The following is a 117,497-nucleotide window of genomic DNA, read 5'->3' on the forward strand; positions in this document are numbered from 1 at the left end:
TTTCGATTGGATGAACCGATATTGATTATTTTTTTATTTGCAAGTTCCTCCCATGTCATCCCATTTAAATTTTGCTCCTATTTCGATACTAAATTAGTTTTTTTGTGAAAAATGTTATTACAATATGTTTTTATCACTAGCCGCTCCCTCAAAGACTCCGAGACATGTACGTAGAGAGGAATTTATTTGCTGACGTCACATTCGATCTGGACGACGGCATCCACTTGGCGCACAGAGCCATGCTGATGGCTCGATGTGACCCCATGAAGGCCATGTTTCAGGGACACTTCAGGGAAAGCACTTCTAGAGTGGTGAGTGGTTTTCTCTATATTCCAGGTTCAAGCTGTTCTCATATGGAAGTAGGTTTTTTGTGAGCTGTACTGAAGCTATTTACTACTAACAAATGGATATAAGCAAGTTATTTTTATTTATATTTGTTATCTTGAAATTGTTTTTGCATCAATGTATGCTTTGGTCTAACTGTTTAGTACACTGCATATCTACCTTTGTTAACTACACCTTTGAAACTTTTGTATTGATATTTTTGTATGCTACTGCTGGACCGATTTCAAAAATTCTTACACCATTGGAAAGCTGCAATTTCGATGATTTGCATAGGCTATATATATAAAACAGGCGAAGCCGCGTGGACACCTAGTAATTAATAAATATGTAAAGATAGTATACTATCTTATACTTGTTTGTTCTTAACTTCATGTTTTGGATAATGATTGGTATACTGGTATACTGTGGGTTATTTGTGAAATATAGGATAGTTGAGTTTCCATAACTTTATTTTGGGGTTTTTAATATATGATAATTGATTTGTGCTCATGCTGTAGAAATATTTTTGTTGGAATTGATCTCCTATTACGTTTGACTCACGACTTTTTGGCCCAGGCCACCGTGTATATCTCTTTGACAAAACAATAATTGAATTTTTAGTTTTATAGCATTGAAATGCCTTATAAATGAGAAATTTTAACCGTTGCAGCGTTGCTACGGTTTGACAAAAAACGCCTCGTGATCTTTTTTTTCCTATTCTTTCAAAATTTCCCAAAACAATAATTGTTTCATTTACAAAGAATTACGAGCGACCGTTCTATAGCATTAATTCATTCTCCAGTAACAAAGACTAAACGTATAATATAGGTTCATTTTCGCAGATAACATTCCCCGGTGTGAAAATGTACGCGTTTCACATCCTGCTCTGCTACATCTATTCGGATAAGATTCCCACAGTCGAACCGACCAGGTGTTTGGAGTTATTGGAATTGGCGAACAGGCTGTGTATGAATAGATTGGTCAATTTGGTCGAAGCTAGGGTTATAGACCAATTGCAACATCAAGATAGGTGAGTGTAATGGAGCTAATAAAGATAATATATCCAATATTATCCAGAAAATTGTACAAGGTATTTCAAGATTGACTTTTTTAAATGTCGGAGTCGAGCACGCTTCGGCACGAATTGGGCTACTGTGTTTCGTAAGGAATGCTTGAGCCGGAGACCCGTTTTCTTTTCTTCACCATTCTTGGCCCATTCCCTCTTTCTAGTCATCAATCTTTTCCTTATCCCTTATCTTAAAAGCGGGCAGTGCATGTCATCCTTCATGTACACTACTTTAATGTCTTGGTAACATAAACGTATCTGACATCTATGGTAATTCTTACAACCAAATTAAATCAATAAATAAGTGCGTGCATAACTCATAAAGATGAAGTCGTAGAATAATATTAGCGTGAATTAATTATTAATTTGAGCACCGCGCGAATACACCCGGTCTGAAGCTAGTATTGTATACGCAAAAGCCGCATTAATATAACATTTGCAGAAATATCGAAAGCCATTTGCAATTGAGAAAATTGACAAGACGCTCCTATCAATATACAACGTTCGTTATTATCTATATCTCTGATTGCTTTTTTTTTCTTTATGGACAAGAATGACAGATATATAAATGGTAGCAAAAAAGGTCCTATTACGACCTTTTATATTTCTAAATAAAGAAAAAAAAATCATTAAACTGCATTGTTTTATAAATAAAATATAGCCTTGATTCCAGAGTTGGCGATGAAGATCAAGTTGTCGAAATAGCACTGTCATTGCTTGAGCCTGTAAAGGTAATTAACTATATTTGATACTATTTTTACGTATATATTTCTTCTGTGCGTGTGCTTATTACTAAATCTATTCTCAAAGGCTCGACCGATTTTGAAGAAAGCTTTTTGCTTTGAGACGGTTTCGAAAATCATCATCATCATCAGCACATATATATGTTCCCACTGCTGGTACACAGGCCTCCTATGAGGGTTCAGGCCATAATTCACCATGCTGGCCAAGTGCGGGTTGGCAGATGTCACATCTCGTCGTCGAACTTTTGATTCTTGGACATGCCGGTTTCCTCACGATATTTTCCTTCACCGTTTTATGCAGTGGTGATGTTATCCACATGTGCTGTTAAATTCAAAAATCAATTTACTTCCGGCACGCTCGTCCGGTCTCGAACCCCGACCTTTCGGTTTCGAGATTGGGACCTTCGTTTCGAGAATAGTTTATATTTATAATTGGAAATCTCGTGTTACAGTTGTTTGTATGAAAATTGCTGCGAAACGATTTGATTGATGTATGATTATTTGTACATTCAGTAGACCTGATTAAATATATTTTTTATATCGTTAAGTGTACAGTTTTAAACAATTTTCTATACAGCATGAGTCTGAGGTTACAAATACTTGGAAATCCCCCGATGAATTAAAAAAACCTTTTGTGGGAAAGTTCCTATTTCCACATATTAACATACAAATACTGATATTTTTTTAAGGATAGTTATACCAAAGTTAATAAAGTCAGTGCCAGTTATAATTATTTTATATATTTATTTGGTCAACCAACATTTGTTAGACACACACACAACTATGAATTAAATATAAATATGACAGTAACACATAATTAAATCTTAGCACAGCATGCACAATTTGAACTGCACAAATTGATTTCTGAAAAGTAGTATACAAATTTAATTATTTTTTTTTATTTATTCATATGTAATACATAACATATGAACATACATGAATCATGCAAACGTCATGTTTCTCCGTACACCATAAGCCAATGTTGGCTACATATTATGTATTTTAGTTTTATCTTTCAACCAGGTAATCTCAATAAATATATTAAAACTGGAGAGTTTGTTTGTTTGTTTGGTTGGTTGAATGAGCTAATCTCTGGAACAACTCGGCTGATTTGAAAAATTATTTCCGTGTTAGATAGCCCATTTATTGAGGAAGGCTATAGGTAGGCTATATATGTACCACGGGCGAAGCCGTGGCGGACCGCCAGTTAACTAATAAAACGCTATGTCCAGTTGCACAACGCGCACAATCTATCGGAATGGTGCACGTGGCGGTTGTGCGGCGCGTACGACCGCGTGTGTCGAGCGAAGCATCTCTCGCAAGCGTCGCGGGAGTACCTCGCCGATAATAGGTGGCCGCCGGTTTGGTGAGTTTCTTTTTTTTATTTTCATTGTGATTTATGGATGTTCAAAAATTAATGGTATTACCCACATAGAAAAGTAACACGTCTAATTTTTATTGAAAAAAAAAAATACTGGCTGCATATAAAAAAGAGCACTTATTTTTTTATACATTTTGTTTATTTTATGATTACTAATAGATATTTCAATTTCTTTGCCAGAATAGAAAATTAACATCGTGATGCTAGTTGAACCCGCGTAGCTTTAACTTAGCGATATCTTACATTTTTAATGCAAAGAACTTAAAAGTCTATGAAAATATAATTTGGAATATTTCTGTTTCCAAATTTTTCACTATCCTATTATTTTGTTATAAGAGTACTCACACAAGATACATACAATTATATATTTAGACCGCGGCCACAAAGGCAGGGATCGTAGCGCCTAGGCCCTAGAACTTAGCGTGTATCTTTTTACTGTATAGAACCCTAGCTAGGCCGCTAAGTAAGGTGTCTATGCGTTAGCGGCTTAATCTTTTTTTAAATATTATTAAGACATATTTGATTGCAGGTATGTCAAAGAGTACGATTACTATCAGAAGTGTTTAGCGGAACAGTCGAAAGAGTTAAAGGAAATTCGACCCACCACCTCCCTCCAGGCCAGCCAGCAGACTGGTTGTCTCTGTTTTACTAGTAAGTGGTCAATTATTATATTAAAATTGTTATAGTGTTTTTTTCCAATTGTCTAGGTAAGCAAGTGTTAGAAGGAATAGAAAAGTAGGGCAGTTAGAAATTGCTCCCTTCTATGTTAAATTTTATGTACTAGCTATAATTTGTATATGTTCGTTATGCTTCTTTGTATATTATAAGAAACCTTTCTCTTGATTAACTCTATCTATTAAAAAAAATTTTTATTAAAATATGTTGTGGAGTTTGAAAGATTTGATCTTTCCTACAATAGGAACAAATTTCCATTCCCAAAGTATTTATGCATAGTATCTGTGTAAATCATGTTGTAATCAACTGTTGTAATTGTAATTTTTATTTGTAATTTTAAAATTTTAAATTTCTATATTTCAAAATTGTTTATTTGGAACGAAATGTGGCACAGTTGAGTATTAATTATTAAAAAAAAACTATTCTATCTATTACTGTCTATCTATATCTGCTATTATCTCTACATACAGTACCAACATAACTATTCTATATACCTAGCATATACTATTATCTATCTACACACAGGAAGTCTAAAGTATAACGTGTACGCAGGTAAGGTGCGCCGCGAGAGCGCCGGTGCGGACGCGTCGACGGCGCTGTGCCGCACCGAGCCGCAGCAGCCGCTCTGACACTTGCCGCACTGGAGGTCAGTAGCGTGCGCTTGCCAGACATGAAAATATAAAAAAAAAATCGCAAAAAATTACATTAAAAAGTTTTCGGTCGGTTTAATAATGTACTAAACTAATATAATTTACAATATTTGGATAGTGCATGACGTCATGTACAACGATACATGGGTTATATTATATAACATAAAACGTTAATAATGATCTCCACTAGAAGTCGAATCCAGCACCTTTGAATACACTTATCGATGTTCCAAAAATCAATCAAAGCGCAATCAAGAATTAGAGACAACAAGCAAGTTAATTATAGTGTTGTCCACTATATTTTGAGTGTAATAAATATTTTATAATGTGTATTTCATCACCAGATCGCTTCGTCTCGCGGTTCTCCTGCCCGTCTCCATGTGCTTCATGAGTACAATACTGACTATACTAATTCTATTTCACATATACACTTAACGCCACTGTAATATACGCACTCGTCTTTTGTGGTCTGTATCTATGGAAATATTGACACAATTTAAATCCACTCGTTTGTTGACAACAGAATATTTTTGAACGGAGTGTCATAAAAACGCGGGAAATTTGGTTAGTTTCATTTTAAGGTGTTTGTATTGATTGTCACAAAATTGAGTTGACGGTTTAGTGTAGTAATTATTAACTTTGACGTGAAAGTTGACTGTATGTATAAAAACTTCTATCGTGCTCTATGAACGTACAAATGACTTTATCATACAGCCTAACTTTATACCAAAGAGCACTGTGACGTAATAATAATGTCAATATTCATAGGTATAGCCTGTAAATCAGAGATACAGTACAAGCGATCCATGATAAAATAGCAATTTAATTAATGCACTAAATTCGAATTTTTAATGACATCTGGTTATTATTGTCTTGTCTTATAGTTAAGTATACATTTAAGTCGGTTAGTTTTACAAATATTTTGCAATGCAAATACGGAATGTGATTTTGTCGTAATGATTTTTGTAGACGTATAGGTCGGCCACTAATTAATGTAAGTGATGCTCATTAATTTAATTCAATATCTGTGCTAAAGATAAAAAAAATCTTCATACCATATTTTATAAAATGTAATTACGTCTACTGTCTCTCTTTTATTATTTGACTGAAAGACAATGAGCTTACAGTATTTTCCAGAGGTAAGCTATAAATACCTTATCACAACATGTGACGCACTGCCCTTTACAGAACAGAAAAGAAAATGTTCATTTAATCTTATTATTTACTACCAGGGCAGATATATCGCGTTAATAAAACCGATGCCAATATATGCCTAATTTCACCTTTTTCTAACTTTACCAGAGAGAGATTTTAAGTCAAATGATATAGGTGTAAGTTAGTAAGAATGACAATTAATTAAAAGTTATTAGATTGGGCTTCATAGGTAGTTCGAGGTCTGAGAATGAAAATTTAGTTACAAGTAACTTTCCCTTTGCAGAAACAGTAACAACATGATAAAATTGATAATACAAATAAAAATTGTATGTATAAAACACTCAATTATAATATAGAACTATTCATAGTATCACATACACCTATATAGTATTTGATAACTCTTTGGTGATATTTCACTATACCTACTTAATAACCGTGAAGTATGGAAGAAAACCCTTGCTAGATTTTAGTACAGATATTGGAAACATGCCTTAAATCTTGACTGTTTACATGAAGAGAACTTTTAGCATTATTAATGTATAGCAATATAAAGCGCATACGATATCTTTTAATTGTATAATAATTCATGAAGAATCACTTTGTAATGCATTATTTAAGTCCTTTATTATGTCCCGGCTATTAAGAAAATTAATTTTACTAAAACACCTCATTTAGTAAAAAAATTCTGTAAAATTTCTAAACTTTAATAATATATTTGGTTTTTCGAATAACATTAATATTTTGTAGAGTTTGAATAGAACCATTCGTCCGCAGATTAAAATTTCCCGCCACAACTTAACAGTTGTGACATATCTGTCAAATTGCACCTTGACATTTTATAGTTTTGCTCTAATGCAAGATCTAGACGTTCATGTTACATGACAAGAAACGCGTGCATGATGGGTTTATAGCTATACACATGATATTATTTTTTATATCAATGGCTGTTACGCATGATTGTTTTTTTAATTTAACGCAAATTACCGACGTCTAATAAAAAAAAAAATAATTGGATGTTTTTAGGATATGCAGGGTGTGCAACATGACCGTCGACGATCAATTTAAATCTATTCTATTCTGCGTACAATTTCGATGAAGAAAAGAGGTTGAACGATGTCCTGCCCTCTAAGCTAGGTGCTTTTGTAGATTTAAATGGTTTTGATGAAACCAAGAAAATGACATAATTTTAAAATGCGTAATTAATATAAGAATGATAGATAAACGGCAGCATTGGTAACTGTTTAATATGGTTTGGTAGCTTAAAGCTTCACAGAAAGACAAATATGAAAATTCTACAACACCTGTACACTTACATTTTTTCTTCATAAGTCGATCAAAATTAATTTACTTGCAAGAGATTTTTGGTTGGTATGTTTTGAGAATTGTGCTTAGTATTGTTAGCTAAAATAATCACATATGCACATCTTATATCTGTTCACTGTTGTGTGCGTCCTAATTTATATTATTAAATTTTATTTGTAATAATTTGTGTCAAAGTGGTGATGTTATTTCATATTTGCTTTATATATTGTGTAAATAAAATAGATGATTGTAAATAAACAAAACACACTGTTTAGAGTTCAGTTTGAAAGTAGATTAGTCGCGTAGCGCTTTTCAAAGAATTCAAGCAAGAGCGGCCGTTTTAACTGACGTTCATAAAAACGTAAAATCGACTGCTATATTTTTTTGGTTTTGTTACTGGATAACTCTGTTAATATTTAACCGATTGATGTGATTCTTTTTATATTTGATTGATAATTATTGTCTTTTGGTCCCATTTAAGAATTTGGAGTGGTACTCCCCCCTTTAGTAACATTGGTGAACTGTTTGTACGAAAGATTTGTTTGTTGGATAGTTGTTTAAATGTAATTAGTTATTACAATACACTTATATATAATTTATTACTTAATTTGATTTGAATGTACATTGCAATAATAATGTGTGTGCTTAGTGGCGCTTAATCTAAAATGTATTATTATTTAGAAACTGTGATAGTCTTAACTGTGATTTTTAAGCGAAGTTATCGGTTCTTCACTCATAAACGATATGCTCTCTTATAAAGAGTTAATTATATAGAAACTTAGTGCAAAGCATCTATTTTTTAAGCAATCTTTGAACTCTTGCCATTATAATCGCCTATTTTTTATGAACAACTTGTTCTAATATCGGTCATAAACAAGTTCTAGGTTATATATAATTTTGCCATCTTTGGCTAACTTGACTCCTCGCCATTGCTTTTTAGCTTAAAAAAATTGTTGCCTCTATAATATTTTTACGTGTCTACAGTATCACATATTTTTATTTCCATTTGAAGCATTTAATGCTTATTGAACGTGTGGAGAAGCGTAATGTGAGGTTGTTTTAATTATTACCCAAAATTATGTTTAAATCGCTACGTCGCTTATCCTTATAGTATAAAAATGATTTCTGCAATAAAATTGCAATGTAAATAATATCTTATCGAAGCAAATATAAAATCCTCTATGTATGAACCTATTGCGCACAATTGTAAAATTTTAATATGAACCAGAAATGTAGATGAATACAATGTGCAGTTGGATTTTAGTGTTTTTTTTTTGGATAGAGTTAGAGTTTGCACGTGTGTCTAGATGCCTAGGTGAACGCTGTAGTTAAGTTTATTTTATTCCATATTCGATTTTTCTTTTAAAAAATATAAAGCACCTGTTTTTTTTAATAAGGGTAAATATCATCAAACACGCGGTGTGAAGAAAGTGTAAGATGGTATGTAGTATAGTTTAGTTAAGAATTTGCTTTTAAATTATAAATTTTTCAGCTATGGCAATAAATTAATTTTAATTGAGAAATTCCGTGGTCTTCCGCTTCTGCTTGGACCACTTTATCGCGGTACTTTTTAAATTTTTTGTTCAAACAAAAGAAGAATAAAGGAGAACCTTTGGACAATTGCATGCATAATCGGTTGTAGATAATATAAAGAATTGATTCAAATAATAGTAAATCTGTTATTTTCAAAATCTGGCCGTGATGCATATTTTATTCTTCGGTGTTATAATTTCAATTATACATAGTTTTAAGTTTTAGCGAACAAAAAAATTAAATAACAGTATGATAGTAATAAGAAATTACTGCACTTTACTCGATATTTTTCAATAAATTTTTACTATAGCTGTTAGATATATATTTCCTACATTCATTATTTTATATAAACTTCTAGAGCATTCAATAAAGGACAAAATCTTCCACAATTTTCACGCCTACATATCAAAGTACTCATCCATTTAAAGAATTTGATTTATGAATGTGTGGCACTGTACAAACCTATCTCGGGTCTAACATAAAATTTTGTTTATATTTTTTTCTAGTCCTATAATCCACATTAAAATAATAAGCATAAAAGAATCATTATTATATTAACTAGATTTTGCTTTCAAATGTTTAATTTATGATAATCACAAATTAAGCAGATTAAGTACAAAATCGGCATTATTGCTAATAAAAATGTATTTTCGGATCACACTTTTTTGGATAATCATAAGATAATGATCTCGTCGTCTTTGCACTCTGAAGCAGGGTTTAATTCGTAAATAATTGCTTCAATGATTAGTATTTAATTGATAACGTATGGGCGAAAGTGAAAACACTTATGTACACAAAATAATTATTTCAGAAAGCAGTTTCTAAATAAATGGTCAGGAATTAGATATCACCCTTCATAATTATATAACCCTACCTATTTAACACAAGAATCTGACTATTTTATGCGTGTAGGGCTAAAATAAGTTTATTTATCCCAAATTTCTGTTTTGTGTTGTTCAATACAATTCATTATTTTGTTCTATTGAATCTTTCCTTGGTGCATATACCGTAGGTATATGGTATGAGGCAAGAAACGCAAAAATATTAAATTTTAAAAGATATTTTGAGAACACAATTTATATTATTTTAAATAATCAGCAATAATTGGTAAGATTTCAAATAGGGGCCTACTTTTGTCATTGATCTTAGGAAATAATTAGAAACTGTTGTCTGAAACCTTTGAATTTCTAGAATTACGTAGCTTAAGCGTTTTAGTATTCTAGTGCATAACAATGTCTGATGTATTTTGCCAATCTTCACTGTTGGTTAATAATGATCTGCCATTTTTTACCCATAGATTTTAATAAGTGTAATTAATAAATGTATGTGTAAATGTGTTTGTTTCTTTTCATAATTTTTTATACATTTGTTCCCACTACATACATATCTGAGGACGCCTCAAGCCAAGCCTGGCTGACAATATAAGTCATCAAATTGTTTGGTCGGCCGAATGGCCATATAGTAATCATAGCAGATAAATTGTGATGTTGAATTTATTTTTACCTTGTCTTTATGCCTTCTCATATCTCATGGGGTTTTGCATTCAGGTACCATGAGGTTGCATTGGAATTTAATTGTCCTAGCAGAATATTGTATAATAAATAAAACAAATGTTTAAATTGATGTTTATTCCCATTTGGAACATAGAATTACATTTACCTTACATATAGCTTAAAACCTAGTTATCCTAATTGGGTGTTTTATGCGAAACCTAGACTATTAGTCCATTTAAAAATGTAATAATTACTCAGTAATTGGTGTTATTTCCTTTGTAAACGACATCAAGGTCGCCGCACATGGGCCTCCGGCATCAACGGTATAGTACATACGAAATGTATGAAAACTACACAAAATATACCAGTGACGGCATTTCGTGGCCAGTGTGTGGCGACCCTTAAGCATCAAATAGGAGGCCTTAAATGCCTTGTTGAAAAATAACTCCTATTTAACATGCATACTTATGTAATAATTTGATGAAATACAGAATTTTATATCTTTGCTTCATTGTGGAATAATTTTTTACTCTAGTATGATTTTAAGACAACTTTTTTGCTATTTACTTAATTTTTTTATCTGGTAAGACTGCTGCAAAAATAAATCATTAGATGCTTTTTATAACATTTTCTCATATCACAATGTTTGTTCTATTGTTATGGTATATTACAATTTATTTTATCTCCAGATGCTAGACATATTTATGAATACTAGCATACTAGCATAAGCCTACTATTTCTTTATTCATTGTTTGTAAGTAAACATTTTTTTTTAATCTTTACTTTATTCTCTCTCATTATTTTATTTTATTCTTTCTCTTGAATTGCAACTCTGGATTTTGTTGAATATGGATTTTAATGTCAAATTTGATCAGATATTCAAACATGTTATGTAATTTTGTTTAGTGCTAGTATTAAGCATACTCTTTGCAAGAGAACAACCACAGAGGAAATGGCATCTCACTTACCCACACTTGGCCAGTATGGGTGGATTATGGCCTAAACCCTCATAGGAGGCCTGTGTCCCAGCAGTTGGAACATATATGGGCTGATGATGATGATTGTAAAATAGTGTGACAACAGAACAAACTCTGTAAGCAAACCATCAAATCTTTCTCTGTAAAAACAGTCCACATATACATGTGCTTCTCTTATAAATTAAAATTTTCTCTGCCTATAATGGGTGTCCTAACAATTTGATCTCACTTTTAACCTCATCATATAGATCTTTGTACTCTTCATGTTCCTTAACAAGGACCATGATACAGCCTCTCATGGTGCCCATGGCAGCTCCAATGTCTTTTCGGCTTGGAGTGTAGCAGTATGGTACGTCTTTCTCTTCACAAACCGCAGGAAGGTGGCACATTATTTCAATTGGTGAAATATCCCCGGCAAAGACAACAATACTGAAATATAATAGTAACTTTAGTGAAATTGCAGCATATTAAACATACTGCAAATTGCTACTTGTGTTAATATTGGATGAAATTTCATAGATGCTCGACATGCAAATTTCTGTGTAACGTATGTAACAAATTAAACATAATTATGTATTTTATTATATAGTTAATCAAGATAAAGACTCCACGTTGTCTAAATTTAGTATGGAACTTGTTTATAATCGCAAAGTATGCTGGAATTTGAGAAAACGATAAATTCGTATACATAACCTCAAAGTTAGTATGTGAACAAATTAGTAAACATACCCTTTTTCACCTAATCGCAGCTGTTTTTGGACGATTTTAAGCCCATTCTTAATATAATTCTTGTGTCCTGAAGACTTCTTGATTAATTTGTATATCTTCTTGCTTAGTTTTTTTGAAGCCATCGGCTTTGCAATAACACTGCAGTGATCTATTTTTTCATCATAACTTAATGATTCTGTTTTAATGCTCACATCTTTTACGTCTTCTTGGTCTACGGGTTCTTGCTTGATTTTGCCCATATTTAAGTAGATTTAGTGATATTGTTAATTCAATAAAATATTTAACTTAAGTACCATGTATAGGCTACAACACGTGTGTTCGTAATTCACGCGTTATTTCAATTCGACAAATATTAATTGACATTGACAATTGACATATGACGTTTGATAGTTGACAAAATTAAGATTTCAAACTAATGTCAATACACTCATCATAGACGCTACTAGACTATAACTAAACTATCGAACAAGCATTGTTGTGGAAATTCTATCAATGTTGAATTATAGATTGGTGATATTTTTTCAGCTTTTTTTGGCCTCAACTTACGACGATTTAATGTAGAATATGCTATTAAATTTTTTTTAAATTTTTAGGACATCAAGTGTGACGATAACCCTTTTAGAATTTTAAAAGGAGGGACATAAGCAAATGTGTCACTCAATCAATCAATCAAAAACTCTTTATTGTGCACCTTTACAAGAAGAGTACAAACAGGAAATAAATAAAATGTGTGTGTCAATGTATCATAAGAGTTAATGAAATCGCATTGCAGGATGACATTCCAAAATTCCTCTTTAATTTTTGTTCTGTTACCATGGTAACGCTGTCGCATCAACAATGTTTACGCTTTTGCGTTTATTGAATCAAGCTAATTTTCTGTTACAAAACTTGTACTAAAAGTATGGTAAGTGGATTTAATTGTTTATAGTAGACCCTATTTACATAAATTTGTTGTTATTGGTTCTTTATATTTTCAGGGTCTTTTAAGTATTTTAAAAAAGTTGCGATCATCCACTGAGAGAGAACTGCGTTTATTATTGTTAGGTTTGGATAATGCAGGAAAAACAACAATTCTTAAGCAACTAGCTTCCGAAGATGTCACCCAGGTGACCCCTACAGCTGGATTTAATATAAAATCAGTATTATCCAATGGGTTCAAGTTAAATGTTTGGGACATAGGAGGTCAGAGAAAAATAAGGCCATATTGGAGGAATTATTTCGAAAATACCGATATTTTGGTAGGTATATTAGTTCTCAATAATTTTAGGCTCTTTTAGCATACACAATTGTAACACATTTGAACTAGTCACATAGATAAATTTCTTCTTCCTTTGCTTGTTTTCACCACAAGCCACAATTGAAAACCTACATTTGAATTTTATTTCAATCTTACATATTAAACAAAAAGGAATGTAACTAGGGATGGCACTGTAAATTAGGATCAATAAAATATAAAAGAAGTGAAGTATTCCAAGTAGTTACTTGTACCTGCAATGTTGTATAATTATTGATGCTGAATTTTTTTTGCTATACCTCTATCAAGATATCTCTAAGTACATCTTTATTTTTTTTTTATATTTCATTTGATAACACCCAAAAATGTACCAAAACCAGTTAATATATAATTTAGGTACTTGTCATATGTACACTGCCATAATCTACATAGTTAAAGTTTTTGACATTTATTTGATAATAAGAATTGAAAAAAAAAAAAAAATACATTTATATTGAAACACTTGCTTCTATCTTACATTCTATTTTTAATACACTTATTAGATCAAGCTTCAACTAGCCTTACAAACAAATTAATATTACTAAGTATATAATTTAAGAAGTTAAATGACTATATTGTATATATTTGATCTGTTTTGGTTTTTTTTTTATCTTTATGTATGTGTAAATTTTAACCTAGGGCAAAATATATGTTAAATTTTTTAACAATTTCTTTATCTGTTTTTAGATATATGTAGTTGACTGTTCAGATCATCAAAGACTGCAGGAAACTAGTTATGAATTAGCGGAATTGTTGCAAGATGAGAAACTTAGGGGAGTACCGCTTTTGGTGTATGCTAATAAACAGGATTTATCTACTGGTTTGTGTTTGGTTTTTTAAAATTCTTAATTTATGTATTATACTTGGTGGGATTGTTTATGTTTTTGTATCTTATATTAAATAGTGACATATTTCTGATCAAATAGTTTTGTATTATCTAGAACCTTTCGTTTCTCAGATAAATGATTCATTAAATAAATTTAGAAACCGTTTTGGTAATTAGATAGTATATTTTGGAGTTTTGATTCTCCACATATTTTGTAATTATTAAATTGTGTTATAAAATTTATTTGAATCTTTTAGTCATCACTCATCATTCATTTCATGTGCTCTATGCCAATTTACTATTTATTAATGAATCTTGTAATAATAAACAAAAAAAAAAAAACATGATTCTTGAATATTTAATAAATAGTTACCTTAATTTTATTAGTCTTTGTAAATAACTGTTAGTCTCGGCTCCACGCGTGTAGATATTTTGTTTAATATGATTAGAGTATCTAATTATATCTAAATTTCAGTTTATTAAAAATGTGGTTATAAAATTGAGCAACATCTTAATAGCCCTGCCAGCGAGTGAAGTGGCACAGCATCTCGGCCTGCACTTGATTCGAGATCGCACTTGGCAGATACAAGCATGCGTCGCTACGGACAGCACTGGAGTTAAAGTATGATATAATAATATACTAAAGTGTTTAAAAGAAAGGCAATTGATGTTTATAAAGTTTAATTCAGTATTTTGTTTTATCTACTTTCGGCATTTAATTTAATTTAAAAGATGAACGCTCGTTGTTATGTTTCAAGTGAATTCTCATATAATATAAATCTAATACCTATTGTAATTTTTCCTTGAAAAAAAAAAAAATCAAGCTGTTGTAAAAATCAATAGGGTTAAACGTATTTTTACGATTTAATATTGTAATAGTTATTTTATTATTACAGGAAGGCATGGAGTGGGTGTGTAAGAATATACCAGTCAAGAAATAAGACCAAATTAAGAGTATTCGTTGCGTCATCATTTATCCATCATATTATTAGAATATTGTACCAAGAGATTCCATGTTTACGTATAAGCCACTAACGTAGATTCCTTCACATTGTCACAGATAAACAAATCTTTTAATATTTGGATAACAATTACATAGCCTTTTCTATTTTTAAAAATTATAACATATATAGGAAATTATTTTATGGAAACAAAATAGTTACATTTTGTTTTGATGAAATGACATTTAACAGGAAATTGGCGCCAAAATCACATAACCGGTAATTGGGATAAGGAATGCGTTCTTATTCTCTTTCATCGATTTGTTTGTATGATATTAGAGTGAGAGCTGAGAACTACAGCTTGAAACAAAGAGATACGTAAATAAGAATATTTCTTTAGCTATTTATAAGCGGTAAAATTAAGCTTCTTACGTTACATAAATAGCTAATACCTATACAAAGCACAATTTAATACGCTTAATGTTAAGTTAGATATATCACATACTGCTTGGAAGTCGTCGATTCAAATTCATATTCCGTCCCGGAACGCCCACTTTTTCTCCATAATTTTTTGTATTTTTTATATTAGTAAGTATTTGGTAATTGTAATAATGTTTTTTTTTATGATGCGTATTTTAAAAAATAGTTACAGCGAACATTTCGTGCATTCGTTTTTCAAAATATTTTTTCCTTTCTTTATTTTATTTAATGTAATAAAATTAAAATGAGTTTCACCAATTAATTAAATCTAATGAAAATATGTCCTTGTTAGTTAATTATTGTTATCTGTAATATGGAGTATCATCAAAAAATCTTTATACATGTAAGTTAGTGCGAGATAAATTATTTTTGCACATTTTCTCTTAGCTAGTCATGTTTACTTTAAAATAATGAGGTAATATATAATGATAAAAGCATATTAAATTAAAAGTATTTTATTCAAGTCTTTTTTTACAAATAAGTATTTACATCTACAGAGGTTAAGTACAGTAAAAATATAAATTAAAGGTAAATGCAAATAAATGCAAGTATTTTTACATTTTAGCACCAAATCCAGCCATTTTTTTTCATTACAATTAAGTTTTTAAATAAATTTATATGAAATTAATTAAACCACACTAGGTAAAACTAATTCAGTAAAACAATCTAAATTAAAAAATAATTCAACCTAATTTTAGATATCTTCCATCACACCTTAATTATTATTGGATTAATTAAAAATAATGAGCAAAATGTACCTGCGCTTAAAAGGTAATTTATATAAGAATAATTTATATAAGTCTTATATGTTTCTGCATATTAAGTACGCGTATGACAGGTATTCATATATAATATAATAATATTAAAGTCTACAAATCTTAATTAAGCGAAATATAGGTAATAATTAGGAATCTCTTTACATTAATTCGAAACTAATTAATCTCAGAAACTTAATACTTTTAATTTAATTATCATTACCTATCTCAGATATATTTTATAATTCACTATGGTAAACTTCAGTAGTCACTTTAAGCTCATGTTCGTGGAATGCTGAGCAATCGGCTGGGTATTTAGCCTGAAAATAAAAAAGATAATATATAAATAAAAAAAAATGGTAAAATGTGTAGTGTATAATCAAATCTATTACACTTTATTGTTCAAACTACTAATAAATAATAAAATACAACTACAGTTATATAAAGCACTGTATCGGTAAAGTGCATAAATATAAAGTACCTGCTATAGATATTAGGACTGTACTTTTAGAAAATATTTAACTTTAACAAGTTTATTAATTTTTTTTAGTTTATTATTTAGTATTACTTAGTAGTATAAACTTTTACACATATTTATTGACATTGACAAAATATATTTATTCACATGCAATAAAACGCATAACATACAAAAAAGGGTAGATCTATTTTCCTTACGGAAATTCTTGATTCCGTCGGATCCATATTATTTCCCTTTGGTGTGTACAAAGTATCATCCTATCTTATCCTACTAATCCTACTATACTACTAATATTATAAATGCGAAAGTTTGTGAGAATGTGTGTATGTTTGTTACTCTTTCACTCAAAAACTACTGAAACGTTTACAATGAAATTTGGTACGTATTACGTAGTATATACGTAGTTGGTAGCTGGACAACTAGAATAACATATAGTCAACTTTTTATCCCAATATTTCTACGGGATACGCACTTGAAACCGCGGGGCGCAGCTAGTTCATTCATAAAAGCACTCGCATACTTGAAAGTACCTGCATAGGCTATATAATATTGCAATTCATGTTTTGGTTACTACACTGGTCTTTCCTAATAACAATTGTCCACCCCAGATGGATCGGGGGCGATAACTACGAGCTCGGTCCGAATTTTACGACAGTAATTATACTGGAGATCAAGCATGGCCATATGAGATTATTCTTAAGCCAAAGTATCACTGCTGTAATCATTAAACTTAATTCTAACGTACTATTTGCAGTATCATAAGGGTTAAGATACGCAGTAACTGCCGGAAGCGTCATATGGCGTAAAGTTTTGATGGTCGCATTAGGTTCTGTTTACTATGGTAGCTTTGAGTGGGTTTTGATGTCGGTTACAGAGTATATTATTTCATTCAATTAAATCAGTTCAGTGCAAATTTACCAAATCTGAAACGGCTGGACCGATTCTTATGAAATTTTGTGTGCATATTGGGTATGTGTGAGAATCGGCCAACATCTATTTTTCATACCCCTAAAGGATAAGGGTAAAGCAGAGGGGTCAGCTAGTATAAGTATAAATTCTCTACGTATGTATGCCTTTCTGTCCGTTCGTCTGTATCTTATAAATCGTGATAGATAGACAGTTTTAATTTTCAAAAATGATGTATTTCTTTTGCCGTGATAACAAGAGAATAAAAAATCGAGGTTAAGCATCATTTGGCACGGTCATAAATTGGATCGTTGACCAATTTGTCTTTGCAGTTGCTCTTAAGCTAATTTGTACGGAACCTTTAATATGGCGAGCGCGACTCGCACGTGACTGATTTTCAAAGTACGAACCTAATCGGGTACTTTTTTTGAATAAAAAATAAAAGTTCAGTCCAAAGTTAGTTAGCATATCTAGTCAATTAGCAAAGTTATTTGTAAACTGCAGGGTTCTTGAGGTATCTGAGAAATTATATCAGAGTAGGTTGTATATTTCGACATTGATATTGATAATATTGTATCAAAAGTTCAAACACATACATAGATACATATGTAAGTTTTCAATTATAAAGCATATATGTGCTCTATAATTCAATTTTTTTTTTATAAATATCACATAAATATAAAATTTTCAACTATTTCTAAAAATACCAGAAAAACCTCGAACAAAGCGTTTAAACATTCTCCAAGCGAAAGACCAAATTAAAAAGATCCCTCGAAACCTAATTAGCGAGACAAAGGTAAATCGCATAACTCCCTCATCCAAAAGGGAAAGGGGTTCAAGGAGGGAGATTAAGAAACAACCGTGGAATAATCCAAGACTTACCTCGCAATTAACATCGCTCTGTACAGCGTTGTACAGGTCCCAAAAACCTTTCCCGTTTTGGAAGCTGAGAGCCGCTGATGCGACTAGGCTACTCAGTTTCGTTAGACCAGCCTTGAAACCTGGTAGACCTGTAGGGAATACATAATTAATCAATTAATGCTTCTATTCCTATCCTACTAGTCCTGCTGTCCTACTTTTTTGTTACTCTGTCACGCAAAAACTACTGAACCGATTGCAATGAAATTTGGTACGTTGATAGCTGGACAACTGGAATAACATATAGGCAACTTTTTATCCCGATATTTCTACGGGATACGGACTTATGCGGATGAAACCGCGGGGCGAAGCTAGTACGTATGTAAAAGTGTAGTCTTGTGTCCCCGAGTGGGGTATGCTGTTTCCCTGATCGATTTTCTTTATAGAAAAGTAAATAATTCAACTATCCTAGATAGTACGAAATATAATCGATTTATCTATCTGTTTCATGTTCCTAAGACCATGCCAACTTTTCAGATGATTAACAATTTCAATTTCAGATGATTAAAAATACAATTTTCATTCATAAAACACTAGCTGTTTCCCGCAGCGCTCTTAATAAGCTTTCATGGTACAAACTTTCATCCCCTATTTTATCCCCTTGGGGGTGGAATTTATCAAAATCCTTTTTTAGCGGATGCCTACGTCATAACATCTATCTGCATGCTAAATTTCAGCCCGATCCGTTCGCGTGCGTACCGTGGTTTGGGATGTGCGTTGATAGATCACTATATCAGTCAGTATTCAGTCACCTATGAGTTTTAAATATAGACTTGAATGCTATAAAACTTAAAGCAATATTGCCATAAATAAACCACTCACCTAATTTATCCTGATCATGGTGTCTATTCACAATGCACATCAGATGTTCCTGGCAATGCGGAGCCGCTATTGCGTGCTTGTAGGCTCTGTAAACTCTTAGTACTGGCTCAATCACTTCTAAGTTCAAGGTGTCCGTCATTCTGTCGGCGAGCTTGTGGTAGTCACCGCGGTTCGCGAGGTTTTGGGACTGGTGTTGAGCCATTTTGAGCGTTTGCTGAAAGTGGGAGTTAATTATAATATAACCTATACGCAATTACCGTATCTATAATCTAAATGATTAATTTAAAAGTGAACATTATTGTTTACTTGGAGATAATTATTTCATTTCGTACATGAACTCATTTCTACAAAAAAAAAAAAAAACACCAACGACCCTGTAGAAGTCACTCTAGATTCTAAAATGGTACCAAATCACACAAATTTTCACCAAAAAAAAAAAATAGTCGTGCAAATTGGGAATCGTGTCAGTCGGATGCAAATCCACGGAGTTATCGATTTATATAATCGAAAAAAAAAATACAGTCGAATAGTACCTCCTTGGTAATCTCACTACGGATTAGTTACCCAGGTGGAGCCGGGGGAGGAAGTAGCATACAGCATTTCATAGAAAAAGTATGACTAAGTACTACATATTGTCCCATACTTTTGAAAAGTGTAGAGTGAAATACACGACCGGAGACGCGAGTAGAATACTAGTGTTACTAGTACTGTTATCAGGTTATTGGCGATTAGTTAATGTATACTAATATTATAAAGTTGAAAAATTTGTTTGTTTGGTTGAATGCACTAATCTCAGGAACTACTGATCCCATCTCAAAAATTCTTTCAGTGTTAGATAACCCATTTATTGAGAAGACTGTAGGCTATATATGACGAGCAAAACCGAAAGGACCGCTAGTGTAGAATATACGAATATATTTACAAAGTTCTAAAGGTTGTGCATATGAAAGAGGTGCAAACTGAGACAAAAACAAACAGTTAAAACTGTTAGATACTGTGTGTGTTTTATTGTATGAAAGTCTACAAATTAAAACCCAAAGTATTATTATATCAGTCAAAGTATTATTTTCATGAAATAAGCAAATGAGTTTATGTATTTCTAAAATAACGTTATTTTTTCTGTTCCCTTAAATCCCTCTTAGGTTTATTTTCATCTCTTCAATATCGTTACATAAAATGTTCCTTTCATAATAGGAAATAAACGTTTCTTTTAAGATTACGAAGACGTCGTGGGCGATTTCAACAACCTACTTATTTTATATAACAACAAATATACGCGTTTTTTCTATTTTAAATCACTGTAAATATACCGTTTTCAACCGACATCAAGAATAGGAAGTGCTTCTCAATTTGACCGTATTTTTATTGTGTGTTTCCTAAAAACCTTCGACTTGGTGAACCGATTTTTATGATTATTTTATTTGAAAGCTGGTGCCTTTGGTGTCCTACTTAAATTTGGTCTGATTTCACGTTTTACCGTTTTTTTTTTTGTTAATATTAATAATGTGGGTGATTTTTAATAGCATGACTATTTTAATATGAGCTTTTGAGATCGCCAAGAACAATTCATCACCATCATCAATCATGTATTAGCCTAAATCAGGGATAGGACTCTCCTCCAGTGTACAGGCAATCTGGTCAAATACACCACGCTGGCCAAGTGCGGGTATGCAAGTCACACGTGGAACTTTTGATTCTTCGATGTCGCTTTTTCAAGTCCCACTTTTCGCTTTTAGTCCGAAGTACTACTAATAGAGCCGCTTCTACTTTTAAAGTGAAATTACTACAATATTAACACCACAATATTATTATCATAATTTCATCATTCAGAGAATATCCTATTCAAAACGTACCTATAGCCACATGTAAGTATTAATATCTCATACATATTAAACTCGTATAAATGTCTTATTAGGTATTTTTATAGCATTATTATTATATATTTTCGTATATATTTCACTATTTATCACCAAACCCTTACCTTAATGTATTCAACAGCGGGTTTCACATAGCCCGCCACGTCAGTATCCATATCTAAATATTTATTAAGTACATAGTTTATTAGAACTGTGATCGATTCTTCTGGACGGTTAGGGTTGAGGTGAACGCTCTTGGGCACCCCTTGGGCATCGAGGAAACTGTTGACTATGAATTGTCCGGAGATTAAGTATCTGAAAATGTTATATATAAATATTATCATATGTTTATTTTAATTAATATTAATGCCAAACATTCTAATTCACAGAGAAAGTTAGCGTTTTGTTATATAAAACCACGCAATAATAATAATAATGAATATTCGACATCTTCCGTGATTTCTTGGCGACTAGGAATTTCGTAAAATGATAAAAATTTCCTGCGACATATTATTATAATTATAATGTAATTCTGGTAGATACAGCGAAATAAAGAATTATAAAAGTTTTAATCTGTATGAATGTAAATGCATGCTTTTAGAATTTTAATAATATTAATACGGTACTTAGTTATTCACATAAAAATATATGTGATTCTTAAAATATAAATATTATATTGGGCATATAATACTGACCTTTGATAAACTTCTGGTTTGGCGATGTGCACTACCATATCTGTTAAATACTTCGCTACAGCCTTAATCCAATGGCGCCTAAACGAATGGTTCTCAAAATTCTTGAACATCAGTTCGAAACTTATATTTCCATCCGGGCCTATGAACGATTTCATTGCCCTTTTGAATCCAGACTTCTCCCATATAGTCTTCCCGAGTTCTGAGTTTATGAATATGTCCCAATATAAGTGGGCCTTTTCTAGAAACGGCGGTAAGAAAGACGCGTGGTCCTTGTGACCGTCAGCTCGTTTCTGAGCTTCGTCGTCGGAAAGTGAACTTAATGTGTTCATGATTAGAGGTAGGAATCCCCCAGCATTTTTGTTTCCAAGGAATCCAGAAGCCAAACTCATAATACTCTCCATGTTGAAGTCGTTTTCTTGGGCCTGGCGTTTTTGGCGTTTCGGCTCACTTGGCGCCATCTGTTGCGCGAACATGGAAACCATGGAACCAACCATTGATGGATCTATTTTTCCATCTTGACCGCCTAGTAAGCTGCCCAGGCCTGTAAAAAGCATTGATATTATTCAATTGACAATAATTTTTCTCAACGATTAGAAAGGCTATCAACATTTTTAAGATATACGTTATTGCTTGTTAATTTATCAACTAGTTGGATCTAAAAGTATCCATGCAGTGTATTAAAATATCCTAAAAGGCACGTATTCCTGAATTTTAGCTTACATAGAGCTTTTCGCTCCCACACCTAAAGAATCACTGTCACAGAATGCTGCGCATAAAGATGCGAACTGTTGAGTTTGCAACTTTTATGAAATGCAAGTATGTCGTTCGCCGTTTGTATAAGTATCTTATTTACACGTACAATTAGATTTACTGTTCTTTTTAGTATGGGGTTATGGTTAATGTTATCGATTATAAAAGGAGACGTAACTATTATGAATAGTATGTTTTAAAGTGTGTTGATATTAATACACAATGTATTAAAGAAAATAGTTTATTCGTGTCGAAATATTTACTATTAATAAAATATTATAATCATCTGTGAGTGTCGGTTGTTTTTTGCTCTTTTATGTATTGTGTTAAAAATTTGTTAGTTTTTAGTTATAAGTATGATAGCATTCGATTGCTTTATAAATGATAAATTTTTAAAGAATAAAAAAAGGCGTGATGTGTCCCTAAATCACATGAAACCGAAAGAGTAGAAGAGATTCGATTGCTGAGGCGGGGTCACAGGTTAGGCTTTAATTCGGTTTGGCAAACTGATTAATTAATGCCTTAAATTTATTTTTAATCTTTATTAATTCATAAAGAAAATATAAAATTCATAATCATTTATAAAACATTCGAATTTCGTTTCGTAAAGACTTGTACGAGTTATAAATATATATTAACGCTAATACCAAAGGGTAGCAAGGCGGGTTATGTCTGTGATGTTAATCTAGAGATAAAACGTTTAGGTAGTGACAGACCTTTCGAAAAAATTAAAATCTACCTTGAAATAAATCGCTTGTTTCAACCAAAACCAGCTCTGTATTTCTATCAAACGTGCATAAATGCATATGCTAGATATTAGAGAAGATTCGATTATTAGACGCATGTAATTACGACACTGACTGGCAATGATCCTTGACGTTCATCCCAGACTATATGAGTGATTAAGTGTTTATAATAGTGTCTATTTACATACTTTTGAAAACATTTCAATACCGCGTTTCAGGAGGTATTGCTTCATAAATATATTGTTTGGAAGTTAAAGGAAATCATTAGTAGTAAAACGCCAAAACCATGGCAATAAAGATGATTCAAAACACCCTTCAGCGTTCAGTAAAGTAGTTGGATACACGTGTCTTCTTTTGAATGTGAACGGAGCTGTTTCGAGTGTTATTCTCAGATGTATAGGATTTGGAGAACCGTAATATCTATTTACAGTTAGCTTGGGTCTGTTTATTATAATTTATACAGAATATGATGAATTATAATCTATGCAATTAGGATATAAATGTTAGTAGTAAATGTATAAGTTAGCAAATGTATATTTGCTTAGAATTCATTAGTCTTAGGTTGGAAATGAAATTAAAATGCTTTACTACTAATGAAACATGAAAAACAATCTTCGTTTACATTACACGCAGCTTTTTATCTACATAAACTGTCACATTTAAGTCCCGTTTGCAGCATAACTTTCTGTACTGGACGTAGCAGACCATATTAATTATATTTTAAGATTACTCATAGTTACATGAACACTAATAAAGCCAGTAAATAAAAAATGTTACTTCAATATCAGTCATATTAGAACTTCGTACATTTCCTATCCTACCAGGCTGCCTGGCAAAGAATGCTGTTTTGCAATAAGGCTGCCTCTTGTACTAACGATGCCTTTTTCGTTCTGTTTAATGTTTCTCTTGTTGTTTCTGTTTCAAGTTTGTGCAATAAAGTATTATAATAATATTATTACCTGATAAAACGTCGCCAGCGTTCCCGCCATCCTGTCCGAACATAGCTCCTATGTTCTTGGCATTGTCACCTTGCATTAATGTTCCCATAATGTTACCTATAGCCGCCAATCCTTCCAAGTTATTGCCGCCTCCGTTGCCCATATTTTGTAGGAACGAAGATGCCATATCTAAAAGTGGGTTGTCATCTTCAGAACGGCTGCCCAATATTGGTATTGTGGCCATTTGACATAATATTACGAGGAGTGTGCTTATTCTTGCCATATTGATAGCTGGAATAAAAGAAATTTAATTTGTTATCTTATGATAATTTATAATCAACCTAAATGAGGACAAAAGTTAGAATTTCACAGACAGCGAAAGTCTATAAGACTGGAATACACTGGGTTGCAAATATCCGTTCTCTTCATCAATCCGAAAGTTTTATTTTAAATATCACTTAATTAGTCTGGATATGAAGTTGTATTGATAAACAGTCTGCGGGTAGTTACTGTTACTGCTTAATAAACACAAATGATTACACACGTATTTTCAATATCAAAGGGTATACTTAAAAATCGGCTACGATGTTATAATCTTATATTAATATAAATCTTTGTAAATTTTTGAGTTAAATCAAGCATTATTTTTATTTTTTTAGGCTTTAATATAATTTAGTTAAACTGAATTCAAGTAAAATATAAAACACCCACACTCATATACATAAACATATGCACACAAAATTGCTTTAAACTCATGAAATAGTACTTCACATTTCAAAAGCAAATCACAATTTTATGGTAGGAAAAGCTATAAAGAAAATGAAGTCACAATAATATATTTCATTTTGAAGAGATTTCATATTCATAAATATTATGCAAGGTAAAATTTATCTCGGGTTTGCAACATTTGCTTTACATATAGAAAAGTGAATATGCGATTATACGAACATTTCTATTTAATTAATCTTTAATGCAAATAAGTTAGCCTTTATTCAGAACATAAAGTGTTATATGGTTTTATTTTCCATTATACTAATTACCTTAAAAACAAACACAGAGACTAGAATATTATTGCTACAACCTACTTAAATGAAAACAATGTAGGCCACATTAAATGTTTTCATTTCACTTTAGTGCAGTGTGAATAAATCTCGTTTCGTTTAATCGGCAAAAATAACCCGATTGCAACACTTCATATCGCGGCCATGTGGAATTCACTCATCGTCATATATGAATAAAAGATATGAAAGTGCATTAACGCTTGATAGCACACGTGATCGCTATTTGCCATTAAAAGCGAAATCAATCAGGATTGAGATGAATTTAGTTCTAGAAACTTGAGTATGAAATAAACGGATGGTTTGGATATCAATATTGGGATGTTTGCTTGCTTGTTGGTATATAAACATATATTAAGACCGACTGGGAGTAGATTGAACTGTTTTTTTTGTATGTAGATTGGTTTAAATATACTTATACCCTACTTCGTTTGTGAGGATGGATGTATGTGTATGTATGTTTGTTTCTCTTTCAGGCAGAAGGTACTGAACCGATTGCGATGAAATTTGATATAAAGATAGCTGGATAATCAAAAATAAGTTCTATTTGGTGTGAATAAATAAATAAATAAAAAAAAAATAATAATTGGAATAACACATAGGTAACTTTTTATCCCGATATTCTTACGGCATACTGACTTACGCGGGTGAAACTGCTGGGCGCAGCTAGTACAGTTCTAATCATAGATTATACACTTATATACTGGTAGTTCTAATAGTCTAATATATGGTTTCTAAACTGTGATCGAAGCATATATATTTCTTACGTGTAATGTTAAAAATTGCACAGCAAGTGTTTTTTTTATTAATTTCACAATGTGATTTTAGCGATCTGTCAGTTATTAAAATAACTTTTAATAACGTTTAATTGAAAGAAATCCAATATATTTTCACGTCTAGACTGGTACGTTTATCAAATAATCCCATTTGGACTTTCTGAGAAGATTATAGTAATATAGATATATTCATGGTATATTACCAAAGCCACTAGGTAAATATTTTTTCTATGAGAATATCTAAAAATCAAAATTTGAATTGTCCATACAATCATTTAAAATTGCAGCAATGTAGGATCTCTAAATCTCTAGATCTCTAAATATGTAAAATGATAGATAGGCATAGATATTTTTTTTTTTTTTTTTTCAATTCTTCTTATGTAGCTGAACATAATTGGAGAAATTTCATTGAGTGCAATTGTGTTCTAGACTATGGAAACGATTACTTGCATATTTCGATGAGTAATATATTTGACTGTTACTTATTCATCTATATCAAATTATTATTTGCATTGAAACTAAAAAGTATTTATAAGGTTTATATATTGCGGTGGATTACTTTCTTGGCCCTAATAAGCCGATCCCTGCAGTGCAAAAATATTGATAAAATCCTACTTCCTACTAATATCATAAATACGATAGTTTGTAAGGATGTGTGTGTGTGTTTGTTGCTCTTTCACGCAAAGACTTTTGGACCGATTGCAATGAAATTTGGTACGTAGACAGCTGGACAATGGAATAATATATAGGCAACTTTTTATCCAGATATATACCGCAACTAGTATTTTATAGAACAGCATCATAATTTTATTCTTATTAATATAACAATATTTTTCTAGAACATTCTTACATCCATTGGTATCTATAATATGTGTATGCATGTAGGTATGCATTATTTTAACTGTCAACCAATTTCAAAGACATCATACGTATATAACAATGTGAAATGATTTTAATAATTTCTTTGTGATCGCTCTAGCACGTTCTAGGCAAAGCTAGCGGTGTCGGTGACGTCACACGGTCATTGATCCCACCTGTCCGCTATAGCCTCCAGCAATATTTTTTCTTGCTTTTATGTTTTGAATGGTTTTAAAATCGCGTGCTATTTTTTTCTATTAATTGCTGTTGAAATTAACGATAACGAAATGCAATTTCTTTAAATCATTAAAAGTTAGATAAAATTTGATGTATATAATATTTAATGAAGATATGTTAAACCGGCTTAACAATGATTGGACCACTCGATAGAATCAACATCTAAGTATATAATTAATATAAAGCTAAGCGTTTGATTGTTTGTTTGAACGTACAGCACGCTAGTCAGGAATTACAGGATCGATTTCAAGAATTCTTCTAACTTGGGATTTAATCGTTACCATGCCGTGCTTAAGGCTGTATGTATGCAATATGTACCACGGACTGACCCAGGGCAGGGCGCTAGTTAAATAATAATCCTTATCCAAAATGTTACCATATTATTAGATGAGTGATGCTGCATGATGATAATCTGCATAATAACGAAAATTAAGCTCTCACAAAACAGATGTATTCAAAGTAAAACTATAATTGTTTTGCGAAATAACAACAAACGTTAGCCGACAATACAAACACAATATCTATTCCCAGTCCTAATTATGAGTTAGCAGTATTATAATCCATAGACAAAACCATCATTCTCATATGAATAGACTGTTTTTGTTATAATGTTAGTTTAAATGCGTTAATCCGTTTACAAATTTAGTAATGAAGTGAACTTATTGTTGTTATATACTTATATTTTGTTATTTATTTCTCACGTTACACATTACAGGAATTATTAAATATAATGCTTTTAACAAACTCCGTATTAATATGAATTTCACAAAACAGTTACTTGGTACTTTGTTAATAATTATAGTCCTCTTTGAGCATAATAAATTATTTATTGCATAATAGTTAAGTAAATATTATAATTTTTAACCAACGTTACGTACAACGAAGGAGGTTCTCATTCGGTTTATTTTTTTTTTGTTTTTTAACAGTATGATTTTTTTTATGTGTTCGCTAGGAAATTTTGCCATTTGATCCCATTTTAGAATCTGGTGATCTTTTATGGAACAAATAAATTAATTATTTTTTTATTTAAAAACACATATAATTATAATATTGTGTATTATTTTGCCATAAAGGCCCATACTATATTCTTTTTTTTAATTTACGAGCGATTTTATGAGCGACTTTTTCCCTTTCAAAAACAAATCATTTAATAGAATAATAATAATAAGCCATTGATGAGTATTACAGTTTTAAATCTGTAACCAGTTAAAATGTGCTAAGCTTGACAGGTTATGATATAAAATTTCAAAAATTATGAGCGTTTTAAGGGAATATTAAAATAGCACCACATTTATATTTATGGGATTTCTTTATGGCGTCATTTTATGTTTATTTCTCAGATTACATGAAAGTGCTAAAGATCATTAAAAGATGGTCAATAGAATGTTGACGAGGTCTACGTTGTATAAAAACATTAAGCTGAATTAAGCTTGAGTAAAGTCCATTCAATGTTACCTCATCACACTTCCACTAATATTATAAATGTTAAAGTTTGTTTGTTTGGATGTTTGTCCGTCAATCACGCTGAAACTGCTAAACAGATTTTGATGAAATTTAGTGTACAGACAGGGTTATGAGCTGAGGTGGGTGATAGGATACTTTTTATCGCGATTAAATGCTCCCTTGGGAAAAACAACAAATCTTAATATCCGGGCGGAGCCGGGACGAGTGTCTAGTTATTCATAAAAACATTAATATCGAACGGATTTTGATGACACTTGGCAGTAAATAGTAACCATCTATAGAAATATTTGCTATGTTGTCCTTTGACCACATTATGATGTGCCTTGGCAAAATCTAACTTAATATATTAATATATCATAATATGTTCTTCCTGACGTTCCTAATAATATTATTAATGCGAAAGTTTGTAAGTATGGATGTATGGATGGATGGATATATAAATAACGTGTCATGTTTGCATACCATGTGTAATTAATCCAACTTAAAAGATAGGATAAAGGAGGTAATTAAAATAATATAAATTACCATAAATGACTACCCGGGCGGAGCCAGGTCGTGCGGTTTGTTATATGATAAAGCTGAGTGAGCTCATTGAGTTTAAGTTTATTTGGCTGATCATGGTTATCTCAGGAACTACTGTTTCAAACTGTTTTATGGATAGGATGATAACAGCAATCCTTTATAGAAATAATCCTTTTTAGAATAGACCAAGCTGCGTGGGTCACTTAGCATAAAAATCGTTTTTCGATAGGGTCCACTAAATGCGCGATACTGTATAAACAGTGCATATGATTGGAAGAAAGAAAAAAATATTTATTGTTAAAGAATTACACTAATAATGAAACATTATTTCCGAAACGGCAAACGGAAGCAGCCTCAGCTAATGCAGTATGAGACGCACTCGAAGTGACGCTGGTTTCCAGGTTGCTCCGGTGATTGAGGTTCGTCTTTCATAAATATATTATTATGCTGTGTTAGAAATATAATAAACTAAATAGAGAGAGTATATCAAACTGAGATAGAGAAAAAATAATAAAATGGATAAACAAATAAATACAATACAATACAGTAAATATATAATAATAATGATATTCCAAATGTTTTTTTTATCGGGGTAATCTGGGTATCATGCAAAATTTCCCCAATAAAAAGGTACCCTCTACTCGTGTAGTGTTATACATGGTTGCATTTGAAATGATTACATGACATTATAAAAAATGTATTACGTAAATCAATTTGACACGTACAATATTTTGAGAAATGAACTAGTATTTATGGGTATCTAACACATTGTTTGAGATAAGACTAAGTAATAAACTTATAGGCAATACATGTAATAAGTACCTATTTAATTGGAGGAAGATTAAAGAAATGTTCTCAAATTTTATAAATAGGTAAAGTTTGTGTATTTGTGACGTTGTAGGGTGTAATCTCTGGAAGTACTGAACCGATTTTAAAATTTCTTTTGCCAATATAAAGCCACATTATCCGTGAGTATGTTTGAGTATTATCCCGGGTCAATCCGGGTGGAGCCAAGACGAACTACTAATAAAATATAAAATGTGTGCGTCATCAAAAACAAAATGAAGCGACATCTTCATGTGTTTCTATTTAAATCAAACCTCTAAAACTCAAAGAACTATTTCAAAATATCATATTATAGGTAATTCTTGGAAAAGCTCTGTTCACTAAGTAGTGGGTCACTAATTAGGAACCTCTGTGTTTTACGAAAATAACATTTCATTTATACAGAAAAACAATAAATAAATAAATCTTTAACTTTACTTACCGTTACTGAGAGTGTATCATCCAGATATAAATTATGGTAACTAATGGTTATATTACTCACTACTATACTCCTATAACACTAATTATGGTAACATTATATAAATGTGAAAGACAATGCGTATGAACTGCCTACCAAAAAATAACTGACACAAATATTAGAAATGCACTCGTGGAAACGTATTAATAATTGAAAATCCAGCAATATTTAAAAATTCAGCGCGCTCGCGGCGTATAGGCAACGTCGGCACACGATGACAATTTTTTTCTATCTAAACTCATTTCATATAGTCATCTCTTTCTTCGCCACAGAACTATCTCATTCGCTCGAGTAAGAAAATCAGAGTGCATTTGTCCTTGACTCTGAACTCCGCTATTTGAAAAGTACCGTTCCGCGTTCCATCTCTTTCTATTATAGCGGTAATGTGTCCATTCCGTACGCGGGAAAGAGAAAGGTATATAATTATATGGAAGGTGTTAAATCCAACTGTCAATGACCGAACGCGGGAAGGACCAAAATAAAAGAAAACTTGGTGGTACTGTTATGTAGGTCCTTTGACCTCGATTTGTTTTTTGGGGAATTTCTGTCGATGGTTTTAACTTTATAAAAACGACGTGACGCCAAGTTACATAGCTACACTTATTTCATTTTTTTCATACATAATATAAGACTTTTTTTAACTTTTAACTTTTAAAAATTCTTAAATATCTAATCTTATGCCAGGTTTAAGTACAGTGATTATTGTGAATATTTTTAATTATTTTTAAATAAAATTAAAGCGCCTTCAAAAGGTTAAAACTAGATTAATTTTGAATGGGACCACATGGAAAGCTCCAGCTTTCTAATAAAAAATAAAAAACGATCATAAAAATCGGCTCACCAGTAAAAAGGTATGAGGCGAGAAACTGCATGAATTGCAGTCGAATTGCTAACCTTCTCCTTTCTTGAAGTCGGTTGAAAAATTTAGCGCGAATAAATACAAGTATTATGTTACTAGTTATATCAATTCGATAAGCTTTTGACAGAAAAGGAATTGTATTTTTTATTTATATAACAAGGAATATCCTTCCAGGCTATCTCTGAATAGATAAAGAATATAAAACACACAAAACAATCAATTCTAAGAAGTGATTCCATTTCTACTTTCTACGACAAATAAGCATATGACTCATAAGACAAACATTTCATACCAAAAATACAAAGCAAAAACATCTTTGTTTTACAAAATATATCTGGAGGGCTTACAGAGCTTTGTATCTAACAGATTACACGTAACAATAAGTCGAGAACATATTTATTTTGAATTCGTTCTGAACCACAGATAACATAATATACACTGAACGGTAACATCGATTATTAAGTGATTAGTTGGCAGCATGAGTCGATTTGTGTCGGTCTTTGACTTTTGTTTGTTTTTTTTTTTGTATAAAAACCACATAGAAACTCCTTGTATATTGGTATTCTTTTACAGCATCTATTAGAACAAAATATATGAATTATGACTATTATTCTTGGATATTTATGTTGTTAATTATTGTGATTTTATTATGATACTTAATACAAAACAGGAATCTTGATATCCAGGCGGAGTCGGGACGAGCGTCTAGTAATAAATATAGTAAAAAATGGAATTAAAAAACACACTTTAATGTCTATCATATCGACAAATAAATAAGTAAATTATTTCACTTTTTTTTTTTTTTTTTTTTTTTTTTTTTTTTATGTCATGGTCGGCAATGGAGCTGGTGGGTCGCCTGATGGAAAGCGCTACTACCGCCCATGACCATTTGAAGAGGCGTAAGGTCTGTTGCAGACCTTTCGCCTCCACAAATGGATTGCCGACTTTAATTGGGAAGGGATTAGGAAAGGATTGATGAGAGGAAAAAAGGAAAGGACTGAGAAGGGTAAGGAAAAGGATATGGGCCTCCGGCTCCCCCACTCACCGTACGAAACACAATAGCAAGCTATTATTTCACGCCGGTTTTCTGTGGGGGTGTGGTACTTCCCCGGTGCGAGCTGGCCCAATTCGTGCCGAAGCGCGCTCGACTCCCACAATACAGAGTATATGTAACGATATTATTTAATCCTGGCGATCCTTATCATAATAATAAGTAAAACTCACGAAATTATTGTATTGCCACCTGATTCTTGATAAATGTAAAAAGTTTGAATATATCACTTTAAAGTGAATCAAAATGGAGTCAAAAAAGTCACACAAGCACACACAATACAGGTGAAGCTAATAAAAGCGTATTTAAATAAAAATAAAGATATAATAGGTGAATTGGTTGCTAAGTTTATTTCATCTTAACCTAAAAGCTGAACATTAATCACAAACTTAAAACATTAAACGTTATCATTGAACAAATAAAAATGCGAAAAAAATTACAAAGACATTGTGAGTAAAATACAATAAAGGCTCGGTTTGTTTGATAAGAATTATTCTCATTTAGACTTATTTGGCGGTAAAGGAAATATTGCTTCAAAGTATTCAGTTTTCGCTTATTAAATAGCGCGGCTAGCACTCGGGTAGCATTATGTACCATATTTTAAGGACTATTATTTGTAGCTTTCAAGGGAAAAGACACACAGTCTTGGGTATAGTATAGTATTCCTCGCATAGTTACCATGCCCGTGAGCTTTCGGGGATAAAAACTGTCCTGTTCTTTCTCGGGTCTTTGTCAAATTCTGTTCCAATCGGTTCAGTGGTTTAGTAGTGAAGGAGATACAGACAGACAGACAGTTTCATTCGCATTTATAATATTATTAGGATCGTCAGGAAGAACATACTCGATTATCTAATGCATGTGCTCTGTTTCGATTATTTCATAATATTATGATTTTCTTTATAAGTAATTGTACCAATTAAAATACACAAACGCTTTTGCATTTTTCCAAATACAGAGGTTATAATATTAGTAAGGCTTATGGTTCTTCAAATAAATTTTAATCTAAGATGAAGAATGAATAAAGACTATTACTTGTTTCATTTGACGACCATGAATTATAATTAAACCGTAATATAAAAGGTATGTGTCCCTGCTGTAAACAATAATATACCAGTAATTATGGTAACTTATATTTATAATACGAAGCAAGTATATCATAAACTTATAAAACGTGTTGTTATCCTACTTACGATATTAGGTTTATGGGACTCGGCAGTGCAGAGTTTCATATAGGACCAAAAAATAGGTTAGCTGACAAATAAGTCAGCTTATAAAGTTTCAAAAAGCGTATATTAAAAAAAAAACTCTTTCAAAACCTGTTTGCTAGTTTCATTTGTTTAAATTTCAAACAACTTAAACGCACATAATTTTAGTGTAACCTTTTAATTAAGCTTTAGAGTCTGCAATATATTTTTCATTTATTTCAAATGTCTGTATTACTAATAATAATGTAATATTAAGAATAATATTATTATAATATACACAATTATGTTTTAATAATTAATCGTTCACGCATACATGAATTATATATCTAATTATTATGTTAACGTAAACTAACTCAGAATACACTTATACTCATTTGTAGAAGCAAACACCGAATTTTCCATCTAATATACTTATGAGACAAAGCCTATTTGAACAAAACATAATTAAAGTCGGGTCGTTTTTAATGAGTCGCAAATCATTTACAAAATGTAATTTCAAAGAATTAAACTTGAGGTCGCTAAAGTTAGACGTGTAGTTTGAAAGAGAGTACTCTTTTAAACGTTTGTTGTTTGCGAATTTTATATTAAAGTTACGTGTATGATTATTGAAACTTATAAAGCAATTTTGTGTTTGCTCTAAACCAATACAATTTGCCAACTACTCATAATTGCCAGTGTGTCTACATCTAGTTTGCCTACCTCTTATTTCATAATCCTAATATCATAAACGCGAAAGTTTGTAAATATGTATGCATATATGTATGTATGGATGTTTGTTACTCTTTCACGAAAAAACTACTTTCGATTTTTTTAAATTTTTCAAATAGATTGCAATGTAATTTGGTACGTAGATAGCTGGACAACTGGAATAATATATAGGCAATTTTTATTCTCGATATTCCAACGGGATACAGATATATGCGGGTGAAACAAGGGGCGCTGCTAGTAAATTTGTAAGGACAGAATCTGTATACCAACTAACACATTTTTACATAATAGTTTTGCGGCACTTGACCGAGCTAAGAAGCACTTGAAGTAAGCTACAAGTGGAGATGGAAGCATAACTTTGAATGCTACAGTAAAGGACGAACGGAGAGACTTCAGTGTGTCAACTATGTTTAACAATTACTGCACTAGATCTAAATATATATAACTCCAATGGGATTGACTGACATAGTGATCTATCAACACACAGCTAAAACCACTGGGACGAATCGGACTGAAATTCAGCATTCAAATAGATGTTATGACGTAGGCATCCGCTAAGACAAGATTTTGATAAATTCTACACCCAAGGGGTACAATAGAGGATGAAAGTTTGTACCATGAAAATATTAAGACCACACGGGCAAAGCTGCGCGCAACAGCTAGTTAGAAAATTACAATAAGAAAAAAGAAATTTCAATCGGATTTCTTAAATATTTTCCATTTTAAACCTAAACCAGCTTGTTTATGAAATCGTAAATTGTACCATTTGATAAAGCTTGGAAGCTGAATAATGTTCTATGAGTGGATTATTTATTTATTAGTTGTTTTCATAGAATTACATGGTGGTTTGAATAGGGTAGGTACAATATATAAATATAAATTACCTTACGAATAAATTTCGTTCAATAACAGTTAAATAATTGATTAGATAACTAAGATTTTTTAGTTAGGTTATTATGTCTAGAAAAAACAGTGCCCTTTATGGCCCTTTTTATAGTAGAGCTATCTTGTATAGATACCCACGGCTCCGGGGAAAGGATTCCTGCCGACTAAAACCCCACTGTATTCCGTCGAGCCGCTTCGGTGAAGAGGCCACGGGTACATGAAATTCCTTCGCGACCCTCCTTTTATAGCCCTGACTCTTTGTTGTTAGAATATTTAAGGATGAGCATTTTTAATGTCAATAATAGGCTGTTGGAATAAAATAATATTAATACATTGAATGAAGATGATACTTACAAAGAATACTTCATTCTCTATTGTATTAACGAAGGACTTATCGAAATGTATGGGTTTTTTGTGTTATTTTGAAGTTTAAATTTTAGTTACTTAATTTAATTTATTATAATAATCATTAATAACTTTAGTTTATTTGTGCTATTATATTTTTCATTTCAGGTAGAAGCGAGACATGCAATTGTGCCTCTAGATTTTAGCAGCAGAGAAGGTTTACAATTAAAAGTAAGAATTGAATACATTCATCTTTTTTTAGTAAATATACAATTTTCAAAATTTAAGTAAGGAGTTATATCCATTACTGGCTGTTTCACTGTAACGTATCTACGTAGGTTTACGTATTATAGGTAGTTATAACACTAGGGTCACATACAGATCCAATGGTGAAAGATTATTCGAAGTAATTCCAGAAATTACCCCTACGTCACTAACTCATACAATTCACAAGCTTTTCCTCTTAGATCTATAATGCGGCTTATGTTCGATTTTCTTGGAAGAAGTGCATAGTGCAAATATTGTCTCTTTATAACACGCTTTTATAGCTTCACCTTTATATTTGTATCTAACCGACTTCTTTAGACTTGATTTTGACTTTAATCGGACAGATTTTATTCAAACTTTTTTCGCCTTTCGAGGTTTAGAGACAAAAGAGCATTATTATAAGTTCATTGCTGTCCTAATTAGGATCGCCAAGGTTAAATAATTTCTTTACGTACACTCTGTATAAGAGCAAGTGTGACAGTGTTTTGTTTTTATTTTCTTTATCCTGTTTCAATAACATACGAACTAGTAATCAGTCATTCACCTGATACTTATCATTAATGATTTAACAATGAAAATGGACCTACCCAACTGTTTTAAATATGTTTCAGTATGTTCCAACAATACAGCCCGATTATTATGAAACAAATAGAGCAGAATATTCCTACAGAGAGCCAAAGAGGAAGAAATTAAAGCACAAAAAGAAAAAAAATAATGAAAATAAGAGAGTGCTTCAAGCGCGTAAGAAGAGGGTGAAACCAAAAAGGAAATATGGCAAAAGATTCGTGAAAACCTCGCTACGAGGAAAGGATTCTAATTTATCGGAATCGAAGGAACTCGAGAAGGGAAAGCCTGTTGATATTATTGTGCACATTAAAATGAATGATTGATGTAACTTGTATTATTATCTACACTAATATTATAAAGAGGAAAACTTTGTTCGTTTGGTTGTAATGAATAGGCTCAAAAACTACTGGACCGATTTTTAAAATTCTTTCACCATTCGAAAGCTACATTATCCACGAGTAACATAGACTATATTTTATTTTGAAAAAAAAATAGGGTTCCGTAACAGATCTTTATTGAAACATCCAAACCAGTATACCTATAAAGCTGAAGGGCTAGATAGTTCGTTTTATATTATTTAAACTCAAATATATAACTCTAATCGCAATAATTCAGATATTCAACTGAACAGCTATATATTATAAAGCTGAAGAGTTTGTTCGTTTGTTTGTTTGAACGTGCTAACCTCAGGAACTACTGGTCCGTTTTGAATTCTTTCACTTTTAGATGCCCTACAATAAAAGTATTGAGGGAGAATTTAGGCTTTATATGTACGGGCGAAGCCGGGGCGGACAGCTAGTGTTATATATTATTATACTTGGTATATTTGGCCCATATCCACCCGTGTATGAGGTAGATAAGGTTAGCAATCATATAGTAGGTATATTTCTATGCCATACTTTAGAGCTTAAAATGCATGATCATTTTTTATTGACTCTTAATAATCGTGGGAGTAGGTGTATCTGGTATATAAAAAGATGTGCCGAAAATAATGGATGAAAAAAAAGATGGATTTGGGCACAAAAAAAATCGATTGTTAAAAATTATGGATTTTATGCTATAACAATGACAATATATGTTTTTGTTTCATAATTATAATAATATAAATCATGATTTTACGCCAAATTCATTTTGTTGATAAAAAACTCGTAAAGCCTTGGAGTGGAAATAATTTAAACTAAGGATTAGGCTACAACAATATATGAGCTACTCTATTTTTCTAAAATCATCCCTTAATCTTTAAAATCAAACATTGTAAGTGGGCAAATCCCTTTCTCGCAATAAAGCGAACTAACTATAAGGAACTAACCGAATAGGATAGTCATAGAAATAAAAATATAATTATTATGAAATATTTATTGCTGCTTTACGACGTTAGGTTGTATTTCATCGCCTTTTTCAATTTCTTCTTCTTCATATATTGGCGAAGTTTCCTTCTTATCCGTTCTTTGATCTTTTCAATAGACTGTCCCTTGGTCGTTTTCAAATCGGGATAATTTCGCGCTATTGTATTTAAAACGTGGGATAAAGTTGTTTCAGTTGCGAATTCCACATGTCTGGCGCTCTGTAACGAACGAGATTCATTAAAAGTTAAAACAAGTCGTTATAAGTTTTAAAAGAATGTATTTTAGAGGCCTGCGAGGCAGATTTGCAATTATGTGAGACTAACGTCAAAACCGTTATATAAGTGCTGTTTTAATTCTTTTTGTCTCAAAATTTGACACTACACTGGAAACAACCTTCCTATTTGACCTATATGACCTATATGACTGCGTCTCGCCTTTAACGTATAAAATTTGTTTTTGTTTTATTTGTTACTATATAATACAACTAGCTGTTTATTTATTTATTCAGCTGTTTGTCCCAGTTTCGCCTGTATAACATACTTTCATGGGCTCTGTGAAACGAGGGGTTCAATTAAACGGAAGAATTTTTGACATTCGTCCAGTGTTTTTTGAAGTTGTGTCGTCTAAACAAACTCTTCATGTTTTATATTATTATTATAGCATAAGGAGTATAGATTAATAATGTACGCATAAATAAATATCGCATTCAGATTATAGCTAATTAAACGGTATAAAGTACATACCCGAATATTTGAAGTTTCCAAATTTTCCAATATATCTGAAGTATTGCCCTGAAAAACAATTGATAATGAGGTGTAATTATAATACTATAGCCGATGAAATATAAATTCCTATTTCATAGCTTATCATGTGTGTTTTAGACTAATCGTGCTATGATGTATGTTGGTAAAATACGTGGTTGGAGGTGTCCTATTTTTACCTTCATCTCGTATTATTAATTGGAAAATAATCTTTATACCATTGGCTGCAAGATTCACATTTAAAAAAGTAAAATCATAAACTAATTAATCGAATAAGATGTAAATTACCCTTCCGTTACTGTCATTCCCAAATGCAGTATTTACAAGTAGAATAATGAAGAGATATATTTTGTAAATTCCGTACTCCATTTCAGATTCAGGACTTTTACACTAATTAAATTGTATTGTAATTGTAATTGTATAGTACTTGTGTTATTTATCGCATTTTAAATAATTCTTTGCCTATAAATGCGTTTGTTTAACTGTTTGTTAATGAATGTATGTAGTTCAGAAACGGTTATCGAATGTTTTGAAAAACAACTTCTGTTTGTTTTGATTGAGTATTTCTTTATTGTAGGACTTTACTAGTTTTCTGGAGAAACTTGCCTTGGTAATAAAAAAATAAAATAAAACGAACTTATCGCAATTATCCAGTAATTAATATTTATGAAATCATTGCCTTGGATCTTATTTAATACAAGAACTTAGTTGAAAAAAATATGGCGGTCTTTGTTTACAAACTTACATAATTTGTTCTTAAGTTTGCTTTGTAACCAAGATCGCTGAAATTCAATAATATATCAAACAGAAACAACTTTCATTCTACAGACGGCACTAGTTTTTAAATGTAGTCTAGGTATTAGGATAATAAGATTGGTAATGCAATAAGTGAATCCTCAAATACTCCATCACCGCTAGACTGGAACAAATGGAGATAATGCGATTTCATTTCAGATGAAAGATATCATGCAGTTATTTTATTATTATCTTTTATTAATTTTAACGCTCCATTGGTTCAGACGAAACTGCATTGGGCGCATGAGATTTCGTTTTTAATTATGACTTACTATCCATATTCTATTTTATTTTTAATCATGGCGGCAACTGGTCTGGTGGTTAGCCTGGCAGTAAGCGATCACCACCGCCCATACACATTTAAATGGGTAAGGGATAGTGAAATAATTGACCAATGGAAAGAAGGAATGGACTGGATAGGGTGAAGAAAATGAAACGGGCTTCCGGCTCCAACAGCATGCTATTATTTCATGCTGCTTTTCTGTGTGTGGTACTTCCCCGGTGCGAGCTGTCCCATTTCGTCCATGGCCCACTTGCTATAGACATATACGATTACTGACACTTATGCTTTTAAACATAAAAACAAATGGGCTTTATTGATTATAACCATCCCTATCATTATCAGCCTTATATTTTTTTCCCATCAGGCATGGGGGCTTGCTGCATAGTTCGCGCTGGGAAACTCTAAATTAGCCCAGTCAACATAGAAATAATAAGAGGAAAATTCAGCTATTTACATCATAAGTTATGAAGCCAATTTTATAAAATAGATCTGCAATTTAGGTTAAATACTTATTAATTAGCATTAACGCAGGTATTAGGTAATTATTTAATAGCCAAAAAAGTTGTTTACGCAAAATTGTGTTGATAACATTTTCAAATAAATTGCTAAAATAAAACATCCTTTCAAGTAATTATTTATACTTTTAGTAACGATGGATTAAGGGAGGAACAGGAAGATGGTTTAGGAATTTCTTAGAGAACAATTACTTTAGATAATGTTTATTTGAGAAAATTTTTTCTAAGTGGAAATGTTAAAAATATTGTAAGTCGCAATTTAGTAAAAACATTCCTTCTTGTTTTTGTTTGTTCACAAAAATGTATTTCGTAACAATTGATATTTATTTGTGTTATAACTCCAAATAACTTATTTTTTCAAGATTTTATTTTACCACTATTTAGCATAGGCATCGTATACGCATGCTTAATTACATATTTCTAGTACCTACGGTTTGTGTAGCACCGCGGATACACAGACGGACATAACAAAACAGTCAAACTAAGAAAGTTCTTCTTGATGACGGAAAAATAAATCAAAACCTGATCATCTCTTCGGGAGAAACACACACACAGACACACGGACATCTAACATAGTCTTTTATATTTGTTAAGTTATAGCTACATTTTCTTAAACGAAAGTTTACTTTAACAAGAGTTATTATATTTTCAAAGATAACGCGATATATTGCCTACTTCAAATTGTCAGGCGCAAATTTTTGTAATTTATAATTGGGCGAGGGCGGTTGACGAGCGCTTAAATATTTACAGCCTTTATATAACTCTGTATACGTAAAACTAAAATAATGCAAAGAATGCTAGTTATGCCTTTTATCTACCTTTATAATTTTCAAATTCATATATTATATTTCTAAAAAATTTATACGCCTTCAAAGCAGGTAAGAGTTTTGGAATAAAAACACAATATCATATCCATGAACTAATTAATTCTGACACTATACATAATAATTTTTACACCAATGTGCTGACGTATAAAGACTATTTATTAATACCTATAAGAGGATGTTATTCTATATTTTAGTAGGTTAATTCTCGCGTGTAAATTATAAACGCCCAAAAATATGAGAGGTATCAGGCTCATATCGCAAAAATATTGCCTCTCATGACCTAAAAGTTATCCAAACCCTTTTACCATAGCTCATAAAGCTTTGTAGATAAGATCATTGCTTTATACTCGCTTGTGATGTTTATGGAATACAAACACGATCTATAAATTCCCTTATAGATGTACCTAGCGATTAAATATCCGTAATAATTTTATAAATGCGGAAGTAACCCTGCCTGAAGTCTGTCTATCTGTCTTTTCTTCACGCCTAAATCAATGTTTTCGCTGAAATTTGGTACATATACAGTCTGAGGTCCGAGAAGGGACATAAAACATTTTTATCTTGGAAATCGAACGGCATAGGAAACTGTGCGAGGAAAACATTAGGACTGTCCATGTTTTCTTCTACGCGGCGAATCGGCGGGTGGACTGGAAAACTAGTATTCTATGGGTAAGTAGCGACCCGCCTCTATTATGCATGGTATTTATAATATGACATTGCCCTGTAACCACTTTGTCTATTAAAAATGTCCATTGTGTAATTTTAAATATCTAAGTTTACATATAGACAGCGGGATGCGACTTTATTTTATATTCTATATCAATTAAGTCTTGGAAATTATTGTATGTGTTATTAAAAGCTTTTGAGGTTTGATATAGGGGGAGAAAGCGTGAGATCAATCGCATTTGCCAATAACAGGGGAAATTATGAATTCACTGATTGGTTCAGTTTAAAACTTTAATATTTTACAGGTTAAGTATTGAGTTAATTAGTACGCAGTTTTTGAAGTATTATAGTTTGTATATGCTCGTGTGTGAAACGAAGTTCGCGTATTATCGACAAATTAAATGTATTATTTGTTATCTGTGGTACTTGTTAAAGTATAGCTCGCGCTTTACTTTTTTCGTTCAATATGGCTGTCGATTGTCGAACAATTTACGATGTGATTTAATGTATAACCGTGTATTTTAATTCTCTGCCCAACAGTATTAACCAATCAAAATCAAGGGGCTAAAGATGAGTTCAACTAGTCCTAATTGTTATGTAATTTAAATGCTTAGTTGAACCTAATTGTTGCCTAGCTCTCTGGTCGCCGTTTCCTTAACCAATATAAACTTCTTGAAACTACTATTCCTAATTTCTACATTCAGCCTCATTGAAGGTATATATTGATCTGAGTATATAATGAATCCATCCATATAATGAATACATATCTGAGTCCAAAATGAATCATACGTTTTGCCGCAAAACGGGACAAACTTTCAAAAACAATTTGTAACTACGCATTTATCCAAAGTTCATAATTACTGAAGCTGAATGTTTAAACTTATTTCCGTGAAGGTTTTAGTCGTAATCAGGTAAATCTAGAAAGGGGAACAATGGTGTTTTGGTTTAGCAAATAAACTCTGGGCATTGCGTTGTGTTTGAATCATTTGTAAGATTAATACAGCACACTATGTTACATTTATTGTTATTTTTAAATGCATTTAGCTTCTCTTGTGAAAATGAATTACAGGTAAGATATTTTTTAGTTAGTTCTACTCAAAAAATGAGGAAAAGGTATATGTATATCAAGTTTATGTTTCGGTTTTCCACATAAAGTTATTTAATGAAATGCAGAGAAAGATTCCTGTGTAAGAAGAGGGGTCGCAATGACAAAATATTGCACCACATTGTATTTTAGGCACTTTAAAAGACCACGATGTTGAAAGAAAATACTATAAAACCATACTAAAAATCGTGTAATTATTGAATCCCATTATACAACGACAATAATAATGAATTATTTCTCCACTAGAAAACGTACTAAAATTTTGGTAATAAATAGGCTTTTCAAGCACTTCAATTTGATAACATGTCACGTTGTAATTTTCTTCTTATCATTAAATATGTGACGCTCTTGTAGGTTGAATTGTTTAAAATATTTTGTGCTTTCGTAAATTTCTTAAAGGAGATTCCTTTTTACAGAATGCGTCTGTGTTAAAAGAAAATCAAAACAATGGAGCGGCTTCCTTCGTTTCTTTGAGGAATAGCGTGGTAAGTTATTTAGTTAGATCCTCGTAACGATTAGGTATCTATTATTTAAATTCACTGAACATATCCTGTACCATATTAGATTATGTTAATCCTATCCGACTAATATTATAAATTCGAAAGTTTGTAAGGATGTGTGTGTGTTTGTTGCTCTTTCACACAAAAACCACTGGACTGATTCCCAAAATTCTTTAACCATGAGAAAGCTGCAACTTCACTGAGTAATATAGGCTGTGTAATATATTATATTCGACGGATAAAGCAGTGGCGAATAGCTAGTTAGTAGCTATTCTATAATTAATCGTCATAAAAAGATACAAACGTTTCAATAATATTAGTGCAGATGATATATGTGATAGTCTAGATAGTGGAAGTGTATCACAAGATACTTACGTCATTCTATGTTAAAATTTGAGTTGCGTTAATGCTATATTGCTAGGTATCTACGTAAGTAATAAATTCAGGTAATTTAATTTATGAAGAGTATTTTGAAACGTTAATCGAAATAGTCGTGTAGGCCTTGAATAAAGAAAGTATTTGGGCCTATTTTTGTAAGTCTCGGGGCAATAAATAGTGAAATTTAGTTAAGAGATATTCAATTCCGTCGTTGTTTTCTGTGAGACTTCTAATCAATTTGGATCTGTTTTATATTAGAATGCTTTAGGTATGATTTGGAGAAATACAGCAATATAATTTAAAGAATTACTACGCACTGTACAAATGTATCGCCACACATTGTTACGTGGACTCGTGTATAGGGCTTTTCTTTTTTCTATAACACTAGCTGCACCCCGCGGTTTCACCTACGGATATGTAAGTCTGTATCCCATAGGAATATCGGGATAAAAAGTTGTCTATGTGTTATTCCAGTTGACCAGCTATCTACGTACCAAATTATATGCAATCGGTTCAGTTCAGTAGTTTTTGAACAAAAGAATAACAAACATTCATACATACATCCATCCATACTTACAAACTTTCTCGTTTATAATATTAGTAGGATTGTTTACATTGAATAAGTTGAGAAGTTATATGAATATATTTATATCACATCATTTAGTTGAAAAAAAGCCGTAAAAACATCCATTCCTGGAATGAAGATGCTGAATATTTAAAACGTACAGTAATTTTTTCCGGTAAAAAATAAAGGTAATTGGTAAAGCGTGAACTCGTTTTCTTTAAGTATTTCCTTTAGATGAATAAGAAATTTGTTTCACGTATACGTTGAAGCTATTATAATGCGATAGGCGAGAAATTTATATATATGTAGTAATACGTAATACGTATTACTACGTAATATAAATTTAAGAAGCTCCAATGCTATTTAATAAAGCTATTTAATATCACACACTAATATTATATAAAAAACATGATTTTCATAACTAATATTGATTGATATTTTCTGATGGTATGATACAAACAAGACGAAACAAACGAAAGACGAACAAAAAAACTTCATATTTTTACTTCTAAATCGCAGAACGCAGAACGCCAGATCGTTCTTTAAAATACTAATTTGAATGCATTGTTGCAGATTCTACCAAACAGGACATTTATAGACAAATCTGATAACATACTACGGATACCGAAACCATTTTACGAAGAAAACAAGAGGAAGAAGATAAAGAAGTCACCGAAGCGAACAGTACAAAAGATAATAAAGAAAAATAAAATGAAGCATAGGCAAATATACGTACAGCCAGCTACAAGATCACCAACAGTATCTACGGTATTTGAAAATCCAGAAAGAAATTTTCAATCTGGACAGAGTGAAGATAAATACACAACTGAAGTCAATCAGAGAAGAAGACCGAAAAAGAATTCGAAAGTATTGAGATATCACATGCCGTTTCAAAAATTGCAGCCGAGAAATATGAGAAGGAACAAACGAGATACCGAAAGAAATGATGTCTATATCCTTAAAGATTTGGATGAAATCGAATTCCTTGGGACTGATAAGGATTATAACGTTGTTAATGCTCATGTAAAAAACTATTGGTAGAAATAAAAATATAATTGAATACATAATAAGGATTCAGGGATTCAAAATAAAACAAAGTATTATCATATAACTTTTTTTATTAATAAAACAATGCCACAATAAAAATACATCTTATAAATTAAAAGAATAGATTCTATTTACAAAAACTTATAAAGTTTACACTTATTCGTACCGTTTGGTACACGAGTATAGAAACAACAAAAATTTTTATGAGTCTTCTTATTATACATGTTGAAATAAATATATTGTTAACACAACGTCGCTTCTAAGTATATAATTTTCTGACAAAAATCGTTTTCCAGGGAATTTGTTACCAATAGCATTGTCTGAATTCGTTGTATTTTCAATAACAATAGAAAATATAACGTATAATTACAATAATATACGGGGAGATACAATAGCAGTTTAAAATTAGCATTTTTATGATGAGAAATAAGCAAACCTTACAAATACGTATCGTCTAGAATGTTCCATAAGAATATGTACGCCGTATGGTTTTCATAAAAATATCCATTCTTAATTTTTTGATATGTCTAAACCGAAGTTAATCAAACTAATTAATCCAAAGCAGGATACATAGGTTTAAAATAAAAGTTAACAGAAAATAAAGACGAAAAACAGTGTGATTATTAAATTATACTATGGATTTGAAATTTTCCATATTCACATAGTCAAATTTGAAATGAAGACTGGAAAATATGTATGTAATTACGGCGTACAAGTTCTTAATTTTGGCACCTGTAAGCCTTCGACTAAATTTATGCCTTGTCGTCAAAACAACAATAAATTATGATATAAATGGTAACATGAGCGTTTTTCAAACTGACTTTTCAAATAATGCTCAAGCCTCTTCAGCCTTAATGTCATCTGAGCCTTTTTTATTTCTATATTCCCAACCTTGATACGCGAGGTCTTGTGGATTTGCGTCGTGTTCTCGGAATGCTACACCAGAGCCATATTTGTGACCGGCCTGAAAAAAATATTTCAAGTCAGATCACGGAATGTTTTGCATCTCATCCACGTTGGGATCAGGACAATGGCACGAATGATTAATGAGCGTGTTTTTACTTTCCAGAAAGGTATGTTTGTTTGAAAAACAACTAATGAATGTCATTATTCTTTTCTTTGGCAACGCACAATGAATTTCGTTACATTAGTAGTCTGTTGAGAGAGATGAATTAACATTTAATTTCACTTGATCTCGGCAGTATTATCAGGAAGTCTTTTTGAAATACATTTGTTCTAGCTTGCTGCCCGCAACTTCGCCGCATAATCAAAGGAAAATATAGACCGTCCGAGTTTTTCCCTACGTAAGTCTCGTTTGGAAGTTGGTTTCAAATTAGTGGTTCAGACGTAAATTAGAGACAAACAGACAGAGTAACTTTGGCATTTATTATTTAGTAGAGATATTTAAGCTATCACAGAACAAGTGAAATAATTTTTAAAATATAGCAGTGTATTGGCTTACAAGGAATATTCGAGTCAGTTGAGTTAATCCTCTTTATGAATGGAAATCTGTAGAACGTAAATATAATTTTAATTCAGTGACTTACATAAGTATCATAATGTCCGTAATGTGCGGGTTCTCTGTACGGGCTGAGACCAATACCAGCTGGCGAATACTGAGGCGCGGAAAAGTGGTTAGAGGAGAATGGAGATGATAGGTTGGGCTTGCAGAATTTGAAGTAGCCGATAACACCTGAAATAATAAGGTTACTGAGTATTTTCATAGTTATGTACATATGTGTGTGTGGTATATGTGATGTATGTATCACCCTCTGTAGGGTAAATCCATTAACAATAATAAGAAGAATTGTTAATAATTACTAACCGAAATATAAAATCATGTAATAAGTGGCATCGCCTATGACGATAAATGAAGTAATAGTTAAAATAACCTCTAAGTTCTAAGTTCTGAATTAATCAACATACTCTTTTAAGCACAAGCGACTTAAAGTGTCCACTGCGTGACTAGCATTATTATCATTTTTTCTAGGAAGCTTTAAAGAATAGAAAATAATTTATCATGAGGCGGGTTTTAAACACGTCATTTGCCGAACCATGCTAATAACCTCTCAGCCACCCGTGACCCGCCTCAGCAATTGAATTTCCTCTACTCTTTCGGTTTAATGTGTTTAAGGGACAACCCATGCCATTTATATCTATATAATTTTTTTCTTTTCTTTTGACTTCCTCAGTCTAATGAATACTATAAAACTAAACATGTAATATTATTTTTCATCGTTATTTTTTTGTCTTGTAAGCAAAATAAGAGCATTTAGAAATTAAAGACTTTAACGGATTTTAAACGCGATTTATTCATTATATTAAAATAAGAGCTATAATATTAATATAATAAGAAATATATATATTAAAATAAGCTCACCAGGTATGACGAGAGCCATGAATCCAAGGAATTTCTTGAAGCTGGCCAGGCCAAGAATAAGAGGCAAGAAGAGGAGCAGTTTGAGCTTGAACAGCTTCAAGATCAGCAGCATGGGTATGATCAATTTCTTGAGCTTGTGACGACCTGTGAATGAAAGTTTTGGTAAATTCCCTTTTTTCCTGTAAATGACATTTATTGTATTACGTTTAACTTCATTGCTTCAATTCTTTGAAATGTATTAGTGTTCTAAAATATCGTAGAAGTAGCATAAAAATATAGTAGAAGTAGCATTTAAGTAATTAAGCATTTACTAATTCTAGTGTGGTAAATAATTAAACGAAGTCTGTATTTTATCCAAACTGGAATCAGTACTCCTTTAAGATGTCACTGTAACCCCCCAGTGTTAATGTACTATTTCGCCTGATTCTTTGTGAAATGAACTACTTACGTTATCATGAATGATTTATAGAATCTACTATATAAAGTATAGGATGTAACCATAACCATATCTACTGGATAAGACATTTACGGGCAAGATAAAACATCATTAAAGTAACCGGAATAGATCATGGATCAAGTGTTCCACAGATTGTTTTTCTTTACGACTTTTTACGACGGCGCTTATATTAGAAAAACGAATCTGTACTACTAGGTCAAATCCTCACTTAGTTTGTTCATCTCTTAAGCTTTAATAACATAGTGGCATACTACATACATGGAATTTTGTATTGTAAGATAAGTCATTTATAATAAAGCACTATGATATTACAGTACACTACAGTATGACGCACGCTGTAGGTAATTTATTTACATTTTTTAAAGCACTGATTCCCAACAACATATCACTATTACTTTCAACGCTAAAATACTTCAAAATACTTCTATAAAAATGAAACACAACTCACGGAACGGGGAAGCCTTCTTGTCTTCAATTATGTCCACTTCATCAGCGATCTCGTCAATAAAACGTGGAGCTATGACTCCGTTTGATGTCACTTCGTTGTCTAACTGCATCTCTAGAGCGGTTGATCGTAAAAACCTAATGGGAAATGCTCATTACTATAAAAATATTATTGTTGCGAGTTTTAACAAACTTTATTAGGGCTTTTAAACGCGATATATTAATTATATCCTGTAGTCCAACATTTCGAAACCAAAGTGGTCCTAGACTGGCTGAATAGATCAAGTTTAAAATCAGTTAAAAATATTTTATCTAAAAGATTGGAGAATACTTATTATGCTCTAAGGAATTAAAGGCAGTTCTAGATTTAGATGTGACCATAAATTAATATTCACACTTGTTGTTTCAATTATAGAAATCTTATTTTTATGAGGTGTGATTTATTAGTAACATTTTAATAAAAAAGATGACGTTTCTGCTATTAAGTTATATTTTATTTTAATTATAAAAACATGGATTTCAAACCAGCAACTAATGTTAGCAATTGAAAAAGGGTTATACAATGTGTGTGTGGAAAACGGTGTAATTAAAAAATGATGCCTACTGTCATTCTAATTACCCACATAAATAATGAAATACTTTACGATAAAAGTATTTTCATAGAGTATTAGGTAAAACTTTTAGTAAATATAACCAGATATATTGTACATCGCATATTCTTCCCTTATCCACTAATCGAGCCTCAATTTCAAATTGTATGCTCGCTGCATAATTGGAACCCACTTCAAAAGACTTATATAACAGATCTTTGTATCATCAGTCCCTTACCTCTCGATTTTCCGTAACCCATATTTGACAAGGCCGTCCCAATCAGAGTCGTCACTTCGTGGCTGAGAACTGAACTCAGGAGGTTCACGAGAAAGGGCCCTCGCTTGGGACTCAACCTTTACGAGCACTGCATTATCGGACAATCTGCGAAAGAGAGGGAAATATATTTCTCATATATATAAACTCGAAAAATATGTCTTTCTTGTAATATACCAATTTGAGGAAATACTAAAGACAGTTAAAGGATTAGGAATAAAGGTGTTTGAATAATATATATTAGGCAATCTATTAAATGCTATATTATAATGTTAATAGCAAATAATACTTTATTTGATTCAAACATTTTCATACATAAAATCTATCCTGTAAAAATATAATAGCTATATCAGCAAACTAAGTCTTATGTCGTTTGTTCATTAATTTCTTATAAATCATTCGAATTATTGATGAATGCGCCTTAAATTTCAAACCAAGTGATTTATTAAGACGTTGAATAAAGAAATTTTAGAAGGCATTATCCTTCATCTAAGGGATTGTGATTTATTAGTCAGCTTATGTCATCTTTACTTAGTAGTAGTTAGTACTAGTAAACACTTTGTGAGAGAACCATACCCTTATTTCGTACAAATGAACTAAAATTCTTAATGAATTTACCATGTTCTATCTAATGGAGCGTAGTAAAAGATCATTTAATTAGTTAGAAGCCTTTATTGCGGGCTTCAATAGGTGTTCAAATTACGTAATAGGTATCGTAAATGTTAAGGATGGAAATACTAATCTATAGCTTCTCTTGTAATTTATATAAGATACTAGCTGCACGTCCCGGCTCCGCCCGGGTAGTCATTTATCGTAAATTCAAATAATATAATGTATCTTTTAAGTTGGATCAAACTGCACATAGTATAATTGGTTGAGTAGTAATATTATGTAAATAATATTATATAAGTATTATATAAATAAAATATTGTTGTTACGATGAGGGTGGCATAATCTATATAGATTTAACCCTCTATAAATGAATAGACTCTCAGTTTTCAGTAAACTTAATGTTTGTAAATTGTTCAATATACTGTGCAAACGTGGTTATGTGCTTTAGGCTTCCGCCGGCGGTTTAGCCGGCGAAGGAAAAGACAGTCCCATTGTTTTACCTGTATAGTTCCCGTTTCCATGGGACATCCGAGATAAAAATTGTCCTTTAACCTTTATTGGGTCTCGCTCTATCTCTACACAAATTTTCATCGAAATCCGCCCCGTAGTTTAAGCGTAAAGAAGAGTCAAGCAAACAGATAAAGTTACTTACGCATTTATAATATTGATAGCGGCCTTACTAAGATTAATTTTACACTGCTTACTTACATAAAATAATTCATAATGTCTAGGCAATTAATAAATTTAGAATTAGTACTTACTGGTACGCTTGTTTATCAAAGAAGTCATCAAAAGACCTCAGTGCTTGAGCTTTGAAGCAATCAGCCAGGTCTCCACTGATGCACTGCTGTGTCGCTTGCTGGATGTAAGGGTCTTGATCTTCTCCTAAACCTATCCAGTCTAGAAGACCACGTCCTTGTGCTTGAGGCTAAAATCAGAATTCACAATAATTTATCTATTTATTGAAAAATATACTATAGTTAATATTTATTACGCAAATGGACGTAAAAAGGGACTTTAGAATTTAGTAGTAAATTCGTTAATTATTGTTATTTTAGAAGATTTGTTTATTTATTACATATTAAATAATTTTGAGTAAAAAATAGTCTTAGCCCCATAAAATTTTCACAGCCAGTAAAATAGGCTTCTTATTTATGTATTTATCATTGTTTTGGTATTGGTATCTTAATGGGGAAAGAATATGAGTTAGAACAAAATTTTCAATAAACGCACAAAAACTATTTGGCAGGTCACAGAATTATGTGTACATTTAGTAAAGTAGATGCTTCACAAGACACTCCAATTAACTACTAACTAACCGATCTTCCATTATCATCATTAAAGTTCAATGATCGGCCCTCTTCCTGTGGGGGCTGGTCTGGAAGCCGTATACCACCTTCCCCTCGCGACTGCAGCGCAAGCATGGCGGCGATCGCCAGCATGAGCCATCTCGCTCGGCTTAGCATGTTCTGTGTTTATGGTATCCTGGTAATTTAAGTAACAATTTAGTCATAAATAGTAACTATGACTATTTTTCATTGATGGTCCGTTCCTTTTTGGATGTAGGGTAATGTTATTTATATATAGCATAAAGGCTTGGACAATTCAAGAGAAAAATAAAGTTTTGCAATTCGAATCGGTAGCTCCTAATATAAAAGATATAAATATATCTAATAAAAATTTTTTTGCAAAGAGGAATAAGTAAAAATACAGTTTAAAAAAGTAAGTATAGAAGGGGAATTTAGCACTTAAATAATGAGAGGAATAATAAATTAAATAAGTTTGATTTATGCGTCATTTTCTTTTGTTTGATATTTCACTTGGCTCTATACAGGAAATCACATACGTACATTTGACAAAAGTTTTCAAGATCCAAGATATGTTATAAAATGAATAAATAAATAAGTTTTATCGCAAATTATTTGCAGTAATATATCGTTAAAAAAAAGTAAAAGTAAGGAAGTTCATTGATGCAAAGATATAGACAAATCGTTATTCTCGCGAATAAGTAGCGATTATTTGTCTTAAACAATATTATAATCTTAAAATATACGCTATTTTTATCCAAAACTAGTACTCTATACATAGTAACAACCGACGACAGTATTGCAAGTTGTTGAACTGTTCTAAGGCTTTCTACTTTTACTTACAGCCGAATCACTTTCGTGAAGTTGGATAATACAAACTGAACCTTAGGTAAACACGATAAGGTGCGTTATAGGCACATTAAATATCTAAATAAAACGAATATTGTCAATGAATTAAAAATTACAGTGCCAGCATTCGATTTTGTAATCTATTCCTTATGCAATAGAGCGGAATATTAGCTGGATGACTTGGACTATTGTCGTTTATTTTGTTAAAACGCTCCGTGTAATGACGTACGAATTCGCCTCACGCTTCATTCGGGAACTTTAAAAGGAAATTCGGATGTAATCATGTAAATGTTGTCGTTAAAATGCTTTTAACGAAATTTCTCACTTCACTTCGATCATCATCAAAATCGCTTAAAATTGTATAATGTTTTGGTCGAGAACTAGTGCCTATATTATTACTTAATTTTATTATTTGTTACATTTATCTTTAATGTCATTTAGTTATTTATAGATTAATCTTCACATGTATATTATTTATATTAAGTATCACGAATTTTCCGATGTTTAATCGACGTTCTCAAAAGTAAACTAAGACATAACTAAAATAAATCAAAATACGCGATAAATTTTTCAAAAGACCAGTCAATAAATGGATATGATCATTCCTTGAATTTAAAGCACTTAACATCGGGAACTCGAAATGCGTATAAGAAATTGAATTTTAAATTGTATTAAGAAATTGAATTGAACTGAATTTTAAATGTAGTATGCCATTATCCATACTTCATCGTACAACACAATATTTAATCTTAAATATATTCACCAAACTTTCCTGGTGCGAAAAACATATTTAAGCGCGAAAGTCACTGAAAGTTTGAATTTCCATTGATCACATACAAATATTTTCACTACAATATCACATAATTATTTATTTATACACCAAACAACATAAGAAATAATTACGAAAATATTCTATAATGAACAACTAAGGAAACCCTCGTGCGTGCGAGAGAGAAGCACAATATGTATTCACTGCGCCTGAGTGGACAGTCATTCAAAGAATTTAAACTAATAGAGGCGAACTGTTCATTAATTTTATTTATGTCACTCAAAATTTATTCAATAATTTTGTAAGATTATTGAATATATATTATTATACTATTTGTATTGCTATTTATTGCAAATTATATTTAAAAACATAAAAAGGCACATAATGCTTAAATTTAAGCAAATATTGCTCAGCTCAACCAAGTCATTTCACAATATAAAAGCTTCTTCGCAAACAATTATTTATGAAAAATGCGTCATACATACGGTATACAAGTATATGGCCAATATTTTGGAAAAAATAACACAAATTGTGTAACGTGTTGATCTATTCGTATATATGATGATATGGTAGCAAAAAGGCTTATAAACATTACTATTAACATAGATAAACTGTAAATAATTGGCTTTATCTATTATGCTGAGTTGTGAGTATGATATTTAAAACTACAATGGTATTAACTGATATTGCAGAGCGTACAATTAGTATGATAAAAAAGCCAATTGATTCAAGCAAGACGCAAGCAGAAAGGTAGGACATACTGCAAGATATTTGTTGATTATAAGAAAAAGAAGCATTTTGTTGAATGTTATTTGTGTATTATCATGATTATTGATTTGTGTGTTGCTTTATCAATTTGGTAGAAAACTCAAATGTCACAACTGTTTTATTATACTATGTATAACGGTAAAGCTAAGTGCAACCGTCACAGTGTGAACAGAATACAGATTATGTGATATAATTGTTCGCATGAAATTGTCCTAATTTTTAAATAACCAATGTATGACGTATTATCCTCAGATTTTACTTAATGTTATGGAGTATCACACTTATAAACAACAATATTAAAATGTTTAATTGCGTCTTACGAAATTTAAATTAATACTTTAATTATTGAAAAAAAAATGTAAACACTAGAGATGAGAGGTTACATATGTAAACTTAAACTTTTTTGAGATATTTTATTAATTACCGGACTGCAGTTGTTTTGTTTATATTAAATTGAGTACTTACATAGATAAAGTTCTACCCGGCATCTGTGTGTCTGTTTTATTGCAATGTCCTGAAACTACTGAGTAAATTTCTAGCTGTTTTCACCAATAGACTTAAACGCCTTCTACACGATCGGAACCAACCGCCGACCATCGTGTCCTTAGTCGGATCAACCATTTTCTGTGTTTGTTCTACACGGTCGGTGGTTGACTAAACTTGTCAGTAACCTCCGGCATTCGCGATGGCTCCTTGTGTTTCAAAGCAACAGAAAATCGGTCTGGCACTAACCTTTTTATGCTTGAGCGAAGAAGAAAAGCAACGTAAAAAAAGAAAATGGATGAAACAGTGGCTCAAAGAGCGAATTACGTTAAACCAATCAATTAAAAAAAATAATAATAATAAAATTAAATAAATATTAAATAATTAAATAAAATAAAATATAATTAATAATTTATTATTTTTTAATTAATTAAATATTAATGATTACCTCTTAATCGAACTGTTGAAAGGCATACTCTTGGGGGACAGCAAGTGAGGAAAACTTTAATGGAATATTTTAATGGTACTGGAAAACTAAGCTTTCAAGACAAAATGATTAAAATAGTAATGGAAAGAAAAGATTAAAATTGTTACTACCAAACATGAACATAGCTAATTAATTAGTGGCAATAAAAGGAGTGACAAGAAAATAATTATTTAATAATTAAAAAATCATATTTTTATATTCATAATTAAAAATGTATTTTATGATTTTATTGTGTTTAAGAAGCGTCGGACGACAGCGTTCCACACGGTCGGAGCCGACCACGGACGCAGGCTGTCGGTAGGGATGCGCTCGCGACCAAGGCCGTTGGCATCAACCAAAAATCGGTCGGAACAACCGATTTCTACACTGTCCATTTTTATACCAACCCGACCAAGGACGCGATGGTTGGTGGTTGGTTCCGATCGTGTAGAACGCCTATTACCGTGCAGACTTCTATCTACCCTCAACTTATTTGTATAATTTGTGAAGGTTTCTTGAAATAATTTGTTGAATATAATCGTACCAACCCAGTACAGATGCTGTTACAATAATTGATGTCTTTCGACCTTTAACCACTTGAAAGTGTTTAATTATGAAGTTTAATTAAATCAACAAGCATTCCAGTTATGCCACTGACTATTATTTCGGGGAACATTTTCGTAGAAATAGCTATTTTAGCTTCGTGTAAGCCATTTTGAGAAATTCCGTTTAGTTAGATATTACTGGAGTGAAAAAGAGCAATTCCCTTAACGCTTTCTGAATAAATGGAGAAATATTATTTAAGACTTACGCGCTTAATTAATTTTTTTTTTGTCATTTTTTGACACGTACAGTTTACCGGATTCGAATTAAATTTAGTGCGAAAAAAAGCTTCTGTCAGTAAGATTTAATCAACAGTTAATTTCATTTTCAAAAAAATCAATCTTCTATAATATAATATCGTATATTTACAGATTGTTTCGTTATATCAGTATTCTATAAATTACGTGTCACTTTCCGCAATGGACTCCTTAACTTTTTAACCAATTTTAATCAAACATGTGCAGTTTCATTCAACTTAAAATAGGATAGTTTATAATATTTCAATTACGATGAATGACTACCCGGACGGTGCCGGGGCGTGCTAGTTTATATTATTTATTTTAACATATGTTAAATGTGTGATGTTTGAGGGTCGGTTTGATTTATTCTCAATATATTGCATTAAATATAAAAACAATTGTCACATAATTGATAGTTGTTGTGAATGTTATCTGTGAATAATAGACATTATTCACAGATAACTATGTCTATGTCTATATACGTGATGCTATATACAATGTAAACTCATTTACATATGAACATATCTAGCGCCTGGGAGTTTTGCATTTGATCCCAGCGTAAGACATTGCATAATTGGATCTTTCCATATTCAATATCACTGAATTCAAAGAGATGTTTTGTGGATTAGCCATATGCTAATGGGTATAAATTAAGAATGGATAAGAGAGACTTGTTGTTAAAATATTATTTTAGTTTTATTAAAGCTTTTCGTATGTTATCATAGTTCGAAAAAGGTGTAATAAGTTTTAAATATGTGTTATCTAAAGGGATCAAAACAGAACACACGTAAAATTAGTTGTGTTTTTGTGTATTGCCATCATTTAATTTAACTGTTTTGGTAAATTGTGAAAACAAATGGGAATCTTATCAGACTTTACGTTTCATTTAATTTATTAACGTTTTGTGATTAGTTCTCAGTCATTGACGTCACACTTCGTACTTCATACATAAATTTGTTTCCATAGTAACAATTATACATAATTTCTATTTGATATAACATAATTTTATTATCCTAAAATTTTATTATCATAATTTTATAAATATTACATCGCTTGATGACTGTAGTTAATTTTAACGTAACTTTCCTTCAATATCTAATTAAAAACGTAGCTAAGCTTTGATTGGGCAATTACACTTAGAGATTTACAGTAAAAATATATTTAATACCAATAGGCGTTTAATTAAAAATAAAATGAATAGAGCAGTTGCTTTTAGCTTTTTGTACTTACGCTAAAACAAGAAGCGTTTTTTTTTACCCTATGTATTTATGTTATAAAGGGTGACTGAGATGGTGGCTGGCCTGATGGTAAGCGCTACCACCGCTCATGAACATTTGTAGAGGCGTATAGTCGTTTTCATTCTTACGCATTTACGAATGGATTGCCAACTTTAAATAGAAAGAGATAAAGAAATAATCGATAGGAGGATTCAGGGAAAAGATTGGGAAGGGTAATTGTTAAAAAAACATTGTAAAAACAGATGTAAAATAAAGTTTATCATCTTAAGTATATATGACTAAATGAACGCTTCAACCTTATTCACACAAAATCAAAACTTTATATTAATATTCATCGAACTGTACTGTTTTAATACGCCACTGTGAAGAACCTATATTTGTGAATCTAAATAAAGTACATACTCTGGTAAATTGCCCTTTCGCTAAGTTATTTGCGAACATGTGCCTCAAAGAGTTTGGGGTGAGATTCCTTAATTTCAACTCGAAAAGAAATTCAATTTTGCGTGTTATAACAATAAATATGTTAGTATCTTATTATCGTATGATTTTCTTTAATCATACGAGTTTGATATTAAAGAATTTAGTGGACAAATTTTCATTGTATAACTTATGTTAAAGTTTTATATCCTTTTTGGTGGCAATAAAATGTAATTCTTTATTTATTGATTTATTTTAGACTTTTTATGTTTATTCATGAATTTGCTCACGATAATTTTTCAATCTTTTAATACATAATAATTCGAAATATATAATCTGAGACGTTTGTGGATGCTATTAGAGTTCAAAATTAAATATTGAATACCTCTTCATAAAAGCTGTAACCCATGTAGCAATTATATAACCAAATTGTGGCGTGAACTAATGCCCTTTAACAAAATTCATTAACAAAGTCAATAAGAAGACAGTAGAGAAAAGTACCGAGTAATACTCAACCACAAGTATACTTTATAGATGATACTTGAATAAATTTGTAGAGGAAAAAGTTAGTTTCGTGGAAGCGTGTTTAATTATTAATTGAGAAAGTTTTCTTTGCAAAGTCGTTTTTAATTAAAGTACGTTTCATTTTTAAAATGAATATCGATGGCCCTTTTAAGTTTGTAGGTACTTTAGAACGATAAAACTCTCTTAACGGAATGATATTCTATCATATTAATGCACTAAAACCTAAGCTACTAATGACTAGATACATTAAAAAACGTCAATCTAATGATTGCCCGAATGTTTTTTTCAACCGACTTCAAAAAAGGAGGTTCGTAATTCCACTGCATTTTTTTTTTGCTTCTCCATTTGTCAATTTCCATGATGTTTTTTTTATTTGAAAGCTGCTGCCTTCCATATGCTATTTTTTGATCTACATCTGACATCTGAACTTAGAAGGCGATTAAGATTTTCTTTAAAACGAATTATTAGTAAAGTGGCTGAGCTAGCTCCAAAATTATATTGATATAGATGTTAGGAAACACGTATTTAGTGAGAACAAAGTGAAAGAAGCAAGTTAATAAACAGTGTTATCCGATTAAAGGCGGTTAAGTGTTGCCAAGAGTAATATTTTTGTAAGCGGATGAATATTTTCTGTCGTAACACTGAATCCTTATGTGGGTTAGTTTAGGACACAATGAGTGGGCGTGTGACATAACATTGTATTATGACAGACTGACAGGGCTGGATTAAGTCATGCGGAGGCCACTGGGTCGAGTTCTCGACGATTCATTCGAAAGCATTTCTTTCGACTTTCGATTGTTATTTACGATTAACCGTATTTATTATTTTAGGATTGATATATCCATTTATATTGTATGGATTATCGTCTTTAATTTTAATTGTTTAAATTAATTGTGTAATATTTTTTATAATATTGCTTATTAAAATCGTCCTGCTGTTTTTGCGAAATTCGTATGAAAGAACTTAAAATCTTCTTTTTCGGTTTAGCCGTTACTGGTACATGAGAAAATGTCTATTTAAAAGCATTGTAAAGCCAGCATAAATAGAAGAACTTGAAAAAGAATTTAATGTTTATTTCTATGAAGTTCTAGGTATGGGGCCCCTCGTTGGTGTAGGGCCACACTTAATATATTGCTTATTACAATATTGTAAGCAGCGTAATGTTAAGGACAGCTTAGAAAGTGTTCAAAGTTCATTAGGAACCCTTTCTACGATCTGGTATTTATAGGACTGGTTGAATGTACGGTAGTAAAGATTTTAATGGCGTTTGTGGGAAATGCGACTTATTCGATCGTTATTTGTATGTTCCTTTTTTATGTATAATTCTTATACCTTATAGTCTGTTATGAATCAATAATCAAGTTTTAAGAATTTTGTACCCAAAATGAAAAATTCATGCCTATAAGTATTTGTATTTTTATAAAGAAGACAAAAATAATAATTTAAAATAGTTTAAAAATTGTTTTCTCTTTTGTTTTTTTTATTATGTTTTAAAGGTGTTATTTAAAATGTTTTTTTTGTATTTCCTTTTTGCAGTGTATTAAATATAGGGAAAAATATACATGTTACATACATACTTGTCAGTAAGAATATAGTGTATAGATAATTTTTTTGTTACTAAATGAGTATTTAAATTGAATAAAAATATTTTTGCAATATTCCAGAGATCTTGCTGCCATATAAACATAATATATTAATCTAAGGGTAAAAGTAGGAAGGAGGAGTGAAATATAAAAGGAAATAGGTAATTAAGTAACTAAAACTTACCCTAAATAGTAATTAACACTAAAACTAGATCACGTTCAATGCACTGAACGTTGCAAGTAAGAGTGGCCCATCGACCAACAGACCATCTTATATAATAAAACATAACAATTGCATAAACTTCTTGATTCCGTTTCGTTAGTACATACGAGTTTAAACTTTACGTCTATAGCGATAAGGCTCAAGTTATTAAATCAGTAAAGAATACATGTTGATTTTTGTCAAGTTTTATTGCTGTAAGGAAATTTATACCATATTCGTATGTGCATTGGCTTTAGTTTCACATAATTACATTTGTAAGGCTCCGACGAAGTCCTGTCTTGGCCGAAAATTTGTTGCTTAAATGTAAGCTTTAATGTAACTGAAATTAGAGTTCTATTTTAAATGTTATAAATTGACAACGCGACTGCGTTTGTTTGGATCAAGTTAGCGCAACTTTGGGATATCCCAGCTGATGTTTTGCGGCATTGTTAGTGTGGAGGAATCTTTTTATTCAAACAACCATGTACGATACAAATAAAGTTTCAAAATTTTCATTTAAATTGTGATAGCGTAGGACCAACTTCTGACTGCTATATTAAATTTAAATTCAAGTAAAAACAATAAAATTAAGGTTCATTTATGTAAGCGCAATGCGCTAATATTCAGATAAATACAAAAAATTTTAGAAATCTAATTTGTTTATTGTGCAGTTTTTCCTTTATATATTACTTACTAGAATGTTTTATACCTATAGTTACCCCCAGCTTCGCCCGCGCAGTCCTAATAAATTTCCATAGTACAAACTTTCATCCTCTCATCCTATTTTATCTCCTTGGAGGTAGAATTTATCAAAATCCTTTCTTAGCGGATGCCTACGTCATTACATTTATCTATATGCCGAATTTCAGCCCGATTCGTCTAGTGGTTTGGGCTGTGCGTTGATAGATCACTATGTCAGCCAGTCATCTTTGAGTTTTATATATATAGATTATGTACGTGCTTATGAACGGTATTGATTATATAACTTATAATAACTTTAGAATTTTACGCCTTCAAATTGACAGACTAGGTCATATTTAAATGCCACACGAAGCATTAACCAGCTTTTTTTTTCAAATAAAGAAGGAATCATAACACCCAGTCGAAAGTTTCGAGGTAACAAACATAAAAAACAGTCAAATTAAACACCTTTTTTGAAATCGGTTAGAAAAAAAGTTGCTTCCACGTCCAGCTAGCTTTCATTGTGTCCTGTTGGTTTTCATAATTTGGCTCATGGTAACTCTACCCTTCGGAACTTGCAAAATAATATTTCTCATCATTACGAACTTTTTCTTGGAACTTTTCTTTATTTTGTCTTAGAAAATGTTATCGTTATAATTATTATAGAAAAGGTTTGCGTAAATTTTATTTCATGTAAGAATTACTTATAAATTTTCATGTTATTTACCGCTTTTACATATTTTTGATGTGTAGATACTTTTTGGTTAATATAAAATTAATATCAGATAATCTCAACTATACAAACGTACGACGTAACTGGCACATGAGTTGTAATAACGTGTAAAATAATAATAAATTTGATTATTTTCAAAATCGATCATTTATTTACACATTTTTTTTGCTTTTAGTCCAGTAAGAACTATTATGTTCATATAAATTTATGTCATGATTGAAGAAAAACCCAAATCTGCAAAATAGGCCCTTGTGTATGCAATTGACATGGCTGATGATGATGAAAGATCTATTGCAACTCATTCATGGCCAGTTCATAATGTTATTCTATGACTCATATAACATTATGACGTCACGCCACAGTCAAAATATCCATACGATTGGACCACTAACCGAAAAACACACATTACCCAATATGATGCACCATTACTCAAAACCGTCCATTCAATATTCGACCTTTTAGTCAACAGTGTAGAGATTCTTTTTGCATGTCAACATTTCGTTAAAAGTAGTATCTACTTTCTATCGAGGAAAGAGAAGGGGTAAAGAACCGGATCTTCATTCACTTGTTTTGTGTTTTGCTCAAAAAGTTTTGATACTTGATCGTGATTGCTTTACTTTAATTGGATTTTTATAAAGCGTTGTATATACTTATTATTCCATTTATGAATTTAACGGAATGTTTTCGGAGATACAAAATAATATTGAGAAAAAAAATACCTTGTCTGCGTCTCTCCCCGAGTAGTAAAGGAAAAGGTTGATACTTTCCCGCGTGAAAAATAGACAGACAGAGTAACTTTCGCATTTATAATATAAACTAGCTGCACCCGGCAAACGCTGCCTTACTCTTATCATTTAGGGGTATGAAAAATAGATGTTGGCCGATTCTCATAGATACCGGATAAGCACAAAAATTTTCATCAAAATCGGTCAAGCCGTTTCGGAGGAGTATGGCAACGAAAACTGTGACACGAGAATTTTATATATTAGAAGAAGATAGATGTAGGGATTGGTTGAGAACTATTACGTCTTATTATTAATGTCATTGCTTCAACTTCGATTGCAATACAAAACTACAGAAGCGTGGAATAAATTTCAATTCTGAAATAATTTGCACTTTATTCATATAAACCCTGTCCTAATTCTTGAATAAAACATTATGAAAACGGCGTGTCATAGAAGTTTGACATTAAAGGTGCGAAACTATATACGTGGATAATGGTGTGGGCATGCATTTGAGAATTTTATTGTTTATGTCTTACTAGCTGCGCCCCGCGGTTTCACCCATGTAAGTCCATATCCCGTAGGAATATTGGGGTATAAAGTTGCCTATTTGTTAATCCAGTTGTCCAGCTATCCACGTACCAAATTTCATTGCAATCGGTTCAGTAGTTTTTTCGTGAAAGAGCAACAAACACGCACACATCCTTAAAAACTTTCGCATTTATAATATTAGTAGGAAGAAGGATAGTAGGATGTTTATTTTAAAATGTAACTGTGCTTGTCCCAAATTATGAAAATAAATAAAACCGTTTAAGCTACCATTAAGATCTTAACCTTCGTGAGACGCATTTGACCATGCTATGGGAAATGCTGTTTATTTTCCTAGGATATCAGAAAAATTAAGAAACACACGTGTAATAGATTTGAATACATAGACACGAGGAATTAGTAATCCGGCTTTGGGCTGCCTCTCTCTTTGTATCAGGTACGATAATGTTGGACCAATTCTGTGACCTCAATTCATAGTGAGTTAAGCTGATCCGATTAAAGACTAAAGAAATATCCGTTGGGTCAAGAGCTTGGTGTCAAGTATAACGGTTAAATCATGGTTTGATTCAATGGAGAATCTATATGCATTATATTCCATTTAACATAAAATTATAAAGCTGAAAAGTTTGTTTGTTTGTTTGTTTGTTTGAACGGTAATCTCAGGAACTACTGGTCTGATTTGAAAAAAATATTACAGTGTTAGAAAGCCTCTTTATTGAGGAAGGCTATAGGCTAAATGTTGATTTACACATCCATCTAGTCAAATCTGGAACAAGCTTTGTTATTCAAACTTCAAGGCCAAGTTGGATTGAAATACGTCTTGTTTAGTCAGATAATAGAGGCTAGCCGCTCCAGGATAAGATATTATAATTAATTTGCACCCAAGGTCAATTAGCACTTTTTACCATGTAATTAATGAGAATTTTTTTACAGTTCCTCCTAATTTCATCGTGAAATAAGAATATATTTTATGATTATGTAGCTTAAATATTACCTTGGTTACTTTTACGCAAAATAAATTCAAATAAATTCTTATTCTATGATTGAGCAATGCTTTTGCTGTAAAATGTTTTATTAATTGCTAAAGTATCAAGATCGTTCGTAAGCGAGATGTAATATGTAATAGCTTAGTCATAGAGCGCATTCAACCGACAAAGACACGGTCTCATCTCAGTATGCGGAAGGAATGCTATTTGGAAAAATGTATTGGATATATTAGTAGCTAGTATTTCCACTAGAAGGGATCCTCCTCTACAATAAATGGGCTATCCAACACTAAATGATTATTTAAAAGGAATAAAGAATAAGAAAATGGTGATAATACTATCACCAGAAAAGATAATTTTCCGGAAACAGGATATCCTTAGTCAATCCATAAAAATAATATGTTGGTATTTATTGTTATTTATCAAAAGATAACAATAACACAAATACGTTTTGTCTTTGTAATTTACAACTCGTGATTTAATTGAAGGGCTTTGTCATTATTATTCATTTGCATTTATGCGATTATTTATTTATTTTAAAGGTATATAGGGAAATAAAGTTAAAAAGAAGAATTTTGTATTCTACCCATTGTATATCCCAAAATATATCGATTTATAAATCATAAACGTTATTGGAGTTACCTGTTTGTATGCTACTAATATTATTAAGGGAAAAGTTAGTGGAAATGTATGAATGTGTAGCTTTTTCACGCTAAAACACCTGATACATAGTTTTATCTATACAAATTGTAGCTGCAGTTATTACCAATGTTTGAACAATAGAATGTATTCTATGGAATTACCCTTAAAGAATACCTTTCAGGCGCTGATAACGTATTAAGTATGTATAAATTTGATAGTTAATTAAGACAAGGCAAAGACAAGGATATTAAATTTTAAAGACTATTTTAATAGGTTACAGAATGTGCCTATTTATTTTTGTTAACAAATTGTATTGTCGTTAAATTTAATTAGGAGTTGAAGTTCAAAGGGTATCTTTTATCGTTAATAAGGTATAGGATCGTAGTTTCCATGCTTTATAGTATTCTGTCTAGAATTCTTTGTTTTCGTGTTATTTTTTTATTTGGCAGTCGGTAAAGAAGCTAGTGGGTCGCTTGATGATGCTAACACCGCCCACGCACATTTACTGAGGCGTAGGGCTTTTTTATAGTAGGGAAATCTTGCATAGATACCCACGGCCCCCGGGGATGGAGCCGTGGGTTATGTCGGATTCCTACCGACTAAAACCTTTCTGCGTTCCGTCGAGCCGCATTGGTGAAGGGGCCTCGGGTACTTGTTGGAATTCGTCCGCGCGTATGGTTAACCTCTGCTCTGGGTTAACCTTGCCTCTGAGTAAATAAAAGACTGAAGAGGGGAATTAAGGAAGTACTGGGAAGGGAATGAAATGAAAGATGGATCATGTTTCAAATGCATTAAAACGTTATAGGACTTCGAATTTCGTGTGCAAATAAAAGTTTGAAGATTGAACAAGCATTCAAAGTAAATGTTAGGTGATCATCGTTCGATCGTCTTACGATATAATAAATTTTTATGAATATCACGTTGTTGTTCCTAAAACTTTGCTCTTCCTCTCGTCAATGGCGCGATAACAAACGTATAAAACTATGTACTATTAAATCAAGTAATTTCCGACATAGCAACATTAGACGCACATAAAGAACTACACAAAAAAATAAAAGAATGAGGTACACAAAAAAATAACCAGGGCTATGAATAAATTAGTAAAACATCATATGGAATCAAAAATATATTTCATATTAAATGACTAAAACCAACAAAAACATACCGTCACATTTAAATAAATAATAATATACAATTATAATAGGCACTTTAAAGATTACACTATGAAAAAATTTCTGTAACTATAATACAGTAAAGTATTATAATATTATCTGTGGCTATGCATATTATACGAAATATTTTCAAAACAAACATACAAACAATCATACAATAAATTACGATCACACTTAAATATTTTAATTAATTAGTTTTATTTGAAAAATATAAAAAATAGAATATAAAATTGGTCATGAGCAGAGTTTGAAAGAAATTTCGTTTTTAGCGAAAGACATAGGTTCGAAACCCTCATAATAGATTTTTTCTATTCCTTATGTTTTTCAAATGCTACAAAATTGCATTTAATGCTATTGATAACTTAAAATAAAAAATAAGTTATAGAAATATTAATTATATGTACAGATAACTTAAAATAATTCATGAAATTTACAATAACTTTAACACCAAATAACAGACACTTTTATATAATCAGACAATTCAAAGAGTTAGTAAAACATATCATAAATAAAAGCCTATTCACAGCATGGATTTTTATGAAAAACTAGTGGTGCGCCCCGGCTTCACCCGTGGTTCATATAGGCTTTACTCATGGATCAGGCACATCTCGGGAACATAATTTCATTTCGGTTCATTAGTTCCTGAGATAAGCGTGTACAAACCAACCCTTACGATATGAGTATAATTAATATATAATAGATTAAGTTTAACGTTTAAACCACTTCATTGTGAACTTGTGAATACACGATGTACTGTTTTATTATACAAGAAACCGACTTGAGTATATAGTGATTACTCTGGGGAGAGGTGTAACTTCCACACATATATGTAGTGTGCAGTTAGTGTATGTTTTAGTAGAACTTTAGGTGATAAAGTCCCTTAATCACGAAGGGTGTGTGAAATATTTGATAATGTCTAAGATTGTGTATAATCACTACATAGTGTAAAACAAAGTCGCTCTCTCTGTCCTTATGTCCCTATACATTAACTAAGATTTTAAAAATTATGCAACGTATTTTGATGAGGATTATTTCGTAGATAGATTGATTCAAGAGGAAGGTTTATATGTATAATAACATCTATTAAACTACTCCGAATTAACGCGTGCGAAGCCGCGTGCAAAGCTAGTGGAATAATATAATCTACAACGTTCAGTATATAAATGAATATTGTGCAAACATATACAGAATATGCCTATCAAAAATGTTACAAATTTAAAATAAAAAGATGGACTTTTAGGGAACGTGGTTAAAAAAGAAAGCGTTTTTACTATAAAATAATTCATTCTTTGATAAATTTTTAAAGCGTTGTTTAAATTACTGTGTAAAATATATTTTGATTTAAAACTGTAACTAACTGTAAACTATGGCTAGACACATGTAGTTTTGATAATAGATAACTTATTGCGTTTTTCCATATCGAACCATTAGTTCCTGAGAAGACGGTGTCCAAACAAATAGATGTGCATGGTGCATTCTTTTAATTGAATCGATTAAGTAAATACAACTTCAAAATAATATCTAATTTTATCTTAAGTAGACAACCAATATTGGTGTGTCGTGTCTATTTTACTATTTATACACTGCTTTGCAATTTCTAAATATAACTAATTCCACGCGACCTTTTTCAACATATATGCAAAATACAATTAAACATTTTTGAAAATAATTATAAATTGTCATTGAACAATCAAATGCTGAGAATTATGTATATAGAAAAACTGATCACGAGGCGGGATTCGAAACTGCGTCTTTTTCCAAACAATAGCAACATCATTCCACCACCCGAGGTCCGCCAGCAATAGAATTTCTTCCACTCTTTCGGTTTCTGCCTAAAGTACCTAATCAAACGCCTCATCCTGTCCACTAGTTCCATGACGTCATAAATCTACATGGAAATAGAAATTGTATTGAATCAGTGTATTTTCCTTGCGGAGACAAGTTTGTTGATATCATGGTAGGCGGCTATCATAGTGTGCGTGGGCGTGCTGACGGTACAGGCCGGGTTCGCTTGTATGCAGTCGACCCCCTCTTGGCCGCGCCGCGCCGCTCGCATGTACCTAAAGAAACGTAGTATTTCCGGATTGTCCGATACTGGGCGCCGAAGCTCATTTAGCTCTCTGTAATAAAAAACTTAAACTCAAACTCAAACTCAAGCATAAACTTAAACTTAGACTCAAACTTAAACAATTATTTATTTAATAAGACTTCCTTAAGACGCACTTTTGAATCGTCATAACACAGTTTCAACATTAACCACCGGTAAAATTTACGGTTAATGGATCGGTTAATATGATAAATAATAAATTAACATTGTTTATTACACGCTTTTATTAGCTTCACCTCTACCATTAGTATGTTTGTGTGAAACCGACTCCTATCTCCATTTTGACACTCGATGATATTCAATTCGATTTGATACACATTTTGACCCACTTTAAACGGACAGATTTGATTCGAACCTTGTATATTTCAAGGATTTACATCAAGGATCGATAAATATCATTAATCTACTCAGTTCATTATGCCATTAAAAACACAGTAACATTCAATAATAGTTTAATAACATCGACATACATAGTATTTTAATCAATAAACTATAATCCAGTTTAATCAGGATAAAACATAATGAAAGAGTTAACAACACTAAATGGAAGTCAGGAAAATATGGACTTACACGAAAGCAACTTCATTACTTTAGTTTCTCTGTTTATAATTATCAATTTGAAATAATGGATTTGAGCGAAAATTTACACTTTAACTTACTAAATATTTATGTTAATTTCTGAAATTAGGGTGACAGTGAAGGGCCCAAACAAGACAAAGATATTTTAAGATGATAATAGTTTGTAATAGACTTTAGAATTCCAAGCGACTTTATCTCTATTAAATATATCTTCCCTTGGAAATTTCTTCAAGGTTCAGATTAAAATATGTTTCATTATTTTTAGTGACTTTTTTCTTTGTATTTAACACTATTTTTTCAACCGATTTCAAAATGAGAAGTAGGTTATAAATTCGACTGGTTTTTTTGTGTTTGTTCGCTCATCTTATTTTACTGGGTGATCGGGTACTGGGTGATCTGGGTGATGTAGTCTCCCATACAGTCCCAATTTTAATTTGATTTAGGTTTGCTATATTTGAAGGCGGAATATTTTTGAATATGTATGATAAATCACAATACTGATTAAATTAAAGAACCCAGTATTGAATCTAAACTAATAATATAAAACCGAAGAGTTTGTTTGTTTGAACGCGCTTATCTCAGGAACTACTGGACCGATTGAAAAAACACAATAGGTTTTATATGTACGGGCGTACGAGCTTTCCACTGGTCAGTAATGACCTGTACTAAGGTACAAGACCACGTATCTACAGGATAATTTTGGATTCCCCAGAATCAGGCGAACCGCCAGCTCGGTAGCTGGCTCTAATATCACTATATAGTATCAAACAAAGTCCTTTTCTCTGTCAATATGTCCCTATGTATGGTTAAATCTTCACAACTTGTCGAACGGATTTTAATGCGGTTTTTTTAATACATAGAGTGATTCAAGAGTAAGATCTATATAGATATATACGCTCAATGTTTTACGAATCTCAATTGTAATTTGCTTTTCATTATAATTTTTTTATTGTTTTAATTAGTCCAAAAAGTATTTTGATAACGGGTTTTCTATGATTAGATGATGACATCGTTTTCGTTTGCGTTCAATTGGAATACGAATCACAGTGATTTTTTCTTACAAATAAAAACGAAGTCATCATAAGCTGTATCCCAACAAAACGAGTATAGCCGATGGGAAAAATACTTATATGTAATATTTAACACATTTGAAAGCGATATATACCTTTTCTATTATATTATTTATTACTGTTTTATCACTTTAAGCCCCCTATTTTTTAAATTAGTAATTACAATAAGGTTCGCAGTAATAAAGACTTATTTTTAAGGCAGTCACCAATCTAAAGTATAAATACGGTCAAATGGGGTAACATCCTCTTTATCGAAGTCGGTTATAACAAACTACGCTTCAAGTTAAGTTATAATACATACCTGCTCAACTGAGCAGACACGAGGTTGCTGTAGGGTGCATATTTGGCGGGATTTGCGTACATCAAACAAATGAGTTGTTCCCTGCAGGCTTCTAGTTTCACGTCGCTGAGGGTCTGGCCTCCGATCTGAGGCTGTGAGACCTCTGTTGAACTCTCCGTAGGAGCAAGACCTGGAATTAACCAGACAAGCAATGTAATTGTTAATGTTAATATGAATATGATTTCTTGTGAATTATCTTTAATTTATGATTCTGTTCTTCAAAAACAGTTCGCCCATGTTTCTGCGAGTAGCGATTGCTAAAATGTGACCAGTCCGCATCTAACACTAACTGATCAAGTCAATCGATTGAACACGCATAATAACAGTTATTAAAACCAAACCAAAAAAATATAATTGAGAACATCCTTCGTGTTTGGGACGGCCTATGAAAATGGAAATATACCTAAAATCTGGTACAATTCTTCTTCAGGGTATGCTAGTATACTATACTCAATGGTAATTATAGTTTTACAAACGCTGATTCATCATCAGTTAAGTCCATATATGTTCCGCTTTAAACGCTGATTACGCAAAAATAAATGGATAAACAACAAAACGCCGTAGAAAATCTTTATTTGTTTTTTTATTATGTTTACATCGCTAGTTTCGCTCAGCCGGCATCTACCGCTCTGCTAATATTTGTATCATTGGATACTAAAGTACACAAAACAATTGGCAAACAGTTATGAGATAGTCTCAGAAATACGGACATAGCTGTCAAGGTATTGATAGATCGCATAATCCAATGAAAGTTTCTAATGAAGTTTATTGTGAAGTTACCGAGACTCGCGAAGATACCGTCCAGACGGGAGAGTAGCGGAGAATAGAACGGGTCGTAATTACTCAGGATCATAGATGATGCTGGAATCTTCTGGAACATCTGTAACGATTTATTAGAATTTGATAAGATCGTACATAAATTTATTCCTATTTATATTTTAATGCGAAAGTAACTCTATCTGTCCCTTTGTCTTTTTCACGCCTAAGCCGCAGTAACGATGTGGATGAATTTTTGTGTAAAGATAGTTGGAAAACTATCGTAACCTATCGAATGTAAAAGACATAGGATAGGTATTATTCCACAATATCATAAGAGCGGAAACTATGCGGATTTCCCTTTAACTATATGGGCGAAGCTTCAGGCGGAAAGCTAGTATATTATAGTAGCAATAGAATAAAACGCTTAACGTAACAAAGTAGATTTATATGTAAGAAGCTATATATATATAGCTATAAGTATAGGAATCTTATAAAACGTAACTGCACTATACAAAAACGACGATGGATCTCATTTCGTATCACAGTTTGTTCTATCAATAAATATATTGATGCACGAAATATTATGGTAACAAAACTAATTAGAAACAGCACTCAAAATAAAGTCTAAACACAATTATAAGACCCCGTATTAAATCAGATCTTTAATATTCAAAGGAGGTTCTAATGGGACCCTCGTTAGTCCATTAATTATACTAATTTAGGTCTCCTTAAGCCCTTTAGGTTTTTAGGCCATCAGTATGTAATCGCTTGGAGTGGAGGAAAGTATACGTTAAATTCTAGAATAATTGATAAAAATGAATGGAACATTCCAGATAACTTTATTATTTTTTTGATTAAAAATATTCCGAGTTGGTCGCTTTACTCACTTTATTTTGTGGTGCTTTTGTTTATGATTCTTTGAAATAGTGATATAATGAAAAATACTTTATAATACTTGGAAAGCGTTCCGTGCATTTAGTATAGATGAGGAATTATATCAATAAAAATTTTTATTGGAAAGATCCTAGATAAATAATAATACATTTGAACATAATCATATAGAAAATTTTGAGTGACCTCACGCTGCCAAACTAGTATAAACTGCTTTTCAGAAGCCTGGGTCTACAATTTACAATGATAAAAGACAAGAAGATATCAATTACATTTTAATTTAAAATAATTAATACCTAGTACGTACATTGTACTGTAAATTAATTTAAAAAATAATAAGCTTGTGCAAAAACACGATTAATCATCATAAACGCGGACGAAGTCGAAGAAAACGGTTTGTATGATATATTTATTCATATGTTTTCTTTTATTGGAAAATATTGTTTGAATTTGTTGTATTCTTAATACATACCTTATAATTGTTGGCCATCTGATTCTTATAGTAACTGTTTTTGGAAGGAAGGTAAGATACTTTCTGTCCACCTACACCGAATCTGAAAAATACAAAATAACGTTTTATTTGGAATAAATACTATCAGATAATTTTTTTTATAATAAATTCTATTTTCAATATATGAGGCACACAGTTACACAAATCTGTTCAATCTATCTTTTTACAAATCAATATTTAGTAGTGCGGAAGTAAAATAAATAATTCACGAGGGCGCAAGTTTGAATGTTATCCGCAGCAAAATTGAATATACGGTGACCGAGGGAAAATAATTTAGCGGTTGAGTGATACGCTTTGCTTTTCATTTCCTTCGAGAAAAAATAACTTTTTTTCAGTTGCCGCGCTGTCAATCTAATCAGCCAGGAATTTTGGAATAGCATTGGCGCTCTTTATTCAATTTTTTTTTTTAATTTTTAAATAGTGTTCTTATTTTTTTTTTAACTAATGTGCAGTTTGATCACATCCTTTCATGTAACATCGTTTAAATTCAATCACGATTTGTTCATTTCCCAAAATTAAGTGACGCGACGAAGCCATTTCTGCCAATAAATTGGATTGTCTTGTTATCGAATACTTGTTTGTAGAATTTCCCTCCAATTTGTGTTTGACGAGTTCAGATTGGTCGTATCAGTCGTTACCAATTGAAGCATTATTCGGGAATTTTGTGGCCACTAGTTTATATTTCTGAGAATTCATTTCGAGCTAACGTAAAACCCTTTACTATTTTTTTAAATTTATTTAAGTAAAATATCATCAATTGAGAACCAAGAATGAAAACAGGCATTGAGTGGTATTATAAAATTATTGGAATACTTGATCAAACGATGCAGACGATGTTGGTAATAAATATATAATGTAATAAAATATATAAGTTGGGAAAATTGCTAATATTATAATACTCAAAATACTCATTCAATCACGATTAGTTCTATGGTCTATTTAGCTGGATATCAAAGTCAAAGTATATATTTATAACGTTAATAAATGGAGAACTATTTATTTAATTTCAGAATCGCTTGGTAGAATATTTCGAATATACTAAAAAGAACATAATTTGAAATATACGTGGAACGTGATAATGTATACACGAGTAATAAATTCTAAGCAAAATATGTAAATAAATAATAAGTACGTGTCTATTGTGTTTTGCAACGTATTATACATTTTCGTGAGAAATATTATTATCTCGTATTACAGCTATATTAAGAAAGATATGAAAATAATAAACATTTCCATCAACAATTGTTATATTAAGTTGGATTTACCATAGTACTTCTAAATGCTTTTTTGTAGTAACCTAATTTACATACATAAGCCTTTCTCGTTCACCAATTATCTTATAGCAATTACGCCTCTATGATCTTTCAAGCAACACACTTACCTAGACATATCAATATTAGATAGATCGTTGGCGTCATTAGGGTCCATATTGCCGTAATCCTGTGCGAACGCGTACGTGCCTGCTTGGTTGGTTTCGTAGCCCATGAAGTCTTTGTTATCGTTACTATAAGCAGATTGATCATCTGCATTAGCTGGTGGGTAGCTGGCTTGGCTCGAAGTTGCGGAAAGATGAGATATGCCTGAATAACAAAATCATACTGAAAATAACGATAATTATTCTTGCAAAAACTTAGCCAGTAATTCATATTATCAAAACTAGACCAAATTTAAATGATACCATACGGAAAGCACCAGATTTTAAATAAAAAAAAAATCATAAAGATTAGTTCAAGCCCAGTAGAAATTATGAGGTGTCCTTCTTTATTGAAGTCGGTTGGTGACGAAGATAAAGATGTAATAGTATAAGATATATCTGGTAATGGCTTTAATGTTGTGAGCGTAGAATATAATAATCGAAATAAATTCTGAAGCTATAAGAAATATCCGAATAGAAACATAATATTACAATAATTATTTATATATATAAAAAGTGTAAAAATTGTAATTATAGAATATATATTGAAACGAATGAATATGGTAGTATAAAAGCATAAGAAAATTTTGATAAATATGACGAATATTGTAAATGGAGACAATAGACCGATAGACAAACAAAGATGTGACATTTTCGCTTTCATTCAAAATATTATGAAGAGTCTATTGTTTCAACAGATAGTGGAATATAATAAAACTTTCTTGATACGTTAAGAAATTATTACTTTCAGTTAACGTTTGTTCAAATAAAACTTTTTCCCTTTTATTAACTAATTAACAACACCGTTGAAAGCAAATGATGAATGAAAAAGCCAAAAAAATATAATTCTAAATACATAAAATTACAAATGTAAAAGTCACATACACATCAAAGTTCCTGCAAATACCCGAATACCGTTTCAAAGTAAAGTTAATGAGCCCTCGAAAGCGAAAACTTCTCAACGATTCAATTTCAAAAGTTATCAAAGTCCTTACCTTTCCCAAGGATTTTCCCGAAACTGCCTAATATACTGGGCAAAAACATCGCTAGAAGGATGCTCTTGAAAACTTGCATGCCTATTAGGAGTGGGAGGAAAAATTTCTTCAGGCCAAACGCTGTAACAACGACATACAAATTAAATTAACTAACCTACAAATCATTTATTCGTTTATCTATTCTTTATTACACACTTACAAAAATATAAAACAGAGATAAACTTAACAAAAGCAACTTAAAACTAGTATGCAAATGGCGGCCTTAAGCCAAAAAGCCATCTCTACTAGGCAACCGTGAGAATTTGTATGGATTTTCCATTTTTACATAAAAACTTCTAATGATAGATATATAACATCACTTATTTTCAAATATTTAAGTAACAAATATAATTCTGAATTTGTACATTAGCTACCGGGTGCATCACGAATTCCATATCTTAGTTATGGTTTATCATAACTTAAGAGTAAATATCAAAAGCTATAGTATTTAAGAGAGCATATATTAGTACAACGTGAAAACATTGTTCCAGTCATTAAAACATGCGCTCCGCAGGCCCAAGATCGAGACGAAGCTGATAACAACTTGGTATTTGTAGCTCGGGCTTGCTCCTTCTACTTCTCCCCCCTTTATCCCCGCATAATTTAACTGTCTAAATGTCTTCTTTGGATTATTAGACTATGATTAACGTAAACTGTCCATTTGCAAACAATTTAGTTTAAACCAGTGTCGATTGTGCGGTGTTTTAATGGAAGGAGCCTTTAATTCGAAACAATTTAGTTACATAATTTCAGTGAAATCGGATCCATACTTAATGTGAAAGCGATTCATTTGCATGGCTATACAAACTTTAAGATTTATTATTATTTATTTAGGATATTAGGTTTATAATTTGGAAATAATAGGGGCGGTAAATCGTTGATAATTTACCCGTGTACCGCATATAAATCACCCCAGGTTTTAATACGACGGTGTTTAATTATACGGATTAGGTAAATGACGCTTTTAATTATAAGAGTATAGATAAAAAGGCCTGGTGGTTATTTAAACACCGTCAGTTTTAACGTGTCGCGTATTTTTGAATACTTAAATTTACGTTATTTTGTGATCAGTCAACTGTTTAAGTAATTTACATAATAGAGTAAAATGTAAGGCTGCATAAATTGATGTTCGCACAATGACATGTAGGTATCATAAAGTAATTCATGTAAATAATAGTTTGCAAGCTAAAAAAAAAATTTTGATGTTATTCGAAGTTTAATATATAATTAGCAATGTGTGACCCTCTATTACTCGGATATACCAACAATCGACCGTATCATTTCGTGCTAGTGCATTTCCTTATGTTTATGAAATTGTAAACACAAGTGTAAATAGCAAAGTGTGTTGCGTTTCGAATAATTATCTGAATAATACTTACATCTAAATCCTATCACCCGTGCTGCTTTCGGTAAATTGATGGACAGAATGTGCGTATCTATAAAATCTTTCACCTTCTTGAACAATCTGTATTCATATGTATATGAACTGAAAAGTGCTCTCGCTTCTGCATCATCTTCTTTCTGAACTTCGTTTGATTTGCTTACGTTAATCGATTTAATTTCCACTCCTTCGAAGATTTCATATCTCTCCTTGGTCAATGCATGATCTATTGCATTTTCCAAAACTTCGCTTAACCTTCGTTCTGTATTATTTACAAACACGTATTTTTCGCAAAACGTACTTAAAGAATCTATTAATTTACCCATTACGCTTTCTGATTCATCTGTTTTATCATTTAAATCTTTATTTACATCTACATCCATTTGACTATTAGAACAGCTATGGCAGGCGTTAGATTCTAAGGTACTATCTAAATTAATTTTGGTTACACTTTCAGTATGACTTGAATCATCTTTGAGAGTCTGAGCGTTGCATTTTACAATTAAACAAATTATATACAATGATACTAATAATATTCCCTCCGGGAACCTCCATTCCGTTCTGCGGGGCCTCTGATTTCTTTTCGTGTCCATTTTGTTTTGATAATTTCAATCTTCATCACCGTATGATGCGTTCTGTCACGTTATTTATTGAGAAAATCTGTAACAAAGAGGAAGAGAGTATTAAATTTCTTAGAGAAAATTGTAAAGCATAAAGCTATTATATTGGTTTCACACTATTGTTATGGTGATTGAGAAAATGTCCGGGTATTGTTAGGGGCTGAGATTCGTGACAACGAGTATCGTTGGGACGTTTATATTTCGCTATTGTTGTGGAAGTGTTTTTGCGGCGCGGATGTCATAATATTATCTCGTGTATAATTCTTGAGGTGAAGGTTAAATCGAGAAAGAAAATACAATGAAATTAAATTTTTTCTTGCAAATATTTATTGGATGAGGTGGTTCCTTGTTTAGATTTTGGGGGTTTTATTAAATGGAAACATTACTTTCAAAATCATTTTTCTATTATTTAAATTACTTTGGTAAGGTTAGGAAAAGGTTGGTACAGAGTTTACTTGGAGTTATGTTTTATTGTATTATTACGATCTTTAATTTGACATCTATAATCATGATATCTAAGCTAGTGCTTAAGTATGTTATAATCTGTCCAGCGGTTTGGCTATGTGGCGTGCCAATGAAATGGACATACATAGCCACGAACATACATACATCTTCGATAACCATAACCCTTTTTGTCGCAGCCTGATAGGAAAATTGAATGAAACAAACATTTAATCCAGAACTGATGAACATACTTTATTCGTATTTCCCGGAACTGTAATATGAATGTTCTCGGGCAATCAATGTAGTAAGATTCCTTTTTCGTCCCGGGAGAGTATTGAAAATTTGATCAGCCATGCTTATTATTTGATTAATTTTGAAAGCTAATCGAAATTGAACTCTATGGAACGTTTGAAGAAGGTTTGCGAATTTCGCTTTCCTGAAAATGTGCGCAAAACTTTGCTAATTCTCGGAATATATAACTCCCTTTCACAGATTGCTGGTACCAACTTTGTACTAAGTTTTAACGACCTATTGACTTCATCTTACTATCAAGTCTAATGCACATTTAGAATTCATTGATGTTTAATTGTTATTAGGTAATATTCTTTTATTTGAGAGACTACAGTTTGGTATGTGAGAGTCGAGCATTCTTCGTCAAGAATTGAACCAGCTCGCACCTGTGAAAAATACAACGCGCGCATAGAAGATCGGGCGTGATTTATTAGCATACTACTGGTGTTTCATTCGGTGAGTGGGGGAGCCACAGTTGTATCCTTTTCCTCACCCTCCCCAGTCCGTTCGTTTATTATATATTAACATAAAATAAACCGTATGAGTTGGAACATAAATGAGATATGTTTATGAAATAGTGTTTATTATAATGTTATTTTTATACACGATAGCATACTCTAAACAAAACACAATAATATAAAAAGCAAATAATATTCTATGTGGACAATATATCAACGAAAGCAGTATTGTACTTTATATTTAGTTATTTAAAATGTTAGTAGATACACATGAAACAATAATAATCGATACTTCGCTACATAGTATTTTTTTTTTTTTTTTTTTTTTATGTCATAGCGGGCAGCTGAGCTGGTGGTTCGCCTGATGGTAAGCGATCACCACCGCCCATAAACATTCGCAAAGGTAGTACCTTCGTGAATGCGCTGCCCGCTTTTATGGGGTAAGGGAAAAGGAAAGGATTAACGACTGGAAAGAAGGAATGGACTGGGACGGGTGAGGAAAAGGAAACGGGCCTCCGGCTCCCCCACTCACCGTACGAAACACAGTGGCATGCCACTATTTCACGCCGGTTTTCTGTGGGGGTGTGGTACTTCCCCGGTGCGAGCTGGCCCAATTCGTGCCGAAGCGTGCTCGACTCCCACAATAAGTATAACACAATGTTTCTTTCCTCCGTCTGTGTATCGATACAGTGATTCCAGAGGATGGTTTATATGTATCATTGCATAAAAAAGGGAGAAATACATTTTACTCCGAATTAGCCGAGTGCGAAGCCGTGGGCAAAAGCTAGTATGTTATAAATGTGAAAGTAGCTCTGATTGTCTATCTATCTGCCTCTTCTTAGCGCCCAAACCAATGAAACGTTTTGTATGAAATTTGGTACAATGATAGTTTAAGACCTGAGAAAAGACATAAGATTGTTATTTCGCTGGAAATCCTATTGAAACACGGAGCTATACCGTTTAATCTATTGACGATGCGGGCGTAACCGTGGGCGTGGGCGGAAATCTAGTAAATTATTAAGTAAAACATAATTGTCGACCTCAGTCACTGAAATAAGTATCTACATATACGATATAATAAATAACAGAGATATCATTTATCACCCTTCAAACTCATACAATAAATTTTATATTGTTTTTTATGTCATAGCGGGCAACTGAGCTGGTGGGTCACCTGATGGCAAGCCATTACCACCACCCATGAACATTTTCCGTGTTAATGTCTTCAATATTACATGATATATCTTCTACAAGATAATAACGTAAAAATACTAGCCAGTTTAAAATCCAATTTCTATAAGATTATGAACTTAATCCAACACTGGCGGGGAAGGTGAAATAATTTTACTCTTGGCTTATAGTAAATTCCCCGTCTAGACTCGTTGTAAAAATATTTGTTTTAAACTTAGTTGGAAGTAAACAGTTAAATGTTTGAATGTGCTATTCTGTGTGCAACTTCAAAAGATAAGAGGAGTAATATGGCTAGACTGACAAGCTTTCAACTTTTCAAGAACAAATCGGATTTAAGTGCTGATAGTTCTATACTTGGGAAATAGTATTTATACGTAGATAGTCTACAAATATTTACATCTTTATTTTCCTATGTTTCACCAGTCACTCCTTTACTAGTTTTCGTAACAGCCACATTTGTATCTTATTTTGTTTGAAAAGCAGTCTATAATATACATGAAACGTAATAGTCAGTGATTGACTAAGAAATTTTGATAAATTCTACCCCCCAGAGGATAGAAAGGAGATGTAGTTTTTACCATGCAACATATAGTCTAATAATCTGCTATTTATGTTACAATGATTATTAAATTTATTGATTAAACATTTGACATGTATATTCATAACCTTATGGTTACCATTACGTGCACCACCAGTTCGATTACCGATTCTAACATATAAAAAAACCTACTTAATACTAATACTTAAACAAACATCCATCAGAAAAAATGCGAAAATGAAATGATTTTCGCAATTTTTCCCTAAATTATCCAGTAGAACCCTAAAAAGACTTCATATATCGCGTTATACAATATCTTAATAAACCCAATAGCGCTGACAGCAATAGCTATGATTCTGTAAAGCTCCACGACATCTTCAATTTCTCTCGCAAAACCACGTGTGAGGCATATGTACATAAATAATATTATGCGTGAAATGAAACGTTATTTTAATAAGCCTAAGAGCCTCTTGTATTAGAAAATCATGTTGGAGAATTAATTTGAGATATTATGACTTTAGTATGATACTGAATGCAAAATAATTTTACAAAACTCGCGGTTTAAAACAATTTAAAGGCAATTGAAGAAAGAATCTGAAAAATATTCGTCACTTGTTAATATAATTTACTAGCTTTCCGCCTGCGGCTTTGCCCGTATAGTCACAGGAAAGATAGACCCGGGGTTTTCCTCGCATGCACCCGTTCCCGTGGGATTTCCGGAATAAAAACTTTCTAAACTGTGCAGAGGTGCACAAATTTTCAGCCAAATCAGTTAATCCGTTCTTGAGTTATAAGTAGTGTAACTAACACCACTTTCTTTTATATATAGATTTAAAGTAAATTTATTTTGTAACGTATTATATGTTATTAACACTAAAATTAAACAGTACATTGGCGTATGTAAGACTAACGGATAGTTTGATTTAAAGCCTTGTGTGAAATTTTAACATATAATTAACATTTCATAGCAGAACAAACTACAAAGTAAAACAACCCGCCATTTGCGTTTACCTATCAATTACCTAAGAAATACTTACCTAATTCTTCGAAGTTCTCTAATACATTTTTAATCTATATTAATGGAGGGAGTTCACGCACCAACTGTGCTTGAATATAATATCGAACAAATCCTCTAAGCTTCATACCATCCACTGCAATTAATCATATCACATGATCGAACAACGCCTCAATAGAATAGCATGACGTTGCAGAATTGTGCGCGACTGACTCAGCTTTAGCTCGGATAATTCTCATATCCCTTCGCTTTCCGTTTGTACACCTAATTAAGATGTCTTAACCTCTAATTAATAAGGTGTAATTTCTTAGACACTTTGCTTATCATAGTTCGCTTATACACATTTAAGAGTATGCCTAATTTACTCTAATAAAAAGAAGATCTTTCAACATAATAGTCCTGACTTCTAAGAATTTAAATGAATTAAAATATGTAAACATTGATCTGTTTAGCTACGGTTAATTTAAAATGGACAATAGCGAAATCTGTTTATTTATTTAGCTCGTATAATGGATGCAAATTGAAGATTGAACAACAAATAATTTTTGTATTATCGAGAAATTGATTATTTCTACTTGAGTTGAAGATTTTGTAGGACAAAGTAATTGAAAATCTGGAAAGTCTATTGACTAAAGGTTCAAATACTTTAAAATTAATCCGGAGTTATCGAGTTTGAAGACTATGTTATAGTTATATAATAGTTTTAAATAACGAATCTTGTCTAAATACTTATTCCTCGTAGTGGATCTAAATTTCCCGCCAACGCAAACCTATCATATCACTACAATTCCCAACTCAATTGTACCCAATAAATGAATTCCACATTCACTGAACATCTTATAGCGAACTAAGCCGCGGGGAGTATTTTTACAAATAAATTCAATTTGTATTTAATATCCTATATATACCTACACGAGTTCTGAATATCTGTGATAATCTGCGTAGGATTTAAATGTAATCTTCTTAATTCCTCGAAATCGAGATTATTTACCTCTACTCGGATATTTGAGCTTTCGGAAACATTCAATCAAAGATCAATAAATGGCTTTTAAGAATCTGTCTGGGAACTGGATTTCTGAAGTGGTTGTTTTGTAAGTGGTTTCCTAACGAAGTCCCATTAATTGCTTTAAATTGATTTATATTTATGTATTTGTCTTATTAGTTATTTATAGGATACAGTATTTATAAAAAAAATATTGAAAAAATGACATTGGAAATAAAGGGTGAGATTTAACTTTTAATAAATCAAACAAAAACATGATTTATTCATTGTACTACTTTCGTATGTGATCATTTTTTATTTGAATTCATTAATCCGTAACATTAGCTTGCAATTTAACACACTATTTAGGATTTAGACCATAATGCGGATATATCGCAGTTTTGTACAATGTTCAGAAGAGGCCACGGGAGCTGGTTGCTTCACGGACCTCCTATTACTGGATAGTTTTTAAATTGCCCGCACCTAACCTAACCCAGCCTGTCGAATACCCATCTTAGAATGATAACATCGATAGATTATATATTGTATATATCTAACTACGTTTACAATATTATGATGACATATCCATTTATATTAAACTTCCACTATTAAGACTTGAAAGAATTCCACTATTAAGACTTGTAAAATAAGTTAAATCGTGGCACGCGAGACTCATAAACTTCAGATTGGGTTAAAAGTTTTATATAATCTTATGGAATAAGGTAACAGGAGGCCTTGACTTTGTTGTTGACCTATTGGCAACGGCTTTCTCTATTAAACGTGTGGAATATGATGCAATGAATAAACTTTAGCGATCTATTACACGCTCGTCATTAAAATGTAAGTAAGAAATCATCACATTAACTAGTTCCTTGGCATTGAAGACATCAATTTGGCCGCGCATTTTATAAACTCTGACATCCTTACTATATCCTTAAAAAAGGCAAGTCATAATATAAAAAAATTAAAGGAATGAAGACCACAACAAATATTTCATAAATTTTGATTTCCTTCTTTAATTCATAAATCATAAATTTGGATCCGTATTGAAATATACATAAATTAGCTCGAATCTATAGTAATTATGGTATTATGTTATTTGTGCTCGAATACACATACAAAAACTGACACATACGCACACACGCACGCGCATGTTGTGGTATTGGTGTGCTTAAATAAAAATATGGCTTTTTATTTTATTCAAATTAACATAAAGCTGTAAATTAGACGTTTATATCGTCTGATGTCTATAGATTGTACCCGCTTTCGCTAGTAACTTAGCCCTTTCTCGGTGAAACGCTGATGCAAATCATTTCGGACGTCGGCCGTGGCTTTCTACGCGTATCTTAGATTTTAATTTGTTTAAAAACCACGAAATTATGGAAACATATTTAAATTGCTTGCGTGCTCGTGAATTTTTCACTTTGAAGTCGTGTAAATGTAAATTCTGTTAAATGAAAATTGGGTTCCAAAACTTTCGGTTTGTGATTATTTATTTTTTATATGATTAATGTGTGTATGAAGTCACTTTAAATTGAAATACGAGTACTCATACATGAATATTATTATTAAAGTAAGGTAAGTGAAAAATAAACACATTTAAAAACATACGATGCTAATTATTTTGTTGATGCTAATTAATTATTTTGTGTTAATTAAAAAAAAAAAGAAAATACTCTTTCACGCGGTAACAGTAAAAGATAAGAGTATACGAAATTTGATTCAGAGATAGATTATAGTCTGGATTAATACATTCCGAATAAGTGGAAGTTTTAAAATAAATGACCATTCAAAAATACTTGTAATCGTTTCCATGAAATTTTTTTTTTTCTAAGTTTTCAGTTTGAGGTAGCTAAACGTCTTATCTTCCTCTATCTCTTTTCCGCAATGGATTTACTGCTGCTTGAAGACGTCGTGGCAAGCACCTTCCAAATTTTAGCTAACGGTTAATCTTACCTCTATCGAAATCTACTGGCTAAGCACTGCTTCAAACATATTGTCAAAAATATTGCTATCATGTGCTCCACGTAATTTAATAAGGGCTAGAAAATGTAACTAAAGTAATAATACCAATGACGACAGGAAGTTTCCACGTCCTCACAACTTTCTCCAGCCAAAGTTCAGTAATTGACATTAGTGCTACTAACGTAGATGTATGCCAATGGATGGATAAAAGAGTTTATGAAATAATTTGATTGACATACGTAATAGATGAGAGACAATCGTCTTAGAATTGTCTAAATTAGACCAAGATTATATAGGACCACAGGGAGGCACCAGCTAATAAATAAAAAAAGAATCATCATTCTGATGATGAAATTCAACCAGCCAAAAGTTCCGAGGTCAAAGAGCAAACAAAAAACAACAATTCAATTGAAAACCTTCTTCTTTTTTAAAGTCGGTTAATAAAAGTAAAAAAAAAACGTTTCTGGTATATAAATTTGTCAAATTCAAAATGAAATAGAAGCTCTAATTTATTTCCTGCTGATTCACGTAATGCGTCCTTATGTCTGTTAGTTTTCTAAACAAAATTTACAAATTACAATCATTATATTAATTTGTTTTTGTAAACAAATAAATATATATCCGGCCTAAGCCGTCAATTCTTTATTTTATTCTAGACACTTCCAGTACTTTAGATCGACTGCAGTAATAAGTAACACATACTAAGTTAGTCTCCTCAGCGTTCAGTGGCATCTGTTTTTATTGGCCATTATTTCAGTATGAGCGATGAATTTGTTGTAACCGATATAAAATATCATTACTTATTTATGAATTAATGGCTTATATGAATGTTTCTTGTAACAAACTTTGTATTGTTACATACTGCCATTCAAAATATTATATTTTTCAGAAGTAGGTTTAGTAGTGGACAAAAAATAGACAGACAAACAAAAATTGTATGTTTTAGCTCTAAAGGGACTTTCACTGAACTTTATAATAGTTATTAGGGAAATATAACGTAACGTGGACGTAATCGAGGGATTCGGATGGACGTAAATGTTGAGTTTCAAGGCAAGTACTAAAATTGTTCGTATAGACGGCTTTATTAGCCTCGTTTTGATTTTTGTAGCTAAGATGTGAGGACGAGGTGATCAGCTCCTTTGGTTGCTCTGACATGAAAAAAAAATGTGATAGAATAAAAAGTTCAACGACATGTGACATCTGTCAACCAGCATTGCACCAGCGTAGAGGAATACGACCTAAACCCTCATGGAGGTCTTAATCTCATCAATGAGAACACATATGGGTGATGATGATGATGATAATTATATGAATATAAGAAAACAGGCATTTTAAAGATACACATGTCTCACTAATTCGTGAGTAATTGTTTGTTTGAAATGGTTAAATTTATATAAGCATCGTTTAATATTAATCAAAATGTGGATATTTGTATAGTTATATATATAATAAATATAAGTATTTTTATAGCCAAATCAGATTTACCCCAAAACGGAAAACTTGTAATTTATAATGAACAGGTACTTATATATCATCAGGTTTTTTAGATTGAATAGGCTTGGTATTGGCGACTGGAAAATTCTACGAAGCGCCGTTTCGATATGTTCACATGTCCGTGAAATTGTCCTTAAGAACCCTTTGTCCAATCACAATGCTTGTTAGATTATAATAGTGAAATCGTATGGAAAATTTTAAGTGGGATTCCTACCTCATATTTCTATACGATGCTAAATAGCATAATGTCTTCTATAGATTGTTCTAGAATTCTTGCTTTGCTCAATTCGAAATTTAAATGTTTTAATATTCATAATTTTCTTGTAGGAAAATGTATATTGTTGGTGTATAATGTAGTTTCACTTTCACTATTAAGATACCCAATGATGTCGCAAGCTCAACCTCACCAGTTCAAAGCGTGTGTCAAAGAAAAAAACATACATTCGACAAACACAGCTCTTCTTCTAATGGGTATAAAAACATAATCTCAAATTTATATTTTACGAGGAAAAATAGTGCTGATATGAAGCTGTTTTATCATCACATCACATATTAAGCGAATAATTTAAGCAATAAGATATAAAGTATAAATTTCTTTAATTAAAAGACTCCAAGAACAAGGAGTCAAAGCACTTTTTTATCAAGATATTTAACTTCCAAGCCTGTATTAATGTAAACCACGGTAAAGAACACTTACCTAGCGATTGTGCTGTCAACAAATGAAGTTTTATTATGATGCGTCAAGCTCTAATAACGTATTAACAATAAAATTTATTACAAAGTTCACTGACTTCTTACACTGAAAAGAAACAAAATTATTTTATTCCATTTTTAAATTATTCCATTGAAAGCGTTTTTTATTGATTAAATTTGTTTATCACTGTCTTTGATGTTTACTATTGCAAATATATCAGTTGGTGAGTGAAAAATCAGTCGGGGGTTAGATAAGGTCGAGGTTTTAAACTAATTGTAAGACGAGAAGGTTATAAAAAAATACAGATGTTATAATTGAATATTGATCATTGCTTGTATGTTGAGATAATATATTTATAATCGCGCAAGTATTTAAGTATGGATGGATGGATGATTTTTACTCTTTCAAATAAACATCTACTGAATGGATTTTACAATAATATAGCTTGTACATGAAAATAAGACTGAAAACTGCTTATATCAGAAGTCGAATTAAATGAATTAATTTTTGAGTTTGAGTTTGAAAGGTAATGTTAACTAATGCTTAATTACAGTAGCGTTTATAACCAAAGTGTTTAGCTGTTCTCCCAAAATTATAGATAATACTATGTAATATTCAATAAAGAATATTATACACATTGTAAAACGCAAGGTTTATCTCAAATGAGTTCATATATTGCTATCTTCTATCGGTGAGTCTGCAAGGGCATAAATACAGCATTAACTTTATTTGTATGGGCTTTGGGAATAGGTTTTATGTGCTGGGTTGATTTCATTATCCGTTCTGTGAAAAGAATAAGTATGTGGAATAAATGTTTAATAATATTATATGTTTACGTGTTTTTCGGCGGTGAAATCTATGATGGATATGTTGCTTTCAATATATATTATGATATGTAAAGATATATCATCGAAATAGTACAATAACATCTCTTTTTTACATCAGTAACTTTTATTTATACATAAACCATAATTCAACCATTCTAAATATAATTTTCCGATATATACCATAAAACTCCACTACAATGAAAAGAAATACAGAGGCCTGTTTTCTCTTGTCCACCTTTCACAGTCTATTCCTTTATTCGTCGTTAATACTTCCCTCATTTCTTTATCCTTAAAAAAGGGCAATTCATTTGTTGAGGCCCTAACTCCACAAATGTTTATGGGGGTTGGTGATCGCTTACCTTCATGCGCACCACCAGCTCAGTTGTCCGCTATGAGATAAAAATCTATGTTATTAAAATGAATCGTTAAATATTTTGCGTAGCGTAAATTACGAGAACAGCTTAACCAATGCGGCTATTTTCTTTTTTTACGTTATTGTTAAGATACAAGGGAGTATCTTATGGAGAGAGACGCTGTTGCGGACCGCTAGTAATAAATAAAAAGTTATAGACATGAATACACGCACAAAGAAAGTTACGAACGTAAATTATCAAAGTCATAAAAGTATTGAAAGTAAACCGTTTAGTATAGTTTGTTCGTAGAAAATAGAAGTGACAAATTGAATGCCAACAGGAAAGAAGGAAGTCGCCTATTTTGATATTACGAGATGTTACCTCTAAAACCGTTTGCTTTACGAGATTGTATCTATGCTTTCACTTTTCACAAAATTACGTTCATCATCCTATCCTACTTCCTACTATATCCTACTTCCTACTAATATTATAAATGCGAAAGTTTGTAAGGATGTGTGTGTGTTTGTTGCTCTTTCACGCAAAAACTACTGGACCAATTGCAATGAAATTTGGTACGTAGACAGCTGGATAATTGGAATAACATAATATAGTCATCTTTTATGCCGATATTTCTACGGGATACGGACTTACGCGGGTAAAACCGCAGGGTGCAGCTAGTATTATTATATGATACTAGCTGACTCGGCACACGCTGTTCTGTCTTACTCTTATCATTTACGGGTTTGAAAAATAGATGTTGGCCGATTTTCGTACCCATACACAAAATTTTATGACAGTCGGTCCAGCAGTTCCGGAGACTAGTTTTTTTTGTATAAATGGATATTTTGTGTTTACTGCTTGTTGTTTGATAATAGTCATTAATGTAAATTTTATACAGTCAATAAATTAAAATATTACATTGTTACATTAGGTCACAATATCAACTTATCTTTTGATTTATTTATACTCATTATACTTTATAACTGTCTGTTAAAACGTAGCGACTCAAAAATAACAAAAATATATAAACTGTCTGAAATTTATATACGAATATAAATAAAAAAATTACATCATCCCTTATTCATTTCTCTCCATCTGTCTTTTCTTCACGCCTAACCGAGTTGGACAAGTTTTGTACAAAGATAGTTTAATACCCAAAAAGGACATAGATAAGTTTTGCCTACGGAAACGGAAACCATGCGAGTAAAACCGCGGGACTATGTATCTTTCTCTCGTAGTTCGCGTGAAGTTGCGGACGGATGACTAGCATAGCATCTTCATCGATATAGTTTATATTATAATATAACAATAACATCATTCAAATTTTAGAAACCACCAGCCCTCGAAAATTATATAGCTTTAAGCGTTTCTTTCTGATTATATATCACTTACATTGTATGACGTGTGCAACCACACGTTGTAGGACCATCCACCGCAACAGGTCAAATACTAGCTATTTGAAGACATAACCTAGTTTAAACAATGTGAAAATTCGAAGAAAGCTACGCAGACGTCACTTGAGCGTGTCAATATACATAAATGATTGACTTACTGAACATTTGTTTCAGCGCAATATTCCTTAATGGCAGTTTTTATGTCATAGGCGGGTAACTGAGCTGGTGGTTCTTGGTGGTAAACGATCACCACCACCATATAAATAAAATCACTTACCAGACTTTTCTTCTAGTACATAAACAGTATTATGTAATAACGAGTAATAAAAGTCAGAAAATTTAGGTGTTTGTAACACATAATCTAAACATACATAGATATCAAAGCATTTTCCCAGAGGTTCACAAGGCCACTTTCGGTAGGAGCTATTGTAATACAATATCTTTTTCGTTCAAAAGGACTTTATGAGGTGAATAGAGACATTGTTTTGATACGACACGGCCAATAAAATTTTTCTACGAAATAAAAACAGTTGTAGGTACTACTTAGATAATATCAAACATTATGAATATGATTTGTTATATATTTTGCGGATAATTCCACGCCATTAATTTCAAAATACGGTTTGTTTGTTTTATTACGGTATCAAACAACTTAAGATCTTGTGGGAACATTTTATGTAAATATGTATTAACCTAATAAACCTTGCTTTCTATGAGAAAAGGTCTAGAAATTTCCACATTTAATTGAAATGCGATGTTGCTCTGTTAATAATGTATCTCCAATGCGCTTTGGGTTCAATGCACTCATACAGCGTCATAGTGACATAATCAGAAATATAATATTTCATGTCTATACGCCAATTACCTACGTATGTCTGGTTTATGTGAATGTCATGTAATTACTTCCTTCGTCTAGAGAGAAGCCATTTACCTCGCTATAAAAATAAAGCATTTTGAAACGCGAATTGAATGCTGGAAAATTTTTAGAAATGTAAACAAGTTTGAATAGAAAATTGTTTGTTGGACGCGGTGTAAACGTATTATTCAAACTTTTAAAAATTGGTCCGTTTTGTTTGATGTAGGTAATACTCTGTGGTAATACTTTTAGTTGTTAAGTTGGGTTTATCTACCGTTGTAGTTTCATTTTTGTGATTGTTTGTTTGTAAGAGTATTATGGGAAAATTGTTTTCAGTTTTAGTATGTGCAGTAGTAGTTATTATATTTTTTTTTTTTAATAGATAGAGTGATTCAAGGGAAAAGTTTATGCATATAATAATATCTATTAAAGTACCCCGAATTTAACGCGTGTGAAGCCGCAGGCAAAATCTTGTTACTACTGTTTATAAATAGGTACTTAAATTTGTCATTGCAAGTTCATTTTCTTCCGTTTTCAAACAGCCTAGAAGTAAACAATGCTTACTTTAATCAATCCCTTATAGTTTTTACCCATAAAAGCCTTCCTATTTAACTTTCATTTAATTTGACTAACGATTATAGATATGACTAGTTGCGCCCCGCGGTTTCTCCTGCGTAAGTCCGTATCCCGTAGGTATATCGGGATAAAAAGTTGCCTGTATGTTATTCCAGTTGTTCAGCTGTCTACGTACCAAATGTCATAGCAATCGGTTCAGTAGTTTTTGCGTGAAAGGGTAACAAACACACACATACTTACAAACTTTCTCATTTATAATATTAGTAGATAGTAGGATTATTAGTAGAATATAAATTAAATGTTTCATTTCACCATATCTCAACAGACATCTAGATTATTTTTTATCCAACGTAATTACAATTTTCCGTTAAGAATTCCTCCAACTCAATATTATTTTAAGCCATTCGAAAATATAAACAAAACATTAAATGAAAAGTGCTTTCTGCGAATTTACTCAGAACTTTTCGACAAATCATTTGTTATATTTTCTTGAGAATTTGGTATTTACTTTAATTAATGAAAATTGATTGGTAACTAAATCTATAGTTTCAATTCCGGAAATCATAACAAGAAATAATACCTTACTTGCTTTGTACCTACTGTCACTTAAATATATTTCTGATCGACGTTCCCAAAAACAAATTAAGTTGTTAAATGAGAACCTTCTTAGTTTTTGGGAACGTCACAGAGTTGAAATCGACTGCATTTTTTGGTTTTCTTATTCCATAACTCCGTGGGTTTTAGAATAACAAAACCAAACGCTCCGTTGGGACGTTCGTATTATAATATTACTAAGAATACATAGACTTTAAATATACTGAGAAAAAGCTTTATATTAAGCAATTAGTACAACGATATTTTAATTGCCGCCATTTCAGTATTTACAACTACAAAAACACGTGTACAGGTAAAATACAATTTAAATCCTGGTAACACTATATTTTAACGAGTATCCACAAATCAAGAGTCGATTATTCAGAAGATTTAAAATTATATTTTAGTTCAGTCACGTATATAAATATAAGTAAATATTTAAATTTATTGAATATTTATAAAATCCATACGAATAGTCGTCTGTAAATGGTTTAGAAATACAACTATGATTAAGAGTGCTCAAAGCATTGTTTCGTCAAACGCCAATTGATATGTTTACTGAAAACGGAATATAATATATAAAAATTAACGAGCCCCATTTCACGCCTTATAATAGATGTAGTTAAAATTATCATAGACTACCCGTCAAAACTCAAAAAAAATCGTGTTCATTCATTTTACAATGAAAAGTAAAACACAAAGCGTGCTTTTAGATTCTTTATACATTATTTAATTAGAGTTAAAGTATTTGATATGTATTTTATAATTAACATAATGTGTCACTAATTCTATTATTATATATTCGGTAGTATTTGAAAGTCTTGTACGAATACATAACAATTTAATAAAAATCGCAAACCTCAAAATAGTATAAATAAAATTGAATTATTCGACACAAACGATCCGTTATTCCCTTTATATAAAACCTCTATTGACCCTAATCTCAGAGACGTTTATACGAAAACCAAATTTACTACAGCTGTTGTCATACAAAGGTAAATCTACAAGCAAAATTTTATTTTTTATTACATTTGTAGCATTTATTTTTATATAAAAATCTTAAAGATAATATTCCCCAAACAGTAATTTCACGTGCTTTATTATTGAAATGGCAGTTCTGTAGCTATTGTGTTGTACACTCGCTAATTATAATTATAGTGAAGCGATAACTCGTCATATATTTTTTATCTGAAGCTTGAAAGACATTAACTTTATATCTAAAGACTATGTTACAATATAAAGTTTTTCGTTATTGCAATTAGCATTCGTTCTTTCATGAGAACACAAATTACAACAACGATTAATCGGTACATGATATAGAAAAGTTTGAAATAGTATTTTTTTCTATACTCATTAAATTCGTTAAAACAGCAATTTTAACTCTATTGGCAGTAATTTTTGACAATTGCGTCACTTATATGAAAAAATAACTTATATGAAAATGTACCCGCATTATATGACTCGAGATAATATCATCCTCCATAAATGTAAAGATTTTTTCTCTTAAACATTATATATTTATACAGATGGTCCATAAAATCTGAAGTAAGGAAGCTATTATCATAGCAATAGAGTTTAATATCTATTGACATCTTTCGCTTTTGACATGTAATGTTGCAAATTGCTTTATAATAAACTAGCTGCGCCCCGCGGTTTCACTCTTTCCTATGTGTTATTCCAGTTGTGTATTTACTTACCAAACTTCAATGCAATAAGTTGAGTAGTTTTTGCGTGAAAGAGTAACAAATATACATGAACATACACATACATCCATATTAGCTTTTATCTTTAAAATCAGGAATATTTGTACTTTATTATATAAAGCTGAAGAGTCTATTCGTTTATTTGACCGTACTAACCTCAGGTACTACTAGACCTATTTAATAAAATCTTCAACCTTTGGATATACACGTGGTCTCTGAGTGTTATAGGTTATATATGTTCCAGCGGTGAAGCGGTGGACCGTTAATTGAAATATATGGTTTCTTTTATGAGACAAAATCGAATTACATGATGTAAGACACACATGTATGATAGATAGAGGTCTGACTAACCAAAAGACGCAGTGCAAATAGCGCCTTTAAACCATGTTTTATGTAATATTAGCTGCGCCCCGCGGCTTATCCGCGTAAGTCAGTATCCCGCAGGAATATCGGGATAAAAAGTTGCCTATATATTATTCCAGTTGTCCAGCTGTCTACGTACCAAATTTAATTGCGATCGGTTCAGCAGTTTTTGCGTGAAAGAGCATCAAACACACACACATCCTTACAGACTTTCGCATTTATAATATTAGTAGGATGAAATTTATTTTATGTGGCGACAAGGGAATACTTGTGTGGTTCAAAATTTCGTAACAATTTCTTTACCATCGACAACGTTGGGCTTACAAAGCATTACAGAATGTCAGGTGTGCGTAAAATTTACCTAATTAAAAGTAAATGGAAATTTTGACGTGACGGAGTTTATCATTTTATATATGGTTAACGAATAAATTATAAAATGTGCCTCACGATCAAGGTACACCCATTAATCTATACTATTATAATGTGGCTGAAGAGTTCGTGTGTTTGTTTGAACGCGCTCATTCCACTCAGGAATTCCTGTTTCGATTTAGAAATTTAAATCAGTGTTAGATAGCCCATTTATTGACGAATATAAGTACCACGGGTGAAGCCGGGGCGGGCACTATACCCATAAAACCCAATTCCCGACAACTACTAAATATCAGAGATAATATACAAAAAAAAATGTGAGCCGTCACGGGACGCCTGGCAGATGTGAAACATCGACATTATTTTATAAAATTAATATGCAAAGAATAGACTGTGATAGGAACTAAATATGTCATAATGATAAAATAAAATATTACACCGTACACACTACTGCATATAGACTGTATACACTATCATTCAGCGTGGCGACGCGTCGCCACGGCATGCGTCGCCACGCCAGAATGTTTCAGATGTTTCACATTAAAATTAGAAAGTAAGTTCACTAACGAGGAATTTATGGTATTCTCTTTTGTCACTAGCTGAGAGGTATCTTCAGCTATGGGGCCCATTGTTACTAATGGTCCCCGTCAGCCAGCCAGCGCCAAGTCCTTGATCTTGTAATTTCACTCGGCTTCCTCGGTTTCACATCCCATTACCTACGTAATGCTGTGATGTAATCACTTTTCTATTCAAATTGCTCGGGATGGTAAACGTAATGTGAACTTGAATAGGCTAACTTGAACTAAATTAATGAAAATCTAAATAAGAGCATGTTATTCGTATTTATTTATATATAAAAAGTAAATTTGGAGGAATATTAAGCGTAAAGCGCGTATTCGCTACCGTTTTTCAAGGTTTTTTTTATGGTATAGGCTAGCAACGAGCAGACGTGACCTGGTGAAAAACGAAACACGCCGCCCATAAGCACCCACTTCACAAGGAAGTGACTGTGTTGCTGTCCTCAAATGAGGATTGGGGGGGTTGTTTTAGTATCTAAAATAAGGAAAAGATGCCTTGCATTATAATCAGCTTTTCAGGTGCACGTAAGATCTCTTCTATATATTATAAATGTGTTTTTATATTTAGACTATGTGTATGAATATCAATATGTACAGTTTATTGTTTATGGTTTCCTTAACGAGTCTTTTAAAATATATTTGGTTTGGAATAGAGATTATTTCTGCCCTTTGTTGAAGTTTCCATATAAATGTAGATATAGCACTGAATGCTTACTAATTACAATTAAATATATTTAATATATATTTAGTCATAACGTATTATTCAAATTTGGTATTAAAGACTTTATCGGTAAGGTTTTTATTCGTCTGTATAATAATAGTTCATAATTTATATACTTACTAACAAACCCTGAAAATAAGGAACGTTTTCTTTTCAAAGAGTTTTATAATATTTTTACGGTTCTCCGCAATGGTTTATTACAGCGTTTCGAAGTTGCCAGAGCTATTTCAACCTTATAGTATTAAGCTTAAGACGCAAATTCGAATGTTTTTACAACTCGAGGCAAAATCCTCGTAAAAGGCTATTAAAGATAGAAACTATTCAAACCATTGTTGTGTGCTGTTTTGTACATTATGTTCTGAGCTATTTAAGGTCAGAACATAATGTACAGAATATCATTGAAATGCCATAATTTTTTATGAATAAAAGTACATTTTTTAGCATTTTAATGCTTTTGACCTTACCTACGTATAATATATTGTGAGCAGGCAGAATCTAATAAAAAATTTGTTAACACAGGAAAACAAAAATGATTGCTACGGTTAGGCAAGAAACGCAGGTTCGAATCCTGCCTCGTGATCAAATTTTTTCTATTCTTTAAAAAAATTCTCATTTATAAAGCATTTCAATGCTAAAAACTAAAAATTAAAAATGATTCTGTTTGGACAAATAATCTGATTCTTTTTAACTTTCGAATTTAGATCATATTACTATGTTAATAGAGCAGTAATTGCCATCACATCTGTAGTATTTTAGCCAATTGAAGGGTGTTATGTAGCAAGGAAACATATTGTTTTTTGCGATGTTGTATTTAATTCCAAGAATTAACTAGAGATCCGTATCAACCTACATTATACAAATGTAACTTATTATTATGGCATAAGTATCAAAACCACGCTCTCCGTGTGCGATTATTAATCCATTATAATGGTCACTTTTGAGACCTTAGTATTAAACCCTTTATATCAGACTAGCTGACCCGGCAAACTCTGTCCTGCCTTACTCTTATAATTTAGGGGGATGAAAATTAGATGGTGGCCGATTCTCATAGATACCGGATAAGCACAAAAATATTCATCAAAATCGGTCAAGCCGTTTCGGAGGAGTATGGCAACGAAAACTGTGACACGAGAATTTTATATATTAAAGATATTCTGGCACAAAATTAGTTTTCAATATTAACATATGATTTGATAAAACTGAAATGGAATTCAATTTTAAATGAAAAAAAATTCAGTATCGAAATCGGTCAAGCATTTCGTTATAGGCACTTTCCTCAACGTTTGCATTCCGATATCATGTGTTCACTCGAAGCCCACCTTTCACTGCTTTAACGCGCGTGACGTCATTACTATTGTGACCATTTTGTGAGGACAATGAAGACTAGAAATGCGCACAATGTGCATCTTATCAAAACCTAGGCGAAGAAAGCCCCTTAGGTGTGCCTAAACCGAAGTAATAGAAGAAATTCGATTACTGATAAAGGAACATGGGTGGCTGAGAGTTTAGGCGTAGGTACGTTACGGTACTATTTTCATTTATAATACAATTTTAACCTATATAACGTTGACATAGTTTGGTTGAGTTAAAAACTGGGTGTTCATAATTCATTAATATAATTTGTGATTGCCTTTAGAACATAAAGACTTTTTAACGGATTTTATACGTGATTTATTCATTATATTATTAACCCGACGTTTCGAACACTTTACAGCGAGCGTGCACACAGGGAGACACGTGTCTCCTGTCATATAATGAATAAATCGCGTTTACTATCCGTTAAAAAGTGTTTAATTTCTTAATGTACAATACTCGCGTAAAAAAAAATACTAGTAATTACTTATCAGAACCCCTAAGCGACTATTAATTGTACACCTATGTTCAATTACAAAATAGAAAGGTCGGCGTGCAATAGTAGCATAGACATTTCATTTTGAGTTGGTCTAATCTCACATTACATTTTCGTATTAATGTAAAATTAGGATGTTACAATTAATATTATTCACACAGCGTGTGGTTCCTTTCTGTCTTAAACTGACGTGAAACATTGCTTCAAATTTCTATTATACGTTTCGAGTTTAATTATTTATACTCACATGTTGCTATCCTATTCAACTATCTTACTAATATTATAAATGCGAAATTTTGTAAGGATGTGTGTGTTTGTTGCTCTTTCACGCAAAAACTACTTAACCGATTGCAATGAAATTTGGTAGGTAGACAGCTGAACACCTGGAATAACATATAGACACCTTTTTATTCCTATATTCCTACGGGATACGGACTTACGCGGGTGAAACCGCGGCGCGCAGCTAGTATGCTATAATCTTGATAAGATGTGATGTTCACTCGCCAGAGTTACTTGTCAGGCGAATAAGGATCGTCTTACGGAACGTTAACAATTACGATGAAAATTAGCATATTTTGTCTTTGAATTACTAATTACTATTAGTATAATATTTCTGGCACGAAATTTCAATTTGATTTACGGCTTTCATTTGATAAGTGGTATAGCTTTGAGATATGTAATTAATATTTAAACCGTGGTTAATCATAAAAAAAATATGACTGGAAGACATGTAAGATAAGACAATTTGTATCGTAAATAATAGACCAATTCAAATGAGTCCAGTAGAATAACATTTAATATGCAATAATGTTAAATAAAACGTTATTCATTACGTGAAAATACATAAGTATATACTAATCTAAATTAATGTTAGTAAGTAATTGATATATTGGAGTCGTTTAGACCATATTTTCGTTATTACAAATAAATAATTATATCAGTATCTAATTAAAAATATAAACATACTAAAGTACGCTATTATCACAATCCAAGGTTACACTAGCGTCGTGTGTGAAAGAATTTATGTAAATACCCGTATAACAACGAAGAAATTGAGATTGAGCTATATTCCACTATAGCATTGCAAGATTTTTATTTGTTATCTCTGAGTTTACATTAAAAACCGTTTAATCATACTAATATTATAAATGCGAAAGTATGTAAGGATGTGTGTGTGTTTGTTGCTCTTTCACGCAAAATCTACTGAAGCGATTGTAACGAAATTTTGTATGTAGACAGCTGGACAACTGGAATAACATATAGGCAACTTTTTTTCCTGATATTCGGACTTACGCGGGTGAAACCGCGGGGCACAGCTAGTAAAATATAAAATGCATTCATATTATATAAGTATAGCATTATGTGATATATGTTATATATAATTACTAACTGACCCGGCAAACGATGTCTATTCTTATCATTTCTTATCATTCATGAAAAATGGATATTGGCCGATTCTCAGACCTACCCGATTCGTACACTTTCATGAGAATCGGTCCAGATGTTTCAGATGAATATTGTAATGTTAGTTAATTGTGACACGAGATTTATATAAATATAGAGATTATGTCCATTTTTTGTGTGGAGTTGAGTAAGCCTCTGTACGAATTAGCTGGCACCCGATAAGGTACCACATCCCCGTAGTAGTAGTAGTAGTAGTAGTAGTAGTAGTAGTAGTAGCATGCATAGTAGCATGCTATTATATTTCGTTCGGCGAGTGAGTGATGTTCTAGTCGTTTCCTTATTCCCTCCATCAATTCAGGGGATAAGGAAAGGATAAAAGGATAAATGGATAAGGAAAGAGTAAAGAAAGCAATGCATTTGCTCGGGCATAACGCCTCTACAAATGTTTATGGAAGGTGCTGGTCGCCATTAGCTGACCCACCGACATCTTGTCCAAATACAAATCACATCTCACAAAAAATATGTATTCAAAATATAAAAAATACACAGCCTGGTAACATACGAACAGGCAGATATACAGACAGACAAACAGGACATCGAATCTTATTAATAGGGTGCCATTTTACCCAACCCTAAAAACCCTACAAACTAAATACTACAAGCCCATAAGAATACAGCAAATGATTATGAAATAAACGATACCATGTGTATATCACGTTATTTTTTTATATTAAAATACAGGTAACGATTACTGAATAACGATACTATATCCTTATGTGTGTAGCACGATATTTTTATATTCGGTTGTCCAATACTTTCTCTTGACCAGCGCCAATTCCTCGGACGTTTTTATGAATGGCATTAAGCGAAAGTGAAACATTAATGCTGACCATATAAAAATGAAATTATACAATTTATGCAACGATACACTTTTACTCTGAAATATTGTATGCACGATTGTATTGATTTATATGAATCACTGATATTTGACTTGGTTTATAATTGTATTCCTATAGTATTAACGAAAACATTTGAAAAGGCCTAATAATTCAAATTAAGTGTGAGATTTTTATGTAGGTCATCAGGCTGTTACGAATGTGTAGATAAATTTAAAGTACTCTATTATTTGTACAGTGAATAAACGAAATAGTTTTTTAGTGTGTAGTTAAACACACTCTTTTTTGGTATTGTTACCCGATAACTCCAAAGAACATAAAACACACACACATCCTTACAAATTTTCGCATTTACAATATTAGTAGGATAGGATAGAATAGGATACTAAATGAGTCAACTTTAAAGAAAATTTTTACCAAACACAATTTAGGTTAAGTGTGCCGTAATAAAAAGTTGAAACGTCTTTATTGGCATAAAATTGTAATAAAATCGCCTATAAAAGTAACATATCTACAAGAATTTAAAATATTATCATCGATTAAAGATAGCTGCTTTATTTTTTTGTCAAATAATGTAAGGAGTTAATATAAGTTGAATAATTAATATATCTATACAACATTCGACAACATGCTCTGCCCTACTCCTCTCCTCTATCTAATTTCTCTCTGGACGTCAGGTTGTCTGGAAGAAATCGCTATATAGCGATAAGACCGCCAATTGTTTATATTTTAATTTTATAAAGTTTTTGTATGTTTTGTTAAGAGTGATAGTAAATAAACATAAAATTGTTTATCTCATCTTTAAATATAAATATATTTTAACTTATAATACCTATTCCATAAATATATAAAAAGCTGTTTTTAAACATTGCTAATACATTTGTATTGTGACGAAACATGACATTCTTATAAAAATATTTTTACAGTTTTATAAACAATCCGCTTTAATTAAACTTCCTTAAATGCTTCCCCAACTAAAGACAGCATTCGACAGTTCAATTTAAAAGTTTCAAAACTCTTTAAACGTGTTATGAGAACCAGAAAAAGTGTTTAAACTAAAAATAACTTCATATGTATCTTGGTAATGAAAACTATTATTATATCACTTAGTCAAGTATATCAAAACATATATGGTGCTGGAGAAAAACAATTATATAGAAAAACAATAATAATTTGTGAAACTTTCGATGTAAAAAATGGCGTTTGTTCGAGAAAGTTTCGAATGTAGTGATTAATGTTAGTGTTGTCTTAACACTATTACTAATTTATTCTAAAAAATATTCACACGTTAAGCATAACACATAATAAAGAATGCCTATAGTTTATACTTTTCTATTCCTTGTTAAACAACTATAATATATTAGCATGTTGATCGATCAATATAATATAAAACATATATCATTTAATATGAAAGTAACTTGGTAATTTAAAAACTACCTAATAAATAAGATTTCTACAACTAATGTGATAGAACCAGCTTTTAAACGCGACCCTGTGACCGTAATACATAGCATGATATTTATACCATAATATCAAGAAGCGATCGCCCATCGAATCTTCTAGAACGGGTTTATGAAATGGCCGCAAATGATATATAGGAATGAAACACTCGCAATTAATTTATCAGACGGATGATTAACATCAGGCTTAAAGAGGACAGTGCTTTATTTTTTAATTTGTTTAATTATATTCTAAACGTCTGAAACTATTTTACAAGGAGCTGTTGGAGATACAAGTTTTAAATTCTTAATTAATAAACTTTCCTTGAGATAAATACTCATTGGGTGTTTATTTATACCTAATATATAATCCAAATATCATCATTATATTATTCCGTACTTATAGATGGTTCAGTACAGACAGAAGTATTTTAATGTTGCTTTAATGAGAAGTCAACTGATCACCAATCAGCAAATTGACCAATGTTAAAATGTAATATCGAGTAAGACGAGAGCTATTGTTTGTATTGTATTGTTTATCTTTACTATTTCTTTTAACAAAAAATATAACCCTATAATTGCAACAACTAAACCAAATTTGAATGGAAACACAATGTAAGCACCAGTTTTTAGATAAAAAAGAATAAAAAACCCGTTTCACCCAGTATAAACTTATGTGGTAACAAATACAAAAAAATACAGCCAAACCTCCTTTTTTGAAGTCGGTTGATAACAATTACTGACATATAATACTAACATACAATACTTAAACGCGATCAAATTTGAACACTCAAATGCAAATTTCTATGTATTTAGTTTAAAATATCATTTTCAAGCTCTATAACATGTCTATAATACTTGCTACGTATGTCGTTTAATGGGACGTCAAATGCAACAAGCATGGCGTGCTGTAGACAGGTATCCATTAGTGGATATCACGGTCACTGACAAATATATAAGCTTACATGAATTATCCAACCGAATACACGAGCTAGTGAACGGTTTTGACGTAGGTGGATGCATTTTTTTGGTTGTGTTATCATAATTTTGTATTTGGAAAAGGGTGTAGGTTAGCCGCGGATTTAACTGTAAGGGACTCATGGACTATAGCCTAGACTATAGACATTCTACAGAATTGCTAATTCTTAGAAGTGTTGTAGATATTAACTTTTTTTTTCATATAGGTATACTTCGGTCTTTCAATATGGTTGCCTAGTACACAATTTCACAGAAATAAACTAATATAGAGGGAAGGAATTACAAGGAAATTGTATTCAAAATAATAATTTCCACGAATCCAAAAGCACTTATAATAAATTTAAGAGCTCGACTGGAACTTCAAAATTTGCTTAATAAGCGAGTATAAAATTAAAAGAAAGTATAGCCATCTCTGATACTGGAGTTGGAAACCGGTGCCAAGTGTGTCAGACATTCCGCAGGATCGCAAATTGAAGTCACTAGACTCTGACATCTTAAAACGTTTTTAAAGAATATTTTTACGAGGCGAATATGTTTAATTCTAATTGTTCTAATTAGACAGAGTGTATAAATGTAAAGTGATGGATTATTAGACTGTAAAAATGCTATGGAATTTAAAAATATAACTTAGGAATGGCTAAATATGATAGACTATAAAATAGGTGGAAAAATTTGCCAATGAAACAGTCGAAGAGGGAAATTAGTTGAGCTAGTGCTGGTCTATATTAGATCCTTTCATTTAGATGAGATATAGGACTCGACGATCTTATTATTCACACCATGGATAAGAATCTGCCTGTTTTTTTTATTTTACTATGTGGATGTATGTGGTGTATTGTATTTTAAGCTCCTATACTCCGGATATATTACCGTAAGAGTAACACCGTCATAATCTATTCAGCAAATAATTTATAAACAAATAAAAAAATGTGTGTGTGCCAAACCATTTGTAATTTAGCGCATTATTTTTCATAAGTGAGATTTGTTGCATAATATTGATAAGAGTATAAAGTTTGAATTAATTCTATCCGTTGAAAGTGGGTCAAAATCACAAACTCACGTACAGATGAAGCTAATAAAAGCGTGCTAAAAATATATTTGTCGAAGACGTCTTTGCTACACTTTCAATTCTTATGGTCGAATCGAATAGGATCCTACTTCCCACTAATATTATAAATGCGAAAGTTTGTAAGTGTGTGTGTGTATTTGTTGCTCTTTCACGCAAAAGCTACTGAACCGGTTGCAATGAAATTTGGTACGTAGATAGCTGGACAACTGGAATAATATATAGGCAAACTACTAATTCATTTTCTACTAAATTAGTCGATTTCATTCAGTGTTTCCAGAAAAATCTGTTGGTTTAATTTACATAGAATACTGGGAAACAAAATTCAGTTGACATTCGATATATGATGTAACAAGAAAATATCTTCTACTCGGAACAATGCATGGAAACACAATTCACCGCACTCACACAGAATGAACATTCAATATTAAAATACACGGATACCTGGCTTCTGCGGCGATCTTAGATTACGACCTTTCTGAAATATTCATACACAATCTGTATATGATATTTGAACTAAGAGGGACAACAAACAATTACATGAATTTTATTATTATAATATATTATATACAAAAATAGCAGTGTAGATACAGTGGTGAGGACCTCGGACTTAAGATAAGTTGAGGGTTCAAGACCAGGCGAAAGTGTAAGTAAGAAATTGATTGTTCAATTATATCCACATGTGTATAACATGGCCGATGTTGAATGATAATGGAATGATGAAACATCGTGAGCCCGGCATCTCCAAGAATCAAAAAGATCGAGGACATGTGACATCTGCCAACCCGCACTAAGCCAGCCTGTGAATTATGCCCTGAACTCTCACAGGAAGAGCTTGTCCAAGCAGTTGGGACATATAGAGGCTGCATATATTATACAACACAATGTCTCCAAAAACTTTCTTATTCGTTTATTCGAGCTGGTCTATGAAATGGATGTAAAATGTAATGCGACTCATTGAAGGATATCCTTATAATATTGCTATATAATATGATCAACTTTTTAAGGTGATAATTTTCACTTCATACTTAAAACAACTTCTATCAGAGTTTAGTTTATTAAGTCAATCTCAAATTCTAATGGAACGGAATAGAAAAAGCGTGCAAAGTCGCGGGCTGTAAGCTAGTGTATTATAAACGCGAAAGTAAGTATGGATGGATTATATTTGTTACTCTTTGACGTAAAAACTGTTAAATGGATTTTAATTGAACTTTACAATAATAGACCTTATATATCAGAGTAAGACATGAGCTATAGAAATACTTGCCCGTAGGTCGTTCGCAGGTGAAACCGCGCGGCGCATCTAGTAAGGACATATAAATACTCATGCACGTACACACGCACGCACACGTTCACATACGCCCACTTTCACTAAACTCTTATCAAAACATATCAGGAAATCGATTCGCATCTCAATTTAAACTGTCTTTTTACTAACTACGCGATTAATATTTAGGTAACATTTTAACATTTAAAATTTAGGTATAATTTTAACATTGACCTTTTACTTTGGCTCTGTGAATAGCAAAGTTTTATCATTAGGAACGTTTTGCGACTAATTAAGGCACTGTAAAGAATCTTTAAAGGTTAGTTTGAATAAAAAATTAGGACGTAAACTACTTATACATTTATCAACGGTTTCAAATTCTGTTATTGTATTGTTTATTGTATGATAATACCGTGCGATCTATTACTGTGAGTGCGAATAATCCATCTTTATTTGAAACTAGCGGTACGCCTCGGCTTTACCTGTGTTACGTATTTCTCCGTAAAAACCTTATTTGTGTCTTAAGAAAATCGTTTCAAATTAGCCCAATTGGTCGAGCCGTTCTCGAGTTATATGCTTCTTATTTGGCTCATTTTTATTTATATAGATTTTAATTTCTAGGTATTGTAGTAACTGTACTATATTACTTAATATATATCGTAATACTAACATCAAGTCTATTAATGGTGTGACAAAAAACAATGAATTTAAATTGTGAACAATACGTTCGGATCACATTTTTCGACACGTTACAATCTCGGAATATATCCCTGGAATATTCTAATCTGACGGTTTTAACTTTCTACGGTGATATAATTATGTATTGATAAAAGTTTATCCGGCCCTGCTCTTTGGTCTAAGGTTAATCTGAAAATTCAGACATAACCCACCACCCCTACCCCGGGAACTGAGAGCAGGATTCCTCACATAAAAAATAGGTTGGTCTGAGAATATCTCCATTTTTTTTACACCACTAATTTGATGATTTAAAATTTTTATGTGAATTGAAGTTAAAAGAAGCGTTTTAAAATATTTCGCTTTACGCTGTTATGTTAGTAATGGGGTTTTGGCACAGAATCCGATTGAGTAAGCTAACTAACTGATCAAACAAACATTTTGGTTTAAAGCCAAATGGAATTCTCAATGGGACTTAGGTTAAGGCAAATTGTCTGTTTATTCATGATTCAGTTTCGTTTAATTTGATCCTTCATTCGTATCGACGCTATATGATTTTTAATGGTATTTCGATATTTTTTGTTTCTTTTTTTTATGATCATTTGAGATACTTCCTACTAGAACGAATTATGACAGTTATGCATTATATTATAAATTATTTAAGATATAATAATGACTATTCATAAATGCTTGTAAAAGTTTAGGTGAATTAAACCGTCTTGAGTTTTGAGATTGAGTATAAAATGAAAGTATAACGTGTTGATTGATCTTTAATTACCTTTAATTAAGCACACGTATACATAAGATTTTTATAGTTATTCCGAGATCGAAATGGAACAAATAATAATATTATGTATTGTCTATTAAACATAATCTGTCAATCATAGTCTGCTCAATTTATCAAGACATTTTTTTTATGACACAGTCGGCAATGGAGCTGGTGGGACGCCTGATGGTAAGCGCTACCACCGCCCATGAACATTTGTAGAGGGTTAAGATCCACTGCAGACCTTACGCCTCTACAAGTGGATTGCTGACTTTACGTTGGGAAGGGATCAGAAAAGGATTGGCGAGAGGAATTAAGAAAAGGACTGGAAAGGGTAAGGAAAAGGATATGGGCCTCCGGACATTATATTTTATGTGCAATCCCAGATTGATTGAAACACAAATTTTTCAAACTCTTATAAGCCAGTCACTTCTCAATTAATTGAATTACCAATCACAATAAAGAACGCATTTTCTTCGAACCTCATGAAATTTGCATATCGCCATATTCATTGTCCAGCGAAGCAGGAGGAATACTGTCACTTATAATTACTTTTCCTTTTATATCATGATTCATTCTATTCGCTTGAGCTGTCCCAGAATATTTTCTTTAATAAATTGAGTTTTATTTTATCTAAACGTAGATACTTGGCTACCAGTTTCAATTAATATCAATATGTGTTAACCACTACATGAGCTAGCTATGCGTTTAAAATTATATTACATCTAATTATATATAACTCAAAGGTGACTGACTGGCATAGTGATCAACGCATAGCCCAAACCACTCACTCACAACCACTTGACGACGGGTCAAGCAGAAATTTGGCATGCAGACAGATGTTATGACTATGACGTAGGCATCCGCTAAGAAAGGAATTTGATAAATTCTACCCCCAAGAGGATAACACAGGGGATGAAAGTTCGTATCAAAATATATTAAGGCTGCGAGGGCAAAGCTGCGAGCAACAGCAAGTTTTACATAAAGTTATTGGATGGACAGACTATACCGTCCTGTGTAAAAAGATTATTTCTTACTTATTATTAATATTTCTCATTGTTTAAGCCTTTCTCATAGCTTCCACTAAAATTGCGTGATGAAATAAGCTAATTCTATGGTTGATAGTGGCCATAAGTCGCGTGTGATCGAAATAACTTCTTAATTTTATGAGAGTAGTGAAACTACATATCTGCTTATTTAAAGCAATTTCGTTAGCAATGCCCAGGTTCAAAGATGTTTTCACTAAGAAAGATAATATAAATAGATGTATAGACATTCACATATATTGATAGACGCTTGGAGATCTTAGGGTTCCAAATTTGGGTAAATGAAGGTTACTGCCACATTTCATTCAATAAATTATATGAGATCTCATCACGTCCCTTGGGATGGAGAAGTTTTCTTAGTAATAGTATGTTACATGTATTCTATAGGTTATGTCTAATTAATTACTTTACTATGCTTTCAGTTTAGGGACATAATCTACACTAACTAAGCCTTAAAATGTGTATTCACTGAGGGTACTTTGATGGAAAATCTCAGAGATCTTAAAAATGATACTATAATTATAACATAAATCTGAATAGAACCTATTCGTGAATTAGGAAGCATTCAAAAACCATCTTCTTCAAGTTTTTCAGAGGCGTTTATTTAATTCTAACTATCATAAATTCACTAATGAACAAACAGCTTTCTACCATTTCTTTAATTTTAATGCAAATAATCATGCGTATTCTTTTATCTCAGCTTTCATATCACATAAACATGCGTTGTATGGCCAACAAAATTTGAGAAGGAAAATATGGAACATAGTTTGATATTTCGCTAAAACAACACGCGTATTACATAGAAATTATATAAAAATATATAAAAATAATTACATAGAAATTTTGTTGAATCAGAAATATGTTGACTTGATAAAGTGAAGTTCTTCACTTTCATCTTCTACGTGATTACTAAAATATATTTGGTATGTAACAAGGGAGGTCAATTACATTGAAGGTCCTATTAGTTATATCATATGTAGCATGAAACATATTAAATGTGATTGTGCTTTTATACAATGGAAACCTCGGAACTCAAACGGAATACTCGGACTCCAACCAAAAAAATGCATGTTTTTTCAGGTTTTCTATACTTACATAAACCTCTTTTTATTTAAGGAAAACACAAAGTAATACTCTAGTATTATATTATTCAGTAATTATACGGCTTCTGCATCCTTTCCATTCCTGAAGGTAATTAGCGATTTTGCATTAAAAGAAACCTTATAAATCTCGATTAAAGAACGGTACATGATTAAAATCATAAAGGAGATTAATACATCCTACATATATTTAACCGCTTTGGTAGAGTGGTTAAGGCGTAATGTATGACGAGTCTAGGTTCGACTTCAAGTGGAACCCAAAAGTGGGGTGTCCTAGGGCACATAAAATAGAAAGAGCAAAAGAAATTCGATTGCTGAGGCGGGATCACGGGTGGACAAGAGGCTAGGCATTGCTATGGTTTAATAAATGACGCGTTCGTTCGTTACGTTCGTACCTCGCCTCTTGATCGATTTTTTTATTCTTTAAAATTTTAAAAACAATACGTTGCCAGCTTCCAGCCTATCCAGCCAAGCTGGTAACTTTTAGTTATCTGTACTGTATTGTATCTGTATCCACACTAAAGTAAAGGTGATCTGTCCCATACTCCACGAGGGGACAAAGACATCGTTTTCATATAATCATTCGAACAAACTGCATAGTCACAGAGTATTAATGCCAAGTAAATATTTAAGCGGCTTTCTTCGACGGTCAATATTATCCATTTCCTTGGTTTTTGTGCCACTATGTCATGTGTATTGAGTACGTGAACAATGCGATGTTTATATTTTAATTGCGCAAGATTACTTTAATTAAGATTGTTATTTAATATGTTTATTGCTTAATGTTCTACAAATGAGTTTGTTTAGTGTTAATAGGAAATTAGTTCTAGTAGTTCGCGTAGTCAAAGGAAAGGCAGCTCCGGGATATCCTAACATATATATTCGGTCTGATCTATGTATGGCCTAAACTACGTCTGTCCTATCCTATATTCCGACCTCCTCCTCCGTCCCCTCTGCATTCTCCAAATCAGTACTATCAGTAATAAATATTTCTTGCTTATTTCTTCACACATATACTCCATTTAGAACATAAAATCGAAAACGGACGAAGACACGGCAAGAACTGCTACAAAATACAAAATAAATAAACAAGATATCAAACCAATATTGTGGAAAATAGGCGGCTCAAAACTACAAATGAAAAGAAAAGGAAACCTCTTGTTTTGGTAATAAAGCGTGGGAACTGCCATTGATCAGTATTCACCAAGATTAACGAAAAAAGCAGTAAAGGTAAAAATATGAAATGTCGTATATTAACTAAACATATACAACGTCGTTAAAGATAGATAAAATCGTGCTCATTTAAATGTCTTATTAGAAATTTCTAATGTTTTCCCAATTTCCAACGAGAAATTTGACATGATTCATGTGATCCACTAAGTTTGTATGTTCCTGCAAATATCACTTACATGAAATTATATATAACAATAAGAACATACAATTATCATCATCATCATCATCAGCCCATATATGTTTTCACTACAAGGACACAGGCGTCCTATTGTATTATGGATGGTATGTAGGGTAACAACATATGTTCTTTTGTTTTTAAATGTTTGTTTAATTTATACTACTCGTCCCGACTCCACCTGGCTTGGCACAAGATAGACTTCGATACTCACAGATAATAATGGCAATACTTATTTTACCATTACTAAAGTAGATCCAGATATTACCCCCTTACAACGTCCTTCTATCTATATATAATATAAGTATAATAAATATTAGTATATATGTAATATATAATAGGTAACAATAGAATAAACTAAAAATTCTGAATCTGCAATTTAACCCTAATTAGAAAACTGTATCAAGAAACAGAAACTTAGAAAGGAAACAAAACTGTTCTTTTCAAATAATAGCTATTCTGCTTAAAGTTTAACAATTATATCGCCTTTATTCATTGCTTGCGCTTGATTACCGTTAAAATGTCTAGTACATTCTCCATACTAAAATTAAGGAATGCCTCTATGTATTCTCTAGTCTCGAAAGCGCTCTAATGAAATTCCTATGGCCAATAAATGTAGCTTATTACTTACTTATGTTTCAATAGCATCCATTGATAAATCCGGGAACTATTGACACTATTAACATCACACAAAACACACAATGGAACACTGTAATAAATATAATGTTGGACTCGCGGTGACACTCACGCGCACGGTCTCTCACTGTCAAGATCGCAGTAGAAATCCCCTCTCTGCAACTTTTACTGCCGTATCATATCCGCAGGTCATTACTAACATTATCAAGTAAATGGCTGACAATTTTTGATATAAATATCATTATATTTATATATGGTTGATATACGGTCTGATAAGTTTTTGTTTAGAAATTTAAACCGATGTTTCTAGGGACGCTTTATTAGTGACACTGGGTAATTGATTTCGTATGCGATCAGGTATTTTGAAAGTGAAAGTGAAGAAATTTTCGGCTGTCGTCTAACAATAGACAATACGTAATGCAATTCGGTAGTCGAGTTTATTGAATGTATTCATAAATAGAATGTTCTGTGTAATAGTAATTGTTAAATGGCGCGAATTACGTGTTGTTGTCGTTGAATGAGATTAAAAAAAAAACACATGAAAAATATGAACACCTTTTTTGGAACATCGTTTAAAAATTGCCTTTTGTAAGGGATTGACCCTTATAAGATAATAATTACCGTTACTATTTCGTTCTTATACCGAATCCTATCCTTGTTTTTTAATAAACAGCTAAAAAAAAATTGTAAATTATTATTTTTAAACAAAGACTACTACCGTTCCAATATTTTAGTTACATGCTCATATGCATTACTTATAATCAAATTATTCGACCTAATGGACGATTACGGATTAATCTATACTAATAACTAGCTGCACGCCCCGGCTCCGCCCGGGTTGTCATTTATCGTAATTAATATTTTTTAAACTATCCTATCTCTCAAGTTGGATCGAACTGCACATGGTCTGCGAATTTTATTATAATCTGTTCAATGGTTTAGGAGTCCATTGAGGACAAACATTGTGACACGAGAATCATATATATTAAGATTATAAAGCTGAAAAGTTTGCTTGTTTGTTTGAACTCACTAATCTAAGGATCTACTGGTCCGATTTGAAAAATTCTTTCAGTATTAGCCTATTTATTGAGGAAGGCTAAGGCTATATATATACCAAGGGCGAAGCCGGGAAGGACCACTAGTGAATTATATAATTATCTAAAAAATCATTTCTTCTCATCCAAACTTTATAAATTATAAGATAAAAAGTACTTTTATGTATTTCATGCATTGTCTATTTTGTTTAATTCTTTACTATTATTGTGTTGGAGTAAACAATGCAACATTTACTTAATCTTTTTCACATTTAAATTAACCCTCGTAACATGCTCACGATTGCTTCATAGTAGTTTTTTAAATAATTCATATGTCAGATGAAAATTACCCTCTCTTTGCGTAATAGGTACTAGATCTGATAACGTAAAAGTTGATTGAAGATAAAGAAATAGGAGAAAGTAAAGTAATTTGTGAGTTTGTTACATAGTAATCTCAGGAACAAGTGGACTAATGATTATTTCACCGTTTGATTTGTGCGTGATCCGTTAGTATTGTATAGTAGACATGTATTTATTTTACATAATTTTAATTTTGCTTTCCTATCCAAATAAGCAATGAATGAATGAATGAATTCTGAAATCATATTAGCTGATGACGTCACAGCGATGGCAAATAGCTTTCAAAATAACTCCATTAAAGAATGATATATTTTAATAACATAATAAAATATGAAGAGAAACGTGATTGAATATGATAATTTCGATCAAATGCTACACAGTCAAATATGTTGACATATAACCAATTATATAGTTAGTTATGTTAATATACTTTGTATATTAAAGCGCTATAAGTAATTAAAAAACATCTTATTCATAACATGTGTTATAATAAATAATAATAATAAAATCATCTTTATTCAGTCTTCACAACATTAGTAGATTACAAAAACTCAAAAATACAGATAAGAGAAAGGATAACGTTGTGAGAGACTGGTGCCTGCAGTAGACTACATAGAAGTCTGGGGTAACGGTCACCAGCCCCCCGCGCGGATAACATACGAATAGAGGGTATACGTTTAAAAATCTACGTTATACATGGAGAAAAGTGATCTTATCATAGTATTTTCTTATGTTTGATTTAACGCGAGTATTATACATTTATTATATAAGATCATTTAGAAATTAAAAACTTTTTAACGGACTTTACAGCGAGCGTGGTCAGTCTCCCCGTGACCACGCTCGCTGTAAAGTGTTCGAAACGTCGGGTTAATAATATAATGAATAAATCGCGTTTAAAATCCGTTAAAAAGTTTTTAATTTCTAAATGATCTTAACATTCCAAAAAACAAAACAGAAGAAAAGAAACATATTTAAACATGAATATTAAAAGGTCCCTAATATATTTTTAACAAAAAACTTATAAGAAAGGAGCTTAATGTTTTTGATACATTAGGCTAAATCAAAACTCAACAGTAATCTAGATACGTATCACTACAATCGAGTTCTCGTAGTTATCAATACTCAAATAGAAGACACGTTTTACCTTGCCCGTGAGTGGTCATTGAACCGGTCTTGGACAAGGTGTTCGACCTACAGTGATAGCGTTTCTGTGTAATGTTTACGGTTTGCAATTTATTTTTTGTATAAAACTAAAAGAGGGGTTTTATAAGTCAAACGTCGATGTCTGTCTGTGGCACCGTAACCCTCAAACGGATGGGCCTATTTCGATGAGGTTATTTATTGTAACGTCAGTTTCTTTTCTGTGATTCTTAGATTACAAAATAGTGTAAAGTTTTTTTTTCGATTAAGTTATAGAAGGTATAATAAGATAATAAATATAAGTGTAAAAAGTTTTAATTACATATATCTTTCCGATTGAAGTGCACGAAGCGATCGAGAATCGAGCCTAAATGAGTCGGTTTTATACTAACATACAAGCATACAAACACACAGGTGAAATTTGCTAAGCTTTCTTGTACAAAATCACCATAAAATATCTAATAATAAAGTAATTATGATACGTTTAATTCTGTTTCAATAATCTATTTTTAACTTGTAAAAGTTTGACCTATTTCAAAATCTAAGGAAAGCTGGAAGGCGAATATATTGAAGATATTTTACGTTATTTATAAATAAGCTTGACTTTGAAAAATCTTAAATCAAATAAATGGAATGAATTTGGCCAAAAATAGCTAATAACTAAAAAGTTTTCTCATAGTTAAAAATACCGAGAATTAAAGTAGTTTAAACATTTTATTGCATAACTAGTTGCGCCAAGCGGTTTCACTCGGGTAAGTCCGTATCCCGTAGAAATATCGGGATAAAAAGTTGCCTATACGTTATTCCAGTTGTCCAGCTATCTACGTACCAGATTTCATTGCAATCGGTTCAGTAGTTTTTGCGTGAAAGAGCAACAAACACACACACATCCTTACAAACTTTCGCATTTATAATATAAGTAGGATAGTAGGATAGGTTAGTAGGATTTGCTAGAAGGCAACTGTTTCCTCATTTCGTATACAAACTCACACACAAACTCATAAGCATTTTTAGCAGTGGTCGTAAAATTATGATTTTGTTGACACACTTTGATTTTGTAATAAGGATAATATAAATTAAGGATTACAAGGATAAAAATATCAATTGATTTATACTACTTCACCAATCGAAAACAGTGAAAATCAATAAATTTAGTTCCACAAGTCATAAATGGTAACCAATAGCACAAGTAATATCGCATCTGCATAATATTACCATAAACTATAAACTAGGTCATATTTCGAACACGAAAATATGAAGTTTTCTAAAGATGACACAAACAGGTCTTAAGGAATTCCTTTGGAAAGTGGCAGTCCATCTGCTGGGCGTTAGTTTCTCCCACATATTAGCATGTTTAATTTATTTACAATACTCGGGCTAAGTGTGACTGTGAGAGAAAAACAACTCTTGCGTGCCTCACCTGCAATGCTTTATCACTACATAGTATAAAGCAAAGTCGCTTCCCGCGTCCTTCCTTATGTATGTATGTATCCTTATCATTAAACTATACAACGGATTTTGATGGTATTGTTTTATAGATAGAGTGGTTAAGAGGAAGGATAATGTATGACAATGCGAAGCCGCCGGTAAAAGCCAGTTTATAATAAAGTCAATATTGCTTTAAAATACTATTTAATACTCCGTCCAAATACATGTAAATATTTATTTATATGTCAGTATGTCAGTCACTATACTTTGCAATTAGCAAGCGTTTTCAAGGGAATACAAATCAGTGGTTTCTAAGATTTGTATTTAAAGTTAAAATGTTCTGTTTATAGGAAATTTTAATGGATCTTCATTGCTATTCAAACTACCGTCTTATTGTTTAAAAGATTAATTTTATAATTCAAAAGAATTGAAAGAGTTTTAAAAGTTCTTATTGTCTTCAGTTCTCAATTTTTCCGCAAAAATTTATATTCAGTTTTCCGAAATTACTTCTTAAAACTTTCCTGAAATAAAAGACAAGTAAACCTATAAATGCTTACAGCACAATAAAATAAAAGACACCTCGTGCGAAAGTTTAAAATCTATGCTACAAACTACGAATAAGTTATTCGTAGGCTACAAAGGACATTTTCTAAAGAATTAAACCATTTTCCGCCATAGTAATGTGCGAAGTTGGAATCTCGGTGTGCAGTCATTTCTTTTTAAACGCTTTTTTTACCAGAAAATCTTAATTAAAGGAAGGCTATAGTTTTAATGCAGTTACTCCCAACGGTAAGATTTTGTTTGTTTTATCTTTAGGGAAAGATTTGAGTTTTTATTTGAGATAATCCCTGTTTTGTTTCCTAAAAAATTAAATCAATTTAAAAGAAACACTCTTTTCAATTATTCTTTGTCATTTTTTAATACTCTTTTAAGATATAATTCATCATCATCATTATCGTCATCAGCCCATATATATCTTCCAGCTGCTGGAACACAGGTATCCTATGAGCGTGCAGTGCTTCCAGCGTGCGACCAAGCACAAATCACAATATGTCGTCGAATTTTTGATTCTTCTACATGCCGGTTTTCCATCACCGTTTCGAGCTGTAGTAGTTTAAAAAATTATTTTATGTCTTCAAATAAAATTATATGCTGATTAGTTACTAGGTACACTAGTTCGAACCCTTAATTTATTCTGTATCTGTTTTTGTTTCGTAAATAAATTAATGGACTATGAAGTAGCTTGCAGGCTTTTTGTATCTTTGTTCTACATTTTCTAGGATATCCCATGATTCAGTACTATGGCATTTTAATATGACGAGCTACGTAAGAACTATTGTAAGATTTGATAGGCCCATTTACCTTATTTAGTATAACGAAGTACTACTAAAACGAAGTAAACGTTATCTTAAAGTATTACACACCAAAATGTTCTAAAATAATAATTATTTTATCTGGTGCTTAACTATTTTACTTCTTAAAACTTACAATAGAAATAAATGACCGGGAAATTGTATCATTGTAAAATGAATGTTTAATTTGCTGCAATACGGATATGCATACAATCGAATTCTTCTATACCATTAATGTTGATAATGATAAAAAAAATATGAATAACGAGTTATGACAGTGAAAAGTGAGGCAAATGGAAAGTCATGACTAATGACCAAGAAGTCGTCATTAGCGTTTAAACAATAAATGTCTGTTTAATTATTGTTTTAATATCTATTGTTCAAATATTTTTGAATGACAAGCAACAGATCCTTACTAATATGGTAAATGTGAAAGTGTGTTTGTTTGTCTTTGTTTCACGTCGCAACCGATCGTTTTTTTTATAGTAGTTTCCGACCGCGGCTTTGCTCGCATTTTGGTGTGTTTTATTCTAAGGGAGCATTTAATCGGTATAAAAAGTATCCTATTACCCAAGTCAGCTCATACCCTGTCTGTGTACAAAATTTCATCAAAATCCGATTAGTAGTTTCCGCGTGATTGACGGATAAACATTCAATCAAGCAAACTTTTACATTAACGCTCATTGAGCACACAAGCGAGCCGCGGGCATTAACTAATACGTATTCCTTAATGTTAGTTCAGATCATTTCGGCAGCGTCTATTTTAAACAAATGAATGCTAATGTCTATCCAAATATTTACTTTACTGAATTGATAGCATTGAAGGACCACAAGTTTGTTGTACTAGGTATTTTGAAAGAAACACTCCACTTCGAATTATCACATTTGATTAAATTTAAGTGTAATACACACACACACACATATAAATAACAGACAATAAACTTTTACCGTCTCTCTCTCTCTCTTTCCAGAATATTCTCACTAATATTATAAATGCGAAAGTATCTCTGTCTGCCCGTCTATCTGTCTGTCTATCTGCCTATGTCTGTAATAATAATCAGCGTAATGAGCGAGTAATTAAGGTTTTTAAAGCCATAAATGACACAATATTACGATTATTAGAATTAAATAAATAAAACAAACAGAAGCGTTAGGAAATAAGAGCATTGAACTTTAACCCGTTAAAAATCACGTGCTCAAAATAACATGAGTTCGCCAACTTTGTTGGCAAGCGCCAAGTTATTATAACAAGTTTTTTAAGAAAAACTGATAGAGAACATCTTATTAATAAACTTTTATTTTAAATGTCAACCTAAATCGGTTGAATAATACCCGTACAATATAAAGTTCTTTATTTTAAATATACAAATTATAATATATACAAATAATAAAAATGAACCTCTAAACAGTCAGTAGAAGGACAATGAGGTACCTACAATTAAGTTAACAATAATGTTTTAGTGTGTGTTACACACGGGAGGTACCAAACCCCAGAGAAGATCGGCGAGAAATAGTAGCATACTAGAGCTATGTTACATACGGTGAGTGGAAAGTCTAGGCCCGTATCCTTAGCCTTATCCTTCCATTTCTTTCCCTGATTCTCGCCATGAAACATTTGCACAGGCATATAGACTCTCTGCAAATGTTTATAGGCGGTGCTGGTCGCGTACTGCCAGACGACCCACCAGTTGCGTTGTCAACTATCGCATCAAAAACAAGTTTAAACCAATGATTGAAAAATCGGTCCATATTTGATCTCTTAGTTAACATTCCCATTCATTAATTTACGAAATGTATTATTTTGATAAGTTTAAAATTGTAGCCTAAATATAGAGCTAGACTAATTATAAATTCATTATGCTTCAATGTCAAGACTGTTTCAGTTAGTGTAGGGGAATGAAATTTTGAACCATTTTGCTATATTAATAAGATTGTTATTCACCAAAATGAAATAAAAGAATGGATATTAGATTATTTTTGTAGAGGAAATCGTATAGGAATGGAACTATGCGGGCCTGTCAACTTTTCCTTTGACTGCGCGGGCGAAGCTAAAATGGATAGTTAATCCTACTAATATTATAAATGCGAATGTTTGTAAAGATGTGTGTGTTTATTGCTCTTTCACGCAAAAACTACTGAACCGATTGCAATGAAATTTGGTACGTAGACAGCTGGACAACTAGAATAACATATAAGCAACTTTTTATCCCGATATTCCTACGGGATATGAACTCACGCGGGTATCGCGGGGCGCAGCTAGTAGGGCTATATACGAGCAGCAAATTTCGCATTAAATTTGATTTCAGGGCTTCACACACATTTGCGAAGTTAGGCTTGTGATGAAAATGAAATGTCGTACGCAGAATCAAAACACGTCGCACGCACGTCCTGGCCAGCTTGGTAGACTGTGACTTTAAACCTTCATTCTAGAAGATAGAGAATGCATCTATTTATAAAATTTAAGTAAAAATTGGCAATAATTCTTTTTAACAATAACTAAGCCGCCTTTAAATTCTCAGAACTAGACCAATTTTAAATAGATATGGCTTTTAAATAAAATAAGAATCATCAAAATCCGTTAACCCAGTCAAAAGTTATGACGTCACAAACACAAAAATGCAGTCAAATTCTTGTTCTTTTTTGAACCTGGTTCTTTTTTGAAGTCAATTATATATTTTTTTATAAAGAAAGAACTTATAATAAACTTTCGTATGAAGCGTATATGTTCCGAATGATTTGGGTGTCTAAGCACTTTGAGATAGCTTAGATTCTCGACTGTCAGGTGGACATATTGATCACCTGACAGTTGCAGTGTATAATGTAGGTCTATGTCTGAGTAGAATGCGGACAGAATAGACTGATGATGAATTATTTATTATATTTGCGGCAATATAACTGTAGTTTACAAACGGTTCAGATAGTTGGAAGTCGCGTTTTAAATTTAATAATGTAATTCGCCGAATGAATAAAAGTTTTTCTTTATTCTAAAAAATAAAAAGGCAAGCAAGCCGTATTAATATGTTATTAATGTTAAATAAAATGCTTACCGCCAGTGGCTCTAGAAATATCCTCTCGGTAAACAACTGCTTTACCATGGGAATTCTATATCTATCTCCAAAATAAAACCAGACAAACAAACAAATACAGTTTCATATTTATAGCATTAAGCAGTATTGTTATATTATTTATTTCATCGAATGTATTATATATTTACAAACGAAATACTTCGAACTCATTGTTAATAGCAACACGGCTTCATAATCAGTGTAGCTGGTTTTAAGTTATTTAATTATATAGTAAATTTACACTAATAAGGGAAATTGATTATCTATAATTGTCTTATTTCAAAAAATATTTATAATTTTGAAAGAATAGAAACAATTTTATCGATGTGACATATTTTCTAGTTTTCACCAAAAATTAAGAGTATAATGACGTAGTCTACGTGTATGTGTGCGTGTGCGCGCGCGCGCGCGTTTGTGTGTGTGTGTGTGTATGTGTGATTATCACGGTTCAACTCAGTCTGACCCGGTGCGAGAGAGGTAGGTATTGAGGTACCCATTAATTATACATATTTCGACTGTATCCTTAACGTGCCTTTTACGTAGTCTTGTATTTTTCGTGAGGTCGGAGAAAGTGGTTTGGAATAGCTGATAATTCTTAAAATCAACTTGACTCACATGTGAAAGTGAATTTTATCTTTCTTCGCATGTTTCTGAGTCAACTCAATTTATCGAAACGTTACGCAAATGTTAACGGCGAACAAACTAAATGTGTTATGGGTTTATAGGTTGGTAAACTCCCATGGAAAGGACTTCTCTGTATTCTATTAAAGTATTCTCTGTATTCTATTATCACACTAATGTTATAAATTTTTAATGTAAATTTATAATATTATAAATTTTAATATCATCAATTATAAATTTTATGTGAATCGGGCCAGCTCGCACCGGGGAAGTACCACACCCCCACAGAAGAACGGCGTGAAATACCATTCTGCTGTATTTCGTTCGATGAGTGGGGGAGCCGGAGGCCCATATCCTTTTCCTTCTCCTTCCCAGTCCTTTCCTTTATTCCTCTCGCCAATCCTTTCTTAATCCCTTCCCAATTTAAAGTCGGTAATCCATTTGTAGAGGCACAAATGTTCATTTCGGTGGTAGCGCTTACCATCAGGCGTCCCACCAGCTCCATTGCTGAATGTGACATAAAAAAAAATGTGAAAGTTTGTTTTCTAGATGTTTGACCGTCAATCACGCTGAAACTATTGAACGGATTTTGATGAAATTTGGTATACGTATGAGCTAACTTGGGTGATATCCCAATATCCCGTTTAAATGCTCCCTTGAGATAAAACAGGAAACTTGATATCCGGGCGGAGCCGGCATGAGCGTCTAGTCTTATTAAAAAGAGGAAAATCGAATGCTCCATAAGAACTTTTCTGTTAAATTTTTACTTATTAAAATAAACGTGATGGAAAGCATTATAAACCGTCAACTCTTAGGTTACCTAGAAGAGAACCAGCTGATCAGTGACCATCAATATGGC

The 117,497-nt window shown here is 31.9% G+C and overlaps 7 protein-coding genes across 13 annotated transcripts in view; 3 read left to right on the forward strand and 4 right to left on the reverse strand.

Annotated features, from left to right (window-relative positions):
* The window catches only part of LOC119837901 (rho-related BTB domain-containing protein 1), a 25,633-nt gene extending 15,471 nt beyond the window's left edge, over window positions 1-10,162 (forward strand). For 3 of the 5 annotated variants that reach the window (XM_038363685.1, XM_038363686.1, XM_038363688.1), the window contains 7 exons: window positions 141-311; window positions 1,167-1,354; window positions 2,052-2,121; window positions 3,366-3,499; window positions 4,044-4,165; window positions 4,742-4,835; window positions 5,184-10,162. In XM_038363685.1, the coding sequence (XP_038219613.1) occupies window positions 141-311; window positions 1,167-1,354; window positions 2,052-2,121; window positions 3,366-3,499; window positions 4,044-4,165; window positions 4,742-4,818 (762 nt within the window). In that variant the 3' untranslated portion in view covers window positions 4,819-4,835; window positions 5,184-10,162. The remainder of the gene's footprint in view (window positions 1-140; window positions 312-1,166; window positions 1,355-2,051; window positions 2,122-3,365; window positions 3,500-4,043; window positions 4,166-4,741; window positions 4,836-5,183) is intronic. The other 2 variants (XM_038363687.1, XM_038363689.1) reach the window with 1 other exon arrangement.
* Window positions 10,163-10,440: 278 nt separating this feature from the next.
* LOC119837905 (H/ACA ribonucleoprotein complex subunit 2-like protein) lies at window positions 10,441-12,384 on the reverse strand. Its single transcript, XM_038363692.1, has 2 exons — window positions 12,029-12,384; window positions 10,441-11,728 (listed from the first exon to the last, which is right to left on the reverse strand). Exons 1-2 carry the CDS (start codon window positions 12,265-12,267, stop codon window positions 11,497-11,499), a joined length of 471 nt encoding a protein of 156 aa, XP_038219620.1. The 5' UTR covers window positions 12,268-12,384; the 3' UTR covers window positions 10,441-11,496.
* Window positions 12,385-12,660: 276 nt separating this feature from the next.
* Window positions 12,661-15,987, forward strand: LOC119837903 (ADP-ribosylation factor-like protein 3). Its single transcript, XM_038363691.1, has 5 exons — window positions 12,661-12,932; window positions 13,006-13,266; window positions 13,989-14,121; window positions 14,646-14,749; window positions 15,024-15,987. The coding sequence occupies exons 1-5, from the start codon at window positions 12,930-12,932 to the stop codon at window positions 15,066-15,068; spliced, it is 546 nt and encodes a 181-aa protein (XP_038219619.1). The 5' UTR covers window positions 12,661-12,929; the 3' UTR covers window positions 15,069-15,987.
* Window positions 15,988-16,231: 244 nt separating this feature from the next.
* Window positions 16,232-30,871, reverse strand: LOC119837902. The gene is made up of 7 exons (XM_038363690.1): window positions 30,595-30,871; window positions 24,434-24,703; window positions 21,979-22,519; window positions 21,409-21,598; window positions 19,428-19,641; window positions 18,570-18,697; window positions 16,232-16,623 (listed from the first exon to the last, which is right to left on the reverse strand). Exons 2-7 carry the CDS (start codon window positions 24,693-24,695, stop codon window positions 16,543-16,545), a joined length of 1,416 nt encoding a protein of 471 aa, XP_038219618.1. The 5' UTR covers window positions 24,696-24,703; window positions 30,595-30,871; the 3' UTR covers window positions 16,232-16,542.
* LOC119837906 lies at window positions 29,694-36,842 on the forward strand. Its single transcript, XM_038363693.1, has 3 exons — window positions 29,694-29,746; window positions 35,852-35,914; window positions 36,562-36,842. The coding sequence occupies exons 1-3, from the start codon at window positions 29,696-29,698 to the stop codon at window positions 36,838-36,840; spliced, it is 393 nt and encodes a 130-aa protein (XP_038219621.1). The 5' UTR covers window positions 29,694-29,695; the 3' UTR covers window positions 36,841-36,842.
* Window positions 36,843-45,435: 8,593 nt separating this feature from the next.
* LOC119837866 lies at window positions 45,436-59,571 on the reverse strand. Of its 3 annotated transcripts, none has more exons than XM_038363647.1 (8): window positions 59,494-59,571; window positions 51,382-51,531; window positions 50,824-50,990; window positions 49,415-49,558; window positions 48,591-48,724; window positions 47,686-47,829; window positions 46,853-46,998; window positions 45,436-46,269 (listed from the first exon to the last, which is right to left on the reverse strand). In XM_038363647.1, the coding sequence occupies exons 2-8, from the start codon at window positions 51,526-51,528 to the stop codon at window positions 46,141-46,143; spliced, it is 1,011 nt and encodes a 336-aa protein (XP_038219575.1). In that variant the 5' UTR covers window positions 51,529-51,531; window positions 59,494-59,571; the 3' UTR covers window positions 45,436-46,140. The 3 variants fall into 3 exon arrangements, with proteins under 3 accessions (XP_038219575.1, XP_038219573.1, XP_038219574.1); XM_038363645.1 differs by having other exon boundaries at window positions 51,382-51,547; XM_038363646.1 differs by lacking the exon at window positions 59,494-59,571 and adding an exon at window positions 52,982-53,187 and having other exon boundaries at window positions 51,382-51,547.
* Window positions 59,572-66,095: 6,524 nt separating this feature from the next.
* Window positions 66,096-107,792, reverse strand: LOC119837834. The gene is made up of 8 exons (XM_038363610.1): window positions 107,634-107,792; window positions 75,081-75,742; window positions 73,663-73,782; window positions 72,635-72,833; window positions 71,215-71,296; window positions 69,873-69,972; window positions 69,054-69,222; window positions 66,096-67,116 (listed from the first exon to the last, which is right to left on the reverse strand). The coding sequence occupies exons 2-8, from the start codon at window positions 75,673-75,675 to the stop codon at window positions 66,912-66,914; spliced, it is 1,470 nt and encodes a 489-aa protein (XP_038219538.1). The 5' UTR covers window positions 75,676-75,742; window positions 107,634-107,792; the 3' UTR covers window positions 66,096-66,911.
* Window positions 107,793-117,497: the final 9,705 nt, after the last annotated feature.

This window comes from Zerene cesonia, chromosome 29 (assembly GCF_012273895.1).
Source record: "Zerene cesonia ecotype Mississippi chromosome 29, Zerene_cesonia_1.1, whole genome shotgun sequence".
Lineage (NCBI taxonomy): Eukaryota > Metazoa > Arthropoda > Insecta > Lepidoptera > Pieridae > Zerene > Zerene cesonia.

What these genes read in the sequence shown, in the direction of transcription:
- LOC119837834 (XM_038363610.1), bottom strand. Translation starts at nt 75,675, where the DNA reads ATGGACACGAAAAGAAATCAGAGGCCCCGCAGAACGGAATGGAGGTTC. An exon ending in ACGGGTGATAGGATTTAGAT is followed by an intron (nt 73,783 to 75,080) that starts GTAAGTATTATT and finishes TCGTTGTTACAG; the next exon opens with CGTTTGGCCTGAAGAAATTT. An exon ending in CGGGAAAATCCTTGGGAAAG is followed by an intron (nt 72,834 to 73,662) that starts GTAAGGACTTTG and finishes TTTGTTATTCAG; the next exon opens with GCATATCTCATCTTTCCGCA.
- LOC119837866 (XM_038363647.1), bottom strand. Translation starts at nt 51,528, where the DNA reads ATGCTAAGCCGAGCGAGATGGCTCATGCTGGCGATCGCCGCCATGCTT. An exon ending in TTTGATAAACAAGCGTACCA is followed by an intron (nt 49,559 to 50,823) that starts GTAAGTACTAAT and finishes TCTCTTTCGCAG; the next exon opens with ATTGTCCGATAATGCAGTGC. An exon ending in ACGGACATTATGATACTTAT is followed by an intron (nt 46,270 to 46,852) that starts GTAAGTCACTGA and finishes TATTTTTTTCAG; the next exon opens with GCCGGTCACAAATATGGCTC.
- LOC119837906 (XM_038363693.1), top strand. Translation starts at nt 29,696, where the DNA reads ATGAGACGCACTCGAAGTGACGCTGGTTTCCAGGTTGCTCCGGTGATT. An exon ending in AGGTTGCTCCGGTGATTGAG is followed by an intron (nt 29,747 to 35,851) that starts GTTCGTCTTTCA and finishes TTTTCATTTCAG; the next exon opens with GTAGAAGCGAGACATGCAAT. An exon ending in GAGAAGGTTTACAATTAAAA is followed by an intron (nt 35,915 to 36,561) that starts GTAAGAATTGAA and finishes AATATGTTTCAG; the next exon opens with TATGTTCCAACAATACAGCC.
- LOC119837902 (XM_038363690.1), bottom strand. Translation starts at nt 24,695, where the DNA reads ATGGCAAGAATAAGCACACTCCTCGTAATATTATGTCAAATGGCCACA. An exon ending in CCGCTGTTGAATACATTAAG is followed by an intron (nt 19,642 to 21,408) that starts GTAAGGGTTTGG and finishes TCCCACTTTCAG; the next exon opens with CAAACGCTCAAAATGGCTCA. An exon ending in AGAGCGATGTTAATTGCGAG is followed by an intron (nt 16,624 to 18,569) that starts GTAAGTCTTGGA and finishes TTTTATTTTCAG; the next exon opens with GCTAAATACCCAGCCGATTG.
- LOC119837903 (XM_038363691.1), top strand. An exon ending in TCGAAAATACCGATATTTTG is followed by an intron (nt 13,267 to 13,988) that starts GTAGGTATATTA and finishes ATCTGTTTTTAG; the next exon opens with ATATATGTAGTTGACTGTTC. An exon ending in CGGACAGCACTGGAGTTAAA is followed by an intron (nt 14,750 to 15,023) that starts GTATGATATAAT and finishes TTATTATTACAG; the next exon opens with GAAGGCATGGAGTGGGTGTG.
- LOC119837905 (XM_038363692.1), bottom strand. Translation starts at nt 12,267, where the DNA reads ATGGGCAAAATCAAGCAAGAACCCGTAGACCAAGAAGACGTAAAAGAT. An exon ending in CTGCGATTAGGTGAAAAAGG is followed by an intron (nt 11,729 to 12,028) that starts GTATGTTTACTA and finishes ATTATATTTCAG; the next exon opens with TATTGTTGTCTTTGCCGGGG.